The sequence below is a fragment of the Diadema antillarum genome, unplaced genomic scaffold (assembly GCF_040938485.1).
Source record: "Diadema antillarum isolate AM-2024a unplaced genomic scaffold, OU_Dant_1.0 seq00002018_RagTag, whole genome shotgun sequence".
NCBI classification, from domain to species: Eukaryota; Metazoa; Echinodermata; class Echinoidea; order Diadematoida; family Diadematidae; genus Diadema; species Diadema antillarum.
Genome location: NW_027272673.1, coordinates 299,623 through 443,801, shown reverse-complemented (window position 1 = coordinate 443,801; position 144,179 = coordinate 299,623). Strand labels below are relative to the sequence as shown.

The 144,179-nt window shown below is 38.8% G+C and overlaps 5 protein-coding genes and 1 pseudogene across 7 annotated transcripts; 4 read left to right on the top strand and 2 right to left on the bottom strand.

The window, feature by feature from the left end:
* Positions 1-6,225: 6,225 nt before the first annotated feature.
* LOC139713626 (uncharacterized) lies at positions 6,226-22,838 on the top strand. 3 transcript variants are annotated; one of them, XM_071625331.1, is made up of 7 exons: positions 6,226-6,551; positions 10,629-10,697; positions 12,011-12,052; positions 12,400-12,516; positions 15,115-15,240; positions 18,125-18,398; positions 22,244-22,838. In XM_071625331.1, the coding sequence occupies exons 1-7, from the start codon at positions 6,325-6,327 to the stop codon at positions 22,424-22,426; spliced, it is 1,038 nt and encodes a 345-aa protein (XP_071481432.1). In that variant the 5' UTR covers positions 6,226-6,324; the 3' UTR covers positions 22,427-22,838. The 3 variants fall into 3 exon arrangements, with proteins under 3 accessions (XP_071481432.1, XP_071481433.1, XP_071481434.1); XM_071625332.1 differs by having other exon boundaries at positions 6,414-6,551; positions 12,400-12,505; XM_071625333.1 differs by lacking the exon at positions 6,226-6,551 and adding an exon at positions 7,198-7,243 and having other exon boundaries at positions 12,400-12,505.
* Positions 22,839-30,300: 7,462 nt separating this feature from the next.
* LOC139713629 (uncharacterized) lies at positions 30,301-69,087 on the bottom strand. The gene is made up of 16 exons (XM_071625336.1): positions 69,043-69,087; positions 64,984-65,188; positions 64,034-64,261; positions 62,770-62,873; positions 62,007-62,177; positions 61,319-61,384; positions 59,932-60,060; positions 58,965-59,084; positions 55,018-55,092; positions 53,745-53,837; positions 52,502-52,597; positions 51,286-51,406; positions 50,237-50,553; positions 34,778-34,826; positions 34,098-34,286; positions 30,301-30,710 (listed from the first exon to the last, which is right to left on the bottom strand). Exons 1-16 carry the CDS (start codon positions 69,085-69,087, stop codon positions 30,301-30,303), a joined length of 2,418 nt encoding a protein of 805 aa, XP_071481437.1.
* A 556-nt stretch (positions 69,088-69,643) lies between these two features.
* On the top strand, positions 69,644-78,350 carry LOC139713623 (uracil phosphoribosyltransferase homolog). Its single transcript, XM_071625329.1, has 6 exons — positions 69,644-69,780; positions 73,307-73,349; positions 73,969-74,101; positions 75,626-75,787; positions 76,510-76,608; positions 78,141-78,350. Exons 1-6 carry the CDS (start codon positions 69,644-69,646, stop codon positions 78,245-78,247), a joined length of 681 nt encoding a protein of 226 aa, XP_071481430.1. The 3' UTR covers positions 78,248-78,350.
* Positions 78,351-82,914: 4,564 nt separating this feature from the next.
* LOC139713630 (small ribosomal subunit protein eS4-like) lies at positions 82,915-94,364 on the bottom strand. The gene is made up of 7 exons (XM_071625338.1): positions 94,353-94,364; positions 90,616-90,693; positions 88,686-88,866; positions 87,054-87,151; positions 85,032-85,203; positions 84,242-84,352; positions 82,915-83,298 (listed from the first exon to the last, which is right to left on the bottom strand). The coding sequence occupies exons 1-7, from the start codon at positions 94,353-94,355 to the stop codon at positions 83,159-83,161; spliced, it is 783 nt and encodes a 260-aa protein (XP_071481439.1). The 5' UTR covers positions 94,356-94,364; the 3' UTR covers positions 82,915-83,158.
* A 317-nt stretch (positions 94,365-94,681) lies between these two features.
* LOC139713631 (synapse-associated protein 1-like) lies at positions 94,682-129,807 on the top strand. The gene is made up of 9 exons (XM_071625339.1): positions 94,682-95,188; positions 100,678-100,751; positions 101,713-101,853; positions 104,506-104,645; positions 107,854-107,945; positions 108,835-108,900; positions 112,754-112,957; positions 114,265-114,323; positions 126,096-129,807. The coding sequence occupies exons 1-9, from the start codon at positions 94,777-94,779 to the stop codon at positions 126,183-126,185; spliced, it is 1,278 nt and encodes a 425-aa protein (XP_071481440.1). The 5' UTR covers positions 94,682-94,776; the 3' UTR covers positions 126,186-129,807.
* Positions 129,808-135,279: 5,472 nt separating this feature from the next.
* On the top strand, positions 135,280-136,973 carry LOC139713628 (headcase protein homolog; annotated as a pseudogene).
* The last annotated feature ends 7,206 nt before the right edge of the window (positions 136,974-144,179 follow it).

The following is a 144,179-nucleotide window of genomic DNA, read 5'->3' as shown; positions in this document are numbered from 1 at the left end:
TGTGTCACAGGACTATATATACTGTGCTGGTACACTAGTACATGGAGAAGTTTATAGACTGATGATATGCAAAAAACAGCATTTGGAATATTGTCTACTTTCTTTCATGCTGCAAAGCGTCCATTTAGTTCAAGCATTTATTTCCAGCTTTGTATTTCTAGCGTCCGACTTGAGTGGCTATCGTTACCACTGCCAATGACTGGCAATGTACCTCAGAGCTTCTATGATCTAGGTCTACAAGGTCTGTCGTAAATCACTCTGGAGAGCGTCCTTTAAAATATTGACAAAATTGCTTCCAATCTATCTAGTTATTCAATCACACTCCACGGAAATCTTACATTGAAATCATCAAATGGTCAGCGAGGCCAGCGATGTCGGTGATTACGTCTCTGTGTTCACCCGTCGTCGCCCAACGGTGATGGTACCGCTCTCGGTCCGTCTCAGGTAGCGATGTAAACCGGCTGCGCGTACGCGTTTCCCGTCGTATACTCGCAGGCTCTGCTGGTCTCCGTCCGCGTTGGGCTAGTTCGGTCCGCTCCGCTCAGCGCTGACATCAGGCAATTGTACGATGAGCAATGGCAAACTGGACCGAAGCATTTGTGTTGACCACAGTCAAATTCGTTATTCTGTGTTCCGTGAGCTTCGGAATCGTCGGTCAGCAGCGTGGAGAGCAGTCGGATATATCGCTGACAGTCACAAAGGTTGGTCTGGTCCGAGCCGAAAGTCAGTTCGGAGAAATCGTACGTGGAAATTACCCGTCTAAGGTGCTGCCTGTTGACCTGTAATCTTGCATAGGCCTATAGCTAGTTAGGCCCGTTGTGTAGCGAGCGGAAACGATGTCACGTATGTACGCCAATGGGCAGTTCGTGCGCGTACGTGATCTACTGATGTTCATGTGTGTATCACTCCGCGACTGGTCACAGTCAATCCCGTCTATGTCGCGTCGTCAGGCAAGCTCCGCGTAGCTTCGCTTCATGAACTCAGTCTTTTGCGTGTGACCAATATAGCACAGTTTTCCCCGAGCGGCGTCCGTCCGGTCCAACTAGGCCTGGCGCACAGCATAAAACTTCGTTGAAAATAACTCAGATAGACATGAATTTATCCGATTTCAGTCTTGTGGCATCCATGCTTCCCGCTTGCCACCATGTTATGTTCTACGGATAGTCCAGATTACAAATCAGTCATTTTAGAAGGCGAATCTTGAGAATATAGGCAGCATGGTTACTGCTATTTTATTGTGTTGATGAACTGCAACATAACTCATGATGCTCATGAGCGCATGAAATATAACACCAATGAACCTAATGGTATCATGCTACATAACCCAACGCAGAGACTCCAACTCTCCCATTTTCGACGGGAGATCTCCCGCCGAAAACCTATTTTTGCAAAATCTCCCGTTCTCCCGCTTGAGAGTTAATTTCTCCCGCCCTGGCTCTGTGTCTCCCGTTGGAAATGATTTGTTACTTATTACTATCATATGTTGAAAAAAAATAAGCCTTAGAGAGCACCAGAGAGCATCTAGAACCCTAGGAACTTCGCACACAAGAACTTGGAGTCTCCCGTTTGCTAGGGGTTTCGGGCGGGAGAATCTCCAGATCAGAAGGTGCTTGGGGTTGGAGTCTCTGCCAACGTTTTTCCCATAGGTTTAACACGCGCCATGCCCCAATCTGTGCCGTCTTAAAAAAAAAGCCCCCGGGCCGATGCCACGGAGAGCAAGAGCCTACACAGTTGTATACTATTGTCTATAGAGGCGCCCCCCCCCCCCCCCCCCCCCCAACGCCATTGTGATCAATAATATTGATCATGATAATTACCGTACCGGTACCTTTCTCTTTCAAGAAGTCGATCGATGACTTCTCCGTTTCCTTTGACCCCGAACTTGGCTTGCAGTTCCTGCAGACGGAGGAATGTGTCCTCCCATACTGCCACCCTCTTCTTTGAACGATCCCGCTCCCTGATCTCCTCCCGGTGAGCTTCCCGGTAGCGCTGGCTTCGCTTCCTCCTCAGATCCAGACTACGGGATGTGCCACGCTCTGCCGAAGTCCAAGGCCCTTCTCCGACTGTGTCTTCGTCGCTGTCCATTTCGCGTAGGCAGTAGGAATATGCACTGTATTTTCGTGGGCTCCGTGATACAACACTACAGTCACTGGTCTCCTTTTTTTGTTTTTGTAAAATACTAGTAACTTGTCAACCCGGAATAAACCCGGATTAAAAAATCACTAGCCCATAGCATAGAGTTCTGTGGTATTGATGCGCGGTGCTAGCATAATACAGTAGAGTGCTACTAGTGTGTCCGGCGAAATACGGGGCGCCAAGTGTCGCATGGTTTCTTATAAATCGTGACGAAATCAGTCCTATCGTTATCTCTATACAAAGGACCATTCGTTAACAAAAGTTTCATTTCGTGGAATAGAATGTTCATTTCGTTATGAAATGTTGTCATTTAGTTACGAAATTATCATTTCGGAATGGAACGACTGCATTTTGTTACAAAATACGAATATTAAAGGGACTGTACAGTACTGGTTGAGGTGGGGATTCATGTTTTGCACATTCTTAAGCGAGATAACGAGAAACTTCTTATGAAATATTAAAGAGCGTGTGATTTAAAGAAGGATTCAACGTTAATTTGATGAAAATTGGTTTCCAAATGGCTGAGATATTAAAATAGTGATAATAATAAAAGGCGACAGGCCACAACTTTATTTAGATTTCTTTGTTTCACCTTTTTTTTTTTATATCTCAGCCATTTCAAAACCGATTTTCATCAAATAAACTTTTGATACCCCATAGAATTGCATGATCTTTGACATCTCATAGAGTGGTTTCTGAATATCTTGCAAAACGTTAAAAGCTAAATCCTCTTCTCGACCAGAACTGTAAATACCCTTTAAGATCATTTTATTGACGAAAGATATCGTTCGAAACGAAATGATATCAAACATTTCGTTATGAAATACAGTCATTTTGTAACGAAATGAACATCCAACATGTCATGAGGGAAACAATTTGTGATCATCTCTAAAATTCTCTCTCTCTCTCGTATATTATATATGTTAGAAAATACTGCTAATACTGACGAAACAAAATAATATTCATTAGAAATGATCACAACCTATACAGTGCGTATAAAAAAAAAATGCAACAAGATTTAATTTCGAATTTGTGGAGATTGTGTTAAATCTTAAAGTCACATATCTCCTCTTTCCAATGATATTCTTACACGGTCATGGATGGCTGAGTAATCATTCTTTTTTGGACAATGGGTCAAATTGGACTTGGGACCGAGTTTCAGTTTCTGCATTTGACTATGACGTCGATTTTCGTAGAAAAAAGCTGAATGTCTGGGCTGGACTTTGTGGAAACGGTTTGCTCCTAGGGCCCTTCTTCTTTGAAAACAACATAAACGGAAATGGATACTTACAAATTTTAAATGAAAATCTGATTCCTGAATTAATGGAAAATTTTTCTGTGCAACAAAGGGGTGTGTTCAGATGGTGGGAACAGGATGGCGCACCAGCCCATCAAATAGTTGCAGTAAGAAACAGATTGGCTGAGGTATTTGGAAATTGGGTGATTGCCTTGTATCATGATGTGGAGTGGCCACCACGATCTCCGGATCTGACTTGTGACTTTTTTCTTTGGGGTTATCTCAGGAGCAAAGTGTTCATTACCCCTCCACCTGACATTGCAACTTTGAGACAAAGAATCACTGATGAGTTTGAAGCTCTACGCCACCAAGCCCCAGTGATTCGCAGGGCTGTGCGTGAGATGGAGAAAAGAGCTAATCTCAGTCTCTGTGGAAAGGAATGGTGGCCATGTTGAGGGGCATGGAATGTAATGTTAAAAAGAGATACTAGTATCCGAAAGAAGACAGTGGTAAGTTGCGATCATTAATTTCATCAAGTTCATTAATTGCGATCATTAATTTCATTAAAATTGATTTCATTATTCCATTTGTTTAGTTAATTTCTAATAAGGTGCATTGATTCTTGCAGTACCTAAACTTGGTCCCAAGTCCAATTTGACCCATTGTCCAAAAAGAATGATTACTCAGCCATCCACGACCGTGTAAGAATAAATAAGATAGTATTGGAAAAAGGAGATATAGTGGTTTTAAGATGTTGCTGCTCATTTTGGTGTAAAGTTAACACAACCTTCAAAAATTTGAAATCAAATCTTGCTGCGTTTTTGTCCCCGCCGAACGAGTTCGAGCAGGGGACTATGAAACGGGCTCCGTACGTGTGTGTGTCCGTGTGTCCGTCCGTCCGTCCGTGTGTCCGTGTGTGCGTCCGTGTGTGATCAAAATCTTCAATTTGCTACTTCTCTGTCATTTATGAGCCAATTTTGATTCTGTTTGCTTTATATGATAGCACTACAAGGGAGTTTTGAAACTTCTACACAGAATTTGAGTTGTGACCTTTGACCTTGACCTTTGACCTATATTGTACATTTTGCTACAAAATGCTACTCCTTCGCCATTTCTAACCCGATTTCGATTCCGTTTGCTTTATGTGATGGCACTAGGTGAGGGCTTCAAAACTTCTACACAGAATTTTGACCTTTGACTTCTTTGACCTTTGACCTTGATTTTTGACCTGTATTGTACATTTTGCTACAAAATGCTACTCCTTCACCATTTCTAACCCGATTTCGATTCCGTTTCCTTTATGTGATGGCACTAGGTAAGGGCTTCAAAACTTCTACACAGAATTTTGACCTTTGACTTCTTTGACCTTTGACCTTGATTTTTTGACCTATATTGTACATTTTGCTACAAAATGCTACTCCATCGCCATTTCTAACCCGATTTCGATTCCGTTTGCTTTATGTGATGGCACTAGGTGAGGGCTTTCACTTCTACACAGAATTTTGACCTTTGACTTCTTTGACCTTTGACCTTGATTTTTTGACCTGTATTGTACATTTTGCTACAAAATGCTACTCCTTCGCCATTTCTAACCCGATTTCGATTCCGTTTGCTTTATGTGACGGCAATAGGTGAGGGCTTCAACACTTCTACACAGCATTTTGACCTTTGACTTCTTTGACCTTTGACCTTGATTTTTTGACCTGTATTGTACACTTTGCTACAAAATGCTACTCCTTCGCCATTTCTAACCCAATTTCGATTCCTTTAGCTTTATGTGATGGCACTAGGTGAGGGCTTCAAAACTTCTACGCACAATTTTGACCTTTGACTTCTTTGACCTTTGACCTTGATTTTTTGACCTGTATTGTACATTTTGCTACAAAATGCTACTCCTTCGCCATCGATTTCGATTCCATTTACTTTATGTGATGGCACTAGGTGAGGGCTTCAAAACTTCTACACAGAATTTTCACCTTTGACCCCTTTGACCTTTTATCTTCATTTTTGACCTATATTATAGATTTGCTACTGAATGCTTCTTCATTGCCATTCTTTGGCCGGTTCCGATTCTGTTTGCTTAACCAATTTCCTTTTTTTTTTCTTACCCCTTCTACAATCATTGGCACTCTTCGTATTATTCACAGCCATTTATTTTCATTTTCAAATCAGACATTTTTTATTTTTAGCTGAAGGACATCCATGTTGATATGTGCAACATCAATCTGAGCCCACCAAAAGTGTGCCTTCAAAAACATTTGTTGTTGTTGATGTTTATAAAACAACTCATAATAACAGTCAGTAACAGCTGTGAACAGTATGATGTGTGATCTGCGTCCCAGTCACGGTGCCGGGCAACATGCTGCACTCACCTTAGCATGTAGCTGAGTGCAGAATGGCTGAAGGATCACAATGCATGCATTGTTGGTGAATTGATTCTAAAGAAGGGTGATTGTGACATTATTTTGCAAATAGTATACTATTTGCAAAATGTCGTCATAAAAGTGACGTCATTTTGCAAATAGTACTTCATGGAGTGTCAAACACACCAACACTCTAAAATAGTTCAAAATACCTATAATCACGTGAAGCTCTTTTAACCAATCAATGGAAGACAAATTTTTGATCCAAAATATAATAGTAGAGATGCGATGTCGACTAAAGTAGGCCATGCGACACTTGGCGCCCCATACATGGAGCATGCAGCTGCGGCACATCCCTGCCGCGGCACGCCGTTCATGCTCCATGTTTAAACGTTTACAAACACACGCGAGCGCTGCTGCAGCATGTGGTTGTTATTGTAACAAGAAATTTAGATTGTGGTACGATCTATGCTGTAAATGAGGCCGATGTCGTACTCGTACCACTGCAGCATGAAAACTATCTACCACGTGTCTACGTTATCGTTACTGACTATCGACTGACAAAGAAAAAAAAACGAGATCGCTAAGATGGAAAGAAAGAAGAAGGGAAGGCCGCGCTCTGTCCTGGATCATGCAGCAAGAAAAAGGGAGAGGGACAGAGAATACCGGGAGCGTAACCGGGAGACTTTACGCATTCGAAATAGGTGTCAAAGTCGGATATCTTTAGCCAAAAACAATATGAAAGGCATTCGTGAGCTTCAGAGTCGACTTGCCCTGCGTTCTATCAATGAAGTTGTGAGCTTACTCCTGTCAAGGTATACTAGTAGTGTCCGACTATACGCCAGCTACTTACTAACGACTAACATTAAAGCCATAAAGGGCGTGTCGATGTCCAGTTTTGGTTGATGATGGCAGGTCGGGATGAATTTTGTTTGCTAATATAGATAATGAGAAACCACTTATGAAATATGAAAGAGCATTGAATTTTATGTGGAATTCAAAGTTTGTTTGACAAAAATCGGTTTAAAAATGGCTGAGAAATGCAAAAATAAGTCGTCCGATAAAAGTGCAGTATGGGTGGGACCCACACTTTCTTCCGTGAAACGACCTTACCTCCCTCTACCGTTTGAATTTGACTAGTACTGCACTAACTGGCATGGGCTTGAGGCTTTTTCAACCGTCACCTCAATCTCACCTCCGTGAATTTGGTAGAGAAAGTGTGGGAGTGTTGCGTAATCACGGATGCGTCGTCGATCGTTCGGTTTGTTTACCCGATGAGCTTAGAGGGGAGTCTCCGATCTCCTGCTGCTGTTTCCCTCAAAACAAAAATGGACGCCGAAGAGATGAAACTGAAGAGAAAGACATACTTTCTATCATATGATAGAAAGCGAGGGGACACAACAAGGAGGATACGAATAGGGGTAAAAACCCACGAGGAGTGGGCAAGATGCCGCAGCGACATGGAATTCAAAAGCGACGACCAGCTGGCAGAGTTCTTGTTAAAAAAGTGAGTAGGGTCCTACTGCGTACTATGATAATGCGTCTAGGATATGTGTGTGTAACATGGTAGTCAGTAAAAATTTCCCCTAGGTCTAGGCCCATGCACGATGTGTGATAACCCCGGCGGCGCGGGGCGCTGGAATCCCGGCGCGGGGCGCTGTAACAATACTAACATTGTAAATGGGGTCGCTGCTGCGGTTAGATGTGTGAGAGCTTGAATTGAGAGCCTGCCAAAAGATGTAGATAATCTATGTAGACAAGCATTCTTTATCACACAAAAAAACGTGATTAATTTTCCACCTTTCATTGCATTACCTATCTGTTCTATGAGTCTAAAGAGAAAGGGATTTTCTGAATAATGAATTACGCAAGGGAGTAGTCAGCCAACCAAGATGAAGTAGGAGCCTACATACAAGTTGTATATAGCCCCGGAGACCGCGCCGCAAGGCACTTCGTGTGGCGGCTGTCGCAGTTAGAGCCTATGTAAAACATGATATATTCGCGGCATGAAATTTTCGCGAATTGGAGCTGACAGCCTTTTTCGTGCCATGAAATTTTTGCGAAGTGCCACTGGCGTTCAATGCATATAAATAGTATATACAAGAACTTTCGCGAGCATTTTAATTTCGCGAATCTTGGCGTTCGCGAAATTCGCGAAATTAAAGTGCACACGAAAATTCCTCGTTTTACAGTAGGTCTACAGCACTAGTGGGAGGGATGCTCGTTATTCCGAAGGTTCATTCGATCAAGAGTAGACCCCTAATTAGCAAACGAAAAAAGAAAAGAAAAGTGCGTTAATTACGCTGAAAGTTCATTAGCTGTAAAATGAAATAAACTGCTAGTACCTCGTTCTAAAGCGCTGAATTCGTCTAGTCCGAAAATGAAATCAGGGTCCATATTCCGAAGATTTGTCAATCTGATAAAGAAATATATGATTTGTGTTCGTAATATCGAAAATTTGAGGAATAAGAATCGTTAGTCAAAAGGAGAAATTTGGCATTTCTAATTTCTCTCCCTTTGAGTAGCCCATTGTTATAGGCCTAACTCTTTCTTTTATGCATTGCACATCCTGTTTTTTTTTTTTTTTGACCGAAAGATCGGTCTGTATCTTGTCGGGGATATTTCCTGCGAAAAGTCTGCGTCAGTGGTAATTTTGTGGAGATGAGTCAATGAATAAGAGCTGCTACCGGCAGTCTCTATAGCTAAAGACAATCCCCCAGTGGAACAACCTCCCAGATGATGTAAGAAAAGCTTCTACTATCCCAAAATTTAAAGACCTTGAAAATATCAAGTTTGAATGCCTCCGACTCGAGCATACAATTGTATGTTGCTACCTACATGTACGGGATAGCCACACGTACGTGTAGAACAAAGCAAATTTTGTATTATTACTTGTAATAAAAATGGTGGGTCCTACACTTTCCTTGTATTAGAATCGCTCTGTTTTGGATATCTCAGCCATTTTAACCAATTATCATCGAACAAATGTTGAATTCTTATGGAATTACATGCTCTTTCATATTTCATTTAAGACGTTTAAGAGGTTTCTCATTTTTTCACCAAAAGATGTGACAAACCTGAAATTTTAGGTCTGAGCCAATTTAAGTCAAATACCAACTATACACAATCCATTAACCCTTTGAAATCATTAACACTAACGTTTAGTTAGACATTTCCTAACTTTAATTGACCGACAAAATATGTCTAATTCCGGAAAAAACTTTCTCATTTAATATAATACAATGACATTTGCTGGGTCAGTTTCTAAGCAAAAAACTGACCCAGCAAATGTCATGCATATTATAAATGAGAAGTTTGTCGCAAAATTAGACATACTTGTCGGTCAAATAACTTACCTGCTAGAAGTACACGTGTATGCACATTCGTATTGTACCTGTATATTACAAAAATTGGGGAGGGCACATTCCTCCGTCTGAAGCAACTGCGAGCCAAGTTTAGGGTCAAAACAAACGGATAAGTCATCGATTGACCTCGAAAAATAAAGGTAGCGTAAATTTTCTTGATACCATGGATACATTTTGCATAGTTCCAGGCCTAACGTTAGACTATGTTTCCATTTTGTTATTGTAACATTGGGCCGGCCTTTTTTTTTTTTTTTTTTTGAAGAAAAAAGAAAAAAAAAGAAAGTACAGAACTTAATAAACTACAAGTACAAGCTACAGCTAGTACAGCAGGGATCCAAACCCAATTCCAAGCACTTGCTGATCTGCTTCTCCTGCCTGAAACCTGTAGCGAACGGGAGACTCCAACATGCATTATGACTTGATGTGCGTGAAGTGCACATCACGAGCGCGAAGCACGAGTTTCCTTGTTGCCGGGGTCCAGGACCTGTTTAAAGGGATTGTATAGTTTTGGTTGAGACCTAATTTCAGGTTTCTAACAGTTTTTGGTGAGATAATGAGAAACCTCTTATGAAATATGAAAGAGCATGTAATTCTATGAGGAATTCAATGTTTATTTGATGAAAATTGGTTTTGAAATGGTTGAGATATAAAAAAAAAAGAGTGATTCTAATAAAGTGTGGGACCCACACTTTATTATGATCGCTTTGTTTTACTTTGTTTTTGGATGTTTCAGTCATCCCGAACCCGATTTTCATCAAATATACCTTTAATTCTTCTTAAACTGGTATGCTCTATACTACATCATTTAGTGTTTTCTTGGTATCTCGCAAAACGTTAAAAGCCCAATTCTCATCTCCACCAGTACTGTACCATCCCTTTAAGGGCCCTGGAAGCTAGTCTAGGGTTCTAGAAGACAGAAAGATCCGTCTGTCCAGAGGAGTCGTTTGTGTTTTTTGACATTACGGTATCGCTCTCCTCTGAGCGGATCCGTGAAGCCAGACGCCGGATGTCTTCGCGGAACATCTATCCCTGACGACCAGATCTTTCGGTCAAGGGTTCTAGATTCTCTCTTGTGCTATCTCACTAGTAAACTCAGGCTTATTTTTCTACATACGATGACACAAACTTAGTAAGAAATCATTTCAAGCAGGAGGCACACAGAGCCAGGGCGGGAGAAATAGTATCTCAAGTATTTTGTAACAATGGGCTTTTGGCAGGAGATCTCCCACCGAAAGTAGGAGAGTTTGAGTCTCTGCTGCAGCTGTGTAAATGTTGGGCCTAAAGTAACCTATAATTGGTAAGTGCGACCAGCCGGAACGCGAAGTGTTCACACTCAACGGTTGACACTCGACATGCTCAAATTATCAGAGTATATCTGTGTACAAGAGTGCTCCGGGGTAAGGCCTAACGTTACTCCATTAGAATGTATGCCTGTTCTGGAGTAAATCACTTTACGATCCAACAGCCGTGTAACATTTTATTGATTCTATCTTGACATTGTTTCATTTATTTACTTTCATTATGTAGGTATCAGGAAGAACATGCAGCAAAGAACCAAGGACTGCAAGGTCAAGGTTCTCCAAGTTCCTCATCTAAGTAAGCTAATTTTAATAACCCAAAAATGATGCATGTGGATGTATAATCATGTGCCAAAATGCCATGTCACTGTTCTAAAATTGTACAGTGTCCTGTAATGTTTATTACTCTAAGATGTCTTAGGACTGACAATTAGCATTGTTGTCCACTTGTCATCAGCTAAAACTGTACGTCAGATCAAGTGGAAATTTAAAAAATTACAGTTGCTTGCCTGATCAAGCATTTAAACTGCTCAAAGCATCGTAGCAGTGTTGTTTCGAGACAAGTACAATTTTCTTGTAACCATGTGAAAATGTCTGAAAGGCCAGTTGCCAGAAGGTCAAAATTGTGACTTCAGAGACTCCAACCCAAAGCAACTTCTGATCTGGAGATTCTCCCGCCTGAAACCCCTTGCAAACGGGAGACTCCAAGTTGATGTGTGCGAAGCGCGAAGTTCCTAGAGTTCTAGATGCTCTCTCGTGCTATATAAGGCTTATTTTTTCAACATTATTGTACGATAGCAATAAGTAAGAAATCCTTTCCACGGGGAGACACAGAGCCAGGGCGGGAGAAATTAAATCTCATGCGGGAGAACGGGAGATTTTGCAAAAATGGGTTTTCAGCGGGAGATCTCCCGTCGAAAACGGGAGAGTTGGAGTCTCTGTGACTTATCCAATCATATCCTATCTTTGTTTCAGTTTGTTGTTCATGTTTCACTTGCATGCAGTGGAAATATACTGCCCTACTTTGGCAAAAGGAAGCAAGTGACAAAAGAGACATTTCTCTTCAAGAGCATAATGTGTTTGTCATTTACACTGACGTCAACAGACTATCATGATGTCTTATCTAACATATCTCTTAGTAGGATGAGTGTTTCTGCATGAAATTTGGCCTGGTAGAAGAGCTCATTATGTGAATTATGAAAACATCAATAACTCATATTCGGATGGTATGTCACTTGCTTCCTTTTGCCAAAGTAGGGCAGTATAGTAGATGTAACTCACCTATTGAATTGAACAGAGAACCATGGAAAAATCTACAGTGTTTTTCACATTTAAAAAGAAATATATAATGGGAAAAACAAGTGACCATACCATGTGCAGATCAGGGTTTACAAATTGATTGTTAAAATTAAGATGGTGACATCACATTTTTGTTCTGGTTTTATTCTTTGCTGTATTGCATGTAAAGAGAAATGGTTTAAATACTAAAAATTATTTTCATATATAAAGGTGCACCACACCACTCTGGAATTACGGCACATTGTTAGTATTATCAAGTTATTAAATGTGTCTTTCAAATGGTGTGGGTAATTATTTGTCCATTCTTAACAGGTCACCTGATGCCCACTCTCTGCCCTCCTCGATATCTGGCAAGTAAGTTTCATCACGGGATATTAAAGTCATGTGCGTAGCGTACATTTTATATTGAAATCTGACTATGGTGTACATCTGTAAATGTGTACTTGAGAAAAATCATTTGATGAACTGAATGATAGGTATTGCCTACAGTTTACAAAGTGTTTTATCATATGTTGGTATGGATTTGTATTTATGATCCTTTAGTGCAATCATGAACACCTGGACTATACAAAAACAACAGGTAGACCCAAGTTTCATATTTCTCTTGTAAGGGCTGTTATTGCGTAAGATGAGATGAAATTTCCTAACATTGTCATACATGTAAGCACTTTTCTGACTTTGCCATTTCTTTGTTTTAATAGTTTCCGAGAAGATGACAGTGAAAGCTCAGGTGGTAAGGCATCCCTACCTGCATCATTACCTTCTCCGTCGGCCGGCTCTGAGCATCCTGCTGAACCTGACTCTGGAGTAAATATAGAGTGAGCTAATACTGTAAAAGTGGACATTTTCATGTTGTTGAAATTTGTGGACTTTTTGTGCCACCAGAAACTAGAGCAAAAATGAAACCACGCAAACATTTTTGCTTGCCATATGTTCCAGAAGTTGATGTCTTGATTCCGCAGAATCAGAAACACATGAAACTCTTCTTACCTGGCCGAGCACGAAAAATTAGTCGCACAAAAATATCCTCTTTTACGGTGTACAAATTACTGTCATATCTACGACACTAGAATACCTCAATCTCACTAAGTGTAATGGCAGACATTATCTTGAACTATCTCATAATTATCAGCCAGTCCGCAGCGCGAGCGAAAACGCACGTATTTATTCAAATCGTATGCACGGCTGAGCGGTGCTTGCATACGTAATGAGCAGATACATGGTCATGAATAAATCCGTGTAGAACGAGTATTTCTTGTCAGTTTTCGACACTTTTGATATCAACTGAAAGAGAAAACATTAGCAAATATGCTCACGATCAAAATAAAACGGAAAAGAAGAATATAGAATATCAAAATCTCTCTCGAATTCGGTATTGTATCCAAAAATATTCCTTCACGTTTGACGCCAAAAAACTAACCTGAAATCTTTCATGCCCCTCTAAAATATGGTGAAGACCATGTCCGCTAAAGTATATAGTATCACAACAAGGGCAAGTTTTCTCATCTTCATTTCAATACGGGTCAGGAACTAGCAAAATTCAGAGACATGTCTAGCGTCGAGTTTAGAAATATTATTCTCGCGTTCGCACCGGAATTCCGGGTCTGTGATTGGTCGAAATCTGTCGCAAGACGCGGCGTGTCGTATTGCGTACTATCCATTGGCTGCTGACTCAATGCTGTGAGTTCAAAAACTGTGTAGGTAAAAGTGTCATTGATATGAGTAATAGCTGAATATTGTACAATTGAGTTGGAGGTAATTGAAAATGAAAGCCTATATTAGTTTTATGAAATCCATGATTTTTTTAAATGTTAGGTTCCAGATTGTGATCGAATTTTCACTCTCTATACAAAACTTGAACTTTACACAGGAACCAATGATGTGTATGTGAGTGTGCACTTACAATGACCCTGAACAATGGACCTGGCTACCACCTGTCCCGAGCTCTGCTGCAAGGCACATGAATGCTTTATCAGTTATTCATGTGGATTGCCCTGAGCACTGCTAGTCTGAATTCTTGACACAGGGTGAAATGCATGCACATGTAAGAAGTAAGCACATATTTCCATGTGCTTGCACACACCACATTTCAGAATAAACAAAGACTAGCTGCGATAGTGGAATTCCTCATGAAGCATTCCAATCCTGGTCATTGTCCACGACCATTGTCTGGGTATCAACAACACACTCCACGCGTGTTCATTCGCTACCCCACTTCCGGTAAGAAAACATAATTTGCCTTGTTTTCAACAGGAAAATTCACAACCTTAAAAATGGTGCCCCTCTTCGTTTTTTAATTGATCATACTCGCTCAAGTTTCACGATTGTGAAATCGAAGAAATTACGGAGATCTATTTTCAATACCAGTCAGGAACTAGCAAAACATCAAACTATGATCTAAAAGCTTCTTGAACACTGGCAAAGTAATCGTTTACTTTGATGCTAAAATGGACTACTATATTGAGGATCAAAAATAGGGAAATTAGGTATCAAATTAATGAGCATAATCAGCTCTATAACCTACCCAACCATCCTGGGTCAAACAATGCACTGCGAAAGCTATGAAAGCTGTTGTTGCGACCTCTGCAAAAACTCTCGCAAAGTATCGCGAAATCTCGTCAGTCTCAAGGGCACAAACTGCGCAAACGTGATTCTGAATAAAATTGTCGTTCGTGCCTCATTATCGCACGCGCTGCGGACTGACTGTTATTATTTAGTTCTATGGGCTTGTTTCTTGCTAATCTTTGCATAAGAATGTGATTGTAAGCTGTACTGCTACTAGTGTCCATTATACAATAAATAGGATTAGGCAAATGTGCATACCGTGTAGAGTTGTACATGACAGCAGTGAACAAAGTATACAGTAAGTTTCAATGTTCTCTCACTCATTGTCACTCTTGTCAGTTGACATGGATGTCGTTACCAGTTGAGTCGGTCGTCACTTTTATGCAGAAATGTAACATAGTTTGTGCTGTTGAACAAGTATCATATTTTATATTTATGTAATATATATATTTGCTGTGCGTATTGGCAGTGCTAGAATCAGTAATAGTACAATAGAGGAATGCATTAAATGCCAGTTGCCATAGGTTTTATTCAAAATCCATTATTTTTGAGGGGCCTTCCCGTCATCAGGGATGAAAGTGCTTGTCACTTTCACCCTGACAAAATGCTTTCATCCCTGACAAAAGGGGAGGCCCCCCAAAATGTGAATTTTTGATAAAACCAATTCACCTGGCATTTAATGCATTCCTCTAATTATACAATTTGTGATATCCATTGATGTCTTGTTGTTAATTATTTCAAATAATTATCTGGGGGTAATTGTCTTTTTGATGGGTCCTTATAGGATTATTCTCAGATTTCTGCATTTTGATGCATTTATCCGGCTCTTCCTCCACTCTAACTCTAACCAGCATCAGTGTAAGTTACATTGAAAGGGGGAATTTTGACTACCCAGACGAGAACCCAGACAATGACAGTGAGGACTATGACAGCGATTACATTGGTGATGAACCTGTGATTGGATGTATCCGGGATGGGTATGTGACTTTATAATTGTTTATTTCTTTGTCTGTGCACAGTACGTATGGCCAGTGACTTTTTTTAAATTTTTTGTGATGAAACATAGGGAAATAGAAAAGCCACTTGAAGGAAATTTCTGCATTTGCAAAAACAAGGTACAGTCACCATTATAGTGAAATGATTTTTGTGCAAATATTGCAGATATAAATAAAGTTAATGTTTTTTTTTATTGCAATACATTCTCAGCTTTCATGGGATGAATACTCTCACATGTACAGATGCCTTGATATAACATTCAAAATATGCAGTTTATGTGTTTCTACAGGATACTTTGTAACCCACCCCCCCCCCACCAAAAACAATGCGCATTAAAAAAAAAGGGGGGGGGGTATGAAGTGTTTTCTTGCATATTTGTATCTTGCTGCATGATGAGACAGATTGATTTGGTACTGCTGGGTAAAATCAATGACACTAAGTATTTCTTGGACATTTAGTAAAATTGATTTATTGTGGTGTTCACATGAGCTACTTACGTTTCGAATGCCAAAAAAAAAGATCCAAAAAGAAATGCCTTTTATTTTTGTCAATTCTAAATATTTGGAATAATAGATAAATGAATAAAAGTTGAATGAAACAAGAATGATGTTAACAGTAAAGTACTTTTGACCATAACTTCGAAGCTACACCTATGTATAATTTGAAAAGTATTGTATTGTACTGGGCAAGTCCAAGATAACGCACACGTTACGTATGGGACATTCAGAGACCATTATGACTTGAAAAATAGTGTTAATGGCCTTTGATCATATTGAACTTCATCATGGTGATTGATATCTAGGAGAAGTATAATCATGTAAAAAATTGAGAAAAATTACCTTGACAATTATATTCTAAAAGAGAAAATATGTGCCGTTACGTATGGGACCAGAAAAATTTTGTTTTGTTGAACATTTTTTTCAACCTCAAAACTCTCTGAAAGTATATCATTCTACAACTTGTAACTCACTGTGATGAAAGTCACAACACTCAAGATTATCACAGGTAAGTTTCATGTCATTAGGCAAAAAGCTCTAATTACAGGTTCTAATTAAAGACAGACATGACGCGTTACGTATGGGACAGTTACGTATGGGACAGTTTGTCCCCCGTTCATTTAGTGTGTGAAGAACCATGTTTATGGGTATTTTGCATAATTATTGAAGTAAAATCAGTTGAAACTACTCAAATACTGATCCAGATTGTCAAGGAAACAATATTCCCCAAATATTCACCATCATAATCATATTCAATCATATTTTTATATATTTATGACCAACCTGGGTATGCATGCCCTTTGTCCCCCATTCGTGTAGTGTGTGGAGAACCATGTTTATGGGTATTTTGCAAAATAATTTTGCAAAATACCTATAAACAAATTTTTGCATAATTATTGAGGTGGAATCAGTTGAAATTACTCAAATACTGATCCAGATTGACAAGGGAACAATATTCCCCAGATATTTACCATCATAATCACATTTAATCATATTCTATATTTTTATGACCAACCTTTAGTATGTATGCCCTATTTTTATCAGGATAGTTACAACTGAAAAATTGAATAGTTTAAAGTGTTTACTTCCTATGATGAAGGGCAGTTTGCCATTCAGTTTCAATAAAAATCAACTTGACACAAGAAATATCAAGTTTAATAAATAAGTAATACCTGCTGCATGGAACCCCAGTGATCGAGTAGATTATGATGTCTGTCTAGCAGTCAGGTCATTGATTCGAGTCACACCTCAGTATGTATACCCATGAATTTTGTTGTGGCTACTATTGAAAACTGAATAAGGACAATTTGTGTATCACTTGCAATAAATGAAAAAATCATTTTACTTTATTTTTTTTAACGACCATTTCAAATTCGAACTCCATACATAAACTTTGAATTCCTCTAGTCTTACGATTGTATGCTCTTAAGTAATTCATATAAATGGTTTCCAATCATCTCATTAAATGTTGAAAACTGAATCCTCATTTCTACAAAAAAACTATACCATCCCTTTAATGCTGATTTTTCATTGTGTATTTTGCCATTTTCCCCTCCCCCTTTCTGAAAATTGTTCAGTCAAGTTCATGTATTGTTTCAAGTGTCTATAACTCAAAAAGTAGCTACAATGTTGGGATGCTTTCTTCAGGATGATTGACCATTATGTGTACTGAGAGACCTTCCCAGCTAGCTACATGCATTCACATGCAATATGTATGAGGATGTCCCATACGTAACGCATTTGTCCCATACGTAACATTATTTCAATGCCTAATAAAAAATGTTTCTTTTACTTTTTTTTCTTTTTTCTCTGGTATTTAATTTCTCTAAACAATAAATTAGAACTTTCCAAAAGGGCATTAAAATAACCTTAGCAATTTCAGAAAAAACCCAAAAAAATGACCTCATTTTGTTATGTATGGGACATCTCATGATAGGACACGAGCTAATTTGCATAATCATTTGCATAATCCCTAAATTTTCATACCAAGTTAAACTATGTGATGAACTTCTTATGTCCACATATAAATCAAATATCATTTGCTTTCCTTTGAATTAATATGAATTTTTATAAATGTCCCATACGTAACGCTGTGTTTCACATTTATGCAAATGAAGCCCTTGAAATTTGCGTAAATTTACATAATATCATTTTTTCCTCCATGGAAATCAAAACTTCAACTCATAAGCTTCAAAATGATACCAAACATGTCAATATTGAGCGAAGATGAAATTTTGCCTTCTGAGGGGACCTTATCTTGGACTTGCCCTACTACGTACATGCAGATGACCTTGAAATTTAAAAATTGTCCAAATTGTGTGTATCTGCATTTGCATCTAAACTCTTTTTTATTCTTTTAATTTCATAGCGCAAAGCGCAAAGGCCTGGAGCGGAAAGGAGAAAGGGAGGAAGTATTAGGAATGGAGCAGGAAGAGGAAGAGGAAGAGGGGACAGAGAAGAGAGAGATGCCAACCACCAAGTCTGGTCTTGATGTGAAAGTGGAGGCGCAACAAGCTGAGGATTTAGAATTTATCCTAATCTCCTCTTCCCGGCTTGCGGAGTTGGCAAGGATGGCAGCTAGCCAATGCAGCAGATGTGGGGCACCATTAACCACTTCAGTTACACCTGGGAACATTGTATGGGTGAGTCACTCTTTGTCCAGAGTCCGGTGTCAGGTGTCTGTCATTCTTAAACTTTTTACATCTTCATCTTCTTCTTGAAAATCTTATGACTGATTTTCACCAAACTTGGCAGGTAGCATTTCCTCAAATGGGCACCAAACCCCACCAAGACTGGGGGGGGGGGGGGGGGGGGGGGGGGGAGGAGGAGACATGGAGGCCGGGCAGCCCAAACCCCCCAAAATTAAGGAATCTTAAACAATCTTCTTCTCTAGAACCAGAAGTGATAAAGCTAAGTTAATACTATGATTTAGTACATGTACATTCATGACTGTAGTTTCATGTTGTTCATGGCAGAACCCAAGGGGACCCAAGGGAGGGAATAGGAGGGGTCCTAATGGGTGCCTAACTTGTACAGTTTTACCTTCTTCTCGAGATTCCTGTGATGAATTTTCACCAGTCTTGGAAGGTGGCCTTCCTATGGGAATAGAATCTTAGTTCTTTCAAATGGGCACCTCTCCCCCTCCCTCCCCATTTAGGAATCCTTAAAGATCTTCTCTAGGTCCAAAAGTGATAGAGGTAAGAAAATACATTGAGTTAGTATATTAATGACTGTTATTTCAAGTTTGTTCATGGCGGAATCAGGGGTGCCCCCCCCCCCCCCCCCCCCTCTTAGGACCCAGGGGAGGGGATGGGGGAATGGGTCCATATCAGGACTTAAATTGTACATGTTCATATTCTGAAAACCCCTCGATGAATTTTCACCAAACTTGGCAGGTAGCATGCCCTGGAGGCTGGAATCTCAGTCTGTTCAACAGGGCACCATGCTCATGAGGTTTTAAAGCCCCTAGCCCCCCCCCCCCCCCCAAATGAGGAATATTTACAAATCTTTTTCTCTAGAACCAGTAGTGATAAGGCGAAGTTAATGCCGTTAGTTAGTACATTGATGACTTTAGTTCCAAGTATGTTCACTGCTGATTCAAGGAAAATGAATTTTCACCAAATTAGCATTCCTAGGGGGATAGGATCTCAGTGTTCAAATGGGCACCATTGTCCCCTTGGGGACCCCAGGGGGCCAGAACTTCTTATCTTACGGAATATTCAATAATATTCTTCTTCTCTACAATCAGAAGTGATAGAGCTTTAAGTCTTCTTTTTTTTTTCAAACTGCATAGTTCAACCTTCTATAAAGTACAATGTACTTGGCAGGTATTTTTACCAATGTGATGGAACATGGGAATTGACACCATTGCCCCCAGCTCTGAAAGCTACTTCCCAAAATTTTGAACATTCTCAGGTAAGTATCTGGAAGAATGCGTGGAATTTGAACTGACAATACTCGGGGACCATGAGACCCTCGGATCTCTTGCTATTGTGTTGTATCAATAACTGCATGTATATTATAAGATCTCTTTTTTTACAGCAATAATGAAATCAGATTGACAGTAGTTAGTGTTAGTTGCCTGCAGCTAAAATGAATCAGTTCAATTTTCATTCATGGAAAGTAAGAAATCCTGCTCACCAGGGAAGAAGTAGCATAGAGGATAGTTCCATATTATGTACAACAGGTGGAGTCATGCTGTGATGGAACATCACAGAGTGTTCCAGAAGTTTTTGAAAGGATCCAAGGTGATATTATATATAGATGTTCAGACATGTTTGTCATGTCTGAACTGTGAGTTGGAACATTTGGTTATGCTCTATTTATCACCAGACACCGTCCATTGTGTTATGTGGCTTTTCTATTTCTTCTTCTTCTTCTTCTTTTTTTATTTTAATAGCTTATTACAGGGTGTGTGTTGGTCAGTCTAATTGTGTCAGAGACACACTCTTCTAGGTAATGAACAAACACATTAACTCTTTATGTGCCACGTTCGCACGTCCGACTCAGTCGACGGCGTGCCAACTTCGCATATTCTGCTCAACAAACAAAGACGCCGAAACCGATCGATAAATCCCTAATCCCGCAGTACACAAAGCGTTTCTCGCGCTTTTGTTCCTCTCACACACGGCTTGCATTCTGTGTGGTGATTGACCATTAAGCGGTGTTCCAAACTAAATTTGCTTGTACATTCTAAGTTTCTGTCACTTTCTGTCCGTAATGAATTTTGTGGACAGGGTAACTACCAAAACCTTTTGAGGTATCCTAATGAAACTTGGCATGTATGTGTATTAGGGGGTGAAGTTGTGCCTATCAACTTTTGGGTGCACATGCTCAAGGTCAAAGGTCAAAAGGTCAAGGTCAAATGCTTAAAATTTTACTATTTCCCCCATATCTATGCAATGCCTGAAGATATTTTCTTGAAACTTAGTGTATACATGTACTACCCAATTAAGATTCTCTGGTGAAAGTTTGGGGTCATGAGGTCAAAAGGTCAAAGGTCAAAAAGTCAAGCAAAATGTTAAAATTTCACTTTTTTCTCTGTATCTTGGAAATTGTTCAAGGTATCTTCATGGAACATAGTATATATGCATCTACTGACTGGCAGTGGTTATCTAGGGAATTTAGGGTTCATGGGGTCAAAGGTCAGGGGTCAAAGGTCAAGGGCAATACTTCAAAATTTTACTATTTTCCTTATATTTATGCAATGCCAGCAGGATTTTTTTTTTAACTCGATGTATGCATGTATAACCGAATAGAGATTCTCTGGGATTTTTTTTTTTGCCAAGAACGTCAAAGGTCAAAAGGTCAAAGATCAAGTGAAAGTGCTGAACTTACTTCTTTCTCCATATCTCGGAAGTGGCTCAAGTTATCTTGAAACCTAGTACATGCTGAATTTATGTATGTTCTGCCTGACAGTGATTCTCTTATTATTATTATTATTATTATTATTATTATTATTATTATTTATTCGGCTTTCAATCACAAATACATTTTTCGAAATCAGAAAATTGTACATTGGAGTGGCAAGGGGGCACCAGGTTGGGTAGCCCGGGTCTGGAAAGAGCCAACTAAATGACTTAGGCCCTCAGGCCATCCTCCCCAACCCACCTGGTGCACTCAAAACACTCAGTTTACAATATAAAAATACAAATTTCATTAACAGGCATACATAAAAAACAAAAACAAAACAACTGTTTCTTTGCAAGTGTCAATTTGAGATATGTGAACCTACCAATCTTTCTTATTCCATTCAGATATCAGAGGTCATTTTCTAAATAAAAAACTAAATTATAAATCAAAGGCCAGATGAAAATGATAGCAATTTACTGTTCAATACAGAAATTGCGCTTTTTCTCCATACCTTGAAAATTACTCAGTGCATAAACTTATGAAATGGTCAATGTCAAGTTAAAGTTCTTAAATCCCCAAATACATGCTCTCCTATTCATCCAATTAAACATAGGTCAAGGAAGGTAAACATTCAATACATTTGTGACAAACATGTCATTTTAATATTTTGCCAATTTTGTGAAAATGTAATCACACATTGTCCACATGTACTATAGACCTATTAGGAGAATCATGCATTATGGCGGAGGCATACCAGTCGCCATAGCGACATTTCTAGTTGTGTGTTAAAACAAATGGAAAAAAAGGGGGAAGGGATGTCTGTGCCACCCCCTTGATTTGTAAAGGGGCCCCTGTTTACAGAATTCCTGAATCCGCCCCTGATTTGGATTTGTTGGAGTGAAAATATTGTCTTGGGGAAACATTTTGTGGTATCGTGAATAAAGTGCATGCATTTCTGTGTTCAACAAACTATTAGTTTTTTAATGCCCACTGAAGAATCTTTTGGTTGGTATGACCATTCCTTCTACAGTGATTATGAAATACAAATAATTGCACCGAAATGATGACACTTTGTAGATGAAGTAGAAGCCCTTAAAAATGATTCCTTTTATCTTGATCTTTCTCTTTCGTACAGAAATGCCCGTCTGGACACAAAAAGGTGTGGAGCACACGGGAAACCTTGAAGCGACCACATGTTGGCGACATTAAGCTTGCCTCTTCTAGCTGGAAGCGTCGTGAGCCTAAATATCATCATGATGTTGTTATCAAATTAAGACCCGAACTTGAAGTCGTACATAAGTTAACTGACAATGGTTGAGGAGTGGGGTAGGAAGGTCCATAAATTGCACAGTGTTATGGGAAAATAAAGCTGTTAAGTGGTAATATCTGGTGCAAGTTAGCGTGACGAAATTGTCCCTCCAATCATTTCTTTATTTCTCCCCCTTTTTAGGAGATCATTGCAGATCCTGCAGGCAACATACAGATTAAAGTATTTTTGTTACTGGTATGTACAGATGGCACTGTTCATCCTGTCGGGCTTGTGGACCTGTTTTAAAGTGTAGAGCTCATGAGCCTGTATTAATAATTATCTAGTTCGAAGGCCCGTTTTAAAGGGGATGGGTAGTAACTGATTTGTGGGAATTAGGTGAGAATGCTGGGGGATGATTTTTCTGATCCCCGCGTGATTCATTTAAGAGTACATTATATATCTGTTGTATGAAAATTATTTGCCTCGGGATGAACTCATATTCAAGTAATGTGCAGTTCAATGTTTCCAGGGAAACATGCCTGTACAGTGATGGGGCATTAGACTGCACATTACTTGAATATGAGACCGTTCTGAAGCAAATAATTTTCACACAACAATATACTCTGATATGAATCCCACAAGGATTTGAACAATCATCCCCCAGCATTCCTACTGATTCCCACTGATCAGTTACTAGCCATCCCCTTTTAATAAGGAGGAACCCAAAAGCCAAAGCGAATTGTGGGTTGAGTGAAAGCAGCAACATTTAATAGTAGAGCACATCAGGGAAAGTTTTAGGAAAATCAGACAATCGATGCAAAAGTTTTGAATGTAAAGATTTTGATGTTGGAACCACTGGATAAGGAGACTACTTGAGTTTATGACATCATGTGTGGCAAGGGACAACAAAAGAAAACAATGAAAATTCAACATGCTTTCATTGTTCTAGTGTAATGAAAGAGGACTTCACTACTTTCAGAAAACAGGGGGAATAATTTCTACATGTCAATATCAAGTTATCGAATGTGTAGTTTTTATGACATTAATTTTGGTGGAATTTTCTTTGTATTTTCTTTATATTTTTGTCCACACATGATGTCATGAACTCCAGGGACTGGCTGTAGTCTCCTTATCCACCCACTACAACACCAAAACTTTAAGACTCAATAACTTTTGTGTCGATTGTCAGATTTTCCTCAAACTTTCACTGATGTGTTCTACCAATATTGCTGCTTTCACTCAATCCACATTGCTCTTTGGGTTTTGGTTTCCTTTAATTGGTGTCTAGCTCATGAGCTGTACAATGTATATATCACCCATGGATCTTTTATCAATGTCATGGGCAATATGACTCACGGCTGTGACTCTGATCCCATGGTATGACCTAGGGTATGATATTTGTTATCTCTGATACAGTGTATTTCTTCAGCATTAACACCCTTACCTCAAGTGCATGTCATAAACCCCTTCAAATGCAAGTACACCTGATCAACAATGGGCCTTTTAAGACAATGAGTCAATTTTTGTTGAGCCCACCCGAGGTGAGGGGAGACTAGGGGATCGCCTGCAGCGTCTGTCCGTCAGTCGTCCGTCCGTCGTCAGTAACGCTACAAAAACTTCAATAACTCTTTACTCTGGGCTTCAATTGCATTCAAACTTCAAGGGAAGAGGGGTCATACAAAGTTTCACATTTTACAATATATGAAGGTCATCTCAAGGTCAAAGCTCACAGGCAGGGGTCAAGGAACTTTAGGGCCCAATTTAAAGTTTTTTATGGTGCGTTTCTATTATGGGTCGTAACTTTCGATCCAAGGGTCTGTTTGTGACCAAGCTTGGATGGTAGATGTCCCTTTGGGAGTGGATGGTCGATGTCCCGTTGGGAGTGGATGGTCACCACAAGGTCAAAGGTCACAGGCAGATGTCAACAAACTTTAAGGGCCCAATGTTACATTTTTATTGCACTTTTTTTTTTTTTGCCATAAATTTGTACCCTTTTATATATCTTTTTCATCTGTTATATCTCTTTTTTTTTTTACCTGTTATATCCCATTCGTGTACAATTTCTTGTACGCGAATGGGTGAGACACTTTGTGGCACTTGCCTTGTGGTACCAAGTGGTAATTTTCATATAAAAACAAATTTCAGAAGTTTTGTTTTTGAAAGTCACAACCCCACAAGCAAAATTTACGCACGATACAGTACTTCAACATGTAGCAAACTGCTAGATAATTGCTAAATAAACCTTGATTGTTGGAGAATGATATATGGCAAAATGCATCCTAAAAATATAATACATGTAAAGACAATGAGTGTAATGATTTACCTCTTAGAAGATAAAAAAGTGTGATGTACAGTATCTTTTTATAGATACAAAGTACATGTATTTGTATTATACATATATGCAATCATGTATTTCAGATGTAAGACACTATAAAGTGTGAAAGTGGTAAAATTGCCTCCATCAACGATAGAGAAAAAGAAAATAATAAAAGTGAAAAATAAACAAGAAAAGGTGCCAAGTCTGTGTTCTACTATCATTGTTGTGGTTACTTTGCACTGCAGAATTAGTTTTTGGATATTGTATGCTCGACATTTAGGTCATAGAACGCTGATTTGTTTGTCTCCTGTATTGCGAGGATTGGTACTGTAGTTGGCGAAACCTGAAATATAGGCTAAGGCGTTGGCCAAGAGATTAACCCTCCGCATGCCAAATTGATTTCTTGCCCATAGGTAAGGGAATGAAATTTGGGCACATTTGACTCATTGAAAAAGAAATGGTTAATAAGCTTTTAAGATTAAAGGGTTCTAGCTATACCTTTCATGTCGCCATTAGCAATAAGGTAAACAAAACCAAAAAATATAAGTTTAAGAAACAAACACAATTAGACACATGTATGGAAGACACGTGGCATGCTAGTGACAGAAGATACGATTTTGATGCCTTTATTTTGCTATTTTTTTTTTATACCTGTATAGCAGGCATAAATAAAAACGAACATGACAGACATGAATGCATAACCTACCTGGAATAGAAAACTGCAACTTTCCATCATTCAGTTTCACCATAAAGAATTTGATCACATACTTTGGTAAGGTGGGCAGAATTGAAACATAAACTGATGTTAAAGGGATGGTACAGTATTGGTGGATATGAGAATTGGGCTTTTAACTTTTTGTGAGATACCAAGAAAATATTTATGAAATACAGTAGTACCGAGCATACTATTCTAAGAGGAAATACAAATTGTAGCTTATTTGATGAAAATCTGGTTTGGAGTGGCTGAAGCATCCAAAAACAAGGTAAAATAAAGCAATCTCAGTAATATGTGGGTCCCACCTTAATTAGAATTTCTCTGTTTTGGATATCTTGGCCATTTCAAAACCATTTTTTTTTTGGGGGGGGGGGGGGAGGGGGGGGTCAAATGTTGAATTCCTCACGAAATGACATGCTCTTTCATACAATATTGTATATCAAAGAAAGACAAAAGAGGTTTATCATTTTCTCACCGAAAAGTGTTAGAAACATGAAATTAGGTCACAACCAAAACTATATGATCCTTTTAAACTGTTTTGAATATCTGTGAACACTCGCCATCATTTTAGCGATCGTTGCTTCATTCGTAGCACATTGACATAAATAAAAAGTTATGACACCTTTGTTGTACATCATATACAGCTTGTATATAGGTGTTTCAAAAAACATTTCCCACTTTTGATCATTAATACATGTAGTTCAATTACTATTCATCTGATGAAACTGTCATTGATATGAATAATAGCTGAATAGTGTGCAAACTTGTTGGAGGTGATTTGAATGTGAAAGCATAAATCAGTTTTTATTAAATCTAAGATTGATTTTGAAGTAAGGTTTCAGATTTTGGTCAAATTAAACCCTCTGTACAAAATGGCCTCTGACAATGGCCCTGAACAATGGACATGCCTGAACCACCTGCTGACTAGGCGTCAGTCTCGCGCTCCCAGGCACATAAATGCTTAATCAATAATTCATGTGGATTGCCCTGGGCACTGCTAGTCTGAATTCATGCACCGTAGAGGGTAAAATGCATGCACATGGAAAAAAGTAAGCACATGTTTCCATGTGCTTGCAAACACCACATTTCATTCCAGCTGGCAATCATTTTCAAATTTTGTATCACTAAATTTGGGATATAAATCAGCATAATTGATCTATTAAAAGTTCTTCATTTTACAACAACTGTCTACTAATAATCTGACAAATTTGTTGCTTTTTCGTTGAAAAGAGATAATTTTTGGTAAAGAGTTCAGCAGAATTTTTAATACATTTTTCATTGGGGCGATTTGTTTCACAGTAGATTTATTTAAGGCTCCATATTATACACAAGTGTATACTCTAATTGATTTTCTTTGCTTCCTGTCACCATGTTTATGATAGAACAGAAGGTATTCATTGTAATTTTGTTTTTCAGAAGTAGGGAGAGCACTGTCGCGACTCACCGACAGTATCGGCAGGCATTTGACTTTACACAGATACTGCCAGAGGCTGAATAAAGACTAGTTGTGATAGTGGAAAAACTCATGAGTAAATAATGAAGCACTCAAACCCTGGCCATAGTTTAGGACCATTATCAAGGTGTTAACCACACACTCCCATACACACCCATTGACCCCTGTTGAAAGTTTTGTACAGAGGGTTGAAAACAGCAAAATCTGGAACTTAACTGTGATATTAATCAGCATGGATATCATGAAACTGATTTATACTTTCATATTCAAACCATCTCCAACAAAATTGTACATTATTCCGCTATCATTCATGTCAATGACAGTGGTAGCTGATATATAGTTTTTGAATTATTAAGAATCAAAAGTGGGAAATATTTTTGAAACACCTAATAATCATACTTTATATATATATTTACATATATATATATATATATATATATATATATATATATATATAATACTTAATAGCAATTGATATGATTAATTAGCGCCAAATCCACTCTGTAGAGTGCTCTAGGCGCGGAAGGAAGAGAAAGTGAAGGAGATAAAGAACATACAAATATCAAAATACATGTAATGAGTAATCAAATAAAGGCCTTTAACAGGTGAGTTTTTAGACTGCTTTTAAAGGAGTCTGATGAAGAACAATGTTTATGGCTGAAGGTAAGTTATTCCATAAGGTGGGAGCAGCATGGCCAAAGGCACGTGTGCCCCATGTTGTAGTGAATCTTGGAATTATAAGAGAACCGGAGTTGGATGAGCGTAGAGATCTAGCAGGGATGTACTTATGGAGTAAGTCAATGTTATACTGAGGATCAGCGCCCTGAATACAATGGAAAGTCAGAAGTAAAATCTTAAAAATAATGCGATCTTTAACTGGTAACCAATGAAGTGATCTCAAAATAGGGGTGATGTGAGTGTGCTTCTTGGATAGTGTAATGATGCGTGCTGCCGCATTTTGAAGCCTCTGTAGCATGGAGAGCTGAGTTTGTGGTAAGTTAATAAGCAAGACGGAGTTTCCAAAATCGAGCCTAGAGGATATATCAAAGCATGGACTAATTTTTAAGTAGAAGAACAGTTCAATGATATATATATATATATATATATATATATATATATATATATATATACACACATTTGTCAAGTACATAATTTCATTGACTTCAATGAAAATCTACCTCTATATAGTTCTTGACGGTATGATACACATAAGCTTGATATATGTACAGTACCTTTTTTCGGGATCGGACTGTAAAAAAAGGTTTTGTTTTGGGGGTTTCTGTGCAATCAGCAGAGCTTACGTATAGGTCACATAAAAAATGTAGGGGTCTACAATTGTATTACCATTTTGGTCGCAGTGGATTTTTTTTTTCATGTGGAATTATGAGATAAGCCGAAGTAATGTCTTTAAAAAAACACACACACAAAGCAAAATAATGCTTCGGACTAGCATCAGCATTTTCCACTAAGTTATACGATTTTCATCATTTTTTTTCCCTCCAAGACACCACCGGTTGATCACTTTGACTCCAGGCAGGTTGTATCTATGTGATTACAATAATAATGATAGTGATGATAATAATAATGATGATGATAATAATGATGATAATAATAGTAATAAATGTGCAATCAAAATGCGCTGTACCTATCATTAGGGTACCTACTTACTCTCGGAGAATGAGAGCCTGTAAGATGCCACACATTCAGTGTACACATAAACAGATAAAAATCAATAGTAAAAGTACAACCCTTCGAATCCAATCCATATGCATAAAGATAATTCCCAAGATTCTCGTCTGCACATACTATAGTTTGTCATATCAAAATTGTCCAAACAGTACAAAGCAACGCGCTGAATTTCTACAACTTCCTTATACCGGGGGACTAGTCCTTTCTTTCAGGCTGTAATCAGATAATCAGTAATGTATAGTGAGGATCCAGCTACCTAGCGTCCCTCTCTGAGACCCCGTTTAGGCCTACAGTGCGAGGCTCGGCCGCGGCCGAGCCCACCTTCATTTCAGTGTAAACGTGCAAAAGGCCAAATGCGAGGCCTCGCATTTTGCCACGCTGTGTGTAGTACATTTTTCATCACAGGTCTGTGTAGTACATTTTGTACACTATGTCATGAATTGTTTGTGTCTTGTATGCGATGATATTGTTCATTTGTCAAGATCATTTTACTTTTTTCATTTCCTATTCTTCTTGCAACAAGTATAAAATGCAGAAACACATGGAGAGAGAAATATTTTCTGAAATAAACAGTATTTTTTTCTTACTTAAGGTTTCAGCAAATTAACTATTGTACTTAAGATGTTTCACTTTCATTTTCTAGAGCATGATAATAAAAACATCAACACATATACAATATGACTCTAATAGTGGAGGAGGTATGCAAATATCAACAGATGTCTCGGCCGCGGCCGCAGAGCCCGGCCTTTCCTCAGTGTAAACGCAAACTGGGCCAAATGCGCGGCCAATTTTAGTCTGGCTTCCAAACCCTCTGCCTGTACAATTTGATCGCTATTCAGGATATTAACCCTCTCAACGTCGAAAACTAGTATAGTTTAAGGTGGTTTGGGCTCGGCCCAGCACTGTAAACGGGGTCATACATGTATACTAGGAATACAGATTCCAAATCAACGTTGCCAAATCTGGCATGATTATGCTTTCTGGTATAATTTGTGACGCGTCAGCATTATGCCAGGCACAAATACGTTTTTTGTTTTTGTTTTTGTTTTTGTTTTTGTTTTTGTTTTTGTTTTTTAGCATAAAGCCAACATAATTTGCACAGAAATGGAATCAGTCGGTCTGCGCTATATAGGTCTACTGTACTGTTTCGTTTTTTCCCATAGTTTAGGTTGTCAACTATAGCGTACAGCAGGGTGGTGGTCTTTTTGTTTCATGTGCCGTCCGATTTGGCGAGATAATTGGAGTTAGAAAATGTTAGGAGAAAAGGACTCCCTTTTTAGGTGTGTGTGGCTTGTCAGCCGAATTGGCAATGGAATTTGGAGGATAAAAATACAGGGACCCCGCTCCCCTTTTTTCTTGGAGGGGGGGGGGGGGGGGGGGGGGCTTGTCTGCGCATTTGCCGGGAACTAAACTAAGAAATCGCAATTTTTCCGTTTTACCTTATTATGATGTAGCATATTTTCATGCCTATTTAGCATAATTTAGGGCCACCTAAACCAGAAATCAGATTTTTCACGCTGGCCACACTCAAACAGCAACTACAGTTTGGAGATTGTGTACATGAACTAAATGCCCTACCTTTATTAGATTTGCTTTGTTGGGAAAGTATCTCTTTGATTGAAAAATTAAACATTACAAAGTGGGCAAAACTGGGACAACCTCTTGCCAGACTTGAGATTGGTACGAACGACAGACTGCCTTTTGCCTTTAATATTTGACATTAATATTAAGATGCGGGCACCAAGCAGGGCTATCATAGTTATATGTCGTTAGGGTCTGTATTCGCAGACGTACCCATACTGGTCTGAACAATATATATTATGTAATCCGCCTTGAACGATGCCAACACAGCGTTCGCCATAAATATCATCAGGCTGACCCGGTGTCCACAGCGGGCTATTCCATGGCAATGTACCGCCAAATCCATCCCACACGTAGGTCTCAACGACGGCCTCATCGTTGAGTCCAGTCCAAACTCGTGGCAGGCTTGTAAGGCCGGACTGATAAGAAATGAAATTTAGCACGGTGGCAAGTTCGGCTGTCGTCTCGGTGGCTACCAAATGTGCACCCTCTCCAACACAACCGTCTCGTGCAGTCCACCAAGAGACCATCTCGGAGCGATAAAGGTAGCACGAATCGTCTGCGGATTCCCGCATTGGCCAGCTGCTTGGGCAGGCGGCTGGTTGCGGAGAATGTTAGAGGTTAAGATATTATGAATGTCATTCAACAGACAAAACGTAAGTCTGCAACTGCCCTTCTTTCATAAAATATACAGTGTGTTCCTGGAAAAAAAAAAGAAGGTAACCGAAGTTCAAAGGTCAGCTATGTAAAAAATACACGGTTTATTCTTGTGAAATGTTTACTAAAATATAAAGTTCAAATTCATGACTTTTTTTTTTCCATTGAGGTGTTTTCATTGCAACTGATTGATAAATTGCCCTACATCGACGTAAATTTTGCAATTGGCAAATTTGTAAATTCCAAATCTACAAATATGATTTGTAATAGATACATTTTTATGCTGAACGATACATAAACCGATGTAGGGCCTAACGTATGCCCCGCTTGCCCCTGTACGCATTGTATGTATAAGATGTATATAATTGATTATTGTGATTATCATGATAAAGTGGATCCGATAATTTAGAAGCAATGACAATCGAATAATCTTGTACAATGATTAAAATGCACACACGCACAAAGGTATACTGTGCGCGGAGGATGATAAACCCGATTAAATCCATAAGAGCCATTGGTTATTTGACAGCAAAATATAATAAGCATTTCAGTGGTACACTGTGTTTACTAACCAAAAATATAAACAAAGGTCATTTTGCACGCGGTGCCCATGCACGTCTTTATATATAGAGCATATTCACTTTCATTCGATTTCAAGGAAACAAACTCAATTACAAGTAAAAATATATCGCTTACATGTTTCGCATATTTTTCCAACAAAGGCAACCGGACATTGACATTCGAAGTCTTCAAGAGTTTCCGAACAGATTCCTCCATTCACACACGGGTCGGGTGTACATGCTGCTTTCAGAAATATGAATATAAAGTGAATGGAATTGATAAAAATGAATATCATGAGAGAACGATAAAGAGATGGACACAGATAATAAATTCAATTATACTCCACACGATAAGAATCTTGCTAGAGGATTGGTCAAGAGCTGATCACGTGATAAAGCGTATAGTTTTGCATGTCACATCACCTGAGAAGAAAAGTTCGTTACACTCTATGATGAAGTCATTTTGTTTCGCTGATCTCTCTTAGTCCACACAGTCCTAACGCGTGATATACTTAGTAATTTACAATTTTAAATATGCGCGAAATAAAAGTGTGTTGCACTGTGGTCTATCATTATTGACCTGGGTCAAGTAACAGTACAACGCACTTTTATTTCGGTGCCACGCACGGGGCCCGGAGCAAATTCGTTGTTTGTCATCGACGCGCATGTCTACAGTAAACTACGTAGCTAAGCCCTGAGGATACAAAACAGTTTCAAATGTGGAATAAAATGGGAATATCTAGGACCCTAGATGTGGAATATAAAGCAAATAATCAACTTTTAGTTTCAGGCAATGAGACAAACTATCACTTCCTCGGCGATCTGAATGTGTACGCTTTCTTTCCTCAGCTGCGCTTCGGATAGATAGCTACATCCCGATCGCCTCGGAAGTAATAGAAACTCATCACCTTCACCAACGTTGATTATTTGCTTACTATCATTAATTTTTCTCTCTCCCGCTTTGCCTATACTGTAAGTAATGCGCCTTGCAGGAAAAGAAAAATGTGATGAGCATTGTATTTTATATTAATGTTTCTATGTATTTTTAATAGATACGTTAGAATGATCTTTTGTAAGGTGTGGGTTTTTTTTTATTACCAGCAACATATTGTAAATTTGTCATGAAATGCTCTAACTGTATATAAAATTGATAAATTAAGATATTGCACATGATTTTGGCATTTTGCTTTTCCAAGTGACCTTTACAAGCTCCGCTTTTCACTAGGTCACGCTTTTTCATCAGTTTATTTACCTTTTTTTCTGCAACCACTGCATGCAAACTATATAGGCATTGTTTGTTCATAATATATATATATATATATATATATATATATATAATATAAATATATATATAATTATATATATATATATATATATTATATGTGTGTGTATATATGTATATATACAGCTGTATGATGTCTATAACATTTTTATTGTATAAAAATTATGATTTGTAATGCTTACAATATTTATATCAATTATATATATATCAATTAAATAATTCATACATGTATACTTTGGGGGTTTTTTTACCTTTCTGGTGGATATCAATTAATGCTCAATTGAATTATAAGAGAAAAACAGACAGCAGGCGATAAGTGTTATATCAAAATAACAACCATAAGGTAAGGGAGGAACAGCTAAATGATCTTTCAGAAAAACCTGTATTCCTCCCAGCAATTGGTTTGGCTGAAATTAGCTACCGAAGATTTTCTTCCTTGAATTTTCCAACTGGGTCCAGGGATATGATTATATGAAAATGTCGAAATGTTGGCAAGATGCAATAATTAGGGTCTACTTTGCGTTCAAAATGCATAACATTCCAAATGGATCAATGCGATGATCAAAGTCATATAGAAAAATTATTCAATTTTCCCTAGATAACCTCCCCCAAGAAAAACAACAATAACAATCCCAAAACAGCAACAAAAACAACAACACGCAAAAAACCCCAAAACAAAACAAAACAAAACAAAACAAGACTCATTTTTCTAATACTCGAATGAAACAAAGTGAGGTGCCGAACACTGCATTACGGTGAGATTTCAAAGGATATTACCGAACAGATGAAACCCCTTCACATCATTGAATGGTGCAACAGAGTTTATTTATGTTTGTTGATTTCTTTTTAAATGATCCATTGGTCTCAGCTTTTCTTTACGAATGTGCGTTATTTCTTTGAATCTATTCAGGCTGTCAGGTGCTTTCTCTGATGTACCATGTTATTTCCTTTACGTAAATGCTAAGGCTGCAAGTATAGTTTCTGACACAACAACTTATCATCTTCTCTGTTATGTTTTAATCCTTATTCCTCTACTCATACTATCACTACAGTTGCTGTCGTGCCATTTTTATTGTTAGGGTGTGTCCCCACGCGCGGTTGTATATATTTTTTCTGTAAGTGGAATATGATCTTTTACAGATCCAATATATTCGAGGGGAATTTGATTGCATGCCAGTATTTTCTAGTAGATAGTAACTAGTTAGATTGATTATAACTGATTTACTGTCATTATCGATGTTGAAGAGAGAAATTATTGCATTACTTGAAAATTATTATTTTTCAATTGTATTTGTATTGACTTTTTTTTCATTCAATGCCCAGAATGGATTATTTCATTCACACATTGCTTGAAATCAATAGAGATGGAGGAAAACAAAAGTGAGGCCGTTTGCGTACTTCTTTAAAATGTTTCACTAACCAATACTTCAGCTATTGTGGTTTTGGTTATGACATCGATAACAGCAAAGTATGATACCTTACTCACCCGGATAGGTACAGTAGAGGTTCGTTAACCCCCTGGCCTCTTCCGGAACCATTGCGTCGTATTGGGTGTGGTCAGATGGTATGTACTTCGGGGTTAACTTGACGTACTCACCGGTAATGGGGGACACGCGGTACGGGCACATCCCCTCCATATCTTGGGGAGCATGCGAACAGGTATCTGCGTTGGCGCCTTCATGAGTGTAAAGCAGGGAGGTGGTAAAAGTGTTCATTCCTCAGTGGAAGAGCCACAGTACGACATAACCATGATATCCCCTATTGAGAAGGATGCACTTATTGATTGGATCACTTCTATCCTCCAATGAGCGTCTGTACGTGCTTTATCGTTTCAAATTGGCCTATTTCATTTCAGTAAGCATCGTCTGCACGTTTTCAGAGTAACCAACCTTCTGAATATACTAGCGCCACAAATTTTCGGATAAATGAACCCCTTTTCACCATTGGATTAACGAACCTTTATTATAGGGAAAAGGGAAATTGCGTGTTTGGGAATAATGAATCTTCGGAATAACGAACATTATTTCATTAAAAGAATCTTCGCAATAACGAACACTACCCCCCCCCCCCAAAAAAAAGAGGAAGAAGAGGAAGAAAGAAATGATAATAACCATCTGCAGTACGATATAATCTCTGTAGTTATTAGTCAGTAGACCCAAAATGTACCTGATTCTCTGGGTGAGGCGAGGAAAACGGCGTACAGCGCAACAAGTAGCTGGTGGGAGAAAGTGCAGGGATAAAATGAATAAAACAGAATTAACAATGATAAAATGCACTGTATATCAATGCTTCGTGATGGTCGGAATTTAGTTAGCAACTGGTTGGCGACCAAAAATTTTCATGACAAGGACTACAAACATCTGAAACCAAGTCATAAAGAGGTTGACGACCAGTCAACAACCGCGGTTGCGGACCTCTTGTGGACCAAATCCTTTTGTGGACCATTTTGTTGGATAAACGTTGTCGATGTTGGATAAACGTTTTCGATGCAGCATCGAACAACCTTTGGCCGGTTGCCGACCAGTCACTGGTCACTGACAACCATTAGCCGACATCCGATTTTTTTTTTTTTTTTTTTTGGGGGGGGGGGGGTATATTGGTGCATATAAACCTTTCTTTTTCCACGGTCCCTTTCATACCGTAAAAAGACCAGAGAATATTTTTGAATAAAAGTTGCGTGTTTCTGTTTGTGAAATTTAATGCCTTTGGTAATTTTTACTTTTTCTGATTACTTGCCCCAGCTTTTCTAAAACTAACACGAACAATTATGGAGACAGGAGGTCTCACCTGCCTAAGCCCTCGCTTGATATGTAGAAAGCATTAATAGAAAGTCTTGCGTTCAGTTCACGACTGCCGATGTCTACATTTTATAACCCCAGAAGAGAACAAATAGAAAAAAAAATCCAAACATATCTGAAACCTAAAATAAAAATTATCGACCAACAGACTATCTAATATTGTAGTTTTGTAGCAACTTTCACGTCAAATCCACCTATAGGACTACAAGGCAATAATCTTACGGCTTTTCCCTTATTCTGTGTCTAATATCAAGACCATACTTTTTCTCTTGTGATCCATGGTTATCATTATAAATAAACCATATAAAATCTAAAAATTTGGTGGCCCGAAGAAAAGAAATGTCACGGCCCTATATAAATGTTAAACTTAAAGGTCATGTTTACCTTTCGGAACAGTGATTTAAAAAACTTTGAAGATATGACATTTAATGCATATTTGTAGGTCTATACACTAAACATTATACCATATAAAACTTTAGCGATATAGCCTTGATCTTTTTTTATGATTAAGAGTATACGCGTCCTTGATATACTTTGTGTAGTTACTTGTCTTTCAGTTATGAATACATATATATTCATTTTCCTTTATATGTGACATTTTGAAATGGAGACTGTTGAGAAGAATTTTATGCCTTAGTGCATGATAATAAATGATTTGAATCTTGAATCTTAAATATGAGGAGATACACGTATCTATATTTTTCTCAATAAACCGTAACTGTAGACGGTTTACTCTGGAAACATTTTTTTTTTTTCATAACTATTGTTCACATTTTGTATATTTAACAATACTTATCATTTATTTTACCGATTCAAATTTTTACTGTGGTTGTTTCTATCCTTAACTCACATTTTAGAACTATTTAATGCTAGGTTTTTGTTTCATCTTTAAATGGTAAACAATGCCTTTAAAGGGATGATACAGTATTTGTTGAAATCAGAATTGGGCTTTTACCTTTTTGCGAGATACCAAGAAAACACTTATGAAATAGTACTGAGCATACCATTTTAAGAGGAATTCAAAGTTTATTTGATGAAAATCGGGTTTGGAATGACTGAAACATCCAAAAACAAAATAAAACAAAGCGATCGCAATAAAATGTAGGTCCCACTATCAGAATTGCTCTGTTTTGGATATCTCAGCCATTTCAAGACCAATTTTCATCAAATAAGCGTTGAATTCCTCATGGAATTACATGCTCTTTCACATTTCATAAGAGGTTTCTCATTATCTCACCCCCCCCCCAAAAAAAAAAACACACCTGAAACCTGAAATTAGTTCTCAACCAATACTATGCGATCTCTTTAACATTTCATTTTGAATCCTATTTTCCCGATCGAGTCACAAAAAAACATAAACCGTTTTAAAAATTTGGTGGCCTGACATCGATTCAAGTGGCCCCGGTCAACTGGGTCACCACTAATGTCGAGCCCCGGTAAAATGATCTGGTATTCAATTAGGAAACGCATATCGAACGATCTCTTAACGAGTACGAACGCAAACCACTCTTACCATTTTTAAGGAAACGGTGAGCAGTAAAATGAAAATAAAATATCCGAGGGACCAGTCCACACTTCAGATTATTCTGTCCGGATGGCAAGAAAGATGTCGCCTTCTCAGTAAAACTTTGTCACTTGGGGAAACATGTCGATTGCGATTAGGTTGCAGGAGATGTGTGATCGATCCAGACGAAGTCTGTAAAGAAATGTGGGCTGCTGGCGCCTCTCTTTGATATTGTCCTGATCAGACGCGATCTGATGCATGGAAACGAATAGACATTGTCAGCGCACCAATCTGTTTAAAACACTGCGTTAGCAGTAGAGTTTTCCTGACACTGTCGGGTTTTTTTATGTGATCTATCATTGATTTGTGATATATCGCGCTGTTTTCTATCATTATGAATTTCATCACTTTTGTTTTTGTTTTGACCCTCACAAACAGATGACAGATACCATAAATATTTATTTTTCTTCTTTTTTATGATGAAAGTTTTCCATATTCCACCAACCATATCGCTGAATTTAAATTCCACTCGATGCAAAAGCTCCACCTTGTGGGAGGATGGGCTCCTGACCACGCCCTCATACGGCCCGAATAATGAACATACATGTAATTATCCCCCCCCCCCCCCCACGAATCTTGCGTACGCCCATGCATGTGTTAAGTCCTCGGTCGCTATTTCCCCCCGCGAGGATTGAATAATTTTGCATTCTTTGTTCCCCGCCGATGTTACTTACTATAATATAGCAAAATGTATGTGCTCTTTCATGGTTTTGTTGTTGTTGTTGTTATTGTTGTTGTTATTGTTGTTGTTGTAATTTTATTGCTCCTCGCGACTGCGGCCTCGGTGAAATAAAACTGCACTTTGGCTAATTGGACATCAGTTATGCATATAATCTGGTAAAGTACAAGCAAGATCACGTGCTATTGCCGCGTGAGAAGAAGAAGGACACATGCGATTGACGAGGCTTGGTTTCAAAGTCGTTTATTCACAAAACTTTCGGTCTTTCCTTCAGACCTTATCCATGGCTGTGCAAGAACGACTCAATGATATCGAACTTTCAGGTCAACCGCAGCTGATTATAATTATCGTTGAAGGCGAACAACCGCAACAAGAAAACATAAGGGGGTATCTCACCGGGCTAGAAACTAGTCCGCGACTCTAGATTGCAGAGACATCTCCGCGACGTCTCCGAGACGTCTCCTGAAAATCACAGAGTCTCCGATTAGTCGCCAGTTAGTCGCAAGAAATTTGAACATGTTCGATTTTTCGCGAAGTCTCCGCGGCGTCTTCGAGACGTCTCCATCAGTCGCGGAGTCGTTGCGGAGACTAATCATATCCACGACGTCTCCGCGATATCTCAGAGACGTCTCAGAGACGTCGCCGAGACCTGAAATGGAGACCAGAAAAACTGGTGATAGGTCGCGGAGCCGTCGTGGTCGCGGAGACGTCTCCACGACGTCTCCGCGACCCTATTTGACGCTGTTTGATCTATACTTAAAAACCGCGTGACCTATCTGCGTGCTGACATACTGCCTAGATCAAGTCAGGTGATCCTGCAACGGCTCCCTCATATTTGAAATTTTTTGGCCCCTGCCATAACTCGTCTCAGATACATCTTCTTGGTGAGACCGCAAGACATTTTTATGTTGGAGACGTCTCCGCGACTCATAAGTTCGAGACGTCGCGGAGACGTCTCCGTTGGTGAGATACCATAGCTGAAGCTCTCACCAAGGAGACGTCTCTGAGACGAGTTATGGCAGGTGTCAAAAAATTTCAAATAAATAGAGGCGCTATTGCAGGATCACCTGACTTGATCTAGGCAGGATGTCAGCGCGCAGATGGGTCACGTGGTTTCTACAGTAGGTCAAACAGCGTCAAATAGAGTCACGGAGACGTCTCCGCGACCTCTCACCAGTTTTTCTGGTCTCCAGCAGGTCTCGGCGACGTCTCGGAGACGTCGCGGAGACATCGCGGAGACGTCTCAGCAGTCGCGGATGATTATGATTAGTCTCCGCGACGTCTCCGCAACTGATGGAGACGTCTCGGAGACGTCGTGGAGACTTCGCGAAAAATCGAACATGTTTAAATTTCTCGCGACTAATCGGAGTCTCTGCTTTTCAGGAGACGTCTCTGCAACTAGCAAAATCTGGAGTTGGGAATCAGTCGTGAACTAGTTTCAAGCCCGGTGAGATACCCCCTTTAATTGGGGATTGCGGGTTGATGATGTAGGCCTACAATTCTAACGGCCACAGCCTAGACCACTCATAAAGCATGAGACGCTTTATGGGATCATTAGAATTCCGGACATCACAGATGAAAATCAATACAAACTATTCCTTGTTGGCACCATCTACTCCGCGTTGCCTCCGTATTCCTTCCTTGTAGGCACCGGCTCTCTATTCCGTGTTGCCTTCGTACTCATTCCGGGACAATCCGTAAAGACATAGGGACGTCTGTATTAGCATTGGCTCCATCCGGGATGAAAATTCGTGTATTTTGCCAATTGTAGTACAAGCTCATCAAGTCACTGAAATTTGCTCACAACTTCCCAAATCAGTGTACAGCCATCAATCCCTCATACTGTACACTCGTTCAGTGGTCGTCTGAGAAGTTTGAGTGACCCACACACACCTCCTTGGTGTTTTTTTTTTTTGTGTGTGTGTTTTGTTTTGTTTTGCTTTGTTTAAATCATGGTTTTCAAAAAAAAAAATGAGAGTTTGAAACAGAGAGATTTGCCTTTATGGTGTCGAAAAGTGGAGAAGTGTGTAGGCTGCTGAAAATTTTCTGATGTGCTTGTTGTACATAGCTCTAGAGGCATGCCGCCCGAGAATGATAGAGTAAATGATAGAGTATCAAAAGCAAAAGCAAAAGTCATCTGTAAATTACATTTTGGGGATATCCGTGTTAGGACCGCGAAGGGACCCACTTGTATCCTTGCTCTTCCTTGATATCTGTGTTAGTTCCGTATCTTTCCCGCTGTGCAAGTCCGCGTTCATTCCTTTCTGTCAGTGTAGGCGCCGTACTTGTCCGTGTAGCCTCCGTACTTGTCCGTGTAGACACCCAGTTGGGATCGTATTCACACCGACATTGAGAGGAATTTTGCTTGCCGGAACACCATGGATGACGATCCGTGGTCATCCGTGTAGCAATCCGTGAAAGTGTAAAAGGGGCTTGTGGTTTTTTCAAAGACCTTCTAGCGTGGATAGACATGAGTGGTCTGATAAAATCGATCTTCATTCGCAGCCCACTAATTTAGCGCCAATCTGCGAATTATGCATAGAAGCGCGTATACGCTCATCGGGAACGATCGACGCGAGTCGAGAATCTTCGGCTGTGTGTGTACTTACATAGAGATCAGTGATAAAGTTGTACACAATTTGTTACGGGGATTCTCGAGTATCCTAGCCGAGTGCAGCCGGGAGCAGCCTTCTCACTCTCTGGTGTCCCCACTCTACCGGGCAGCTAACGGGCCTTGAAAAGTTTCAAACGGATTTCCGGGGTCATCCTACGATCGAGCTAGGCACCCACGAGTCATTATACTGTCCACAAGCTAGCTCGTGGGCTGTATGCTCGTAACGTGCACTTGGATTTGCGATCTGGGATTGCGCGCAACCTTCCTCTTCTAACAACGAGGGCCTGATATTCAATAATCTAGCAATCTCAAAGCTATTTAGCAGAGTTTATTCTGAACAAGGCATATCTTCTGAAAGATTAATCTTTCTGCGTTTTAGGCGGGTCACAATTCCTTTCAAAACTGAACGTAAATGCCTGCCATGACTTATAGACTGAAGGGTTGAAAGGCTGATTTTTTGTTTTTGCCTATTTTCATTAGAATTGTTTTTTTCATGTCACCAAACATTGATTCCCCTCGTGCCCTTTTGTTGCCTTCCAGTAACTGTTGCTCTCATCTCACAATGCATCTGTTGCCAGTGTGCCTTGAGCAAAATTGTGCAATATTAACTGGAAATATTACTGTTACCATGGCAGTTGAATGCCTTGTCGGGTACAAACACAAAGTGTGTCTTGAATAACTACACCTATAGATCATCATATACACTTGAAGGGTTTGTTTGCAAAAACCGATAAGTCCATTTTTGAAGATTTGGAAGTACGATCTCTGTCATAAAGTACAAAATAATACCTTTTAAATGATATATTGGTCACTACATATAAAGGCGTATTTTCTAAGTTATGGTCAAAAGAAGCAAAAATTTTCTTATTAATCTCTTTATTTTTCTTGACCTTAAATCGCAAATATCTCCATTTGGCAAATATGGACTTATCGGTTTTTGCAAACAAACTCTTCACTTGTAAATAAATTTGAAATGAATTGCTTAAACACTATGGAAGTAGTTCGCTTCACATGGTTTGGGAAAATTGTGGTTACCATGGCAACGCTTTCTCCGACAAAGGTTAACACAAAATGTCTTGCACATCTACACCTCAATTTCATTATGTACACCAAATTTGAGTTCAATTGCTCAAAATTGTGGAAGTAGATCACTCCTCAAGATTTTCAAGAAAATATACTGTTACCATGGCAATGCCCGGTTGGGTACAAACACAAAGTTTGTCTTGCCTAACTCAACGTATAGATCATTATACAACATACCAAATTTGAATTAAATTGCTTCAATACTGTTGAAGTAGTTCACTCCACAAGGTTCTGGGAAAATTTTGGTGACCATGGCTCATTAATTGCTTTCTCCGGCAAACACATACACACACACACACACACACACACACACACACACACACACACACACACACACACACACACACACACACACACACATACACACACACACACACACACAAAACAAAACACCACATGACTTGCACATCTACACCTCAATGTGATCATGTTACCCCAAGTTTCATCAAAATTGCTTCAAAACTGTAGCAGGAGTTCGCGACGCGAGATTTGCAACGGACCGCCCGACCGACCGTCCGACTACACGCTGATTCCTATACCCCCCTTATACACTTCGTGTATGCGGGGTACATAATTATCATCATCACCATTGTTACTATCATCATTATCAGAACTGCACCTCGTATTTTATGCACCGAGAACTTATTTGTAGTCATACACGTGTACCATGGTAGTTTGATTACTAGCATAAATGTACACACACCAGGGGCGGACCCAGGAATTATGTAAAGGGGGCGCAAAGCAGTTTATACCTTTATTTTTAGTGCAATTTCCAGGTGTAAAGTTTTCAAGTGATTGAAACTAAATTTGTTAGGCATTATGGCCCTGAGGTATAGATGTGGAACACATAATTTTTGTGTTTGTCACACAAATCATTGCCATGGTAACCACAATTTTACCAAAACCTTGCAGATCGAATAACTTCTCCATCATTTAAGCAATTAAAGTCAAATTTGGTATATATCATGATCTAAAAGTGTATTTTTGCAAGACACTGTGTTAGTTTAAGGAAAATGTGTTGCCATGGTAACCACTCATTTTTTGTATCAAAATAAAACATTCAAGCTATGAAGGTCAAATTTGGTGGGTATGATGGTCTTTAAGTGTAGTGATGCTGGGGGAAAGCATGTTTCCATTTGCTGTAAGTTTTATACAGTCAACTCTGTAATTGTACTGTAAACTAAAATTATTCTGTTTCCAATGCGACAAGTGCACAAACTTGGTATTAACGTCATTGCCCTCATGACATCACATACTATAAAGCAACACTAGGGGCGAGGGTATTAATCACCTTCAGTGATAATTCTAGTTCAATAAAAAAAAGCCCACAAAATCAAAGGGGGTGCATGCTCAGTGCCTCCCCCGTCCCCCCCCCCCCCCATCCGCCGCTGCACACCACTCTGTAATGTGACTTATCTTCAGACCTTGAAAGGATACACTACAAATGAAAGAACGTAAAGAAAATGTACTGAAGACAGAAAAAGGAAATATTGTCAGAAAAAAATTAACTTGGTGGCGGTTGCAGAAAAGTGTGGTAGTCCTACATTTCCACATGGAGTTGCCAGTTGCTCACACAATAATACCAGGTACATACCCATTACATTTGCAGCAAGGTACTAGCACCTTGTCATTGCACACACATCTATTCTAAATCTTTAGCAGTTATGATATACATACCCATTACATTTGCATATCAACCACCACAATCACACTGACTTACATATGCATCGCCAATGACAAACAGGTTCACACCAGGATTTTCACAAAGAAAACAATCCCATATTTAATTGGCAGTATATCCTCCCATTCTATAGGTCACTTCAAAACTTTATACATTACAGTCATATCATTCAAGGTCAAATAAACACTACCCTCATTCTGTTGTTGTTATTTTTCATTTTACAACATAAATGAGAAATCCACAAAACACAAAGCATTTGAGTATTTACCACATTACTTACTTGCATACATCTGCCAAAGATCTGAGTATATACAAAATCATCTCCAATTCTACGAGAGCATAATAACATAATTATTCTTGTATACCAGAGTATGTCTACTTCTTCTCCCCCCCCCCCCAATCTTCCGTTTTCATGATCAACAAATAATACACTCAAAATCAATCATGTGGCTCATATATTTTGCCTGACTTCGCCTATATAGGGTAACCAAAATCTCTTTTTGAGAACAGGCAATGGCAAGGCACAGCAAGTCTGTGAAAATTTGAAAGTAAAAATCCTGCTGGCTCATGAAATGAGAGTGTATGACCTGCGGTTGAGCTTGCTGTCACAGAGAATCACCGTACATGCATCGAACAGGAAAAAAACTAATTCAATCTGAGGATATCTCGATAAGTCGACGTACAAAGACTAGTGGGGGAGAAATACAGGTGTAAAACAAGCGAGAAAAAAAAAAGACAGACATTAGAGTAAACAGACAAAAGAGAACAAAAGAAAATCAATAAACATGGAAAGAAAGCATGAAAGAAAGCAAGAATGAAAGAAGGAAGGGAAAAAAGAAAGATAGAATGAAAGAATGAAGAATCTCCAGACTGTGTCTTGTGAGTTCAGCTACCTTAATGGGCATCCCACTCAATATAAGGTCCACAGATTGAGATACTACCCTTTACACTGGTACATATCACCTTTTTCTCCTGAATCATACCACCATGTCTGGCTGACACTCACTTGTGCAAACATCAAAACAATATCGCCCTTGCTGCACAATAGAGTAACACTGTCCTCCATTTATTGCTCTACCTACGTACAATGTATTCTTCATCACAACAACTTGGTAATCTAGCTAATGACTGGCTGAACAATGTCTAGGTGGATGGGGATGATGTGTGCACACAAAAGGGTTGGTCAAAAACAAGGCATGAAAAATTGATGAGCTCACAGATAATAGAGAAGAAAGAGGGGATGAGAAGGATAGAAAGAAAAAGATAATAAAAAAGAGAGATAGACAAACAATGGAGTGTGAAGGATCAGATATAAAACCCCACGTCTATTTTTAAGCACTCTTCCCCGATTATTACATACACAGTTGCACAACACAGCAGCTTGCAACTTTATAGGTGAAATCATGGTGTTTTCAAGCTTAATGAAAAGTCCTGTAAAACATATTGATTACAACTGTTGAAAAACAAAACAAACACACAAAACTGTAACAGAAACACATGTACAGTATGTGTCAGATGAACCATCAAAAAGAAGAAAGAAAAGAAAGAAAATGTGTGGATAACTCATTTTATCACAAGATGTCGTAGTATACATGCTCTACATCCATCATATCATATTACACTGTGATAGCAAGTAATGTATTTACATGAATTTCATCTAAATTTCAGAGATGCTCTGTGTGCCCAAAAGTTATTAAAAAAATAAAGAGAAAAAAATATATATAAATTATGACAGACCATTCACGGATAATATGATAGTAAGCTTTCTGAATCATACTGGAAATACACGTAACTTCTTTGAAGTCCGAATATCTCCACTCTTGAAACAAAAAGAGTAGTGAGAAATTGTTTTGTAACTTGAAGAGTCCCACACATACACTCACAATTGTATTGCAATCTTGCAGTTGATTACAAAACACACATTACAACGTAATATCAGATACAGTACAAAAAATTTGATTACCAGGTAATCACACTTTGTTGCTTGACTTAATTTGAGTGTTTCTGGATTGAGGACTCAAGTGAGGACTTCTCAATTAAAAAACAAACTAGATATATCGCTACGGCTACTGATATGCCTCCGCCATAATGCATGGTTCTCCTAATAGGTCTATAGTACAATGTCTTGACAATGTGTGATGACAGTTTCACACAATTGGCAAAATATTAAAATGACAGGTTTGACACAAATGTGCTGAAAGTTCACTTTCCTAGAACTAGGTTCAATTGGATGAATGATTAAAATGTCAGAGTGCAGGTATTTGGGGAACTGATGATTTTTACTTGACTTTTGACCCTTTTATAAGTTTATGCATTGAGTAATTTTCAAGGTATTGAGAAAAAGTATAATTTCAGTATCAAATGGGAAAATAGCATTATCTAAACCTGGCCTTTGACCTTTGACCTCACAGTTCCAAAGAGAATCACTGTTAGGTTGAACATGCATAAATATGTAAGTTTCATGATGATACCTTGAGTTACTTTCGAGATATGGAGGAAAAAGTGCAATTTAGCACTTTCACTTGACCTTTTACCTTTTGACCTTTGACCTTTTGGCAAGAAACTTCCCCAAAAATATATATTGGGTAATACATGCCATACATCAAGTTTAAAAAAAAAAAAAACCTTCAGGCATATTGCATTTTAAGGAAAGTAGTGATATTTTGAGGAGTTGACCTTGACCTTTGACCCCCCTGACCTTTGACCCATGACCCCCAACTTCCCTAGATAATCACTGCCCACCGGTACAAGCATATATACTAAGTTCCATGAAGATACCTTGAACCATTTGCGAGATATGGAGAAAAACATGAAATTTTAATTTTTTTTTTCTTCACAAAATAACCTATGACCTTTGACCTTTGACCCTGTGACCCTAAAATCCACACAAAGTATTATCCCCCAAGGATATACCCTCATACCAAGTTTGATGTAAAACCACCACACGGTTCTTGAGATATCGACAAAAACAAAACGGGACGGACGGACGTACAGACGGACGTACGGACGTACGGACGTACGGACGGACGGACGGACGGACGGACGGACGACCCGAAAACATAATGCCTCCGGCCACTTCGTTGCGGAGGCATAAAAATCAACTGATAAATACAGGTCTCCTTAAACCCATATAAATTACAAGCATTACACTAGTCAGCTGTTACTTCGTAAGCATCATAAGCAATCGACTGCATGATTCCAACCACACCGTGTTGACAAATGAATTTGCCTGGCCAACAATAAACTCGTAATACATCGATTACAAGATGCGAGATTAATGATTTATACTGCATACAGAGCTCAATCTCAACACACTCGATCAAACTATTTGCTAATTGCACAGTATCTGTTTTTCTTTCAACCTGAAACTCAATATCTTTTTCCCTACCCTTTTAATCATACATTTTGCCTACGGAGAAGAAAAGAAAAGAAAAGAAGAAGACAAAATCAAGGTTTGAAATAATAAAATCACATGATTTTCCTAATTGAAAAATACACCCCTGCTACATACTCCTGTAAAATTTTTTTTCTTCTTTTTCAAAATTTTCCTTTTCTGCCTAAAGTACTGTGACTGCAAGATTTCTTTTAGAAAAGTAGAAAAGTGTCACATACATTGCAGGTCACATTTAAACTCACAGCATGAACAGAAACATTGATCTTCTCTCATGTACAAAGAAAACACCTCCAATGTTACACACCGTAGGTCATATTTAAACTCACAGCATGTATATAAACTTTATCTATTCCCCTGTACATAGAAAAAAAAAACCTCCAACATCTTTGTGAAAGAAGCAAGGCACTTATTTTCCTGCATTGAAGAGGTATTGATAGAGATAGTTGATAAGAAATAACACGATTCTCACTCGCAATGACAGACCATCATTCTATTTTCACCACATATTCTGTTGAACTTGTTCAATCTTTTCAACTTCACTTTGTTCCTAAAACATATCCAGGATCACAGCTACATTCCATCTAATCCTGTTCTGTTGATGGGACTCGGTTCTGCAGCTGCCATCTTGGTATAATATCACTCGTCATTACACTTTTCTTCTTTTGCTAACATGACTACAACAACTGCATTTTTCAAGCTACAGTACCTCACATGATTCCTGGGGTCAAATGTGTATCTATGATAACACATCAAACATTAAAATCAAACATAAGTCTTAAATACTTGATTCTGACTGGCCAAAAGTAAGTTATGACTGACTTTATGTTTGATATCAAACACAGTTTTTTTTTAAATGCAACAGGCCATTGAGGATACTTGTAACAGGTGGTTTTTCACAACACAACAATGAGGACATCCCTTTCCAAGCAAATCACATGGTTGGAAGATACATAAAACAGCCGTAAACCTGCCATCACCAGGGGCAACCTGTACATAAACAATGTCATCAGCATTTTGAGATCTGTTGGTCCTGAAATGGTTCACTGGACTCCTGCCTTACATGTCTGAATAGCGATGAGAGGAACGTCTTGTCAATGAAAACAAAAATCTGATTGGCTGCAAACGAGTTAAGCAACTGTTGTCGTCATTCGCGAGTGCACCAAACTTACAAGTACATACATATCCCCACAGAGTGCATGTGACTAGCTGCCTACTATAAGAGCAAAGCAAAGAACACCACTACTGATGTCAATGGAGTAAAAATTCCCGTGACATGACGATGATTAATATGAAAGCAACAATATCAATGCAAAATAGCTGATGATAACAACATGCCAAAACATCTGAAATTGCAAAGGAGAACAGGTACATTTGTACTTCTGTACTGGTCACAGCCATACCCCCCCCCCCCCCCCCCCACCACCACCACCACCACAGCCATTCCAGCCATGTTTCTTTTTCCTCTAGAGAGGAAATATGTGAGTAGCATACACTCTTATAGTCCTGCAACTTCTACAAAAATAAATGACATGGCTTCTGCATGGCTTTTCATTTTATGATACGATTTCAAATAATCATGATCTGTCTTTTCTGATCAGCAATGTCCCACAAAGTTTGGGAGTGCTGCATTATAAAATTTAAACAAGTCAAAGCGAGTTTGGGATTCACACGAGGAGGATTTCAGTTATACCAGTTTTTGCAACCTCCCCATGAAATTATACATGCTGTATTTTTTTTCTTAAAATCTCATTAGTTTTTTAAGCCAGGAAACTGGGCAATTTTTAAGTAAACTGCAAAAACCTACCAAACGTTTTGTACACAAAAATGCAGTCCAGTAGCTCATTGTGACTAGACATTGGACAAATAGCGAGACTACAAAAAATGTTTAATAACATGTTGGGAAGAGTTTCAACTTGCTTGTTTTTTTTTTTTTTTTTTTTTTTTTTTTTTTTTCAAGACTTGGGGCAAAAATAGAAGAGCGAAGAAGCATTTTCATGGTCTCCTAGCAGTCCAGATTCTTATTTTTTTAATTCTTTTTTTCCCCCCGTTTATTTATTTAGTTAGTTGTTGTTGTTGTTGTTTTTTTTTTTTTGGGGGGGGGGGGGCATGAGAGGTCTAAATGGTATCATTGGAGGTCATCCCACTTTTTTTTGTTCTTTGTTTGCATTGCATCTAAGAAGTTGCATTGTGAAGCATAATATACACTTGTCACAGAATCAGAACTTGTGGCTGAATCCAAATAAAATACCTCAGCAAATTTTAGATCACAAAGACAGAAAAGACACAAATAGTGACATCCACTTATACACCTTATTTCCTTAAAGACGGACGGACAAGATTCTACATGTATGCTTCCAAATTTCAAGTCATGCCAATCTTCTTGAGGCAAGAGTAGTAAATTTTCATGTACGTATCTAATATGTAATTTACATGGATTGCCATTTTCTATAAAGACATGTGTCGATACTTTGTTGCAGACCAGCTCTGCAAAATGTGAGACAGTCATCACTGACATACAGATAATGGTGAAAATAGTCACAAGCTGTTTCAAACTTAGGGGACACACTTGTTACAAACTTAGTATCTAGGTTAGGATTCCCATGATTACAGAGAGCGCAAGCAGTGAAGAATGTCATTAAATGTTGCTTAAAACACCGACAAACACTCAGACTGTGAAGAATAACAAAGAAATGTTACAATTATGGTAAATCACATGCTCAACGCTTTCTCCCCAACCATCCAGCTCCCCCTGGATTTGATCAGGGCAGCATATCCTGGTGAATAACCATTACTGCTCCCAACTCCTAACCTGTCACAGATTCCCTTGTCTTTATCGTCATAACCATTCATCAATATTGCATAGATATTGGCTACTGATAAACTCTCGATTGCACCCGAAATGTTAAGCACACACAGTGACTTGCGTGTCTCCCAATGGCACCATGTGTGTTTGGAAGTCTCTTCCACACCAAAAGAAACTTCTCTCGCATTGCTTCCAGAGGATAGGCCTACCTCGCATGACCTGTTTCAATTATGCTACTTCATTCGCATGTTAGCTTGATAAGGTGCAATAATAGAAGGTTAGAAGTGGAGGAAAATCAAATTTTATATACAAAGAAATTTCAGGCGTCATCTTACCACAAACTAATTGGCGAGACAGGAGAAATCTGATGATTGACTTGAGTCATACCATCTATTAACATTACTCGTATGTCAAGACATAACGAGTTGCTATACTGTTTTTTCAACACTGAACACAACCAATATACAACATATATGTACTTCTGGCATAAATCAAATCTTCAAATTCAGTATAACCAAATCAGAATTATGAAAGAGAGAGATGGGAAACACAGTTAAAGAAAGTGATGCTCTCCTCCTATGTCATATTTCCGAAGTCAAGATATCAAAGAAATTTAAATCAACTCCAGAAAATGAAAAGGTTACTTAAGCAGCAGCTGTTAATTTTCTAATATCTCCATAAAAAGCTGTTTGTCTTTGTCTATAGCTTTCTTAAACTCTTCAAAGAGTCTTGTACAGAAGAAAGCTTAGACGGTAACTGTTGAGAAAACACCTTTCTTATTTCTCCAGCCACATCCAAAGAGTCTCTGTATATCTACATTCTCCACTTGCAGGGGTGCAGGTAGACAAAGAACCCTCAGAATGAGACGGATCTATGATTCACATTCATTTGCAAGGGGTTGTGCACTTCTGAGCAAGTCATTCTCCGTGAGATCTTTATTCTCCTCACCCTCCCCCGCTATCTTCTCTTCTTTCTCCTTCTTCTCCTCCTCCTTCTCCTCCTCCTCCACCTCCTCCTCCACATCCAATGCTTCATCTCCCTCCACATCTTTGTCTATTGTCTCCCCTGCATCACCCTGTGGCTCTCTCGGCATTTCGCTCGCAGCTCGACCTTCCGCCTCGGCTGCTTCCACCTCATTTGCATAGATGACTGCCTCGCTGCCCGCGTTGCCCTCCTCCGTCAAGCCGCCTGGCGACGAGTCCTCCGTGGGACTGGGATTACTCTCGGGTGAGGCTTTGGGTAGGATTTCGCCGTTACAGGTCGGCGGAGGTGCAGAGGTCAGATCAAGCAGCACATTTGGAGGGGCAGGAGGGGTCGACAAGCCATCTGAAGAATGAAGTGAATTGCTTCAAATTACTTCAGTTTCAGCACATCACATACATCATCTTTCAATGGTGCATAAGTCTACCTGGGATCATCTGACCAATCAAGACATCCTGACTAAGGGAATATGACTTAATAATAATAATTCTTTTTTTTCTAACACTCTGAATGCAATTGAAAATAATGAAAAGTAATACAGTCAGCCTTGCTTAAGTCGACCTCACATAAGTTGTCCTCTTCTCTTTATATTCTACTGATTCAATCCCTCATAAGTCAAATTTTCCCTAAGTCGAAGCCATTTCTTCAGTCCATATAGATTCGACTTCGGCAAGATTGACTGTATGTCTACCAGAACATTATGAAATCTTTAAAGGTTTCCATGTCGGTAGAATGTTGAGTGGTAGAAAGTTTAATGGTGCACCTTACATTCTTCCCTCCATTCTCTTGAGAACGGCAAGAACATGCTTGCTGAAACGTCAGGAGTGGATAGGGTAGGCCCTTTTCAGGGCCACATACATACCCAGAAAGAATATGTGGTGCACCATTAAGCCTTCTACCAGACTATCACTATACACTGACAGGGAAGTCTCCAAGACTTTCACCTAGTATTTTACTTAGCTTTCTACACTAAACTTAATCTACACAGGTCCTATGTTTGGGGAAACTGTCCCTCCAACATAGTCCTTATGAAATTTCCCAATTTCCATTGAATATTCATGTATCGGATTCTCTTACCTTGTGCTGATCTGGCCTTCCCTATCAAGGCGTTCCTCTCAGCCTGCAGGGCACGACACAGCTTCTCTAGTCTCGTAATCTTCACCTGTTTCTCTAGCATCTCCTTTTCATGACGACCTTTCTGTGATGGGAGCAAAACCGAAGAAGGTAAATGAATGAGCAAGTAAGAATAACTGATATTCAAAAGGTTTACGTTTTAACTACTTCATGTCCAAATTTGAAGTTTTAGCCCGATTTTTACCCCCCTTTTTTCCCCAAACATTAGCATTTTTAATTTGTCAGAAGCATGTTCTCTCACTCCTCAAGAGTATGACCCGCCACTGGATGAATACCATACAACAGAAAAATTGTATGGTATTGACATCCAATCAATCCACATGTATTTCAGCACATACAGCTGTAATCACAGCCCTGGAGGGACTGCATCAATTGATGCCCGCTTTGTGATGATTATTATTGAGCCCTGTTTTATGAAGAGTTAAAATTGATTATTATAGTTGATTTCAACTGTAAGTCTATGGCAGCCTGTATGGTAAAGAAATTTAAAATCGATTTTATCTTTTGATAAAACGGGGCCCTGGGGAGTTATATTGACACCACCACTCTACATTCCTCAGCCATTATCAACATATTATATAATTTTCTTGCTTTACCATCCAAACTGAAGAGCTGATTTTCTGGACATCACATTCCTCCATTTGCTAGCATTCTTATTATCGTTCCGGTTGGATTACACACATAAAATGAGACAAAACAAGAGGAAAACTTGGGATACAAAGAATCAAATAAAAAACAAAAACAAAAACAAAAAACAATGACAGCACCATCATAAGAAAACTGATGGACATCAACTGTGTCAGGTTTTTATGATGTCAGGTCATTAAGGCATTGGCTGGTCTGGAAAGAAGTAGACTCCAAAACTATATAACTGCATGCCTGGCAAAAAATACCAGCCACTACTAATACTGTAAAAGTGGATATTTTTGCATGACTAATTCTTGAGCTCAGCCACGTACGAAGAGTTTCGTACGTTTTTAATTCCGCGGAATCAAGACAGTAAGTACTAGAACATATAGCAAGCAAATCTATTTGGGTGCTTTTTTTTCCGCTCTAGTTTCTGGTTTCATGAAAATTTCAACACCGCAAAAATTTCCACTTTTATAGTACTGCTGGATATTATTTGCTGTACGAGTTGTGTTATATTTGTATATCTCACCTCCTCTGCCATTTGAAGAAGTGATTTATTGCTGTTTTCCCATCTCACTCTCCACATGTTGGTCTCCTTCTCCAGCTTCTTAATCTTCTTTGTCATCTTTGGGGGAATTGGAAGGGGAGGAGAAAGGCGTGAATATATTTTTCAATTTAGATACTGTATTAAATACTGTGTAAGCTGATATTTTCGCAAATGAGGAGGTCACGGACATTTTCGCAATATGTTGTTTTCGCGAATGGAAACCTAGGCTTTCGTAGGTGTACTATTATCCCAGCGCATAGCAACATTTTCGCTTGTTGTTAAATTCACAGTCCACGAGTGATTCGCGAAATGTGCAAAAATTAAACCCTCTCGAAAATAACAGCTTAATATACAGTATTCGAAATTTGAGCTCAAAGTTTATACTCTGTAATAAAGACGATAAAGGAAAGGAAATGTGTGTGTATCACATGACTCAACAATCATCCTTCACAGACACAAAACATACAATGTCGACTACACAGATAGTTTTCCAATTCTCGACTGACAGGAAATACCATCACGCTGTATCACATTGAAGGCAGCTGGAAGAACAATCGCCAAATGTGACATTATAAATTTGTAATGATGTATGTGTTTACTGTATTGTGAGTATAATTTCAATATGCTTGTATAATTGTGTATGTATTGAAAATTTTATTTATATGTGTATATGTACATGAATATATGAATGTATGTATGTATGTGGGATATACACATGTATGTAGATATTCCTATGTGTACGCCCTTTGTATGCCAACATTTCCTAAATGGACAATAAATGAATCTGAATCTGAATCTGAATCTGGGCATTGCTATGCATAGTGCCTACAAACAGAAAGAAACTAATGAGAAAAGGGAAGAGAAAAGACACAACTTGATAAATGTGGGGGTGGGGGAAATAAATATGTCACTGGCTGATGCTTTGAATGAATACCAGTTTTTGTGCTCAATGTTGCGGAAATCAAAGAGAATCTGAAACATGACACTGTAATAATCTTCCTATACAGGGGAGAATGATCATGTGTCACTATGTCGAACAGCAGCAAGTTATATGACGTGACTTAGCGATGCGGTTACTTATATCAGAGGAACGTATGAGCATGTTTCACTGTGAGTGTGCAATCAGCGTATGATGCCTTTGCCTAGAAAGGCCAACTGGAAATAAGTTATGACATTGCAAGGCCCTGTGCTTCCCTTTCACTTTCCTTTCTTTTCCCCCACTTACCTTGTCCATTTCTTGTTTGAAAGTTTGGAAGACTTCATTGCTCTTTGTTAAGGTGCTCTGGAACTCCTCAAATTTCTCTGTGTAGACTGCAAGCTGTAAAGATGATACAGAACATGATGACAGAGAAACATTTTACTTAAACAAGAACAAACATGTACCAAGCTGATATACAAGTTTTGTGGCAACATGTAAGTTTGACATTATACCTGAGATTCTGCATGAATAACCTATCTATCCCTCATTGTTCTCCGTGATCAATTAGGTTTACATTCTCAATAACTCGATTTTTATAGGTCAAATTGACCACTTTTGTCAAGGATCAATTACTTGTTTCTGAGACATGGGTTTGAGTTCAGCACTCAAACCTGACAAGGCAATGACCCCAGTTTGTGTATTGCGAGGCATACCTGTCTTTGCAAGTGATTTGGGCTTTTGAGCTCATTAGATTACTTTACATTCTCTTCAAACCCACACTAGTGTTGTGCTTAGAAGCACTTTCTGGGGCATTTCCTGGGGTTACATTCACAAAGTATGAAAATTACTCAAACTGTTCAACTTTTTTTCTGCCATGCATGGAAGAGGAAACCTCCATAACTTCACTGCTTTGAAGAGAGTGTACGTCAAGGACTTTGTTGCATAGGTCAAATCTGGCTTCATCTTGCGTAATAACTGACAGTTGGTAATGGTGCTTTGCTCAATTTGCCTTCACACTTTAGATGAATGTGAGTTCCCATTACTGACAAGACTCAAAGATACTTCTTTGAATATGTATGACGTGGCATTAAACCCATGCAAAACATCAGAATATTGGAAAGACAAATTATAAAGATATACATTGATTCAATATTCTGGGCTTTGTATGAAAAAAAGAGAAGGCATTCTTCGTCTAGCATGCACAAATCAAACCTCATCATAACATGAAGTGGGAAAGTTTATTAAACTTTATTGATATAAATAAAACAGCAGATATCTGGATGGAGAAAAAATGCTATTCAATAGGCTTGTACCAACAATTACTGATACATATCAGAGTATTGAGTTCTAAATCTGAACGTTTACGAAGAAATCTCGAGAGTCAATGGCCAACAGTTTGATAGAGTTATCAAAGCATATTTCACAATCTCAAATATAACTCGGTATCAAGTAGAGGTTAAATGTTCAAGATCATATCTACTTCACATGCTGAAGGACACATACAATTTTATGGAATCATGTCTTTCAGCAACCACTGAAAAGACCAAGATTCTGGGGAGAAAACATTTGTCATATTTACCTGGGCCTTGAGTTGTGCCTCTTGCTTTGTTAACATTTCCAGTTTCCTCTTGGAATCTACGGACTCTGTCAACAGCTACGGAAGAACAAAAAAACAACAACAAAGTAGCGTTTACTTTCCCCAAATTTCTCATGAAAATGCTGCAGCTGCATTTCTTTGAATAACTGAGAAAAAAGGCCCAACATTTGTTAATTGTTCTTGTACACAAAAGCTGATCAGTATGTATACATGTAATATACTATTGTACTGAGGAGGAAACAACACCCCCCCCCCCCTTTACTCCTCCTTTAAAAATATGATATAAAACAATGTTAGTGAGACAGCAGTTACACAAATCAAAACATGTAAAAAATAATATATCACTTCCTCTGCCCGTCAAAGTTTTTTTTTTGTGTGTGTGTGTGTGTGTGTGTACATGTTTGCCGGCATTGGTTTGTTTGTCAGTTTGTTTGCAAAATAACTCAAAAAGTTATCAATGGCAGGAAGTTGATAATGACACGAGGAAAAGATCATTAAATCTTGGAAGTGATCCAGATCACTGTCTTGATCCAGGATTTTGTTCAAATTTTTGGAAGGATTCGTAATCACTGGGAAATACTGCCATTTTCTGCATAATATGTGTATACTAGTACATAACATCACAATGAGTAGCCAGATTACTTGGCATTGCCATCTCTCTTTTGTACACTCTATCATGATGACGAAAATTAATTGATTTTCATCATGCAGTGTTTTTCTTTTTTCCATGTTGCTACTGTAGATGCAGCAGACAGTGGGGGAATTCCAAAGCAGGAAATATGCGGTGGGGAAAACCCATCAATTTGCATATTGCTGCTGTAGACATAGCAGACAATAGGAGGAAATCCAAAGCGGAAATCACAGACAGCAGTTTATTGCAATGTTGCTTTTGTGAATAGCTATAATTAAACTGACAGAGATACTGGTGTGATCCCAAATGCTACAATTGTATGAATGTTTTGACGGCCAAGGGCTCCAACCATGCAGATACATGTAGTATGAATGCAGGACTATAATATACATTGCAGGCTGGCAATCACAAAATGGGTGGGTTGCTGCTTAGCAGAGGTCTGTGTTTTCTAGTTGTGATCTGTTATAGTATTATCAAGTATTCACCGAGCTTACTCAATGCTGTACGTATTGAATTAGAGTTGGGTATGCTCTTACATGCCATGGAAAGTTCAACACTTTTAAGTGTATGGTATTTCTCTTATTCATAACACTCATTAAGAAAGTGATGTCTTTTGCACAATACCCAAAGGTCCTTTGACTTTCTATGAGAGTGAAAATTCACTATTTTCCTAGTACATGGTCATAGTGCAAATGTACTGTGGGAATAAATTATCCATAATCTAAAATGGGTAAAAGCAAAACATTTCAATAATAATTTTATGGTGTATTTGGAGAAGTCAAAGTCAAGTTCTTTTTATACTTATTCTTTGTAAGTGTATATACCTATAAATATTCTAATGCCATGAATTTAAATTTTGCAATAACATGGCATTAATATTGTTCATTGTGCTGGTTGGCATATTTGTGTTGTCTTCACAAGGCCAGAATCTGCTGCTAGAGTGATTCATATTTCATCACACTACTTAATACATTTATCTACATTCATAGCAATGAATACACCTGTATATCATGGGAAAGTAATATTACGGTACCCATGTACGTCCACAGGGTTGGGACAATCTTTAGACATACCACCACAACAACAATAAAATATCATTAAAATCAGGCTAACATCTGCAAATTATGACTACAGAAAAAAAAAATAACACCTGAATTTCACCAAGTTTTATTTCTCAAGAATCATGGTGTATTGCAGTTTCACACCTGAAAATTGATTGCCAATGTTATGCAAATGCGTTGTCCATGTAACAATGGTAAGACTTTGTATTTGTGCTGCAGCAACTCTGCGAAAAATCCCTGTACATGCATATATAACATCACAATGACTAGCCAGATTACTTGGCATTGCTAACTCTGTTTTGGCACATCAAAACCTAACCACATGTGATTTGATCTTCATTGTAAGATGAACAAGAGACCCGCGGGTCTAGCGCTCACCTGAGTATCGCAAGTTCACCTTTCATGCAGTCACTAATCTAAATTATTCACAGCTCTACCAAAATTTGACCAGGCATTCTCGAGTGGAAGATGAAAATGTACAATAATGGCCCAATTTTTTTAAGATTCCTTAATTTGGGGGGATTGGGGCCCCCTGGGGCCCTCTGGGTGGGGCATGGTGCCCAGTTTGATAAATTGAGATCCTGACCCCTAGGGATGCTACCTGCCAAGTTTGACAAAAATCCATCATGAGGTTTTCAGGAAGAAGATGAAAATGTACAATTCAGGCCCCCATTTGGACCCTTCCAACCAACCCCCCCCCCCCTACCCCCAAGAGGGGCACCCCTGGATCTCCTATGAACAAACTTGAAACTACAGTCATTAATGTACTCACTCATAGTATTATCTCAGCTCTATGACTTCTGATTCTAGAGAAGATTTTTAAAGATTCCTTCATTTTGGGGGTTTGGGCCCCCTGGGGGCCCCCTGGGCGGGGTATGGTGCCCATTTTAACAAATTGAGATCCTAACCCCCTAGGGATGCTACCTGCCAAGTTTGGTGAAAATGGGTCATGGGGTTCTCAAGAAGAAGATAAAAATGTACAATTTAGGCCCCATTAGGACCCCTCCTCACCCCCCCCCCCCCCTCCCCTGGGTCCCAAGGGGGGCACCCCTGATTCTGCCATGAACAAACTTGAAACTACAGTCATCAATGTACTAACTCATAGTATTAACCTAGCTCTATCACTTCTGGTTCTAGAGAAGAAGATTTTTGCGGATTCCTTAATTTTGGGGGGTTTGGGCCCCCTGGGGGCCCCCTGGGTGGGTCATGGTGCCCATTTTAACAAATTGAGATCCTAACCCCCTAGGGATGCTACCTGCCAAGTTTGGTGAAAATGGGTCATGGGGTTCTCAAGAAGAAGATGAAAATGTACAATTTAGGCCCCATTAGAACCCTTTCCCACCCCCCTCCCCTGGGTCCCAAGGGGGGCACCCCTGATTCTGCCATGAACAAACTTGAAACTACAGTCATCAATGTACTAACTCATAGTATTAACTTAGCTCTATCACTTCTGGTTCTAGAGAAGAAGATTTTTACAGATTCCTTAATTTTGGGGGGTTTGGGCCCCCCTGGGGGCCCCCTGGGTGGGGCATGGTGCCCATTTTAACAAATTGAGTTCCTAACCCCCTAGGGATGCTACCTGCCAAGTTTGATGAAAATCGGTCTTGGGGTTTTCAAGAAGAAGATGAAAATGTAAAAAGTTTACGGACGACGCACGACGGACGACGCACGACGGACGACGGACGACGGACGACGGACGACGCACGACGCACGACGCACGACGGACGCCGGACGAAGGGCGATCGCAATAGCTCACTTGAGCCTTTGGCTCAGGTGAGCTAAAAATTTGATATGACACTGTCACATCGACGGCACATAATTTTGTAGCCCCAACCCTATGGAATAACCCATTGCGAACTCATTGCAACTGATTGACAAATTGCCCTACATCAACAAAAATAAGCACTGAATTGATCAGTGTTTTAGTCATAGCCATGACAAAAGAAATCATGGGCATACATACTCGGAGCAGGATTTGAACCTACGACCTCCTGATCACTGGACAGGCGTCTAATCCACTAGATCACTGAGCTTCTGCCCGACAGCCAATGCCAGTTCTAATCCTTATAGCGTGCAGTGGGCTGGGTACTGCGTAATTATTCAAATCGGTGAAATTCTTGTGCCGAGTTGTTTTCATTGCAACTGATCGACAAATTGCCCTACATCGACGTAAATAAGCACTGAATTTCATAAATTTGAACCCAATTAGAAGTTGACACACTGCAGGGTGGACTCACCACTTCCTTCTCTCTCTTGTTTCTCTCCTTCTCCTCGGCCAGTGCCAGGTTGGACTGCTGCAGTTTGGCATCGTACAGCTGTGACTCTAGGTCCTTGTGTTTGAACAGCTTCTCTATATGCTGGGGGTGTAGGGAGGGGGAAGCGGGAGAAGCAACAAAGGAGTGACAAAACTAGTACACTAGCTCTTTCTAGCAGATCAACTTCTGGCATCATGAACAGCATGGAGATAGATATGCACCAGAAGGACAGCTCTTTGAATTGCAAACTTCAATAAATTGACATAAAAGAAAACATGCAATAGAGTGTAAATTCACCACCTGTGCATCCTGGTCAAACCTCCTCTACATCAAAGGACCGAGCAGCTGGACCAACCTTAGTGCAAAAATATTCAATCTATCCATTCTCTGCTTGTGGTACACTTTTTCCATTTTCTCAAACTGATGACAGATAGAAAATGTCATCTTTACTCATAACACTTCACACAAATGTTATCAAGATTTATTGTGACATGTTTCTCTTTGATGATGATGTCATTCATATGCCCTTTTTTACGGAGTTCCTTTCTTGCTAAAAAATGGAGTCAGGCCATCTAAAGCATACTTGGTCACTGCATGCACCACTGATTCCTGGGTGGCTTTAATTTTTCCAACTTTGAGAATAAACTGGTCCTTGCAAAGTCATCAACACACCAAAATGCTGTCTCTTCTATTGCAAATTCAATATATCTAAATTGAAGTGAGGTTGGAATTCACCGATTTTTCCCTCTTGACGAGTGACAGCCCCAATTTCTCATCACTTTGCTCTTGACTGCAAATTCCACTCCCAATTTGAGAAACATATTCATGAAAAATATGGAACATGCAGCATTTTACATGAAAGGAAAGCTGTTCACCAAGACTGGAGTGAAGCAAAGCAGTCAGAGATCAAAGTCAACGGTCAAGGTCAAATGTCAAAGGAACATCTCACCTCCTCCCTCCTCTCGTACTGCTCCACAAGGTTCTTGAGCTTGGATGCCAGCTCGATGTTCTCTTCCTTCAGCTTGATGTTGCGGGTGTGGTTATCCTGCATCTGGGTGGTGATCTCATTGATGGTTTGCTGATGGACAGCACAAGACAGACCAAAGAACAAGCAAGTGATTCATTAGTATAGAATTAGTATAGACAGAGGAGCTGTTACAATGCATCACTGGTTCCATTACATTTGCTCCTGTGGCAATTGCTCCCACGAAGTATCTGCATGCTAAGCTAAACATAAATCCTGCCCACAAACATAACCCTAACCCTAATCCTCATCCTCACATCAAACTAAACCTAAAACTTAATCACAACCTTAATGACTGGGGCAATTGTCGCAGAAGCAGATCGTGTCATCTGCATCACAACAATAAAAGACAAGCAGTAAGATCAAATCAAAACTTGGAAGTCCTTGACATATACACATACAGACACATAAAAGAAACGAAAACAACAACAGGTCATCAGACTAAAAAATAATCTTACGTCCTATAAAGTGAAGTGAATCGCAATAAATGGCCATACTGGATAACAGTCTCTGGTTAAGTGGGTGAAGACTAATAGCCAACAGCTAACATATAGAGTCAATGAAAATAGATATTATTGTAAAAGTGGATATTTTTGTGTGAGTAATTTTTCAGGCTTTGACGGTTAAGATGAATGTCATGTGTTTCTAATTTTTTGGAATCAAAACATTAAATGGATGGTATAGTATTGGTGGAGATAAGGATTGGGCTTTTAACTTTTTTGCGAGATAAAGCACTTACCAAATAGTGTCGAGCATACCATTCTAAAAGGAATTCAAAGTTTATTTGATGAAAATCGGTTTCGGAATGGCTGCGACATCGAAAAACAAAGTAAAACAAAGCAATCGTAATAAAAGGTAGGTCCTACCTTTTATTAGAATCTCTTTGTATTGGATATCTCAGCCAGTTCAAAACCAATTATCATCAAATAAACATTGAATTCCTCTTAGAATTACACACTCTTTCACATTTCATAAGAGGTTTCTGATCATCTCACCAAAAAAGTTAAAACCCTGAATCTAGGTCTCAACCAAAACTATAGATAAGATACTAAAGCTTTCATTAAATTGATTCTTTCATTGCCCACTGTGTACATTCGACTAGCATAGGCCCGCTAAATCAGAATTGCCCATTGGCAAATATGTGCACTGAAGCCAATCACGGTATAAGTCCTACTCATAGACTATGATGCTGGCAAAAAAAAAAGTCAGTAACCGCTCTATATTCTTCTCCAAATGGGGCTACTTGCAAGAGCCTGTTGTGTGAGCTTTTTTCTGAGTGTTATGGGTATGCATGATGTCTCTGAAATCTCACCTGAAACTTATTTGACACCTCTTTTCTCTTCTCATCTTCTTCTCGTGCTCGCTGTAAACTCTCCTCCTGTAAGGAGAAACAAGGATAAACTATGCATTACTTCCCAATGCCACAAGTATTGCAAGAAGGATGGCAACTGTTTTTGGGTATTCTTTCATTGTGGCGCACCTTTTTTTTTTCCTGTGTTTTATACTTTGGTGTACTTCTTGATTTACACTTCCTCAATAACAGAGTGGAGTCTCCCCTTCACCCAATAGTTCAGAATCTCATCTGACAAGAGGTACATGTAACTATAACAAGTAGCACACCTGCTTCAAAAGCATCATTAATCATCACCAACTGTTAACACATACAATAAGCAACATAAAGCAAAGCCAAACTGTGCACATGATAGCTGCAACAAAGAGCACTGCACTGGATATCATTTTCTTCAATGTGTACTACTTGTTCATATATTGTACGGTGCACTCCCGTTATAACAAAACTCTCATGAGGAGGTAAAAGTCAGTTTCCAAAACTATCACCTGTAATCATCTTTCTAATAGTTTACTATTCTGCTGTGACAAAATGTCAGTATAAAGGAAGAAACTGCTGGTCACAAAGACTTTGTTATAATGAGAGTCGCCAATATTCATAAATTATCCCCCCCCCAAAAAAAAAAAAGAAAGGAAGGAGAATAGAATCTTGCCTTGATTGTCTTGTTGTGTCGCTGTAGCTCCCGACACAGACTCTCCAGTTTGCTCTTGGCCAACAGCGCCCTCCCGTGCTCGCTCTGGAGGTGGTCCCGCTCACGCTGTATCTGGGAGAGCTGCTTTGCCTGGGACTTGCTCTCTCGCTGCAAAGACTTGTGCTCCCCGAGCTTCATGTGAACAACAACAGAGGCAGGAGGATAACAACTTCCAAATGTTACTTTTGACTACATATCACTCCAATACACAAACAGCTTCAAATTGACTTTGTATAGTGGTTCCTATTCATATCTGAAAGAAACTGTGCCCTTGAATGTCCCACGAAACCAATCAGACAAAAAGCAACAGGTTAGTGAATATTTGCATGAGACTGAACAATTGCCAGGACAGTTTTAACCATATTAACAGCCTAATGGGGAGTCAGAACAATCTTATTAATGATAGCACCACTTGTGCAATGAGCTATGCTTCTGTTTGTAAAATTTCACTAATTTTGTGATTACATTGAAGCATAAATCCTTCTGACTCTTCTCACACATGATATGGCTATATCATTTTTCTTTAAGTCAGATAACAAAGTAGACAAAAATCCAGTATTTTGGCTTCAATGTATGCACAAATAAATGAGGTATTTATATGCAAGCAATGTGAGGTCATGTGGTCAGACCTTTCTCTGAGATCCAATCAGGCATGATTAACAAAACAAAATGCCTCAGATGTCTATGACAAATACGAAGTAAAACTGTTAAATTCAATGCTTACCAGCTCAGCGTATTTCTTGCACAAGGCAGCTATCTTCTCTTCAGGAGTCTCTAATCCATTCAAGGCTTGCATGATGGCACGACTCATATGCTCAGCATCTTTTCCTGACAACCGGAGTGATGGTAAAACTTGTCATCAGCAACAGAGTACTTATGTGAGAGTTCTTCAGGTGGGAAAACTGACTTCAAACATCAACACAAACTGCGTGACCATTTGGCATTGATGGCCTAGCTATCACAGGAGTAATCTTGAAATATCACTTTTTGAGTGAATGGCTGCAATGTTCTTATATTCTCCTGAGACCCCCTGACAGTACCATCACAGCACAATCCACATCAGAGCTTCAACTGTCACAATATTCATCATTAAACTTCTCACAAGGAAGTTATGAAAGGACAAGTCAACAATCTAGTATAAAAAAGACTCTGGGTTGAATGAATTGAGAAGGTTCAGATGAGGAGGCTCAGATGGAATGTGAAGGCATCCCTACGTAACAGAAAGAATAGTGAAGACCTTCTCCAGTCAGTGAGCCTGGTAAGGATAGGGCAGGTGATAAGGAAGAGCACACCGAGATGGTATGGATGTGTGGCTAGGAGAGTAGAAACTCAATGGATCCAAAAAATATTACATTTCCCAGTTGCTGGAAAAAATCCACATGGGAGACCCCACAAAACATGGGATTCAACAATCAAAGAAAGCTGAAGATAGTCTGATGCTACACACAATTTGGAAGTAGTAAGCAAATAATCAACGTTGATGAAGGTGATGGGGCAAACTATCACTTCCAAGGCGATCTGGATGTAGCTATCTTTCCGAAGTGCAGCTGAGGAAAGATAGCGTACACATTCAGATCGCCGAGGACGTGATAGTTTGTCTCATTGCCTGAAACTAAAAGTTGATTATTTGCTTTATATTCCACATATGGGTCCTACAAATTCCCATTTTATTCCACATCTGAAACCGTTTTAGCTGTCTTTATGTATCCTTAGGGCTTAGGCTACGTGTGCGTGTAGATGACAAAACAATGAATTTGCTGCGCGCACCGCGCGGCACCGAAGTGAAAGTGCGTTGTACTCATCTTGCGTTAAGACTGTGTGGACTGTGTGGAGATCAGCGAAACAAAAGGGACTATCAACATAGAGTGTAACGAACTTTTCTTCTCAGGTGATGTAATGGGCAAAACTATGCTTCATCACGTGATCAGCTCTGGACCAATCCTATTGCAACATTCTCAGTATGTGGAATATAATTAAAGATATTTTACCTTTCTTGGACTTTTTCCCTTCCTTCTTGGTCTCCCTTGCCGTTTTCCCCTCCACCTGCTCTCCCGGAGTGGCTCCTTTCGCTGGAACCGTGGCACTGTCGCCACTCGCCATCAAGTCCACGGCGGGCAGCTCTCCGTTCTCCTGACTGCCTGGCTCGCTTCCAGAAGCAGCTGCGCCTCCATCATCTGTAGGGTCATCCCCACTCACAAAGTCTTCTTGAATAGTATCTACAATCAAAAAAGATAAAATATCATCATGCTTGATAATGGCACTGAAATCTGTTGACACTACCAAATTGATAATACAGAGAGAGAGAGAGAGAGAAAGAAAAAAAAAATTGGTGAGAACACTTTGTGGGTGGAGAAACACACAAAACAAAGCAGGTTTGTACATGTATGCGCGCATTTCAATTCTACACGAAAGCCAATTCATGTTTGGTATCATTCAGGGTTCGAAATTGGCGATGGTCCGCTGGCCATTGGCCACCCAAAATCATGGCGGACTAGCTAAAAATCATAAAATTCTGAAGTAACTAGTCCGTCTGGCTAGCCAAAATATTGCTTCAGTGTCAAAATTGATTCTAAATAGTCCGCCTGGCTAGTTAAAAAAAAAGTTAAGTGCGACCCCTGTCATTCCTTTTCACTTTTGTGTTAGAGGAAAACTAGGGTATGAATTCTGTAAACTGGTTCCTTATAATGAACTGTTGCTTTGAAATTGCACTTGAAATTATACAGAAATTAACATCCAACTTTTATGGAATTTCAAGTTTCTGTCACTGAGGCTAGTTTCTTGGTCTCCTTTTCAGAGAGAAATGCTTCCGCACACAGACAAGTGTTAGCCCATTGAAGACTAGTCCCGAGTTTACTTGGGCAGGTGTCAATAGGAAATGTGTGTCTTTAATAGCAAATGCAGCTCGTCCCCAACGGGTTTAGTTAAGAGATCAGCCCACCTTCTTGCGTGCTCAGTGCATCTGAGAAACTTTCTGCCACATTCTCCACGGCAGCAGACTCCTCAGGAGGCAGGTCTGGGGCATCCCTCTCGCTGGACAGGTCCTCGCTGGTCAGTTCCGCCGAGCTGGACTGGAGTGGGGTCATCTCACCTGTTTCTTCCATTTCCAAACTCTCTGTCTCCTGCTGGTTGTTACCCTGTGTAAACTGCGCATCATTTGTTGCACGCCAATAAAAGTATATGTGTATTCATGAGTGAACCAGAGTGGTGACAACTTTACACTGTGATGTTACTTGTTTTGCTACTGCATAGCTACAATTGTGGCCTTTTTTTTTTCAAAGTGCATCAGTGCAAGGGACTTTCGAGATTTGAGAATAAGCTTATCTTTAATGATATGGGAGAAAGCTGAAACTGCTCCTACTGAATACAATGCGAAAGTAAGATGCATTGAACAGAGCTCTGCTGATTTACCTTTTTTTCATTTGTCGCCACCAAAAGATGGTAGCAGAGTTTGGTTCATATTCAAAGCTGCAAGTTAGTACTGGTAATAGGAAAGAGGATAGCTCTCCAAAGACCTTCTTGTTCTTAGAGCTTGCATCATGATGGTGGCTTAACTTTATCTTTAAAGGGATAGTACAGTATTGGTGGAGATGAGAATTGGGCTTTTAACTTTTTGCGAGATACCAAGAAAACACTTTATGATATAGTAGTACAGAGTATACCATTTTAAGAGGAATTCAAAGTTTATTTGATGAAAATCGGGTTTGGAATGACTGAAACATCCAAAAACAAAGTACAACAAAACGATTGTAATAAAGTGTGGGTCCCACACTTTATTAGAATCGCTCTTTTTTGGATATTTCAGCCATTTCAAAACCATTTTTCATCAAATAAACGTTGAATTCCTCATAGAATTACATGCTCTTTCATATTTCATAAGAGATTTCTCATTATTTCACCAAAAAATGTTAGAAACCTGAAATTAGGTCTCAACCAAAACTATATGATCCCTTTAATGCATGTGTGACGACCCTCAGCTCACTTCACTTGCAAATACTGTGACAGCAAAGAGGCCCTTGACAAATAACTGGCTGGGAGGCTACATAATTTTATACCAGTTGGAGATGTTTTCACTCTAATATTCTTATGTGGGGATTGTTCTCATACTTTTGGTGAGTTTTACCTGACCTGTGGCTGAGCATAAATTCATGTTTTTTTTCCTTTTTCTTCATTTGAAATACAATTTTTGTTTATACAGTGGTGCCTACCTGTTGTAGTTTGATGAAAAAGCAAAATATACTGTGGTACAGTGCACACTGCGCATTTTAATTTCATCAGTCAAATTTTAGACTTTTTGACTTCTTGAAACAGGTTTAATGCTCATTTTCCATTACAGTTTTGGTAGATTTCTATACATTTCCTTTGTTGGAGAAATTGAGTATTTCACTTTTGTTAATAACGAATTGAAACTGCAGACACAGCGATTGACCACTGACCCCAATCATTGACACACTGTTTCATTACCTTAATTTTGAACAAAGTACGGGTTCTGGCTTCCTACTTCTTCCTACGCATAAGTAGGGAATGGAATACACTCAAGGAGGATCCAGCTGACTTCTCATAATTCTATGCCTTCCAAAAGGCAGTATAGGAAGTCAAACTGTACCGGTAGCAAGTATTCCTACAATTAATTTTTAACTGCACCTCACTGCAAAAAAGTCCACCGAAAAACCTATGATCTGTGCTCACAGTTTGTTTGAGTGCACACGACTCTGCAGTGTGATTAATCTTCAGATCCCGAAAGGATACGCTACAAACGTAAGAAGAAGAAATTGCCGAATCACACCGAGTAGTTCATCTTTGACTTTGTATCATATTCATATCGTATATTTGTAGGTCAGATCAGAGAAAACATGGATCTACATTTTGAATGGAATGGGGAGGTGCTTGAATCATCATGTACCAAAGAGACAGCAACCCTGCTGATGAATGTATGATAGATCACTTCCAATCAAAAGTCCTGCATCCCTACTAGCACAGAACAAACTGATACGCATGCATCATTGATGGTAAATGTGACCCGCTACAACAAAATGGTCCTAAAGTCGCGCAAGGTCGAAGCCGTGAAAATTGAGTTTGAAGTCAGAGCATCAAAATTGGTCAAAACTTACGATTTTCTGCATTTGACATATTATTAGAGTCTGACATGTTTTCTATCATCTGTCGAAATTTTGAAGTAAAATGATGAAATGAAAGACCAAAAAATAGCGTTTTTCTAGGCCATGTTTTTTGGCGTTTCAACGAAGCAGAAACTGGTTCGAACATTTGGATTGAGCGCCACACATAGGCTCCGCCCCTAACAACGACCAGAGTGATCTCATTGGTCAGTTTGCTGCTTGCCGCTAACCGAAGCGTGAAGCTCGCACACTGCCCAGTCAACTGGTGCGTGCTGGCGGGATGCGCTATGCCCAGCCGCTTCTCCTGGCATCCTGGTCACTGATTGGTCGGTGAGGAGACCGCCGACGCTGTGTTTGAATGAGCATTTCGGGGGTTGCTAGGGCTTACCTTCTATTGTCCGGAGGTGAATACTGACTTGCGTGTCCCTTGATCGTGATTGCGTCGCAAGGAGAACTTTTAGGGCGCTTTTCTCAAAACAGTGATTTCTCAGACGTCTCGACATGCTCTCTTTTAAACATCGGTATCTCCGCAGCCGATTATTTTTATGAGATGTGTTATATATCAATTTAAAGCAGAAAGATTAGGGAATTGTGTCATGCACTTTTCAAATAATTGACCTCGCCCAACTCTATGATCATTTTGTTGTAGCGGGTCACAAATGATATGTAAAAACTGGCACAAGTCTAGACAATTCTGCAACAGGAAATTGTGTTTTGAGATTAAAATCAAATGTAAAATAGACTTGCAATTCACTCATATCCACAGACACCAACTCTCCTGCTTTCAACGGAAGATCTCCCACCGAAAGCCCATATTTGCAGAATCTCCTGTTCCCCCGCTTGAGATTTAATTTCTCCCGCTTGAAATGATTTCTTACTTGATTTCATTGTATGTTGAAAAATAAGCCTTAGATAGCATGAGAGAGCATCTAGAACCCTAGACCGAAAGGAACTTCGTGCTCGTGATGTGCGCTTTGCGCACATCAAGTTGGGGTCTCCCGTTTGCTAGGGGTTTCAGGCGGGAGAATCTCCTGATCAGAAGTTCAAAGTTGACCGAAAGATCGTTCTGTAGACCTATCTGGTCGTCGAGGAAATGTTCCGCGGAGACTGCGTCTGGCTTCACGGATCCCCTCCTTATACGGAGGAGAGCGATAACGTCAAAAATGTAAAAGACTCCTCCGGACAGACGGATCTTTCTGTCTAGATCAGAAGGTGCTTATTTGGAGTCTCTGCATATCAAAGGCACAAAGCCCTGAAAGGGTACACTGCAAGCTGTGCTGTATAGTAGCTGTGTGTGTGTCACTCACTGTGTCGGAGTGTCGGTCACAAACTTGGTGTGTGTGTGTAAATTATGTCTGAACCTCTTTACTTAACTGCTTAGAAATCTGAAGGGAAAAAAAAGAATCTAGTGAGAGAACATTTTATCTTTTCTTTTTAGGAGAACGGGCTTAAAAAGTTCGAACAATGCGATTTGATCGTCCAGCAAACGCAACGACGATGAGCGAGAATAGATACGGCGCGGCAGCATGGCAGTGCAATCGCAATGGTGTGTGTGGTGCATGGCATGGTGAGAGCTTGGCTGCGCTCGACGCATCGGCATCGCATCGGGCACAGGATGTAAAATCACGCCAAAACGGTCTCGACTATATTTGGCTATGCTATGTTATGTGTTATTCGCGCAGTCGATCGAGGACAGTGAGCTTTCATTGAAGTCATGGACATTATATGAAAGAAAACGTTCACTTACCAGACGTGATCAACATCCACCGTAGCTTTTAGCGAAATTGTTAGTTATGTACGTATTGTAACGTTATACATACGATACAATGTACCGTTTTCAACGAATGCGCAAAAACTACAAGGTGAAATACGGGGAAACTTACGTGCGAGAGGATGCTTCCCATGCTCTCCGCCATCGCAATTTTCATCCTGTCTGCACACTGCCCTCTCCGTTCAATATTGGTGCATGCGCATGAGAGCGCAGTGATGTTGTTGATTGGGTCAACGGTGGATGGGCACATGCTCGACTTTGCTACTGAGTGAGTTGTTTACAAGTACTTCGTATTAATTACAACGTGATATCTGTCTTGCATATACTGTCATTTTCCGCATAAAGCCGTTACATGACAAAAACTGCTTTGGAAGTTATAATTTTCAGTTATTTTTAAATAGTATTAATGTGTCGTAATTTGTTAAAACTTTGTGTGAATGGAATCCAACGTCAAATTGAACGAGTGGGACTACTAATCCTATCTGAGTTCGAACTTCGATTGACAGATTGCTACATGCTGTGAGGTGAGCTGACCGAGCTCGACGAGCTGAGCCGAGACCAACATTGACCAACAGCCGCCCTGCCGCGCCGTCGACCGTCGCCGGCCCGCTTCTACTTCTAGGTCCTACTCCTAGACGTTGTCATTCTGCGTTTTATGAAATCGGCTTCAAAATTACTTACCGAAAAGCGTCTTGAACACTAACTTATTCATCATGGGAGAAGACAAGTCCACGAAGAGCGACAGTTCAGTCGGTTCAAACAGCATTGAGGAACCAGAATACGGCAACCAGCTCAAGATTCTAAGGCGCAACAATCAAATCCATGAACTTCAAACTCTGATAAGAGATAAGTAAGTTACTAACTACAGTATTATACGCAAGCGTCGTCGCGTCGCTTCGTGTTTGAACGTCAAGTCAGACAGAAATACCAGGGGTACGCCCTAGATCCAGGAATCTGTAGAGGGGGTGGGCTGCAGCTGTGGGGGCACTGCGCCTTTACAAAATTAGAGGGGGGCACACATGCCTCCCTCCATTTTTCTTTTTATTTCTTTTGTTTGAAAAAAAAAAAACTTGATATAAAGATGGGCATGCACCTGGTGCACCGCCTCTCCTCCGTTCTGCAGCTGGATCCGCCACTGAATGTCCTAACCTGAATGCAGTGGTAGAAGTCCGTCAAAAACTGTACTACTGTAACTGTAGTTGAATAATCATTTGTTATAATGGATTCCTCACATATTGTTTATTTTCACATAGCTCCTCTACATGTAGTCATAAAAGCTAGTGACAGCCCTGGGCTAGTCTTTTTGCAAAGGCAGCTCACAATCATTTGTGGACGTGCACAGTCACAGCTCGCTACACTCGCTGTGGGAGCGGAGCCCCGATCCAATCGCTGTGTGTGTGCAAGTCCATTGCGAGCTGCCTTTGCGAAAGGGTAGCTCTGGACTTGATTGTAGCCTATGGAAAAGAGGGTGAGATTCACTGTGCTGTGTCCTCTGCAGTGACAGGAGTATGTTGATATACTTCAAATACTTCTCAGAAAAGATGCTATTGCAATGGATGTAGACTCTGAAGCCCTTGCGATAGCATCTTTTCTGTCTTGGGACAACTCTAAATTGGTATCACCAACTCATTTAAGAAAGTATTAGTTTCCACCGTAGCGATTCACCGGAAAATTATAAATAATTGAAAAATACGGTAAAATTCACGAGGAATTGCTTTTGTTGTCCCCGCCGAACGAGTTCGAGCAGGGGACTATGAAACGGGCTCCGTACGTGTGTGTGTCTGTGCATCCGTGCGTCCGTCCGTGTGTGCGTCCGTGTGTGATCAAAATGTTCAATTTGCTACTTCTCTGTCATTTATGAGCCAATTTTGATTCTGTTTGCTTTATATGATAGCACTACATGGGAGCTTTAAAACTTCTACACAGAATTTCAGTTGTGACCTTTGACCTTGACCTTTGACCTATATTGTACATTTGCTACAAAATGCTACTCCGCCATTTCTAACCCGATTTCGATTCCGTTTGCTTTAAGTGATGGCACTAGGTGAGGGCTTCAAAACTTCTACACAGAATTTTGACCTTTGACTTCTTTGACCTTTGACCTTGATTTTTGACCTATATTGTACATTTTGATTCTGTTTGCTTTATATGATAGCACTACATGGGAGCTTTAAAACTTCTACACAGAATTTCAGTTGTGACCTTTGACCTTGACCTTTCACCTATATTGTACATTTGCTACAAAATGCTACTCCTTCGCCATTTCTAACCCGATTTCGATTCCGTTTGCTTTAAGTGATGGCACTAGGTGAGGGCTTCAAAACTTCTACACAGAATTTTGACCTTTGACTTCTTTGACCTTTGACCTTGATTTTTGACCTATATTGTACATTTTGCTACAAAATGCTACTCCTTCGCCATTTCTAACCCCATTTCGATTCCGTTTGCTTTATATGATGGCACTAGTTGAGGGCTTCAAAACTTCTGCACAGAATTTTGACCTTTGACTTCTTTGACCTTTGACCTTGATTTTTGACCTATATTCTGCATTTTGCTACAAAATGCTACTCCTTCACCATTTCTAACCCGATTTCGATTCCGTTTGCTTTATGTGATAGCACTAGGTGAGGGCTTCAAAACTTCTACACAGAATTTTGACCTTTGTCTTCTTTGACCTTTGACCTTGATTTTTGACCTATATTGTACATTGGCTACAAAATGCTACTCCTTCGCCATTTCTAACCCAATTTCGATTCCATTTGCTTTATGTGATGGCACTAGGTGAGGGCTTCAAAACTTCTACACAGAATTTTGACCTTTGACTTCTTTGACCTTTGACCTTGATTTTTTACCTTTATTGCACATTTTGTTACAAAATGCTACTTCCTGTGGGGACATATATTACGCACCGCGTAATTTCTACTTTTCCTTGTTGTTGTTGTTTTTAGATAAAAGGATATATATACACTGTATCATAAGCTTTGGCTATTCCCTTCGCCGTCTTGAATAAAGACTAAGCGCTGTGGACATCATAACCTTTGGATATTCCCTTCGCTGCCTTGAATAAAGACTAAGCGCACCGTGTTTACAACAGAACACCTGTGAACATACAGAAGACAGTGCTCTTCTTTGTATAGCGGTTAGTTTCGATACAGAAGTATAGGGATATAACCACGAGACCAAATTGGTTAAGAATTCATTTATTATGACTAAGCTACTCATTTGGAAATGCTATCATAGCTTGATAAGCATATCTATGCCCAACAAACAAAATGACACAAAAAAGGTTTTGCCACCTCAGGTGGTACCTATATCTGGCCTGGCCCATGGACTATATTGTTATTTTTCAAAAAATGGGGACAATATGCAATGTTTAGTTTGAAGAGTTTAATACTAATAGAGGAATGGAATGAATATTATGTTACATTTATAGTAGAGTCAATAGACAATTTGACCTATTCATTACACATCAAAGTTCAATATTTGGGAAAAAATGTTAAACTTTAAAGGGACTGTACAGTAGTGGTTGAGGTGGGGATTCATGTTTTGAACATTCCTAAGACTAAGTGAGATAATGAGAAACCTCTGATGAAATATGAAAGAGCATGTGATTTTGAGAAGGTTTCAACGTTTATTTGATGAAAATTGGTTTTCAAATGGCTGAGACATCCCCAAAAGTGATAATAATAAAAGGCGACATGCCCCACCTTTATTAGGATCTCTTTGTTTCACCTTGTTTTTGGATATCTCAGACATTTCAAAACCGATTGTCATCAAATAAACTTTTGATACCCCTTAGAATTGCATGCTCTTTGACATCTCATAGAGTGGTTTCTGAATATCTTGCAAAACGTTAAAAGCTAAATCCTTACCCCGACCAGAACTGTACACACCCTTTAAACAGAACACAGAAGTGCCTTTCTTTTAACAACTTATACCTCACAAAATTAGCCTCACTTTTGGTGGCTTGATTCTGTCTTGACAATGTGAAAACCCGAGAGCTGCGGGTACAGTGAGAGGACATTAGACCAAGGAGATCACAATATAAGATTGCAAATGTTCCTTCCCCACAAAATAAGATTGCAAATGTTCCTTCCCATCAAATAAAAGATACAATGAAAGATTGCAAATCTGCAATGATTGTAGTAAAACTGCTTATTCATCTTCAAATGTATTCAGTACAGTGTTATATGTTCCGAGTACATAAAAAATATTGTGTGGTTCTCTGAATGTCTTCTGCATTATGAAGGAGAAACTGATGAAAAGGGGATAAAGAAGAAATAGAGAATTTAAGAAGAAGGAGGTGGTTGCTGAGCTGAACTGAATTATAGATGTAGAAAATATTCGTTGATGCCATCTTTCCTTTTCCAATACAGGACTACATCCAGGGGAGATTTTGTCTTCTATGCCAACAGATTGGTAAGAAATGTGTTCATCCAAATTTCTTTACAAGAAGATATTCTGATTATCCTAAAGATACACTGTAGCTGTTGATTACATAATTTCTACGATCACAAGATAGATATGTACACATGTTACTGTATTCCAGGGTACTTTTCACTGTATATTATATTGAGAATGCCTGATCAATACATTAAATAAAACTATAATACTGAAGTATTTCTGTTGATAGAACATCCAGTGAAACTGTTTTCTTATATGGTTTGTTTTCCTCTGAAATCTTCAGTTGAAAAGCCACCTATGACTAGAATCTCCGTTCACGCACACACACACGCACAAACACTCACACACACACACACACACACACACACACACACACTTAAATGTTGCTTTTCTTTTTCTTTTTAACCTGCATGCTATTATTAAACCCAGATGCAGCTTTTGAAAAGTGTAATCTTGATGTCCATAAAAAGACACCCTGAATATGTGCAGCTTCCTAGAAAAAGTGATATAGCCAGGTAAACTGGATGAATAATTGATCCCCAACCATTGTTTTTGTTGTTGTTTAGTTTAACTTGTTTCACATCGTGGCATGCTTTAATGCCAGCTGTAATAGTATGTGTTCTGCATTCAATAGATCAGGCTGGTGGTGGAGGAGGGACTGAACCAGTTGCCATACAAGACATGTGAGGTTGTCACGCCAACAGGCCACTCCTTCGAAGGGGTGGAGTTTATCCATGGCAACTGTGGGGTCAGCATCATGAGAAGTGGTAAGGTCATCACTCTTGCATCATTGATTTATTTGTTCTTCTCTGAATAAATTTGCATGTAGTTATGATGATGGTTATTACTTGATGAATACTTCACTTTACACTACAGTACCAGTATTACGATTGTGATCATCATTCTTGTTTAAAACTGTTATTACATGTATTGTTATTTTGTTGCTATTATCACAATTTTTATTTAATAAGAATTGTGATCATCATTCTTGTTTAAAACTGTTATTACATGTATTGCTATTTTGTTGCTATTATCACAATTTTTATTTAATAAGAATTGTGATAATAGTAACTGCTCTTACATCTACCATTGCTCTTTATTGCAATTGTCATCTTTATTTCATACTCTGAAATTGTTGTTTTAACAGTTGAATTACGAAATTCTGTTCTTATTGTCCGTAGGGCTATAAAAGAAAAACAAAGAAACAAACAAAAACTTTCCAAAAACTTGGTAAAGACAATTTGTTTGTACTGAAAAGGGGCAATTCTGATTAGTGGTATTTGTGACCTGACCGGCACAATTAATTTGTATTCTTCAGTGCAAATGCTATGACAGGAAATGAATAACGTGTCGGTGATTATCAAACCTGATTTCTGGGGAGTTTCTTGTTTGAACTTTACTTGCACACCCATGATAATAATGTATTTGTGCGTTTGTGTGGAAAGGCTACAAAGTTGAACAATTTTCCCACAATGATTTCCTAGAAATCTCAGATTGCAATATTTATGTAGGTGTATAATTGTAACAACTTACTGACATCAATATTAATTTTCCTTTTTTTTTTCATACAATAGCAAACTACAATATGTAGCATTGTTTCTACACTCATGGTAGCCTGTTTCCTCAATCCAGAATATTAGCGCTCCAGTGTATCAATATTAGTATGTCAGTTTTAATAGTCCTGAAAGATACCAAGCAGCAGATGACACATTGTCTAAATAGTTTATGATTTTATACAAGTAACTGTATCATGTTTAGAATAGTGTATCAACCAGTGAGAGTATCCCTTTTCATGAAGACTTCCAATTTACTTTCCCATTGAATTCAAATGTGTTGCAATCCCTTTAATTACTACTACATGCGCCACTCTGGCACTGTCGAGTCCCATAGGCCCGGTGTTGTAGCTTCTCCTTTGTTGGGAGAGGCTGCAGTGCCAGGGTGGTGCATGTACAAATAGTAGTCTTGGCGCAGACTCCTTTACGACCAACAAGGGTTTGTGCCTGCAAACTAGGCAACTCCCATTACAACAAAGTCCCTCGGACAGGCAGTTTTCTTTGGTTATCAAAATCTTGTTACAGCCAAACATATCAAGTACCAAGGTATATGAATATACGTATAGATAATAATTTAGGGACCCGACTTTTCACTGCAAAATGTTGTTGTTACCATGTTCATGGTAATGGGAGCACACTGTGTTATATTCTTTTTCATGTTGTGATGTCTTTTTAACTTGCTTTTCATGTAATATGCCATTTAGTGACCATCTTCCTCTCAACAACATTATCTCACAGGGGAAGCAATGGAGCATGGGCTCAGGGATTGCTGCCGATCGATACGCATCGGGAAGATCCTTGTGAAGACCAACGAGGAGACGGACGAGGCCAAGGTCTACTACGCAAAGTTCCCGCCCGACATCAGCAGGAGGAGGGTCCTTCTCATGTATCCAATCCTCAGTGAGTAGGGCATACATTGTATACCCCAAATACCATATCCACATTATGCAGGGTGCTACTTACCTTCATGCCAACTTGCCCAGGGTTTCCGCCACTCATGTTTGGACATGTAAAAATGAATGGGCGCAATTACATATACCAGACACTTGTCCAAATGCTTATTATGGTAAATAGGAAGAATTTGGTTAAATGCCCTGTGTCATAATGACTATGAAAATCTTTTCATTTCCACATAAAATGAAAAATCTATGCCTTGCACGATTAGCTGCATTAATATATTGCTGTATCAACTGGAATTACATGAATTGATTATGCATGACAATGAGATAAGCACTATGCAAATGTCTAATATTTCCTTGATCAGTTTCATCCCCCTCTGACCATGTAATTGAAAGTTGAAAGTAGATGTCATTCTATCATGCGATATACAAAGGCAACTTTTACATGGATGAGCATTTAATAAGCATATTTTTTCTGACGCAAACAATAAAACGTATGTTGAATAGATGCCAATTTTGTCAAAAGGGAGTTTACTTTTTGATAGCAAGACTATCATAGAATAGATTTGATCAGAGGAAATGTGGCTGCTTGTTTTGTAAACTTTTTAATAATAAAGGGCAATTGTGGTGACTGTTAACAAAGATTCAAATGAATGATGTGAACCTGTTGCTAACAAGCGTGACATTTCTTCTTATGAACATATCTCTTCTTCGGATTCATAGACTCTGGAAATACTGTGATCCAGGCAGTAAAAGTCCTTCAGGAGCATGGTGTAGTGGACAAAAGCATTCTGCTCCTGACATTGTTCTGCACTCCCAATGGTAAGAATTGATTACCCCCTGCACACTCGTGCTCATCTTCATCATCCTTTTACGTGTACATGCTGTTTAATAGTAAGGTGCTTCACGTGTGAAAGCGGTATCCTGTCTGTGTTGGGGTACTGTATATGTGTGTGTGTGTGTGTGTGTGTGTGTGTGTGTGTGTGAGTGAAGAGAGTCAGTTTCACTCCACCTACCTCTAACACACACACACACACACACACACACACACACACACCCCCCACCACAGACATGACACTGCTTTTGAACTACAACAGCATGCAAGTAAAATGGGGGGTGGGAGGAGAAATCAAAGTAAAAACCAACAAAAAGTTGAAGGGGTCAGTGCAATATAGTGCCAACCCACACAATAGTCATTTTGAGATAAACGCTGTTGAATGTTTGGAAAGTCCATACATTGTACATTATAAGACATGAATGCATGCATTTTTTACCATCTTATTGGGTGAATTCAAATATGATATTTTCACAGAGGTTAGAGTGAAGGATAATGATTATGAAAATGCATGCAACTCAATTTTGACAGAAGTGTGGGTTAGCACTATATTGCACCGACCCCTTCAGTTGCATGTGCTGATTTCATACGAGGACTCAAAATAGGTGGAACGGTCAACCTAGTCTATCTTGAGTTTTTTTTTTTATATTTTCTGATAGAGCAATTCTCCTATATTATTGTAAAGTTTGGGATCATTAAACAAATAGGAAGTTGTTTTTTAGCAGTTTTTCTAGAACAATCTCTTTTTGTAGAATAGTGTGATTAGGTGTGTCTTTATAGAGACCCCTTTTCATTTCTTAAAAATCCTTGACACAATCTTCACTTTCAACTCTAATAACTTTTGAAAGGATGGTGCTACTGCTTTGAAAGTTGGTGTTAGTCAGGGATAGAATGGGTTTAGAGCATGCTCAATTTCAGCTTAATCTGATAATCCCTTCATTGTTGTTGCTATGGTTTCTTACATCCTGTTTCTTGTCCCATTCATTGCACAGCTACATTCAGTGTGTAGCAGGGCTTGTTAAGATTAAGTGCCTGAATAGAACCTACACTTCAGAGCCTCTTTTCCAAGCACACAATTTTCCAGGTTGTGTGCTTTCTTTTCAATATTCAGATAGGTTAGAAAAGTCTATTTGAATTGAGTTTACTACACATCATTTTAAAGCTAAAAGTTTGCTCTTTCAGAATCTGCCCTGAACGAAAAATCCATGTCTGGCGACTTTTTGTTGGTTTTGTGATGCAGGGTCACATATGTGGCACCGACGGTAACTGGAAGAGAGAAAAAAAAGGGCAAAGTTCTGAAATGAAATATTGTTGGCTGGTTCCGTGAGTCCGAGGACCAAGTGCAAGACTGATAGTACCGTTACATGTATTGATATCACATTGAATCTCATTCTGATGTCAGTAGTCATAGAGATAGACATGTAATGAGATTGCTGCAATGTGCATCACATTTTGTAGTACTGATTGTTTGAAATCCTCTTCCCCCCTACCCCCCCCCCCCCCCGACACCTTTTGCTAGGCGTTCAGTCAGTCATCAAGGAATTCCCCAACATCACCGTTCTCACCTCTGAGGTCAACCCAGTCCCGCCCAATCACTTTGGACAGAAATACTTTGGCACAGACTGAGTCATGGAGACAGTGGCAATGACAAGTGATGTGTGCTTTGAACTGTGTCATGATGGAATGCATTCACGAGGACTATGACAGACCAGGATCTGGAAAGTTTAGAAGAATTCATGTGGTCCGGAGAGGAACCCCTCATTGCCAAATGCCTGTCAATGGACCTCAAGTGCTGCAGAGCTTCCCTGCCAACGAACACGTTATGATAGTAATTTCTTGTGGGATTATTGGGTTACAATACAAATTTAGTAATCATGGTGGAAACTGAAGATGTACATCCCATTGTTACGGTTTTTATTTTCAACTGCCTGTGAAATGAATTTCACTGAACCCAGACAAGAACACTTTCCAAGATAAGCGTTGACAAATAAAAGCATAGTGTGGAGATTTAGGAGAATCCTGTCATATCAAGGTTGTGGGGTCCAGCCAGTTTACTTTGTTGTATTGGTACACTTGGAACACACCCAAAAATTCACACTGTATGTACATGTTCTGCTCTGATATGGTTACATACATACAGTGCCAGCAGTATTCATGAAGAGGAAAAGGGAAATTCGACAGGAAATGAGATGGGAAAGAAATCTATTTAACACGCTAAACCATGTTGTCAAATGCTCTCTTCGTTTTGGGGGCCCAGATATATCCCAAAATAAAAGAAACCATGAATTCCCATATGTTATTAGAGGTAAAAAGCACACCCCCCAAATTTACACTGTATGTACATGTTTGCTCTGATATTGTTATATACATACAGTGCAGTATTCATGAACGGGAAATGGAAAATCTTACAGGAAATGAGACGGGAAAGAAATCTATTATTTTCGACGTATTTGTCAAAGGCCTTTCTTCATTTTGGGGCCCAAAGCTGTCCCAAAATAAAAGAAACCATGAATTCCCATATGTTAAGAGGTAAAGGTTAGTTGGGATGTGATGATTTGCTTCGCTAAAATTAAGTTTTCTTTATCTCACCCCCCCCCCCCCCCCCCACCCCGTACAAGCATATGGATATCATGTTTGCTAGTGTAATCTTTGTGCATGTATTCAAAACGGGGTAATCTCTTGGAGTGGGATCACACTATTTTTGTGTATGTATTTACTTGGCCTGTGAAATTTTATGAGCATAACTCTATGGAATAGGTACATTTATATGCACATTACCAGTTATTACATAAAGTAATAGGTACAAACTAAGTTGCAAAGAAGTATCAAATAAGGTGATTTTAGTGGGGAAAAAAGGTGAAATTTACATTAGCTTTGTTTAAACATCCAGTTGATATCCTAACTACCTCCTGTCGAATTTCAGAGTCTGTGAATGAAAGTTTGCACACTTTTTTTTTTCTTTGCAGCTCATTGCTATACATGTATTGTTTCGATTTAACCTCTAGTAATTTCCTGAATGCTTGTATGTCGGCATCCAAACTTTCAAAGGCCATCATCTCCAAACTCAGTCTATATCTGGCAGCTGGCTTTCATACCACTGTTTTGGAAGGTGTTTGAAATATAGAGTGGGACAAAGAAAATACCACAAGAACAAACTTGCCAACTCTACCACTTTTGAGAGATTTCATGAGCATTAAAGCTAGCGCTGCTCGCGTAGGCAGCCTGGATTCTACCGTTTTCTCAAATGAAAATGTTGGAAAGTATGCAAGCTCAAAGTCTGGAAAATATGAATTCATCAACTTTCATACAACTTTTATCTGTCATTTAGTTGCCCTCAAAATCTCTTCAAAATACATCCATATCTTAGAAAGCACAAAAAGAATATTGTTATGTTTTATTATGCTAGAATGTTGAGTACTTTAATAAAGAAGACCATGGTACCACTGACATCTGTTAAACTTGGTTAAAAATTGAGCGCTTACATGCTACAAAGGATTTGACTAAAACTTTCATTTCATTAGTTATGAAATAATGTGGATAAACACATTGTACTGATGGAATTTTTAGTAGTGGCTGAATTTATTGGGTTCTACATTAAAGGAAAGAAAAAAAAAATCTCATTTAGATTGTGAGTTGTGTGTGTCCCTTTGCGTGAAATGTGAGTGGGTTAATGTGCATGTGTTTGAGTGTGTGCTGGCCTAAAAACATAAATTAATGTGTTATTGCAGCATGGGGTCGGTTCTAACAGACTGCAATTAATGAGAGTCAAATTAGTGATTGTGTATGTATTTAGCTATAATAGAATTTTGGTTTGACAGAAGAAAACAGTTGGTCCCAAGGACATCATTATAATACAATCACCTGATATGTATACTGTTACATATTTATACATGTACATGCATATATTGGGCTGCCAAAATCTGCAAATCATAAGGCATACAGGTACACTATTAAACATTTTCAGGAAAAAAAATCATAATACAATTTATGAACTTTTATCCCAAATTGAGTTAAGTCAATTCTTGTCAAGTCAAGATATTTGTGTTTAATGCTGTTAAAAAAGGAAGATACAGCTGTGTTAAGAAAATACATGTACAGACTTTTTTTATTATGTCAATTCTTGTCAAGTCAAGATATTGTGTTAAATGCTGTTAAAAAAAGGAAGATACAGCTGTGTTAAGAAAATAAATGTACAGACTTTTATATTCCATTCTTTTTTAGAAATATTTCTTGTTTTACAAGCGAGAGATCACTAGAAAGGTTTTATTGTCCCCGCCGAACGAGTTCGAGCAGGGGACTATGAAACGGGCTCCGTACGTGTGTGTGTCCGTGCGTCCGTCCGTTCGTCCGTCCGTGCGTCCGTCCGTGCGTCCGTGTGTGCGTCCGTGTGTGATCAAAATGTTCAATTTGCTACTTCTCTGTCATTTATGAGCCAATTTTGATTCTGTTTGCTTTATATGATAGCACTACATGGGAGCTTCAAAACTTGTACACAGAATTTCAGTTGTGACCTTTGACCTTGACCTTTGACCTATATTGTACATTTTGCTACAAAATGCTACTCCTTCGCCATTTCTAACCCGATTTTGATTCCGTTTGCTTTATGTGATGGCACTAGTTGAGGGCTTCAAAACTTCTACACAGAATTTTGACCTTTGACTTCTTTGACCTTTGACCTTGATTTTTTACCTATATTGTACATTTTGCTACAAAATGCTACTCCTTCGCCATTTCTAACCCGATTTTGATTCCGTTTGCTTTATGTGATAGCACTAGGTGAGGGCTTCAAAACTTCTACACAGAATTTTGACCTTTGTCTTCTTTGACCTTTGACCTTGATTTTTGACCTATATTGTACATTGGCTACAAAATGCTACTCCTTCGCCATTTCTAACCCAATTTCGATTCCATTTGCTTTATGTGATGGCACTAGGTGAGGGCTTCAAAACTTCTACACAGAATTTTGACCTTTGACTTCTTTGACCTTTGACCTTGATTTTTTACCTATATTGCACATTTTGATACAAAATGCTACTTCCGGCGGGGACATATATTACGCACCGCGTAATTTCTACTTTTCCTTGTTTTGCTTTATCTGATGACAGACAATGTTTGAAAATGGTGCTTAGCCCATTTTGCAATGGAGCTCTTCACATAGTTTAAAAATGGGTGATTGCTCATTTTAAAGACGCCGACATCAAATTTTAGTGAAAGATTTTGATTTTGGAAACTTCCCATTTTTTATATCATAATGTTTGCTGAATACTCATCATACACTGGAAAGCTATGTGAAATGTGATGGGATAACTGTATTACAATAATAAACGCAAGTTCCCCTCAGAAACTGTGCGTGACACAAGGAGCGAACGCACAGTGGTGTGAAGCGTTCACCCATGCAGAGACGCTATAAATGCTTGTTCCGCTACGTATTTTTGAAAGCAATTCGCATTTCGTTACAATGGAGCACATTTCCTTTGTTTTTCTTTGTCTGTGGCGCTCGGAAAAGACTTCGTTATAACGGAAATTTCGCTATAATTTCATGTCTTTCAGACTTTCATGTCTTTTTTTTTCTGCTTCTTCATCTTCTTCTATTACGGTGATGTACTTGTATCTTCAGTCTGTTTGCTTTGATGTACAATTGTAAAGCGCCTTGAGCATTTAATCAAAGTGGAGAACGGCGCTATAGAAATCGTATGTATTATTATTATTATTATTATAACCGTGTTCGTTATAAGTGAATTGTGTACCATAGACTTTAATGGTGATAATTTTGGGACCAGAAGATCTACTTCGTTATAACGAAATTTCGTTATAACCGTGTTTGTTGTAACGGGAGTGCACTGTATTATAAAGATAATCATATAGGTGACGATTTTGGTACCTCAATTTTGACTTTGTTGTAACAAGAATTTCTTTTAAACTGGAGTACACTTATCACGTATCTGAATATGTCCGACCTTTTCATTACAAAGTTCCACTATACATGCCCACATACATACTTCCACAACTGCACACATACCTAACACACATACATCAAAACATACAAAATGAAGTCACATTGTAATAACTGATACACTTCCAACAGGGCTCGACATCGGCAGGGGTGGCCATCAAAATTCTTGCACCCAAAATGACAGAAAAGAATTCTAATCGGTGTTGTATGGTGAGATATTGATTGTGGCAGTTTTGGTCCCCTTTACGGTTTTACAAATGACAATACAGGACACTACTTCGTGTCAATAAAGTGTGTTGTAAGACGTACAGAACACAGATGGACACATTGCACAGTTGCATTGCGTGGTGATAAAGGAATTTATTGTGATTCTTGTCAGCGCATCGTTTCTGCAAAAGCAGCACGTGTGTGTGTATTCACTTTACATGTCTAGCCGTGGAGCTTCCTTCATCAAAATGGGTTGGTGGAGAAACATCATAGAAATAATCCATGGGCACATTTTCACTCAGTTTGTGTGGGGTTATGGATCCCTGCTTTTTCTCTGTTCACTGTGTGGGATATGGGAGTGGTAGTGAGCTGGTGGCTCATTGCCTCTGAGCGATGCGCTTCTCGCGCTCCTCTGCGATGGTGAGGCGGATACCCTTGCCCTTGGGTAGCGAGACGTAGGGCTTGTTGGACTTGCCGATCACGAACACGTTGCTCAGACGGGTGGCGAAAGAATGATCTGAAAGAGAACAAGTACAAATTATAATGAAGCCTCGGTTCTAACATACCCACTCAAGTTATCATTCAATCAGCTAATGATGACAACAGGAAATTGATATGTAAAGGCCTTGTCAAACTAGAACATATGGAGCCAGCGAATGCCTAACGAATTGAAAAACTTGAAGATACATTCGCATCTGTTGCTAATACTAGAATAGTTTGTCACATATTTGACATTCTTTGTATTCATTGGCTATTCGTAGGGATTCATAAGGATTTGCAGAAATACACTGGAGCTTATTTTTTTTTTTTTACATGTGCTAAAGAAAAAATGGCTCCAGTGTATCTCTGCAAATCATTTCAAATAGCTAATGAATAGAGAGAACATCAATCATGTCCAAAATAAAGGTCAGCCCCAAAGTGTCCCTGCTAATCCCTGTGAATAGCTAATGAATACAAAGAGCATCAAACATCAGGTGTGAGTTTCTTCAATTTGTCTCCCTCATTCAGCATCGAGCATGTTTCAAAATATTCTAGGATTAGTAACAGATGCAAATGTACCTTCAAATTTTTCAGTTCGTGGGCATTCGTTGGCTTGATAGGCTCTAGTGTAACAGGGCCTCCACCTAGTCTAACCACACTACAGGAAGTGTGGCATAACACAAAATTATTCCTACTTTCAGGGAAATAGAATGTGCCAGTTGTTCTTGTGGATAGGGCATTACTCACTGTCAACTGCCATGAGTTTCAAGAACAGAAATTTTCATTCTCTCTTTTTCTGTATTGTGTGTCCTGCACAAAATGTGATTGAAGAACAAAAGAAGATTGTATCTGCATTAAGTTTAAAGCTGTCCTCAAGTGTAAGATAGCGTCTCATACCACATTTTTTTTTTCTTTCTTCTGAATATAATTCACTAAATTTATTGTGCACTGAGGGCCGCCAACCAGGATTGGAGACATACCTGAGGCATCCTTGACGTGGACGATCTCAAAGGACCCCGGGTGCTTCTCCCTGTGGGTGATGGTGCCGACACGCCCCAAGTTGCGACCTCCCGTGATCATGCACAGTGTGCCTGAAGTGACAAAGTACACAGGACAGTCGTTACAAAGATCTTCAGAGACATCAAAGGCAAGACATTCTTTTTTTAGAGCTTCTGACTAAACATGGAAAAGCCTTTTGGTCACTGCTCATACCTTGGCAAGCTACAACAGTTGAGCATGATAACTACCCCAATTTTGCGTTGCTTAATTCCATAACGCTGCTGCTGGAAATCCTCAATAAAATGGGTAAACCATTACAGCATGATGCTCGCGTGTGCATTGAGGGCAGGAGCAAGAACAGTCCAACATTCATGCCATCAAATCACTCTGAATGGTTAATACAGTTGACTCCCATTATAACAAAGTCCTCTGGATCGGCAGTTTTATTTCGTAGAATCAAAATTTTGCTATAACCGAACAAATATACAGGAAATATACAATAAAAATATAGAGCTGAAAATGTTGGGGCCTAACTTTTTACTTTGTTGTAGCTGAAACTTTGTTATAACTATGTTAATTATGACAGGAGTACACTGTACATTTAGCCTTGCCTAAGTCAGCCTCACTGAAGTTGAAGAAAAATTCTGCTCCGGATGGAGAAACGTGTTGCTTCTTTTGTGTAAGTTGCTATTCACTCAAGTTATTTCACTTGACAGCATCAGAGAACGTGCCATACCAAACAAATGTAAAAGAACCTGCACACTGGCTTACCGCTGTCGAACTTGATGTGGTCGATGATCTTGCCAGAGCTGATGTCGACCTTGACAGTGTCGTTGACCTTGACGAGGGGGTCAGGGTAGCGGATGGTGCGGGCATCGTGGGTGCTGAGGTAGGGCACACCCTTCGGGCCGATCCAGACTTTGCGGACCTTGCAAAGCTTGTACTGTGTGCAAAGAGAAATAGAAATGTCCATCCTTTCCTCCAGTGCACTGTTTGATCTTTGAGTAATGACATTCATCTACACAGTATGGTGTCGGTGCTGCTATGTTTTGTTTTGTTGTCGTCGTTTTTTGTGAGGCAGGGTAGTATGAAATCATTTGTTTACATTTCCTTTAGATGCCTAATTGCATTTTATATCTGTTTCATGTAACATTCAGATTCATGGAATAGTAATTTCAAAATGACTTGAAGGTGATTGAAGAAACTTGATAAAAAGAACAGTACAATCATTTGACATCAGCATATATTGCATCAATAATTTTTCTATTCAACCTCAAGCCCAGCGATTGTAATTCTACCACTGCTTCCTAACAAATGTCAAAATTTGTAGGAATCAAAGCCCTGTGGTACAAATACTTGATCTACAATGATCTGTCGGTAATGTACATAATCACAAATGCTATGACAACTAGGAGCTTTGCACATGGCTGTCAATACAGTAGCTGCTATTACTGTAAACTACTGTAAACGTGGTTTCTTTCGCGTACAGAAACTTTCGTGGTTTCCATCGGTGCCGACTTTTTCGCGTGTGTTTAAATTTGCGGTCGGTAATGATGGCGTTGTAACAACCCACGAGTTCAAAACATTTTCGCGTGATGTTAAATTCGCGGTTCAACCTCAAAGCGCGAAAAGCACGAAAATAAAACCACCGCGAAAGAAACCACTTATACAGTAACATTATCCATGTCCACAGAAGACATGACAGTTTGGTATGATGGTTACTACATTTCATGCTACACACTTGATTTCTGACAGAAAAAGAAAACTGTCAAAATGGAAGTAATACCGTATTCGCCGGCGCAAAGGCTGCAGCGCCGTATAAGCCGCACCCCCGATTTGTGCAACGCAAAAAAAAACCAAAAAAACAAAACAAAACTAAAAAGTAGGGTGAAAACCTGATGCTTGAAGACGAACGATGAAGACACTTTACGGTAAAAAAATACTTACACGGAAACAAATGAGTGGGTACCATACAAAGTATGATGTTCTCGCACACACGAAGACAATCTACACATCGTTCGATCGAAAAACTCAAACACTCACCTCCAAATTTTTGCCTATGAGGTAATAACTTAACAAAAATGAACAAAACACGCTCAGAAGTACGATTGTACTCTGAAAATAAAGGGGTATAATGATACGAAAGCAAAAGAGAGAAAATGAGAGAAAGGGACAGGAAATCTAGAGAACATACGCCACACAGATCATATACAACGATCTTCGATTAGTCGAGTCATCTAATACTAATAGACAGGTACATTGTAATAGACAGGTAATCATGTAATAGACAGGTACATTGTAATAGACAGGTTCTGACAAACACTCATTAGCATAGCGCTATGCTTTGAGCTTAAGTTCTATTTTTGCCTCATTAAAATTTCATAGAAAAGACAAAGAGGACATACTGATGAGGAAAGTCAAGTTGTGAAACAAACATGGAACGCAGCTTTGCTTGTCAGATTTGTATAGCGGTATTCATATCATCGGAGGATGGTTGCCTCCTTGGTTGCCTATTGTGTTGTCTCATACATGATGTACATGTATAAATGTGTTAGTTTTTACTCCCGATTTGCCGGGTTGCAGAGACCAATTTTGGTTTTGCCGCCAGAAAGGCCGCACCCCGACTTTTCATTTTTATTTTTCTGAAAAATACTGAGGCCTATACGCCGGCGAATACGGTAATAAAAATGAAATTTGTGTAGCACCAGAATTTCACTGAGCACATGTAAAGAGAAGAGAATAAAGACAAAGACAGAAAAAAGTACAGTAACCTACAAGACATAAACAACTGACCTTGGCTTCATCATTTCCGATGCGGTGGACAACGAATCGGCCCTTCACGTTGTAGATGAGTCGGAAGTTCTCTCCAGTCTTGTTGATTGAGATGACATCTGCATTAGGGACAATATATGGATTACTCATCACTAACACACCAAGTACTCATCCAGTCATATTGTTTCTCTATCAACAATGAAGCATTTTATCTAAGCCCAAGTAACAGAAACCTCTATGCTTCACAAACAATATAAACTTCTGCTTTATCTGAGGTTTCCAAATAGAGGCATCATTTCAACGTTATGAGATAATTCAGACGCATGGGGAAAGACAATCCCCACAAAAAAGAAGAAGCATAATGCTACTTCCATTTTTTTTTTTTCACTTTTTCATTTCACAGGGTTCAAATCAAGATTTGAATCATCAGAATTCGAGGAAACAGTGTCTTCAAATAAACTTTGATAATGATTCATGCTTGATATGATCCCTAATATGATATCATGTGACGGAAATATTGCTATGCAATGGCAAAGATGTACATTTTTGTACTGCGCATGAAACAGCTCCACAGCTTTGACATTCAATCTACTTGACACCTGAGTTTAGTGATGGTTTAGCAGGTTCAGTTCAGACAAGCATGAGCTTTTACTCTAGACACGCTGTTAAATGATCTTCGGTGTGTGCAAAGTGGACCTCAAATGTGTTATTAAAATGCCGTCCCACATTGGAGATGTCGGTCTCTCTTTAAAACTGGAACACTGCATGTCATATATACAACAGGTTTATTCATAACTTTACAATGCCAAACAATCAAATCACACAAACAGCATTATGAAACAACAAAGTGATCACATCTAAGACTTATACAAAGACAAGAAAGAAAATCACAAACAAATAAAACACCACTACGCATGTTTGGCAGTTTCACAGTTAACAATGCTTGAAATAACAGCGGTGACTGAAAAAATGTGGAATGTGTCTCCTCTGGGTAATGCCAAAGTGGTAACATGTACTAACCAAATTGGCGACCATATGAGTAGACTAGGTTTCATATAGGCCTGTAAATGAACACTGCAGCAAGTGGGTGTGATCAGCTGCAGTGCCTTCGACACGGCCACAACATATACGATATAAGGCTGATGGTACCCTACTTTTCTACAATGTATTCTGACAGCATAATACAGATGCAAACCTTTTGATTGTTGATATTTGAATAGGAGAGACTGGCTCAGAACTTCTGCACCAGTCTGGTTGACAAGTTCTAGTACTCTGAAGGCACACAAACAGGTTTTCCATGATGCTTGCCTCCAAGTGGACAAAGCCAGAAACACACAATGTTTACATTTTCACTTCTGAATTTCATTCTTGATTTCCTTTTGATGTCCTGTAATTGTGTCCACAAGGCTATTTTTGCCTATGGAATGAATTGTTATTTGGCATTTGCTACTGAAATTGAAAAAAAAATATACTAGTACAGCCTTATCTTATGATCAATTTGGTGGAGGATATATCAATTGACAAGCTAGACTTCCCTCATCCGAGCATCTGTAACAACAGCCATGACACATCTGCATTCATGTTGCCAAAAACTAAAACATTGCTACCAACACCTTTGCAGCAGGCTTGCTGCTGATGCTAGGGGAAGCTTACCCATGAACCCAGCAGGGTAGGTGATGTCGGTGCGCACTTTGCCGTCAACCTTGATGAGGCGCTGCATCATGATCTTCTTGGTCTCGACATACGTCAAGGCGTACTTGAGGCGGTTGCGGAGGAAGATGATGAGCGGGAGGCATTCTCGGAGCTTGTGTGGTCCTGTGGATGCACGAGGAGCCTTGGATGGAGAGGAAGAAACATTCTCAGGTTGTAAGAACGCAATCACTGACAAGCGTTCAGTAGAGAGTGCAATTTAGTTATAAAGGGATGGTATAGTTTTGGGTGAGATGGGGCTTCAAGTTTCCTACTTTCTGTGAGATAATGAAAAACCTCTTATGAAAAATGAAAGAGCATACAATTCCAAGAGGATTCAGATTTAAAATGATGAAAATTGGTTTTGAAATGGCCGAGGTACAACTGTATCCAGAAACAAAGCGGTGCTAATTAAAGGGTGTGTACAGTTCTGGTGGAGGTGAAGATTTAGCTTTTAACATTTTGTGAGATATTCAGAAACCACTCTATGAGATGTCAAAGAGCATGCGGTTCTAAGGGGTATCAAAAGTTTATTCGATGAAAATCGGTTTTGAAATGGCTGAGATATCCAAAAACAAGATGAAACAAAGAGATACTAATAAAGTTGGGGCATGTCGCCTTTTATTATTAGCACTTTTTGGGATATCTCAGCCATTTGAAAACCAATTTTCATCAAATAAACATTGAATCCTTCTTAAAATTACATGCTCTTTCATATTTCATGAGAGGCTTTTCATTATTTCACTTAGGAATGTTCAAAACATGAATCCTTACCTCAACCAGTACTGTACAGTCCCTTTAAAAGTGGGACCCACTTTTTCTTAGGCCCACTTTGTTTTACTTTGTTTTGTGATATTTCAGCCATTCCAAACCCATTTTTCATCCAATAAACTTAAAATCCTCTAGATTTGTATGTTCTTTAACATTTCAAAAGTGGTTTCTAATTATCTCGAAAAAAGTTACAATCTGATTCCCCCATCTCTACCAAAACTATAACATCCCTTTAAGTTACCACAATACAATCTAAGAAGTGACACTGAAACAACAACACAATGTATATGATGTAATACTGAAACAATGTTTATACAATGGTCTATCATATAGTGGCTAGCTTACTAACATGTCGCACTGGACAATGACAAAAAACATTTGCCACGAAGCACTTGCCATATCCTGTAAACCTGGGGATGTTCGTATGAGGAAATCTTGTTGCACTGTGGCCAGGAGGCATAGCATGGCCAGCATGGAATTGAGGCTTTTTCTTGACAATCAACATGTTCACCACCAATGATACAGACATCACACAATGCCAAGGCAATACTGTATACGGCATTTATCTCCGGAGTCTAAATTTTCGCGAATAGGGAATTCCCGACGATTTCGCGAGTGGTATAATTCACGATCGTGGAGTCCTGAACTGAACGGAGACATTGTAATGTACACGCGTACGTCACATCCGCATCAGGATCAGAGTCAATATTTTTGTGTGTCTTTAATTTTGCGAATAGCACCTGACTCACGAAATTCGCGTGCAATTCGTGAAAATATAAACCTCGCAAAATATTCGGCGTATACAGTAATCACCTAGTCCATGATCTTTAATGCTGCTTACAAAATCTTTGCAAAACTGGTGTAATGGCACAAACACTTGCTTCCATGGATACAAATGTCAAAAAAGTAAGAAAAATTGAGCAAATCTACACTCCTAATCATACTTGATCCTGCCTGCAGAAGAAAAACCACAGGATGGATCAAGCAAGGAAGAAATTATAGAAACAAGGGGTGAATGCATAGTGCTTGGTGCCTTTCAAATAAACTAGTATTTGCTTCCACCGTTTTCAGGCATTTCAAAAATCAAATATGACTTGAAAAGTGTGAAAAAAAAAATACTTACAAAGTTTCCGTTCAGCTTCCCAAGCATCCAATGCTTGGGAGCATTCAACCGCTTCAGATGCTTCTTTGGCCCACGTGCCTAGAATGAAAACGCAGGAAAACATAGTGACATTAATTGTATGCACATACTACTCATAAGAGACTCCATACTTTCAATAGGACAACATATTCATCACTGAATTAAAGTCATACATATAAACCACATACGCAATGTTCATACTGTGTCCAATGCAGCACACATTAACTCACAAAAATCAATTTTATCTTTGAGAAAAGAAGTGATGTTCAACAAGTGGATCTAAACCTTTCACATTTTTTTTCTCTTCAAACTGAATGGTTTACAATGTGGACATCATTTGAAGGAATACAATCTTCTGATGGTTTAAAAAACCACACAATACGATCTTATAAATTCTTTGAACAGTTTTCAAAAACTGATTTAGCACAGTTTCTGCTTTGCAGCCTTTGTTGCCAAATGTTGGGGTGGGGCTTCTTTACTTTGTTCATGCTGAGGTTCCTTTGCCTTGTGGAGGTGAATTGTCAATTCATTTTTCATTCATCTTTATTTTCCTTTTTTTGTGTGTGTGTGCATGACTCTTAATATACTTAGCACCTTGCATTCGAGTGTTTTGACATCATGATCAAACCTGCCTAGAACATGAGTTCATTAGTTGAAAATTTTATTATATATATATATTTTTTTGGGGGGGGGGGTGGGGGTGGTAGCCACTTCTGGTTCTAGACTTACTATTGTTAATTTGTCCATTTTTTATCCACACCAACTTTTTAAAAATTGCCATTAAAGTAAAACCCCCAGTCTTTGGCTGGCCTCCAGAATCCGTACACTTATCACAAGCCATCAAATTCTACTGTCACAACACAATGTTTGACATGCATATATCGCATCATTTAACATACTGGCACAGATGTTCACCGCAGGAAAGTGCCATAGTCACCTCAAAAAAATCCATCTAAAATGATAAAATCCCAAATTTTGCAGTAAAAAATGCAGAACCAGCACAAATTTTCCAAAGCGCTTGCAGTTTAAATCTTGTGTTACAAATCAGGGTTTACCGAAAGAGCGCAAAAAATTGAGAAATTGCAGCATTCTGTTGCGAGATTTTTCACTTATCGCATGCTCAGAAACCGATGGTATCCTCAAAAATGCAAAAGAAAAGCAAAATCTCCATACGTGTCTATGCAGTAACATGTAAATGTACAGGGGTTGAAACCAAGTGCAGACTCGCCAGAATTTGGACACCAACGGGCGCTGCAATGTCCCCAATCAAGTGCCGATGCAACCTTGCGCCGACAAGGTATGGCACGGCACATTTTTCAGTGGCCTTGTAGAAAGTTGTACGCGCATTAACACTGAACATGCACAGCACTTGTCTGGATTCTGTTGGATTATCAAGAATTCAAGATGATAATATTTTGGGATTTTGTGAAATTTTATGACGTATTTAACAAAATTAACATTGAGATAAAAGTAGTTTGGTAACAGAGTTCTACATTGATGTGGATATAATTTTGTATGTCCGACTGTCGGATCAGTCTGCTAGGTGAGGCAGTCTTGCATTGTGCGAACACGCTGGCGCCCGTGTTTTGATGGGCGCTTTGCATCGGTTGATTAAAACTCGATTTTTGAAAAAAAAAACAGACAGGATTTTTTCTTCTTTTCATCATGGATAGTGGACAGGTGTGTGTAACAAAAAATCACAGTGCAAAGTTGCGACAATTTTTACGTCAGATGTGAGATGAGGGCGGTCCTCATGAGGCGGGGCAGTCCTTGTACGCGGGAGCGGTCCTCATGAGCGGGTTTCCCGGACTGTTTTATGCAGTGTGCACGCACTTGCGCACTGGAAGGTGAATGGAGTTGGAGGCCAGAGCTAGACTGTGATTTACAGCGGCCACTGGGTAATCATGTACAAATGCACACCATGCACACCTACCATTTCCTTCCTTAATTTGTCAATGAAAACTTCTTGTGGCTATCAAAAATGTCAAGATGGACCATATCTGACGGTTTCATGAAATTTCATAGTCAATTACAGAAGAAAAGTAGCTAATTTTGACTCAAAAGTACGCCGATCGACGGCTGTGTCAGCGTAGCATGATTGATGATCGATTATGTAGAAGAGCGATATAATGATGATAATCGATCGTTCTAGTCTGTGATACAGCCGCTTGTTTGGTGTTTAACCACAATAATTACGTCGGCTCGACTGTAAAATGTGGAAGAAAGAAAGTGATCTTGATGCGTCTGTTTTTTATCGTTTTAGTTAATTTACTTCCTACTATTAGTTGAACTTATCAATTAAAAACATTATACCATATTACTAATTTCAATATTCTGTTTCTTTTTCTCAAGGTAAAATGAGCACTTCATGAGAAGTCCACAATATTAATACATGATTGTATAACATACACTTTTTGTGATACTATTCTCATTAATTAATTAAATTGGGCCTATAAATTATGTAGATTACTAGAAACAAATCCCCTTTGAATTCAACTTCTTCTCATCTTCTTTTTTCTCTTTCTCCCTCCCTCCTAATAGCCTTACCTTTTTCTTCCACTTTTCCTTCAACCTCATTCTATTCCCTTCAACACTATTCAAATTAAATTATTAATATCATTATCAACTTTTGTCATGATAAAATCAATACTTGCCACAATTTTTAAAGAAAGGATCGATGTCTAAATCCTGGTATGAATATTAAATCTGTATCAATAATTTGAATAGTGATAATCATGATAGTGGTAATGAAAACAAAGAACTATCACAATACAGTAGCTAACTTGAGCCTTCGACTCAAGTGACCTAACAATAAGAAACAAAAAAAGAAAGTAGGGGCTACACGTATTTTCACGAGTCAGGTTCGATATTGTTAGTAAGCGGCTAATTAGAGACTACCAGAATCGATTACAATCGTTGATATCGTTCTCTGCGAAATCGGTGCACTACTTACGTCGGAGACTATGTTCGCGACCGACGTACTTTTAACTCCGATTTCTCATTTTTCTCACCTTTTCGGCTTTCTAATTCCATGAAAACTCTCTGATATGGTTCAATTTAGCATCTCCAATAGCTGCACAAAATTTGATTGACAAACGGCGAAGCGAACGGTAGGTGTGCATTTCTACATGATTACCGGCCACTGCACAGCACATGCAATGACTAGCCCTTGAATACCCCGACTCTACGGCCCGAGACCAACGACACGTTTATAGATAGGCCTACGCCACGCACGGTACGGTATTTACTGACTGTGCCGTGATGTGCAGAACAGAGACTCAGAGTGAATGAGTGGGAACCTATATACTAGTCTAGTACTAGAAATGGTTTCACGATGTCCTTTTATAAACTCTATGCCCTCATTTTCGTAGTGTTCACAACCAAAACACCCCAAAACATCTCCTAATTGTTAGTGCGAATTAAACCATACAATTTTGCGTATTGAGTGTCAATATCGGTACCCAGGGCCCGTGATAGATTGATTGCCGTGGACGAATTGATGGTTTACAGTACAGGTAAAGTCTCGGGTGTGTTGGAAGCACGGTGTACGTACAATTACACGTAGTTTTCTTGATACTAACATTACTTTTTCTTGTCACAAATCAAGAAAATTAGAGACTGATGATCAAAGCATTGAAATTTTGAGTTTCATTCTGAAATATTGTCGGATCAGGAAGATTTAATAGGATTTATCAGCCAGTACATTGTTCATCACATACCATCTTGACATAGGCTAGAAGGAAAAGGACCAATTTGAGGAAGCTTCAAAGTAATGATCGATCATTATCGAACGTCGTATTGCCGATATTTTTTTCTTTAATGCAACATTTTTGAAAGAAAAAAAATAATTACATGTATTTCATCACAAGGTAAAAATATAGAACTTATTTTTATATGTATGATATGATGATAAAGATACATACCACAGAAATATGGAGATCAGTGCACATATACACCGTGTATGTGCATTACTAGTATTGTTAGCAATAAAGTCACCACCGGAAGTACAAAGTGCTAAACGAAAACAACTCTTGTCTTCGATGCGAGACACGTAATGACGACGACTCCTCTGCGAATACGCTGTTCATATACTTATTCTTTTGACTTTACAGTTTCAGGATTACTCCTACAACTATAAAAACAATGGAAATGCTAAGTAGTTGGTGGGGAGGTAAGAAAACAATAGAAGAATCGAGCAAAGCAGCAGACAAGCCGAGTGCTGAGAGCGACTCGGATAAACTCGCAGACAGTGTCAATGATGATGATGCAGCATTGGAAACGGGACATGGGACGGCAAATTCCGAGCCAGCGGTAGCGGACTTGGCAGGAAGCGACGGAGGCGATCCTTCAGCTGCTCCCGATTCTAAATCATGCTCCAGCGGGGAGGATGGAAATACCACCAGTGGAACAGACCGAGACAAAGACACAGCAGTAGACTCTGAAAGGCCGGAACGGAAAAACACATCGGCAACCGCAACTAAAATGGCCAGGATAACCAAAGAAGAGGCTGCCGAGGCGGCCGAAGCTGCGCTCAATTCTGCATATAATTTTGGCAGTGAGTGACAATAATATTGCCACTGAAAGGATATGAAATACAAAGAAAGTTGCCTGTATCAACTGTTTACAATGTTTCACAGACTAGACCTAGTGTAATAGAATCTTGTAGTTGAGTTTAATCATGTTATTGTTAATAGGGATTGGGCAAGTGTCAAAAACCAGTAGTGAGTGGTTGTCTTTCTCAATTCAAACTTTGAAATTGATGCAGATCTAAACTGAAAATAGAGTTTATAATCGTCTAGATAACAGCTGTCAGTTGTATAAGCTAATGATTTTTTTTTTTTTTTTTTTGGGGGGGGGGGGGGGGGGTTGGAGGTAGAGTAACAATAACATTGTTTCATATTCTTATTACCGGTAATGAATAAGATTGAAACCTGTTTTTTTCATGTCGTCGGCTTCCAGCTTGCAGCTACAAACTGTACACCATACCAAGATGCCTTGCCTGAGCAGAGCATGCTCTTGGAGTGCATATAATGCAAACCTCAAAATATGTGCAGCTTGAACTCCCAAGTTCATTGACCCTATCTGCCGAAAGATAAAATATCCTTTAAAAATCCATAAAAAGTTCCTGGATCACTACCCAAATTTGGTCGTCTATGATCTGTTCCTTGTGTCATTGATTTTCCCTGCAAGGTTCATTCATATCCATTTCCAACTTTTTGAGTTATTTTGCAAACAGGCAAACAAACTAACAAACCAACGCCGATGAAAACATAATTCCTCCCTTGGCGGAGGTAGTGTATACTTGGGTGACCCGCACCTCGTCATAGTTAATGTTTGCGCATATTTGAATCACAATTCGCCACTGAAATTCTTTGAAATCCAACTCATGTACAGGAAAAATGCTGAAAATTCCAATGGAATCACAAGTTCACTGATCGATATCGAAAATTTGCAGCAATCGTCGTCAAACGCGAACGATGCGAAAAAATTGCGGCTAAGGAAGGGGCCCGCAACTCGTCACCCGCGCTCCCATAGACAAAGCACGTAAAAGACGTGTGCAGGTGACCGTGATGCTCCCATAGACATACATGTAATAAAGATGCGTGCGGGGACAGTGGTGATACTTATAACACGTAGGGTCCTATTCCGATTAAAATTTCTGATTTTCGCGAAAAACTGTTCGGTTTTCACCAAAATTTGCTTGGTTGTGGTAGCCCTGGTAAGTTTCAAACGTACTGAGCACAGTCCCGGGCATAAATTTTTGTTTAGTGCGCTTATAAAACAATTTTAAGCGGGGTGACGGTAAGCGGGGTGACGGTATTCGGGCCCCTGACGAGGTGCGGGCACCTCACTATACGTAATAATGGGTAAAATAATGTACTATTAATGTTGACATTTTCAGTTGCAAAGTTCTGTTCGATCAAAGATGAAGGGAAGCTAGATTTGTCAGTGTAGTGCACACACTTTAGAGCAGTTTATCTTGTGAAATAGAGAAATCTACATTCAGGTACAGAATCTAGATCAATGTAAAAGAAGAGATGAACACCCATCTGTTGACATTGCTGTGGGTTGTGTGTGTGTGATTAAATGTGACCGTGTACCACAAAACTGACAAAAAGTTGCCAGACATGGATTTTTAGTTAAAGGACAAGTTCACCTTCATAAACATAAGGATTGAGAAAATGCAACAATATTAGTAGAACACATCAGTGAAAGTTTGAGGAAAATTGGACAATCGATGCAAAAGTTATGAATTTTTAAAATTTTTGTGTTGGAACCGCTGGATGAGGAGACTACTACAGCTTGTGAGTCATATGCGTACAACAGGATAAAGAAAATGTAAAGAAAATTCAACATATTTTCACTTTTTTTTCGCATAATAAAAGAGCACTTGACTTGTCTCTTTCTAAAAGCAGGGGGAATAATATTACCCCTAACATATGTCGGTAACGAGTCAAGGGAATATGTACTTTTTTGAAAAGATGGAATTTTGTGAAATTCTCTTTATATTTAGGTGATCTGAGTATCCTCTCGGATCACCTTCTGTATCTGTACGGATTCGTTGTTTTTCTTCTTCTTCTTTATTTCTCCTCAAAAGTTGTGCAGAGGTTAGCTCAGAAAGTCCGCTGCCTGTCAATTTCAAAATTATATCATGTATGCATCATGTCCCAAAGACGGCAAATCTAATGTATCATTGTGATCAGTCGACCGTGACGTCACTATGACGTCATTATATGAAAACACATTCTCAATCATATCTCATTAATGAAATAGAATTTTTCAATGAAATTTACGTCACATATATTTAAAGTTATGCGCATTCTACTCATGTTCTCAAAATTCATATTTTCTCTTAAAACGTGCGCGTACGCGCGCGTTGAAATATTTGTATGCTCCAATCGAGCTCAAAATTTTTTTGCACACGTTTCAGACCATTTGGAGCATTTTTTGAAAAATTGAAAAAATCGGACGGACGCGTACGCGCGCGCGCATATACGCACGCACAGCTCATATGCAATTGAAATTTCCGGTTTTTTCACTTTGATCGCATGTCTGAAATGTCAAGGAATATTTATACCACGTTTCAAGTCAATCCGACTCAATATGACGTCATACGGGGCCGTCAAAGTTGAAATTCCGCGCGCGCGTCAATGGCGATATACAGTGCAACTATGCCAAAAAACTGCCAATTTTAAATCCGATTTTACTCGTCAGGATGGACGGTGACCCCCCATTTTCTTTACATATATTGAAAGCTGATGAGTTGTACATGTCATTTCATGGGTAGGCAATGCTGACAAAATGATTAAAAGATATCAAATTTCTTAATAAAGTAAAAAAAGTAAATTTTCAAAATGACGTCATCAAATTACAAGTTTACTCGAGCGTATCTCACTTATCCTCTGCCAATTTTCTCCCATATTTCAGTATGTTGTAGCTTATGAAATGTTCTTTCATTAATGTAAAAACAACATTTTGATTGGATGACATCATCGCCTCGTAAAAATGGATTGAATGTATCCTTGTAGAATTTGACCAGTTTACGTGTTATCTCTATGGGAGAGCAGTTTTTCTGGCAGTGAAAATTGACATGACTCTCTTTTTCGAGCACTAGCTCACTTTTGCTTCGGTGAATTTTTCCCAGATTTTAGTATGTTGTAGCTGAGACTTTGGGCTATCGTAAGTGTGCCCTTCATTTTTTCATACGACGTCGGCATCACGTCGAAAAACTTGGTTGAAAATGGCACGTGGCTTCGATGCAGCGTCATTTTGCTTAATACACAGGGCCTATGGAGCATGAAATAGGTCATTGCATAGCGCATCCGACTCGTAATCCTAAGGTCCCTGGTTCGAGGCTCACCCCTGCCAATATTTTTTTTTCATTTTTTTAAACACTTTTTTTCTTCTTTTTCTTTAGTTAGTCTTAATCTCCCTTCCTAACTTTATCTTTTTCTGATTTTTTTATGCTTCTCCTTCAAATTTCTATAAAATAACATATTTTTTTCTTTATTTTTCTTTCTTTCTACTACTTTCTGTGCAATAGATGAACAACAACAATGGCTATCAATCCCATATTTTGCACATGTTTATTTCATGTCACGTACATTATTTCATAAAATAACAACTACTTGATCAGACACCATCTTGGGTATGTAAATTAGGGTCAAAGGTCATAAATGTTTCATCCTGTATCTTGGTGAATACATGTCCTATCTTTCCCATATTTTGCACACACAAAGACCATGTAACAAGGATCATTTCACAAAATAACCACTTTTTGCTCAGACGCCATCTTGGGTGTGCAAAGTGAGGTCAAAGGTCATATGTACTTCTTTCTGTATTTTCGTTATGACGTGTTATCTCTATGGGAGGGATTTTTTTTTAATGTGAAAATCGACATGCTTTTCTTTATCGAGCACTAGCTCTCACTTACCCTTCGGTGAATTTCTCCCAGATTTTATGTTGTACCTAAGACTTTGCATTTTGCATCTTGGTGAATACCTGTCCTATCTTTGCCATATTTTGCACACGAATATAGACGATGTCGCAAGAATCATTTCACAAAATAACCACTTTTTCCTCAGATGCCATCTTGGGAGTGTAAAGGTGGGTCAAAGGTCATATGTATTCGTTGCTGTATCTTCGTTATTCAGTGTATACAGAATTGGTACCAAAGATGGCAGATATGACTCCCTTTTCTAAATGAGAATCCAAACCTCACACGGCCAATGTCTCTAAACACAGATGAAACTTGTATTGTCATGCCTATTACGATCAGGACTCGAATCATTGATTAAAAAAAAAATCGGATCACCTTAATTTGTCAGTGATGACAAATTACAATCTCTAGTTTCCTTATATTGTTGTACGCATGAGACATCTAAGTTATTCATACACTGCAGTAGTCTTCTCATCCAGCGGTTACTACACAAAAACTTCAAAAATTCATAACTTTTGAACGGGTTGTCGGATTTTCCTCAAACTTTCAATGTTCTCCTAATATTGCTACATTCTCTCAATCCTTATGTTTATGAGGGTGAACTTGTCCTTTAAGGACAAATTCTGAAAGAGCAGACTTTAAACTTTAAAATAATGAACAATAAAGTTCTCAATTCAGGTGGACTCTCCTAACCTATCTAAATATTGAAAAGAAAACACATACAATGTACAGTGTACTATTGAAAAGTGTGCACTGAGAAAAGAGGCTTTAAAGTGTAGGGTCAATTCAAACGCTTGATCTCGCCAAGTCATGCTAGCCACGCAGTGAAAGGGCAAAAACAAAAAACAGGATGTGAAACTCTGCTGTATAAACAATGAAGGGATTATCAGATTAAGAAAAACACAATTTTTCATTCGTTTTATGATCCCAAACTTTACCATGATGTAGAGGAAGTCTTGCTCTTTCAGAAAATTTGAACGAATCAAGATTGACTATTAAAGCCTCAATTGCGCGACCGAGCCTCGCAATTTTGTCCGTTTACACTGGCACTGGGCTTGGCTGCACTTTTAATTCAAACCTTTCAATACTTTGTCGTAGTGGCGCTCTGTTTGTAAACAAATGCAATTTGGTATTGTCTGGTTTTCAGACCCTTTGCCAACTGAATTCCGTGGCGACGAAGTCGCCGTACTGGCAAAGGCCTATACCGTAAGAAAAAATCCTTTGCAGGACAAAACCACCTTAAACTATACTAGTTTTCGACGTTGAGGGGGTTAATATCCTGAATAGCAAAAGATTCAGGCAGAGGGTTTGGAAGCCAGACTGAAATTTGGCCCAGTTTGCGTTTACACGGAGAAAAGGCCGGGCTCGGCCGCGGCCGAGCCGTGGCCGAGAGAGACCATCTCCAGAGCGAGGCCAAATGCGAGGCCAATTTTGGCCTCGCATTTGGCCTTTTGCACGTTTACACTGAAATGAAGGTAGACTTGGCCGCGGCTGAGCCGCGGCCGAGCCTCGCACTGTAAACGGGGTCCTAGAGTATTTGATTTGTAATATACATACATTAAATCACATTTTTCCCCTCTCTTTTCATGTGTCTGTCTTGACAGGTTTTCTATTCAAGAAGGTGTCAGACACTGCAACAAAAACAGCCACCTTGATACAGAAAACCATGGAGGAGCAAGTGAGTGGTCCCTTCTTGCAGCAAATGCAGAATTTGATATTAGAAAGTGTTCCTTTTGTGCCCCCCCCCCCCAACCCTGAAAGGGCCGGGTAATCAAAGTGGGTTGGGAAGGGGCAGAATCCACCCTCACCCCCTGGTTTTTAATAGCATAGCCATAAAAGCTGACTAGGGTCAAGTAGCCCTAACCATAGGGATCTGGAATCCAGCGTCACAGACACCATTTTTTTCATCTTTGGTTACCCTAATAAGCGGTATTTGATACATGGCTAAAAACAAACAAACAACATGTCACTTCCAGCCATGTATGCTGTACATTTTATATACTCAATGTTATTTTTTTTTTTTTTGGGGGGGGGGGGGGAGGAGAAGGGTTAAGGGTTGAATTATTTTGTGAGGAGAAAAAAAAAAGGAACTCTACCATTATCATTTCCTGTTTTAATGAACTTTTGCTCATAATCCGATATCTCAGATATTCAGTGGTCTATTCAAACTGCTTCCACAATGCATTGTGTGAAGACTTGGCATATTATATTCCACTTTTTGCTGAAAATTATTCTGGAGTAGTAACCTAGTGGCTTTGACTTTGTACTATTTAAAAGTGCAATTTGTACAACTGAAACATTGTAGTGGGCATACACCTTTACAACAAATGGAAATTCTTATTAAGAATTGTTGTAATTACAATATTTACTTTCTACTCACTATCCTGCTGATTCAAGAATGTGCATTGTGAATTTATGTATCTTAGATATGTATCTAAGATAGACACACCTTTATACAAATTATAACTATTTATAAGGACATTCTTTAATATCTACAATATATTGTCTTTCCAGGAAAGTATGAAATGTATACTTGAAGCTTTCAGACATTTGCACTGGATTGTGTACCAATATTTCAATTTTGTTTTTTTGTTGTTCCCGGCAAATCACACATGCACATATGATATGCACACACACAGACGATAGTTGGTGACTTCCAGAAGGAACAGGAGAAGTTCATGAAGGAGAAACATTCCAAGCGATCCGAGGTGGCCCTACCTCCATGGGTGGGATACAACGAGGAAGAGCAGATGAAGGAGCAGATACTAGCCCTCTCTCAGGTGAGGTCAAGTGTGAGCTGCGATGTCCACTTCAGCTACAACATGTACTTGGAATCCTGACATGAATATATGTGACCCTGCTGTGAACCTGCATTCCAAAACCAACAGAAAGTCACCAGACATGAGTTTATAGTGACAGGAAGATTCTACAAGAGCAGACTTCAAGCTTTAAAATTACTGAATACAAATGGGCTCTCCTAACCTACATGTATCTACATATCGGGAAGAAAGCAGACACTCTGGAAAAGTGTTAACTGATAAAAGCTAGGCTCTGAAGTATAGGGTCTATTCAAGTGTTTAAAGGACAAGTTCACCTTCATAAACATAAGGATTGAGAGAATGTAGCAATATTAGTAGAACACATCATTGAAAGTTTGAGGAAAATCAGACAATCCGTTCAAAAGTTATGAATTTTTGAAGTTTTTGTGCAGTACCCGCTGGATGAGAAGACTACTGCAGTGTATGAATAACTTAGATGTCACATGCGTACAACAATATAAGGAAAATATAAAGAGAATTTCACAAAATTCCATCTGTTGAAAAAAGTATACATTCCCCTGACTCGTTACCGACAAATGTTATGGGTAATATTATTCCCCCTGCCTTTAGAAAGAGGCAAGTCAAGTGCTCTTTTATTATGCAAAAAAAGTGAAAATATGTTGAATTTTCTTTTACATTTTCTTTATACTGTTGTACGCATATGACTCACAAGCTGTAGTAGTCTCCTCATCCAGCGGTTCCAAGACAAAAATTTAAAAAATTCATAACTTTTGCATCGATTGTCCAATTTTCCTCAAACTTTCACTGATGTGTTCTACTAACACTGTTGCATTTTCTCAATCCTTATGTTTATGAAGGTGAACTTGTCCTTTAATCTAACCAAGCCATGCCAGCTGTGCAATGAGTGGAACAAAATAACAGGATGTTGAACACCATAGCAACAACAATGAAGGGATTATCAGATTAAGGTAAAAGAGCATGCTCTGAACACATTCCTTCAGTGACTAATACCAACTGACTTTCAAAGCAGTAGCGTTTAATCTTTTCAAAAGTCATGTATTAGAGTTGAATGTGAAGAGAGTATAAAGGATTTTTTTAGAAAAGTGGTCCCAAGAGACATACCTAATCACACTATTCTACAAGTGTTTGAAAAAGCTGCTAAAAACACAATTTCCCTTTTGCGTTATGATTCCAATTCCAAACTTTAGAATAGTTTAGAAGAATTGCTCTTTCAGAAAATATGAAAAAAACATTGGTTAAACCTGTTTCACCTATTTTGAGTCCTCGATTAAAATCAGGGCGTGCAACTTTTTGTTGGTCATGTGATGCTTAGTCACGCGTATGTGTTGATCTACTCACAAACAAATTGTACACATTTCATTTGAATAGTGAACCAAGGTCTTGAATGTGATGGTATGAGACTTTGTAGGTGGTAAAAGATGCCATGCTCTCTTTATGTATTGTAAAGCAAGATATCTTCACGGCATGAAATTATCGCGAATTGATGCCAACAGCCTTTTTTCGAAGTTTGCAATTTTCACAAATTGCCTCTCATTCAGTGAATATAGTGTAGACAACATTCACATGCATTTTAATTTTGCAAATCTTGGCTGTTGTGAAGTTCGCGAAATTAAGATGCATGCAAACATTCCTCCTTTTTACAGTATAATACAGAGTAGAGTTGAATGGAGCATCTCATCTTTCACTGAATGCTGAACCTTTGGCCATTGCACAAAATAGATACCATTGCTATTTTTTTTTCCTCTATTGATCAGCAACACCATGGATGTTTAAAGGACAAGTTCACCTTCATAGACATGTGGGTTGAGTGAATGCAGCAATATTAGTGGAACACATCAATGAGAGTTTGAGGAAAATCGGACAATCCGTTCAAAAGTTATGAATTTTTGAAGTTTCTGCTCAGTCATGGCTGGATGAGAAGAGTACTATAGCTTGTGATGTCATATGAGTACAACTATATAAAGAAAGTATAAAGAAAATTCAAGATATTCTCACTTTTCTCACATAATAAAAGAACACTCGACTTCTCTCTTTCAGAAGTCAGGGGGAATAATATTACCCCTAACATAAGTCAGTAACAAGTCGAGGAAATGTGCACTTTATTAAAAAAGTCAAGTTTTGTGAAATTCTCTTTTTATTTTCCTTATATCGTTGTACGCATGTGACATCATACACTGTAGTAGTCTTCTCCCCCAGCAGTGATTGCACAGATATTTCAAAAAATAATGACTTTTGAACGGATTGTCGGATTTTCCCCAAACTTTCACTAATGTGTTCTACTAACATTGTTGCCTTCACTTAATCCACATGTATATGAAGGTGAACTTGTCCTTTAAACAGGTGACATCATGTGCTCGAAGCCCCTAGATCATAAGCAAGTTTTGAAATTACAGGTTTCATGAAGAGCCTTTTGGAACAATATACATATTGAGTCATACAGCTTTTCATATTTTGTCAAAGCAATAGCAAGCAAACTTGTACAGTTGCAATCTCAAAGTATGCAAACACAAACAATGCACATTACCTGTACAGTGTAGCTTTGTTCAGACTCGAATCTCTTCTCGAATCTCTTCTTTTTTTTTTCTAGATGTAAAATTGAGAATAATTTGTGCTCTTTGTCTACCCTTCAAGGACAAAAGGAATTTCCTGAGAAATCCACCAGCTGGTGTGCAGTTCCACTTTGAATTCACTGCTGTCCACCCCATTGCCATGGCGACCCTGCAGGAAGACAACAACCTGCGAAAGATGCGGTTCGAGTTAGTACCCAAAAAGTAAGTACGGAGGTATTTTCCAGAGGAATGACTCATAGAGAAAGCTGTGTTTGACAAGACTGCAGTAAACTAGGGATAGCCCTGCCACATGCTGGTGTCATCCTAGTCATGGAGAAAATCCTCATCCTTCCATATTTTTGTAATTTGAACTGATCTTTTCGCAGAAGACAGCTGTATGTTGCATAGATAGTACAGTAATGAAACACATTCTGCAATATACATTTGCCCTACTTTACGGTACCGGTATTGGAATATTTCATGCATCATCAGAGCAAATAAAAGTGCAGTCATTAATATCAAGTTCTTAAAACTTGGAAAATTATTCACACCACTTTGTACAGTCAACTCTGTGTAAGTCAACAGCTTGTATATCAAATAATTGGCTATTGAAGTAAAAAATAAAAGGTCACAATTCACATTCGTTGCCTTCCATGTGTTCTCCTGTGGGAATTTATATCACCTCACTGTGCATTTTCCTCGGTCCATCAGGATTAGCTTGTTAACTTGGAGTTGACTGGACTGTAGGCCTACATTCAAACTGTATCAAACGGATTACATTCATTTGAATATATACAAACACACTGTATGCAAGGTTTGGGTTATGTTTTAGTGGACTTGCTATTTTTTTTTTCATTAAGTCCGTGCAAAGCCCTCAATTTTCACTGAATATCATCTGTAATTGGCATTGTGTATTGTGTTAAGGTGGCATGTTGTATGTGCCTAAGTGTAGCACAAGTTACCTCTGGGTCAACATTGCAGGGAGAGGGTTTTTTTTATGCCTCCGCCAATGAAGTGGCCGGAGGCATTATGTTTTCGGGTCGTCCGTCCGTCCGTACGTCCGTCCCGTTTTGTTTTTGTTGATATCTCAAGAACTCTGAGGTGGTTTTGCATCAAACTTGGTATGAGGGTATATCCTGGGGGGATGATACTTTGTTTGGATTTTAGGGTCACTGGGTCAAAGGTCAAAGGTTATTTTGTGAAAAAAAGGTTGAAATTTCATGTTTTTCTCCATATCTCGCAAATGGTTCAAGGTATCTTCATGGAACTTAGTATATATGCATGTACCGATGGGCAGTGATTATCTAGGGAAGTTGGGGGTCATGGGTCAAAGGTCAGGGGTCAAAGGTCAAGGTCAACTCCTCAAAATATCACTACTTTCCTTATATTTATGCAATGCCTGAAGGATTTTTTTTTAACTGGATGTATGCATGTATAACCCAATATATGTTCTGTGGGAAGTTTCTTGCCAAAAGGTCAAAAGGTCAAAGGTCAAGTGAAAGTGCTAAATTGCACTTCTTCCTCCATATCTCAAAAGTAACTCAAGGGATCATGAAACTTACATATTTATGCATGTTCTACCTAACAGTGATTCTCTTTGGAACTGTGAGGTCAAAGGTCAAAGGCCAGGTTTAGATAATACTATTTTACCATTTGATACTGAAATTATACTTTTTCTCAATACCTTGAAAATTACTCAATGCATAAACTTATAAAAGGGTCAAAAGTCAAGTAAAAATCATCAGTTCCCCCAAATACCTGCACTCTGACATTTTAATCATTCATCCAATTGAACCTAGTTCTAGGAAAGTGAACATTCAGCACATTTGTGGCAAACCTGTCATTTTAATATTTTGCCAATTGTGTAAAACTGTCATCACACATTGTCAACACATTGTACTATAGACCTATTAGGAGAACCATGCATTATGGCGGAGGCATACACCAGTCGCCGTAGCGACATTTCTAGTTTTAAATTATATTCCTTTCAGTGCCTTTGCCTGTGTGTGTTAACAGTATTTACCTTTCTCCCCAACATTTGAACAAAAATATTATGTGATATCTCTCTAATTTGAACAAAAAATAAATGTGAGATTTTATACTCAAGTGTGTGATAAATCATAGGGCATACATTTTGCAGTGAAGGAGTGATATTTATGATGGCAGGAAGGCAGTTAAATTTGTATGGTAATGTGGTCATGTACCGTAATAGGACTGACTACAGCAAATCATCATGTTGGTGCCTCAAAAGTCCTTCAATTCATCATATACTGTATACGCCAAATATTTCGTGAGGTTTTTATTTTTGCAAATTTCGCGAGTCGGGTGCTATTCGCGAAATTAAAGACACGCGAAAATAATAACTCTGATCCCAATTATGTACAAATGTAACACACGCAAAAACATTTTTCCGTTCGGCACCCACCGTACTTAAAGTATCGCGAATTTAACCACTCACGAAATTGTTGAAAGTCCTGATTCGCAAAAATTTAGACTCGCTAAATATATGGCATCCATACAGCAGTCATCCTGTGTGAGTGTAGTTTTATCATCATTAGAAAGCACACAACTACATAATGCTAAGTATTTACTATGGATGCTCCAGAGACTGGTACCATGGTATTGGTCACAGCAGAATTCAGTGTTTGCATTTAAAGTACAAGTTCTGTTTCCAAGCAAACATCTGCTGCATGTAATTGTGGGTTTATGTACAATTATTATAGATCTGGCTTATGATGTACAATATGTGATTATGATGTATGCATACAATTGTAGCTATAGCTAAGAAGTTTTACTGACCCAACGATCTACATGTATGTTGTGATAGATTTACCACCACTGTTTATTATGGCTGACAGAAGAAGTGGCACGCATACATGTACATACAACTGTATGTAATGTTCATACCATATACCTTTCAACTTTTATGTTTACAGAATATGTTGTGTCCTTCAGTTATCTTTGTTCTACTCTTGATGTCTGTGCGATTGCAGCTGTGTATGGAATAGATGACTTTAAAAGTAGTGAACATGGGTTAAAATCTACAAATGGCTCTGTTCTGTCTGTAATAAGAAACAAGGCCACTGTGCCAAGGATTAATTTGACCATTCAGCAAGTAAATTCTCAGTGGTCTCTACAGTACTGTATGAGCAGGAGACTGATACAGACATGTTACAAGCTAGTTGCTGGTACTTGAAGCTGACCTGGATCAAACTAAAACAGAAATTACAGCACTGGGCACACATTGTCAGCAAAGTGCAATTGGTTTGTGCTATTCTGCGTAACTCTGTGTTAATATTTTGTTAGCAGGAGGCCCCTTCAGCTCCAAATACCACATTGAGTTGGGAAAAAAGAAGTCAGTACTGAGTGCAGCTTTGAACTATTGCACATTTAAGTCTGGTGCTAACATATTTTGCTTAATATTTTACAGAATCACTGAGGAAAATTTCTGGAGAAATTACTTCTACCGGGTGTCCCTGATCAAACAGTCTTCCCAGCTTACATCATTGGCAGCAAAATCAGGTAAGATTCAGAGGAGGGTTGACCGACTGGACAGTAAAATTGCTGTCATGCTAATCAGATTGTACTACCTCTTCATATAAAGAGAAATAGTGTAGTACTTTAAATCATTCTATTAGTTCAAACTCCCTAATACACAATATTGGCTGGGGATAAACAAGGAAGGAAGGACTGCAACACATCTGGTTCAGAATCATGTAAAAAAAAAAAATGAAATTAGATGAGTTGAAACTAGTGCATATATCGATCACACATTTTCGTGTCCGTCTATGTGGTCAGAGAAAGTTGGAGAATATAGATTTCTGTTTGTGGTAGGGAAGAATTGTACATACTCTAAACTTTCCAGAATGTTTATTTCAAACAAATCTACCCTCGAAAAAATAGAGAGATCTTGCCACAAGAAAGAGACCTTTTAGAAAACTTGCTTTGTGCAGTCACGTTCTTGGAAATCAGAAATTCAAAAGTCATGGGTTACTGAAGAACGCAGCAACAACTTACTTCATAAAAATGAAGAATTATTTAAATGAAAACAATCTTTGAAACGATATAAGCAGTCAAACGTTTGAATTTTGACTGCATTCGTTAAGAATTTTATTTTCTAAAGCATATCTCAAGCGTGTTGGGTACGGTGGTGATGGACCACAAAGGATTTTCTTTAGTATTTTTCATCTACTTGTTACTCTTGAAATTCAATGTGTCCACTTCCCGAATCTGTAATTTGTATCCGTTACTGTACATTTCCGTCATTTCTTCAATGCCGTAAACTCAAGTGTAGAGTTTTAATAGACTGTATGATATTGCTAGAGAGAGAGTGAGAGAGAGAGAGAGAGAGAGAGGGAGAGAGAGAGAAAACAAAAAAAACTAACTAAACAGTCTTGTAAATTTCTTAAAGGTGATGGTAGAAAAGGGAGTGGCTCAGCTTCACATTCTTCAGATGAAGGTTCATCGCAAAAAGGAGGTAAGTCAACAAGGTCTTGTGATGCCCTAGGTTCAGAAATAGATCAGAAACACAGGACAAAAACAGGAAAAAAAAAAAACACTTGGCAAACTGACTTAAATTCGTATCAGTATTGTGTCTGTTATAATTCCATTGTATCTTATTTTCATCAGCATTAGATTCCAACAAAACTTGTATTTACTCTGCATCATATTGCTATGTGTGACTGCTCAGTTTTTGTATTCCTAGTTTGATATTTCTTGAATTCATTTATTATCACCATAATGATTATTTGCACCATTGTCAAATAGATATTTTTTAAAGCTAGGCAAATAAAGTTTGACTGCACTCAGCAGACAGCAAATGGAGTGATCTCCTTTAGTGATTCATAGCAATTTGACAGTGCAGGAATTCCTCTTTGCTAGTGGAGTGTGTTTTTAAGTGAGGAATAACAAGTGGTTTTGAATTGCTTTGTAATGAGGTTACATACTCCTCATCATGGACTGAAAGATGCGTTGTTTTTTTTTTAGCTTACAGGAATGCAGGTTAAGTGATGATTCTCTACAAAAAGAATCCAAGGAAAATGAAGACTTTTAATGGAGAAACGAAAAACAATCGCGTAACATGTTTTTTTATGCCTCCGCAACGAAGTGGCCGGAGGCATTATGTTTTCGGGTCGTCCGTCCGTCCGTCCGTCCGTACGTCCGTCCGTCCCGTTTTGTTTTTGTCGATATCTCAAGAACCGTGTGGTGGTTTTACATCAAACTTGGTATGAGGGTATATCCTTGGGGGATAATACTTTGTGTGGATTTTAGGGTCACAGGGTCAAAGGTCAAAGGTCACAGGTTATTTTGTGAAAAAAAAAAGTGAAATTTCATGTTTTTCTCCATATCTCGCAAATGGTTCAAGGTATCTTCATGGAACTTAGTATATATGCTTGTACTGATGGGCAGTGATTATCTAGGGAAGTTGGGGGTCATGGGTCAAAGGTCAGGGGGTCAAAGGTCGAGGTCAACTCCTCAAAATATCACTACTTTCCTTTAAATGCAATATGCCTGAAGGTTTTTTTTTTTTTTTAACTTGATGTATGGCATGTATTACCCAATATATATTTTTGGGGAAGTTTCTTGCCTAAAGGTCAAAGGTCAAAAGGTAAAAGGTCAAGTGAAAGTGCTAAATTGCACTTTTTCCTCCATATCTCGAAAGTAACTCAAGGTATCATCATGAAACTTACATATTTATGCATGTTCAACCTAACAGTGATTCTCTTTGGAACTGTGAGGTCAAAGGTCAAAGACCAGGTTTAGATAATGCTATTTTCCCATTTGATACTGAAATTATACTTTTTCTCAATACCTTGAAAATTACTCAATGCATAAACTTATAAAAGGGTCAAAAGTCAAGTAAAAATCATCAATTCCCCAAATACCTGCACTTTTACATTTTAATCATTCATCCAATTGAACCTAGTTCTAGGAAAGTGAACATTAAGCACATTTGTGTCAAACCTGTCATTTTAATATTTTGCCAATTGTGTGAAACTGTCATCACACATTGTCAAGACATTGTACTATAGACCTATTAGGAAAACCATGCATTATGGCGGAGGCATATCAGTAGCCGTAGCGATATATCTAGTTATGCTAGTCACCTAGGAAAGTTATAGTCAATTGTTGGCTTGCCAGAAGTAAAAACATACATGTACATTGTAGTTATGTACAATTATCAGCTATATAGGACGTTTTAGCGGCGCATTAAAAACGCTTATTGTTGTCCGCTCAATTTTTACCGTTCAATATCAGAGCATATTGAACGAAACACATAGGCCAATGTATTAATTCTCCATAGGCTACCGTTGTTTCTTGCCGTTCAAGATAACACCATATTCAATTCTGTCTCGTCTATTGCGCGAGCGCTTGCTGAATGCCCAAACGCTTGCTACTAGTGCGCGTCATTTTGTTACAATTCACAAGCACGCAGACATCTTGCTAGTTACTTGTTTCATACGCAGTTTTAGGGGCTTCCCCTTTTCAGTGCTAGGATGTGACTGCCAAGTCAACTTCAAAGACGAGTAGAAGCCCGGTAATTTTGAGCAGTTTATGCTTGCTCCTCTTGATTGTATAGATGATAATAATTATATTGGAAGGCCTTGATTCATGGAATATCAGGGATTATACATCACATGTATGGAATCTTGCCATCTGATTGGATGAATGCTGGTCACATGACATTCAGAGGAATCGGCTATCCAACGCTCACACTCAATGGCAGTGCAATAGTCGACTATTGAACGATACAAGCGAGCCGGCAGTGCAATAGACCCTAGGACACACTGAACTTATGTATCGTACAGCTAGCTGGCATTGATGCATACGTGCACCCGCAGGGTTTGCGCTGCGCCAGTGCAGCACGCAACAACCGGTTCACCAGTCCACCATGTGTACCATACCACTACTGGTCACCACGTACCCACGCACGTCGCATGGCCATGCCACTACGTTATCATGGCTACGTAGACCTACCTCTTTTCACCCGAGCTTTGTTCTCGTCTCTGATGAGGATCTCAGCGCATTGCTAATCATGAGTGAAATGCAGCAGCAAATACTAAGAAAGTGATCAAATACAGTATGCTTTACATAGAGGTAAGCAGACTCTCTAGACCTAGCTATATAGGGTATAGTTAGACCTTTTTTTCAAGACCTAGGGGGCCTACCAGAGATCGAGCCAGTGGCAGTACGTTACGTAGCTAGTTGGCCTAACGTTAGGTGTAGGCTTTTGCATAGTTCTCGATCTACCTATTTAGGGTTAAAGCATATCTATTTTTGGTCCAAACTCTAGACCATGCCTAGATATTTTGATATCATGTGTTGTATAAAACAAATATTCAATGTTTATCATTCGTGCGACGGTACCGAATATTACATTCGGTGCAAGTTTAACCGTTCTTCGCGTCATTGAATAGAACGGTTAAACTTGCACGCTCATGTAATATTCGGAACCATCGCACTCATAAACATTGAATATTTGTATAATATTGCACTCGTTAGGGTCAATATTGCACTCATCTTTGATTCGTGCAATATTGGCCCTAACTCGTGCAATATTCACTGGTATCCCATTCATAGCCATCCAATATAATATAGTTACGTAGCATCCATATTTCATGTGATTTTATGGAGACTGATCACACGTGAAATAGTTAACATGGAAATTTTGCAAAGCCATGAATAATGTGAATGTATTATACGTGTGCATCTCAACTTTTTTAATTCAAGGCCCACTTTGGCTCCTACTCTTATATATATATATATATTTTTTTTTTTAGGCCAAGTTAGATGAAATATCCTTCTTTTTTTATGTCAGTTTTGGTTGAGAAGCATGGTCTTATACCGCTTGATATTTGTGTAAAACTTTTGATCTCAATATCCACTATGTACTGTAAAACGAGGAATTTTCGCGTGCATATTAATTTCGCGAATTTCGCGAGCACCAAGATTCGCAAAATTAAAATGCACGCGAAAGTTCTTGTCTACACTATATGCATTGAATGCCAGTGGCAGTTTGCGAAAATTTCATGCCGCGAAAAAGGCCGTCGGCTCCAATTCGCGAAAAATTCATGGCACGAATATATCATGTTTTACAGTACCTCCCCTTATCAACTGTTAACATGATGAAGGTGAAGATGGGTCAGTCTCTTCATGAGAGCTTCAGCGTTGATGGCTGAATATTGTGGAGGTAAATGGTGTGTGTTCAAATCGAGAATTTACTAATTTCAGATGATGTACCAATAGAGATGAGCTTCTACTCCAGTATCCCAAAACTGTTGTTCACTGTCGGGTTGTTGTGCTGTGTTGAATCCCAAAATACCCACCAGACAAGACGCCGCCCACCGATGCCAAGAGTGCCCAGAGTCTTCCCTCGAAACCCGCCAAGGGGGCTGATGAGGATGAGGAGCAGCTGGAGATCGATAGGCCGGACAGCCCTCCGGGGTCGGAGTTCATCAGCGACGCCTTCAACTCAGAGTTGGATGAGGCCGACCTCAAGAAGGGCATGGAGCAGCTTGGAATGGACAAGAAAGGTGGGACATGGTCGCATCACTTCGACTTTTGTTCTTGCAGGGCTAACTGTGCAATACAGTCCCACCTCACATGTGTGTCACACGTCTCCTTCAGCAAAGATTATGGTCCCGTTTGATGCCAACCTGTCAGTATATGACTTTTTTGAAAGTATGTAAATTCATCATGACTAGAAGACGATGACCAAACTCATAGTATTTGCTGGCCCCCCATAATGTTTGATATGCTCGCTTGAATTTGCAACAATCTTTCAGTTGTCTCAACTACAATGTATAATGACTACCATACACATTTTACTTTTACACATGTTTGTATATTGTAGCTTCCTGTGATTTGTGGCCTGCCTGTAGGAATTTTTGACTATCTTGCAATTTTCCAGGGATGTTTTTTACTGTTGCTCTACAAGACAAAGGAACCAGGCCTGGAGTTGAATCTATCATCACCCCCCCCCCCCATAACATCTATGTAATACTTTGCACATCAAAACATCTGTTGGTACCTGCATACCTTCTCCACTATTAGAGTCATATGTGTTGGTGTTTTTATTATCATGCTCTAAAAAATGAAAGTGAAATATCTAAAGTAGAATAGTTAATTTGCTGAAACCTTATGAAAGAAAAAAATACTGTTTATTTCAGAAAATATTTCTCTCTCCATGTGTCTCTGCATCTTATATTTATTGCAAGAAGATTAGGAAATGAAAAAAGTAAAATGATTTTGACAAATGAACAATATCATTGCATACAAGACACAAACAATTCATGACACAGTGTACTACACAGACCTGTGATTGACAGATTGTCCAAGCCACGACTAAGAGTAGGCTTATTACAGATCACTACATTTGTTATCTGGATCACATAAGCTTGACATCAAGACTTTGAATCCATTTTGTATTGTATCTAATGATTTTTTTTTTCCTAGGGTAGCTGTGTGTGTGTGGTTTTTTTTTTTTTGCATTCTTTTAGTGGAACAAACTGCACACACGTTGACAATTGCATCAGATGTTACAGGGGCGGATCCAGGAATTCCGTATAGAGGCACCTTTACAAAATTAAAGGAGGCGCACACACCCCATTTTTTTTCTTTTTCTTTCTTTTATCTTTAACAAGAAATAAAGAGAGGGTGAGTGCCCAGTGCGCCCCCCTCTGGATCTGCCACTGTGCTAAATGCTTGCATAAACACTAATTTAGTAATTACGTTCTCAGCAAAGGTCTGTAGTAGATGTGTTACAGTTCTCACTAAAGCATTAAAAAGTCTAACCCAACTTGGTATCTTTTCTCGACCCCACTCCTCATATCAATCACAGATGAAGAAGTCACAGAAGATGTACCAGAGTGGGAGAAAGAGCTTCAACAGGAATTACAGGTAAGTTAGTGGACATTGACGTTGCAACAAATTGATTAGAAACATTGTAATTTCATTGTGATCTCTACCTCTTCGTATCAGAATATAATTTACTGCACCATGTGATCATGCTTCTGTGATGTTGATGGTGGTGCTGTTTTTGTTGACGTTGACATTTGATTTGTATGCCTCAGCTCAACTTTTTACTACACACAAATTATTTCACGTAGCAAAAAAGCTGCTAAAAACTGCTTATCGAGGAGCGGCAAGCCAATGGAGTAAAATGGAGTCAAAAGGGGCCTGAGCTTTCGATCCTAGCAGAATCTTCATCAGAGGCAAAATGACAAACGGCAGGAAAAGCAATCTCATGTATTAAAAGGACTACACACAACAAGAACAGTCAGGGGAGGGCTATAGGGACATAGAACAAAGAAAACAAAAGGGATGGGTTGGAAGTCATGGGCAAGGAGCCCAACAGGTAAAGGGAGGGGGATTAGAAGCAGAAGGGTGGACAGACAAAAGGTAGAGGTGGACCACTGATGATCCCAAACATCAAAGGGGGCAACCTATGAAGGATAAGGATGAATAGGGAGGCAACATCAAACAAGACAAGGAACAACAGGAGGATAAAGAATAGGAAAAAAGTGAAATAGCAAAGCATAAGTGACGGTGTGGGGACCATGAGGAGCTGAACAAGCAGCAAGCCCTAACCTGGTATTATCTATACATGCACATATGTACACAAACAAATACAAGTGTATGTATGTGTAGGTGGAAAAGGGCTATATAAAAGAGACTCTGTCAAGAGGAAGGAATTAATCAGTAATAAAAAGGTGTGCATTATGAACATGCGCAAAGAATGGCAAAAAAAAAAATGTTAATAGTCATTTCCCTCCTGGATATTGAGGCCATGGGTTGGATTGTGTGAAGTCAATTCATCCAGAGCTTTGCTCTGCTGGTTTGGACTGTGTCTGGATGAATGTCCGATGATTCAATGCCCTGTAGAATCATGTCAGTGATGGAGTGAATGGGACTTGAAATGGTGGCCCACTGGAGTATCGAGCTTGGCTGTGTTGACTGTATGTGTCAATAGAAGTGTCAAATGAATTTCATAAGAGTAATGACAAGGCAATAGACTGAGTTTGTATAAACATGATATAATCGTGTACATGAGTCAAATATGATATCAAATGCTATCATTTCTGTGAACTGCAGCTTCCCAGAAGTTGTAGATTATGATTGGATTTGATGGATAAATACTGGAAAGGGTCAGAGTGCATTTAATAGACAAATTACCTTTAGGATGGAAGTCACATGTATGGTTGAGTTTATTGTACTATTTACCTGGGAAACATGAGCTACCGTAGGTTCAGCGTGGCTCGTTAAACTTTAAATACAAAAGCATACAATCTTTGTGTGCTTGTGTTGGTTAGTCCTCGATTTTATTGCTCTAAAATGTTCATGTGTGCATTTATAAGAAATGTCTGAAATAATTATAAAAATATCCATCTTTTTAGTTAAACTCAAGGCTTAAGTGAGATATTGCAATCACTTACCATCTGTCGTGCATTGTGTGTGGTGCGTCGTGTATTGTGTGTAAACTTCTTACATTTTCATGTTCTTCTTGGAAACCTGTGACAGATTTTCACCAAACTTGACAGGTAGCATCCCTAGGGGGATAGGATCTCAATTTATTCAATTGAGCCCCAAGAAATCTTTACAAATCTTCTTCTCTCTAGAACCAGAAGTGATTGAGCTATTAAGTTAATCCTATGAGTAAACTTTGATGACTGCGGGTCAAGTTTGTTCATGGCGGATCCACGCGTGCCCCAATGGGCCCAGAGGGGGTTCAAATTGGGGCCAAAATTTTACATTTTCATGTTCTTGAAATCATATGGACAAATTTTCACCAAACTTACACTGTATTCTAGCTCGTATTATCACTTGGATGATAGATTAATGATGTACAAATGAGCACCATTCCCTTAAACTTGGGGTACAAAATCTCCTTCTACAGTAGATTAGTGACTGCAGTTTTAAGTTCTCAGGTAATAATCTGCAAGAATGCATAGAAAGTGAACTTGTGATATTCAGGTGAGCATGATATATAATAATAATTAGGTCTTATTTATCCAGGGTAGCCTCTTCAGTGTTGCCACTGCTCTACCAGAGGGCCCTGCTATTATTATTACCCTAGTGTTGCCTAGTACCCATTTATACACCTGTGTCGAGAGAGATATGGTGGGTAAAACATCTTGTCCAAGGACGTAAGCGCTGGGGGGGATTCGAACTCGGGTCCTCCGATCAAGAGTCGGAAGTCATATCGACTATGCCACAGTGCCCCCATTAATGATAATAATTGTGATAATAATCTGCAAGAATGCATAGAAGGTGAACTTGTTATATTCAGGTGAGCATGATGCTTCCTCTTATTATTACAGCTTGAGAGAGTCTTGGTCAATGCTGCCCTCTATGTTCTGGCATCTTTAGGCTCCTGAGTTACATCAAATTTGAATATGATATGCAGTCTACCAACGACATTTCATACTGATTTCATTGAAATGTGATCTGGATGTGCTCCATGGGAAAATCCATACAAACATATATCTATTTTAGTTTGTTTGCATGAGTTACAATATGTATTTTTTTCTCTTTTTACTATTTTTATTTTTCTGCTCTTGGCCAAGACTACACTGTAGGCTGGGGTCAGGGGATGCACATCAAAGACTGACTGTATGTGACATGGTTTTTTAAATTGCTTACAGTGTAAATATCATGGTTTAGAGGGCCACTGCATAAACACTGACAGAATTTGACAATGCATGTACATGGTATGTGATACTGGTGTATGATATTTATAAGGACATGCAGGGGCACTTTAGCCGAGTCGATTGCATTACCATAGTGTAGCTAGTCTACAGATTCTTTACCACTTTACAGTAGGATGAGAGAGCTCATTACCATAGTGTGTTACAATATAACACATTCCACCCTGTTCCTACTCTAGGTTTGTTCCCATGTTTCATATCAGAATGTTACAGGTGAAATGTGCAAAATTGTAAATACACACTATACATGTACATGGTGTATGTATGATAGTGGCCAAAAGAAGTAGCATGCTTCCCACAAAATTTACAGTTAGACTTGCAGTGTGATAGTCTAGATCCTGGACTGTGTTTTTGTTTATCACTATCAATTTTCCTGGCATTCAAGTGTAAAATTTGTAAATTTGATAGCAGTCTAGATAATAGATTACAGATAGTAACATTATATCGTCGCTGGGGTGACAAGACCTTGTATCTGCAAATTTGGTGAAAATGACTTTTTTGGATTAATGGTCAAATGTTGGCATGGCTCAACACTAACTTTTTTGTTTGGTGGCCCGGTGGGTCCTCCGATCAAGAGTCGGAAGTCATATCCACTATGCCACAGTGCCCCCATTAATGATAATAATTGTGATAATAATCTGCAAGAATGCATAGAAGGTGAACTTGTAATATTCAGGTGAGCATGATGCTTCCTCTTATTATTACAGCTTGAGAGAGTCTTGGTCAATGCTGCCCTCTATGTTCTGGCATCTTTAGGCTCCTGAGTTACATCAAATTTGAATATGATATGCAGTCTACCAACGACATTTCATACTGATTTCATTGAAATGTGATCTGGATGTGCTCCATGGGAAAATCCATACAAACATATATCTATTTTAGTTTGTTTGCATGAGTTACAATATGTATTTTTTTCTCTTTTTACTATTTTTATTTTTCTGCTCTTGGCCAAGACTACACTGTAGGCTGGGGTCAGGGGATGCACATCAAAGACTGACTGTATGTGACATGGTTTTTTAAATTGCTTACAGTGTAAATATCATGGTTTAGAGGGCCACTGCATAAACACTGACAGAATTTGACAATGCATGTACATGGTATATGATACTGGTGTATGATATTTATAAGGACATGCAGGGGCACTTTAGCCGAGTCGATTGCATTACCATAGTGTAGCTAGTCTACAGATTCTTTACCACTTTACAGTAGGATGAGAGAGCTCATTACCATAGTGTGTTACAATATAACACATTCCACCCTGTTCCCACTCTAGGTTTGTTCCCATGTTTCATATCAGAATGTTACAGGTGAAATGTGCAAAATTGTAAATACACACTGTTGTGTACATGGCGTATGTATGATAGTGGCCAAAAGAAGTAGCATGCTTCCAACAAAATTTACATTTAGACTTGCAGTGTGATAGTCTAGATTCTGGACTGTGTTTTTGTTTAAATCAAAATGTCCTGGCATTCAATACAATTATTAAATTTGATAGCAGTCTAGATAATAGACTTTATATTCCACATACTAAGAATGTTGCAATAGGACTGGACCAGAGCTGATCACGTGATGAAGCGTAGTTTTGCCCATCACATCACCTGAGAAGAAAAGTTCGTCACACTCTATGTTGATAGTCCCTTTTGTTTCGCTGATCTCCACACAGTCCACGCAGTCCTAATGCAAGATGAGTACGCGCGAAATAAAAGTGCGTTGCACTGTGAACTATCATGTGACCTAGGTCACTTGATAGTACACAGTGCAACGCACTTTCACTTCGGTGCCGCGTGGTGCGCGCAGCAAATTCATTGTTTTGTCATCTACGCGCACACGTAGCCTAATCCCTAAGGATACCTAAAGACAGCTAAAACGGTTTCAGATGTGGAATAAAATGGGAATTTCCAGGACCCTAGATGTGGAATATAAAGCAAATAATCAACTTTTAGTTTCAGGCAATGAGACAAACTATCACTTCCTCGGCTATCTGAATGTGTACGCTATCTTTCCTCAGCTGCGCTTCGGAAAGATAGCTACATCCAGATCGCCTCGGAAGTGATAGTTTGTCCCATTACCTTCACCAACGTTGATTATTTGCTTAATATATGTGATGGTGATGCAGCTCAAGTATGTTAGCACATAAGGTGTAAATGTGATCATGTGTGTCCTGTCAAGGAAGACGCTGTTTTGTCCGTCTTGCATCATGTTCACCTTATATTGATGTTGAAATCGGATATTGCCATTTGAGAAAGCAGGAAGGCAGTGCAAAACAGAGTAGATTTTCATATCAGCCAGTGTGCATATCTGGGTTCAGTCAGGTGGTATAACCACAGCTGCATGGTAGAAATCTCAATCAATTCATTATGATAGACATTAATTGTTTTCTTCGAGGTCCTGGGTACATTATGTACCAAACATGGTTTCCTGCAATGGAGAGTTTCTGTGATCATGGGTTAATAAGGATTTGTACACTCTGCTGTGTAAGCTTTTATTTTCATGAGGGTTTAGTTATTGCCAATTGTGAATCACTGTTGGACCGTGAATTTAACAACATGCAAAAATGTCGCCTTGCCCTAGGGTAATACAATGTAGTGCACTTTAATGATAGCCTTGGTGTCAATTCACAAAAACAACATCTTGCAAAAATGTAGGGCACTATGTGACCTCCTCATCTGCGAAAATATAAGGAAAAAAAAAAAAAAAAAAAAAGCTTACACAGTAGGCCTACTCTGCACGTTCTACTGCCCTCTCCCATTCACGTACATACACACACACACAATACACATGTATACAATGTAGGCCCCTACATGCACACAGTCACACAGACACATGCATGGTAGCACGTACATTATGAGTTTATGTCATTATATACAGTAGAGGATGAGTATAGACTGCTCAGGACTGGAACATTACATTATCCAGTCGATGGATAACATGGTGGTTGTTGTTAGTTTCATCTTCTGTCTTTTTGTTTGGTGTATTTTTTTTTTCCTTACAACAACCAGTACTTATGAGATTTTAATGACCAGTAATGCAATCATGTGAGTAATATGCCTGTTTCAGAGTGGTTTAATTTTGCAATATATTTTCTACCTCATCCTTCAGAAATCATAGCTTCAGGAGTATAGCCTTCATATTGTTGATGACTTCTCTTCTTGTTTTATTTGCTTTTTATGTATTGATTCTATGTCACATGACCAATGAGGAGGCATAAAAGTAATGAGCAAAGTTAAGAAAAGTTTTGACGGACTGATCATTGAGGATTACGTGTCTTGCCTACATGGTAGATCACAACTACTGCTGGCAACAGACTTGAACCAGGGACCTCAAGGTGTAGAGTCTGTGGTCTCAACCACTGGGCCTCAATGGCCCATCTTGTTGAATACTTCCCGAATTGTGCACAGATTGTGAAGTCCTGAAGGTTGTTTTTGACATGAATGTTGGAGGGGGGGGGGGGGAGCAGGCAAGTCTAGGCAGGTATCTATTTATTTTCCCTTACTTGAGTATCTAATGATAAGTCATGCAGTTTTACATGAATATTACACCTACTGTACATGTCCTGACAAGGACAGTTTGGCAGAAGAAATTTCTTCCTTAAATTTTGTCTGTTGTTTGATGCAAATTATTTTTCAGGTATGCTTGTAAGTTTGTTTGTTTTGTTTTGATAAGAAAGAATGTCTCCAATAAGGGCAAGGCTGCCCCCTCCCCCTATCTATTATTGTCTACTATCTGATCCAAATTAGTTTCAAAACTATATTTGTTTTGTTTTGATACGATATAATATACTCCAATAGGGAGAACAATCTCTCCTCTCTCCTTCTTTCCCCATCCCTCTTTCTCTCTGATAAATGGGTGAGGTCTATTATTCAAGTCAACCCCCCATTATCAAGGCACACATTCCATTGCATCATCATTCATTATGTATGTACTGAGACAAAACATAATATACAGTCATGAATTACATACATGCATTTCAAGTACAAAGTACAGTGTACATGGCACGGTGCATACATGTACTTCATGTAAACACTGCCTTCTGCCAATTAGCTGTCAGGGCTTGTTTATTTGGGCCATGTCAAAGAGCGATGCCCTTTAATGCACCTGCACCATCCAGACCGTGGGGGGAGAGTTCTCCAGAGCACGCCGGCCCTGGGTTTCCCCAGTGTTTAGGTCGCACGAGTTGGTTGTGGGGATGCCCTGCAGCCAGTGTGATTTGATACTCAGTGACAGATGTAACAAGTAGTGTACACCCTATACCTACACTCACTGACAGATCACCTTATACATGTAGGCTCTCTGTCATCCGAAATACAGTATGTAGCCACGCACATGTATGTATACTGCATGAACCATATCTTTTGCTTTGCTTTTATCCAGTGTAGTTTTTACAATATCACAGCTTAAAGGGATAGTATAGTATTGGTGGAGATGAGGATTTAGCTTGTAACTTTTTGCAAGATACCAAGCAACCACTTTAGCACAGAGCATGCCATTCTAAGAAGAATTCAAAGTTTATGTGATGAAAATTGGTTTTGCTGACCACATCCAAACACAAAGTAAAACAAAGTGATCATAATAAAAAGTGGGTCCCACCTTTTATTAGGATCAATCTGTTTTTGGATATCTTGGCCATTTCAAAACCAATTTTCATCAAATAAACATTGAATTCCTCTTGGAATCATTTGCTCTTTCATATTTCATAAGAAGTTTCTCATTATCTCGCCAAAGTGTTAGAAACCTGAAGCTAGGTCTCAGCCAAATCTATACAATCCCTTTAACTGGTATTCACAGAGTTGACAGCAGGAGACATGTTTCCTCCCATAACACAAACAAGAATTATACAATGAATGTCTTCTCAAAAATGGGAGCTTTCTAACTTTTTCTTGCAAAGGGATTCTACTTTAATATTTCCCATTTGCTATAGTGTCTTTATCTATCATGAATGAACCGCGCCATGTGTTCTGAAGGCTTGAGAAGGGATCAGAACTTTGTAGGCGGGATGTAGAGTCTGTGTCAAGGTTTACCGGATGCATCATATTTTGGGAATGTCTGCCAATCTCTTCATATCTTTTTATCAATAAGATCCAGACTAAAGATAATTGCTTAAACTAGGTATTAACCCGTTGAAGATGAGTCCCGAGTATACTTGGGCAGGTGTCTATGGGAAATGCATGTTGTAGCAAAATCAGTCCATCCTCAATGGGTTAAGAGTGTATTGTGAAAAGGAAATTTTGAAGTTTGGATAAAAGGCTAAAGTCAATTCTGAAAGGGGTTCACTGTTTACACTGTATTGGAGAAGTGCTGCCCCCAGAAGTTGTTTCATGGAGCTCAGATCAAGGAATCAAATGCCAAGGTTGTGTTATCAAAGTCAACATTTTTACAAAAACAAGAGAAGATTATTCCAGGGGTTTGTTCCTTAAAGTTTGTAACATAGCTGGAGCGTTACAGTGCAGCCCATTGATGACAAAAGCAACCTGCCATAAAGACCAATAAACTACCTAGTAGGTAAATAGAAAATGATAGTCCAGTACAGCATTAGTATACAAATAGGAAAAGGAGAATACAGCCTAAATTGCATTGTCAAGCTCTTCAAATTGGAATGTGGCTTTGTTGTTTATAGGGGCAGTCATACAATTTTCATGTTTGTAGTTTGCTTGATTGAGCTACCTGGTACATACATTGTACCTGCTATACACTTGGCTAACAACTGTTAAAAGTCCTCATTTCCAAGTTACATTTGTATTACAACTCTACAACTGTCATTGAATTGAAGTGAAGGATACAATTTCTGCTGTTTGACTTTGTTCATTTAACAATTATTGAAATTCCAAGTTAACTTTTTATGTTGAAATTATTTTTTTCCTTTTTTTTTTTTTCCAGAGCAATGCTTCCAATGTTTGCTAGATCTCCTCACAGGCATTGTGGCTCATCTTCTCTGATGTAGGCGTGTATATGTGAGGAAGATTAGTACATTGAACTTAATGCAAACTGCTTTAAGACCTGTTTGGCATATGCCATCCCGTTGTTTCACTGTTTTGCATAAGATTGATTACATTATTGGAGACTATAGGTCATGTGCCTGGAAATCATTTGACCTGAAGTCATGTGACTTGCAGTCATGTGACCATTGGCTCTTTTGATGGATGCTCTGCATTGTCATGCACAAATTTGATCAATGCCAAGTTACAGTGCATTTTTAGGAGGCAAAATGTTCAGTAACAAATAATGTCAGGGACAAACATGTCCAAAGCATTTAGATACATTGTAGGATAGCACAATTTTGTTACAATTAACCATTGTATCAAAAAGATTTTCTGAATGTTTGTCCATAGCATAGATTTCCAGAATTTTCTGTGCATGGTCCCCAATTCCCTGTGATGATACAACCACATTTGCATAGATAATCTTATCCATCGACTGGTATGGCTTCTGTCACCAACAGTGTTTTGTGTCACATGTTTTGCCTTACCTGGCTTTCTGCTGATGTAGATGTTGGGCAAGACGTATGTTGCCGATGTAGTGCCTTTAACTATTCTTGGCAGAACCTACCATATTGAGAAATAGGGTGTATGATGAATCACTGTGGCTAAGGAATAAAGACGCATATAGCTGTTTATTGCATGAATGCAAATTCATTGTACCATGAGGACCTGGCTAAAGTATTGTAGGTTCTGAATGTTATAATATGTGATGTTGCTGTCATTCTTGATCATTAAGACGAGGTGAAAAAGACATTAACAGGGCTCCCAACACTGGAAACTAGTTGAGAGTGAGACACCCATAGGCCAATGCTATAATTTAGGAGTCAAAATGAGTGAGATCAATAGAAATGCATGCATATGAAATAAAGTTTTAGAGTGAGAAAGGACCAAAATGTGTGAGTCTCACACTCAATGCGTGAGAGTTGGCAGCCCTGCATTAACCCTTTGCGGATGGGCTGATTTGGTACAACACACGTTCCCCATAGACACTTGCCCAAGTATACTTGGGACTTATCCTCAAGGGGTTAATAAGCTTGACAAGAGTGCTGCTCTCCATACTTAAAATACTAAATCTAATATTAACAAATGAAAATGATATCATATGGCATGATTCAGCTGCCAAAATTGCTATTCAAAGGCAGCCCTCTCATCTTAAATACTCTCTACCTTTAATTTCTTGCAAATATGTTTTTCCTTTTTCTTCTCTATGAAACTGAACAGCTGCATCAAAGCTGGAATACTATTTAGATTTTGAGACAATGTAGACTTAAATTTTGTTTTCATGATCAAACTTTATAATCATGAAATTCAGATTAACTTTCCAGGCAATGTGGACTTTGATTTGTTTTCATGATCATACATGCAATCATGAAAACAAATCAAAGTCCACATTGTCAGAGAAGCTAAATAATATTCCAACTTTGAGGCAGCTGTTTGGTTTCCTATGGGCCTGCCTTGTCAATGTAGGCCTCACACTTGTTTGTATTTGTTTCATTAGTCGCTTGTCTGGTGCTGATATTACCTTCACAATACATGTCATACCTGTTATGCGGATAATGATAGTTTTATCATGTGTTTAGCAGCATGTGCTGTTGTAAATACATGATTAGCAGTGGAACAGTCACCACTTGTAGCGAAATAGGAAATATGATACCAATTTATTATGACACTGAGCACACACACAGACACACAGACACACACACACAGACACACACGCACACTTACACACATACACACACTTGCATGAACAGCTGTTGAGAGTACAGTATCTCATCATATGTTGTCTATAGCTGCTTGTTAAAATCACACCAGAGAGGTGAGAGGAAAACCTCCCTGATCACACTGTCACTGAGATTAACTACCCAGGTTTTCATAAGTACAGTGTTCTGTGTTATTACTGTCATATGAGGACATGAATTTCTGCCTTTTTTGTTCATTGCCCCCCCCCCACCCCCCCCCCCCCCCCCCGCAAAATCAAACAGACAACCCCAGACATAAATGTCACCAAACAGACGTATGTAACCAATAAGAATCGACAATTATACTAAAAAAACACATTACTTTTAAAAAAGGGAAATTTGGCAGCAAATTTACTTTTGTGTGACACTGGAAATTAACAGAAAATAAAGGGTTTTAGTTTGACAAGTAATATGCTTATACAATGTATGTACAATGCTGACTACTGATTACTGTAAAAGTTATCCAATATTTTCGCATGACTGATTTTTTGTACTCAGCCAGGTAAGATGAGTTTCACATGTTTTTAATCCCGCAGAATCAAGACATCAACTAGTGGAACATATGGCAAGCTAAAATATTTGTGTGCGTTTATTTTTGCGCTAGTTTCTGGTTGCGCGAAATGTGTGAAAATTTGAACACCACAAAAATTTCCGCTTCTACAGTATACTACAAACCGTACATACCAATTTAATAAATGTATCAAGAGCTTATGTTGAGTTTGCATCTTAAAGGAACTGTACAGTACTGGTTGAGGTGAGGATTCAACTTATAACATTTTGCGAGATATTTGGAAACCACTCTATGAAATGTTAAAAAGCTTTTACAATTCTGAGGGGAATCAAAAGTTTATTTGATGAAAATAGGTTTTGAAATGGCTGAGATATCCAAAAACAATGTAAAACAAAGAGATCCTAATAAAAGTCGTGGCATGTAAATTTCATGATGATCGCTTCTTTGGATATCTTAACCATTTCAAGGCCAATTTTCATCAAATTAACATTGAAACCTTCTTGAAATTACATGCTTTTTCATTTTTCAAAATAGGTTTCTCATTATCTCACCCAAAAAATTTTATAAACCTAAATCCTCACCTCAACCAGTATTGTACAGTCCCTTTAATCATGAATACTTAAAGACATTCTCCATCATTCTAAGTTGTCCTTCTCGTGTCAAGCATGTTCATCAGAGAACGAGTCTCATTTGTTGTTTTTAATTCTTTCTCTAATCTCTGTCTCTCTGTCTGGCCACAGGACTATGAAGTTGTTGAAGAGGGCGAAGAGAACGAGGAATGGGAGCGAGAGATAAATCAGATGCTGGAGGATGAAGCTGGGATGGAGTGATGGAGGGATGGAAGGAAGAGATGCAAGTGGACACATTCTTGAGAAGGACCATTTCCCTCCATTGAGACATTATACAAGATGTTGGCCCATCAAACTTCAAGAGTCTTGCAGCATGGATAATGTGGACAATGGCTGCTCGTCTTTCACCCGTTTTCACTTCGAAGGTGTAGGAACCACAAACCCTCGGCAGGAGAAATACGATCAGATGTTTCCCTTAGTTTCTTGCACCATAAGTGTACTGATATCGTCAGGTTACATTTGAATTTCCTTTGAGTATGGTGTAGTGAGTGTTCACTATGTGTGAAACCACATGGAGTGACCAACTTTTACATCATTTGTGTATATGTGAGACTGCTGACAGACTGCTAAGAATCACCCAAGAAATGGGACAAATTTTTGATGTAGTATGATGCTTGCTTGGGCTGTATAAAGTCACACACTAGGGCAGAGCTGTGACTCCCAAACTGAGCTAGCTTATACCTTCTCACACAGGTTTCAACCACTACTTCAAAGATAGTAAAAATATATATTTACACTGTACATATGTTTACAGTAATATCTTTGTCAAAGTGCTCACATAAAATCTGTATACTTTTGCAATATTTTTAGGCTTGAGGGGGCAATTTTTTCCCTTGCACTGTTTCCCATCTGTTCAGTGACAAGGGATAAATATGACCGTGGAGTGATGGTACATGTAAGTTACATCCTTTCGATAGCTAGGTTAGGTATAGTGTACACTTTCCCTGATGTCTCATATTGTTTTTGCAAAATAGAGATGCAGCTAATATCATGTGAGCTGCTTGTGGAGATATAGGACACTCGAAACGATCAAATAGCCTCTTGTAAAAGAGCTGGGTAATGTTTTGTTTGTTTGTTTTTTTCAAGAGAATCATATTTCAGTTCAAGCACATGTATAGTATGATGATAGGAGTCATGAAGGTTTGTGAGATGACTGTGGTAGAACGTTTCATATATCTCTTTTATTTCCCTTTCTATAGTCAAGTGAAAAGATGTACAATGCACTGATTTTGTTTTAAGATCCCCTTCAGATCAAAGGTCACTGAACTTTGACTAGGTACCAGCAGTATGTCAGTTTCTGTCCAGAAGCCCACTGTTAATGTAGTCACACGTGAAGGATGTTAGTAAATGGCTAATTTTCAACAGGAAGTCATAGCTTTAGATTGGAATGTCAAAGGATGTTATTGTTTCATAGGGAGGATACAAGAAAATATAAAAATCATTTGCATGAAATGGTCCTATGAAAGATATACATGTAATGTCATTCTTAAAAGTCACTGAAGTTCACGCTAATAATTATGTCATACTTTCAGGCTATTAAAGCTCATTCCCTCTGTTGTGCGATCCACTTCGCATGCCACGATTGGCCATTAGTAGTTAATCATGGAATTTTCAATTAGATCTATGTCTATCACAATCTGCACCACTGGTGAAATCGTGGTCTGAAATGTGGAGTAACCATGATTTTCTTATCAGATCTTGAGGGCAGTTGTGGCAATTGCATTGATCATAGACAATTTTTGAAATGTCTAAAACTTTTCAACGCGATTGCTACAATATGACTGAGCTCAAGATGAGATAAGATCTGATAAGATTTGATATGATCACCACAATTACCCCAAGATTCAGACCACGATTTCAATCGCAGTGCAAATTGTGATACATGTAAAAAGAAACAAGACTTACATGATCAGCTTCTAACGGCCCAACTGGGGCAGATCACCAAATCGCAGGACAGTTGGAACGAGCCATAATTTCAGTTTTGAAAGTCTACTGATGATTTTGTGTAACGTGATGAGCAGTGACAAATTAAGAAATATTTCCGTTACAAAAAGAGGTAAAAACTCAATCCTTTTAGTAGGCGCTGAAGATGAACGAACCTCCGCTACAAAATATAAACAAGGCATCATGCTTATGGCCAAATTTAGCCATTGCATGAAAAGCCGGAAGCAACTTAATAGATTATTTGTTGCAGTCAAGCAAATTGCTCTTAGTATATCATAAGTCTGACTGTCTCATTAAAGGTCCAAAGTTTATGGTACCTTGTGGGCAGAGGTTACAGTCAGAGTGGGTTGCAGTACCGATGTCCGCTTTGTATCATGCATAATTGTGTTAAGTGCATGTGTGTGGGTGTGTGTACATGTACATGTGTATGTGAATGTGTATACATGTAATGTGTGCATTTGTGTGTGTTAGTGTGTGTGAGTGTAAGTGTGTGATATGTGCATATATATTATATCAATGTGTCCGTGTGTGTGTGTGTGTGTGTGTGCCATTAAATGCTTGGAAGGACATTAAACTTACCATGCTGTTCCCTCTTGGAAATCATAGCTATCCAGAGAGCTCTTTCAACTACCATTACTGGTTTTTTTTTATAGCATCAATGCTGGCAGTGGTGACTACCCATTCCCCTTTTCCAGGGGACTCTGAAATTTCATTCCAGTCTTGAGCATACATGGATATTTCTGTGATAATTGTAACTGTTTGTGTATAAGCACTAATACAGCGTAGTTGTCCAAGTCACTGTAATGTGTTGCATTACTCTGCTGTAGTCCAGTATAAGTGTACAAAATTCTGACCCTTGTGTAAAATTTTAATATTTGTTGTTGTACAGACTCAAGCTAAATCTCTGTGGGAAAGTGGACTGTGTACTATTCATTTTGATTGCATTGGAAACTAAATTTATTCATTTTTTTTTTTTAATTTAAACCAATGATTGTGAAGATGTTTCTGTATTACCCCATTTGTACAGTCTACAAGTGAATGTCCCTTCCATGTCATGGTTACAGAATATCATTGCAGTGGAACCCTGTTATAATGAGTTTGGATATAGCAAGATGTCTAATATAATGAGGTAACTTTACAGGTTCCATTCCTTTTTATATTCTTCTATTTTCATCTCAGAAATAAGAAGATACTCAATGTAACAAGGAAATTTCAGTGGTTCCAACTAGCTCGTTATAATGAGGTTCCCCTCTCCTAAAATTTTCTAGGTAGTTTTTGATTATCAATTTTGTGTAAATCCATTTCCTTTACAGTAACATATGTGTGTATTTGTAACCATTTTAATTTAGCTTTTTATCTCTTTATTTCTTGCACTCTCTCAACTTTTTGTTGAGGCAAAAATGAGCATGTAGGACATTGCTCCATTATGATAATATTTGTAGTTACAGTTGAATTGCAGAAAGCTAACAGGTGGGACTGTATTGGGAGAAAAAAAAAAGATATTTGCTGGAAAGGATTGTGATGTTGTTTTGCATGTTTTCCCTTATAAGTTGGTATATGGTATGAAATAGAAAATGGGCTATGAACAGGAGCTTGCATGTCAGTCAGGATACAATGCTGATACAGTGGCTGTATATGAGTTCAAAAAAATAATGATAGATGAGGCTAGTGTCAGATTTGGGGTTATGTGTGTTTACATAGGGGATGCTTGCTTTAATTTCAGCTGAGCAGATTGTGTTCACAGCAACCAACATCAGTGATTTGATTTAAATGTATATCTGTATCCACAGTATTGTCTCCATTTCTAGTTGTATGGTAGGTATTTATTCGAGTGCTGCTTTGCATAGTTACTAAACTTTGGTTGCTCTCCCCCCCCCCCCCCCAAATAAAGGAAGGAACAAGATGTTTATGGAAATTAATGAAAAAACACTAGTAACCAATTTCCTTTAAAAAACATTTAAACTCTGATGTATATTTTACATTGATTTTGATTATAGTTTGAGCTTTTGTCAAAAATCATAATGTCCACAAGTTGGTTGCATGATGTATCATGATAAAACCTGCTCTCAATATATTTATGAACATAACTGACAAAGAAGATGCATTACTAGTCTAGATTAACATTTCTCGTGCTGTCCAGCGTTAGTCACCTCCACTGTCAGTCAATCGCATGACGTAGTATTGCTCTCCATGGGTAATTTGTATTCGTCTATGGGTGTCGGTTTGTGACAGATTGCTTCTAGTCGTGGTCATGTAAATAATCTCAATCAGGCAGGAAATCTATCATGTGGTGAATTCTCGTTGCCCTGTCACCTGTCAGAGAAATTATGCGTTGAAATCAAGAATGAATCTAAATTGTACGTGTAGATATAAAGATACATATAATATAGCTGTTCGAATGGCTCAAACCAGCTGTCGTAATAAACATAACAATTTGCTGAAACCTTTCTCTCGGAGTATGTCTGTATACAACGTTGGTGCGGGAAAGGTGTGTTTTCATGTTGATGTACAGTGTTGCCGATTGAAAGGAAACCAGAGCTCAGATATGAAGGTGGATATGAGTGAAGGCAGCAATGTATCACATCAGGAAAAGTTTGAGGAAAATTGAACAATTGATTCAAAAGTTACAAATTTCTAAACTTTTAGTGCTGTCATCACTTGATAAGGAAAGTACTGCATGACGTCATTATGGATGACAATATAAAGAATGTACCAAGAAAATTCAACATATTTTCACTTTTCTAGCACAAGAAAAGAGCACTTGACTTACCTCTTTCAGAAAGCTAACATATACGTTTATGTCAGTAACAAGTCGATGGAATGATACTTTTCAATGAATTGAAATTTTATGGAATTTTCCTTTTATATTATAGTGTCCAGAATGACGTCATGAAGTGTCGTGATATCATTATCCAGCAATGACGACACCGAAACTTTAAAGATTAAAACTATTGACTCGATGGTCCGATTTTCCTAAAACTTTCACTGATGTGTTATACTGATATTGCTTTCTCTCAATTCGCATTTTTATTTGGGTTTTGGTTTCCTTTAAGTAGCTGTGATTTGAATGCCGTAGGGCTGCATACCTTTGTGTGTACATGAGAGATAGGTGAAGACAGTGTGTACAAAGAATAACTGTTCTTGTGATGAACGCAAACTGAAAACAATAATTCACGTTTTATTGTTTCTTTTATATCATTTATTTTGCCCTGACTGAAATAAAAGGAAGTAAAATGGAACGCTCCACAGCTCTTTGAAAACTTCAGTGAAATCAGAGAAAAGGATGAACAAAAAAAAAATATATATATATTTGAATACCGTTAAATTCCTATGTAATGAGATCATAATTTACAGGCTTGAACAAGTGGACTTAAATGAAGCTGTATGTTTGTTCTGTCACTATCGTCACACTTAATTATTGCACAGCAACCTGTTCTTTACAACATATTTTGACATTTTTGACCATCTTCTTGTGGAATGGCAACAATGATAGAAATATGAGGAGTTTAAAAAAGCACGTTATACATCATAGATCATACTCCTAGATGCAATTATGTCGAACAGTAATTATTTATTAAGTTAATGCGATGAGTGTCTACCGAAATAATGAACAGAGTGTATCTCGCCATGGAGGAATTTAAAATTCGATGTGCGTTGAAATTAAATATGTTACCATGGCAACTCTAATTGGTCTTCGTGTGTGTGTGTGTGTGTGTGTGTGTGTGTGTGTGTGTGTGTGTGTCCCTTATCTGGTCCATGGGTGTCCATTCTGGTCCATGTATGCTCGTGTACATTGTACATTATACTCTGTACAAAGCTACACAAATAGCATCGATATAAGTTTGCCTGTCGATCGTTTATGAATGTACTTCACATCAAGTACGTTGCAATTGTACCGTTCTTGGTCTTGTTTTTGTGAGGTTTATCTCATTGCATGAGATAAATGAAAGGAGTAAAAACATTATGAATTCAGAGATCGCGGCCTAAAGATTTAAAAAAAAAAATATGAAGCTGTCGGCGCTATGAAAATATTGGTTTTCCCGGCCATTTTCATTCTTTTGTCATTCAATTTCATATTAGAAGCATTCATTTTCGTCAAATTTGCTCGGGGCATCGAAATACCGTCATTCAAAGTCGTTTTTCTTCATTCATTTTTTATTGACAAATTCGGGACAACTGATTTCGCAATTACGCCTGTCATCGAATGCGTATACATTTTCGGCAATGGTTTTTCAACTTCATCTCCACCTGTCGCCAGTTCTTTCCGAGTATTCAAATTCGCATATGGGGTAAACAAGTTCGTTTAAACCTGTCCATTAAAAAGTACATAACTTGCACTACGTTTTAAATTGAATGCTATTATAATGTCTACATGTGGGTGACGCATGATGCTGCTGCAAACATGAAATAAGTGTGTACATTTAAATGAAGGTCGCAAGTCAATTTCAGGTTATAAACACAACATGATCTAATTAATAAAGATGTAAATTAGAGATAAAGAAAGCCATGTGTGATGACATGACGAAATGAGGATTTTATATACTCATGAAGTTTACCTAACATGTTAAGCAAAAAAAAAAAAAAAAAAACCTGAATGTTCAAATAAACAGTGCTGATTATGATGATGAAACTTAACATAAAAAATAAAAGCCACATTAATGATCAGCTTTGCAATAATTACTCCTGCTTCTTTTAGGCCTACGTGTATTACGAAATTTGAATGTTCAATATGTTTAAATATCGCTTGCTCAAAAACGGAATTGAAACTGTTTTTAGTGCTTATCGAGCCCATCGTACTATTTTAAATACACAAACTTGGAATTCCATGGCCAAACACGAAATTGAATGCTTACATCCGCTCGAGTTTGAACATGTGACCACTGATTTGGGTGCCTAATAAAAAAAATTGAAGGCATTAAACATAACATCGTTTGACGAAAGTCACTTCACCCCGCTTCAAACATACGAATTTGAATGCACATAAAATAAATGTGAATAACAATTTAACAAAATTGGCCGGGAAAACCTTTAATTATACTTTTTTTATAACGTACAGCATTAAGATCATAATTCAACAAAAACAACAACAACAAAGTCTACACCTCACCAGCGTAATAGAGCATTCCATATAGCACAGTAAACATCTGTTGTCGACTTGAACATGAAAATGAATTTATATTGGTCATTAAGAGTTGATTACTCATAGGGTTTAGTTGCCTCTCTGTATGTAATAAGCAGCTCTCATTATCCGTAATATACATACCTGCACCACAGCCACATTTTAAACAGGACACGTGAAAACCAATAATCTAATTGATTTCCTTCCTTTACAAGAGCTCTGATGTGAAACCACCATTAATATCATTATAGCGCTATTTTATTGCAAGCTACGCTGCTGCTTTTCCCCAATAGATAACTATTTACTATTGAAAATATTTAAAATCATTAAAGATATCAATGAAATGATGCCCTCATCAATATGCAACGTACCAAGAATGGCATGCAGCCTAACAGCAGTCGGAAAAATACACCGAAATAAGAATTTTGCAATTATGATAATGGTCTTAATAACCCAGGGTATAGATTCGTCTAATACGCGCCCCCCCTGCAAGGGGGGGGGGGGGGGGGGGGGGGGGGCATTTCATGCAGCATTTTGTCCGACAACTTTGTCGGACAAATTTCCTGTCAGCCAATCAGATGCAAGGATTTTCGTACTGAGCTTGTAACAGTTTGTCAGAAAAATACTAGTATCCGACCAAAACGCTTCATGAAAAGCTCCCCTGTATGGTGAACAAGAGGGCCACCATGCCCTCTGGTTCACAAAAGTAAATAAACTTCAAAAGAAAGAGAAAAGTATTTTCCTACACAACTATAGAAAAATGACCAAAAAGAAAAATGGGTATAAGAAACATTTACATAACGGGCGCCTATACAATGCCAAAGAGAGGATCCTCTCCGCGTCCAAGTTGAAAATCTAAGAGATGGCTTAGATTAAAATCATCCAAAAAATAGCAGAAAGTGACGCTATCGAAACCGAATTCAAACGAGAAAGTTACAGGAAAAATGATTAATCTGGCATCGTCTTTATTTAACATTCAAAGTTTCGGTGCCGTTATAAACCTACAACATTTTTATGCGTCACGCATGAACAACGGTATACGGCCCTATAAAGAAAATAGTAACACTGGATTTAGCATTATAATAATATGCAACTTTCTAGCCGCAATAATCATAACATAACAAGTCGAGGGAAAGCGTATAAACGTTTCGTAAGAAACTTAGGCCTATTGCTGTAAAGATAGTCTTCTCTTCCAGCGATGAAGATACCGAAACTTTAAAAATTCATAACTTTTCAAAACGGACTGTCTGATTTTCCTCAAACTTCGCTGATGTTTTTCACTATAATTGATATATATATATATATATATATATATATATATATATGTATATATTTTGTTCATTTCACTCAATAGGCCTATGTTCAGGGTTCATTCCCCTTAGAGAACCTTTTACCTCTTCTGTACTTTGCATATGTGACCATGAACAAAGCCATTTTGTTAAAAGGGCGTAATGCAAAACTATTCTTCCTTTACTCATTTTAATATCCGATTTCATTGAAACTTAATTGAGATCTCCTACATGATTGATCGTGGAGTTGCGATGTACATGAAAGTTGAGAGCTCATGCAAAGTGTATTCTCGCAAAGACTGATTATGAACACTGCTGGATTCTATCATCATCGCTTCAACACGCTAATTTAAACTCCAAGCAATTGCTGAACTACAGTCAGACGTACTACTCCAAACCCTAGGCCCTCACCACGAGGAAAATCGTTGAAAAAGACCAACGGCATTGACCTCAAACGAATCATATTAAATGCAAATAGAGTGCATGCCTACTTCGCATTTATTACTCGACATGTGTAAATACAACGGTCGGGCTGTTCCGTTACACAAAGTAGAGGGACTAGCTACACACACAATGTAATGTAGCAAGGGCGAGAGTCGGACGTGCCGTGTGCACAATTTGAGTGCGTAGTCTTCGTTGTTTACAGGCAGCTCTATGCAAATTCTAGCCTTACGTCATTGTAGACCAATGATAAAGGGCAACTTATACTGAGGAAGTCGCCATGACCAATCGTGAAGTGAAATTCATTTATGCTAATAAGCCATCCGGGCACGCAAGACACACCTCCGCTGAGTCGCCCGCGGATCCGGATCACAACAATCACATCAAAGCGTGAAACCAACCTCATGTGCTCTTGTTTACCTCAAGAATTTATTTTGATTTCTGGACCGAGGAAAGCGAGCTCTGTTATCATATCATTCGGATTAGTATCGTCCATGTGACAATGCCGAAACCATGCCCGTTTTCTCGGGACGAAAAGCAGCGTCGGGCGGACCAATTTCGTCAGCAAAGTCGAAGAACAGCTGGACGAACATGACGGCGGAGGGGGAGGGCGAGGTAAACAACAACGAGAACGAACAGCCATGTTGTGTGCCACTGGGCTGTAACGAAGGAGAATGCGTGCACATTGACGACCCAGACGACTGCCAAAAAGTCGTTTGTAACAACCCGGAATGTACTCAAGGGCAGTTTATGCACAAGACATGTTTCGAGGCATGGGAGGATGAAGTTCTCACTTATTTACGATCCTCCGGACGTGCTCGCAGCTGGTCAGAGAAACAGAGGCGACAGAATTTGTGGACAAAGAAAGGCTACGACTTAGCGTGGAAAGCATGCTCGTGCAAGTGTAGCAAGGGGCATTTGCGGAAAGACCTTGAGTGGATTCCGCCGAAGCTTCCCGAGGGTGCAGCTGGAGAAAATGCTCAGCAGCGCAGACATCGGCGTCGTAAGAAGTCAAACGAGAAACCTAGCATCGGTCGGGCTAACTCCATCAGCTCTGGAAATGGAAATGGGAATGGTAATGGTCATGGAAATGGTCATGGCAATGGTCATGGTAGGCTGCGCCATGCATCAGCTTCCTCAACAGCGTCTACGGAAAGTAACCACACCCCACCGCCTAGCCCAGGGACTTATCATCAATCCAGTAGCAAGAATCAGACACCTCGCTTTCCAACGCCGTCTATCGTGGCTTCATCGTCCACTTCGTCAGCTGTAGGCATGAGTGCCAGCTCAAGCAGCACATGTGCCGTGGCATCAGTGACATCCACCACAGCGGTTGTTTCCAGCACACCGTCATCTCTGTCGAGCAACATCATCCCCCCATCCCACACTCAGAGCCAGAGTCATGACAGCTGGAAGCGACAGCCAAGTGGCAGTGGCGGGAAAAATCAGAATCAACCACATCACTATGTACCACCGATGCCACAGCAGTACCCTTCATTATCATCGCACCATGATTGCCATGGCCACGGCCCACCCATGAATGTGCCCCACCACCAGGGCAGGCAGCCACCGGGTACCCTGCCAAACCGCCCATCCCAGTACCACCATGGCACTCCTCCAGACTTCCGGGTCCAGAATGATAATAAGGCCCCCAGCACACAGGGCTTCAATGCAAATTTCTTCAGTCACTCTTACTGGAATCCCAACGATTCCATGTCCCAGGTGAATAATGCTGGTGCTAGCAGCGGAGGGAACCGTGGATTTCTCCCGAGAATGGATCTGTCTGCTTTCTACCAGGTCCTCCCAGCCCACAAGCTCAACTCCTACCATATAAAGATGGAGGAAGACAGCCAGCCAGAGTCGGAGGAGATACGCTCATTTATATTTGCAACGCTGAATGCGCACAACACCCGCGTGATTCCATGCTCGGTCTGTACCAGGAAGTTGCCAGTCTTTGATCGCTATCCGCTCATCGATGGTACCTTCTACCTCACACCCCGACAGGGAGATGGAGGCAAGGGGTTGCAAGTGGGTCCACCAGGATCCCAGTACCTCAACGCCGTCTGCATGCAGTGCTTAGAGGGTGTGCAACGCATCGTTTGTCGTATATGCAAGTCTCGCTGGGATGGGAGCCACCACCAGCTGGGCACGCTCTACTCCTACGACATCTTTGTACAGCATATTAATGTATGTTGAGGTGGCAGCAAGACCGATCTGAACTCTCTCGAGCCTGATGCGGTTATTTACTTCTTGACTTTTTGTTTCAGTTTCGGATTGTAAAGTATGTATACTGTATCTATAAGATGCATTTTGGATGCAACAGACTTTATCCAGAATGAGGAACAAATGTTCTTGCTTGTGTATTGAATATCATATTTGTTTACAATGTCTGCCATTTTATTGATGGTCATAATATGCCTTTGGGCACTGCTCAGCCACTAAGAAATTTCTTGTGGACAGATTATTTTGTTACACTGGCATTGACCTTGGCTCTGTGGCATTAGACTTGGCAATTGATTGTAACACTGTACTTGTATCATAAATTGATGCATTAGAATTTTGGGGCTACTGTTGCTTACTTGTACTTGCTGAGGATTGCACAAAAAAAAAAGTGCTTGAGAAGCTCTGGGAATGCCCATTGGCATTGTTACGACCTAATTTTTATCTTAATTTGCATATTCGGTATTGTAGATAAGTAGAAGGAAGAATTTATATGAAGTTATGCTTCATTGTGAGAACTTGTCGAGCGGAAAGAAGACAAAAATGAGGTAAAAATATAAGTTTGTATTGTACATATTTTGCCCAACTTTGGACTTTTATAAACATGAGCTGTACTTGCGATACAGATAATTTGTTTTAAAACTGACGGTAAATCATCTTACTCGTAGGAAGTGTAGAAAGTTTAACACTGTCCATACAGTGATTAGGGATTGGTTGTAATTTTCCTTCTTAAGTGAAAAAAAGAATGTTCAGGTTTTATTGCCTTTAATATGTCGGAAGTTTAGGATGTATCTCATTTTTCCCCTCTTTGCTGGAAGAGAAGAATATGCTGAAATTTGTTTACATTTTAAGGTAAATTATGAGGATGGTATGCTGCTAAAAGTTAAAGAGATTCCAAGAGAAATATTTAGAGACAGAGAAAACTAGGGACAGGATGTGAGGAGTTCACAGTGTGATTTCTCTGAAGAAATCTAGTTTTTACTTAGCACAATGCACAATGACATTTTGTTGTTCAGATGTAATTCTCATATATATATTTAAAACCTTTTTTTTTCTGAAATTTTCTACTGAGCCCTCTGCAATGGCAAAATGTGCATATTTAATTGAGAGGGTGGATGGATGTTACGAGGTACACTTTGGAATTTTTATAGTTCTAAAACAATAGAGTTGGACAAAAAGTAACGTACTTACTATTGTAGATTTAATACCGGAATGATCATCAAATGCTTTTCGCAAACTTCATGAGAAGGCCAAGGCTATGCAGTGGTAGACAACACAGTTGAATGCATGTAAGACTTCATGAACAAGAGTAGACTTTTTTGACCAAATTCCCAATCTCCAATTCATGTAACCATGGTTTTTTGGAATAGTGCTATCAAGTTGTCATTAATAGCTTCTGGACTAGAATGTGATTGTTAATTGAAATTTCTCAGAACTTAATATCAGTGGTTACAAGATGTGTAATACATTGCATGGGACATATCAAACTTGATAACAATGTAAAAAAAAAATTGCTGTGTTCTCCTTTCAAATACTACACTGTACCTTGTCAAAATTTGTCGTATTATATGTATGTTTGTGGCATTTGCCATTTAATAGAAATCGTATCAGACAAGGTGTTTGCTGTCACAGCTGTACGAGAAGTGGGCGTGAGAATCATTCATACCGGTGTATGATCATAATTACAATTACATGTATACATCACCCTTGTTGCTGTGCATGCATTAGAGCTACACTCTGGCATGTGCCAACTTGTTGGACACAGACCATACACTGCACTTGAGCTATCTGGGCAGTATGTTTAGATGCACTGCTGTATGCACTTGTAATCATTCCTTGCCGCAGATTAGTTTGTGCATGATGTGTAGTTGCAAAACGTAGCAGAGTAATGGAACAATATTGCACTACACTGTATGTGAGCCAAACTGTGTATGTTGTCATACACTGCATGTTAATCTGTATGCAGATAGCACGACAACAACTTTGTTCAGATATTTGATGATGTGGGATTTTAGTCTGTATGTCAGTGATAGATGCAGTTGCATTTTGTTTTGTTTTGTTTTTAACTGTACCCTTCTCACCTTACTCATAATAATTCTACATATTTTTACAAAGATAAGGGACTGCTATTGACCTCCATCCAGTATTCATTTATAGTTTTAAATTAATTACCGGTATTCAATAATTTAAGGATTCAGGCTTGTATGGAATTGAGGGTCTTCACTGACTCCCACCACCCCCCCCCCCCCCCCCCATTTATTATTTTTTTCTTTTTGTAGTATAGTAATTGTAATTATTATTATTTGTATCTTTGCCAGTTGCTTCACCAGAACTAATGAAAGAGCATGACCAGGGAGCACAAAGAACATTGTCACTCTATGGATAGATGTAAAAATAGATGTATTTTAAGTGTACATGTAAGCCCTACTGGAAAGAAGTCATTGAGGGTCTGGAACAATTTCAAGCAAATCTGACAAAAACAAAACAAAACAAAACAAATCAAAATGCATTTCTTTTGGATCATGGTCATTGAACTCAACAGTTAGCACTTCAGTTTTAAGGAGCGGGGTGGGGACCTCCCAAAAAGGGAACAAGAGATATCAAAGGAATTTTCGATGCCATTGCTTCTGATTGCAAAAAAGAAAAGAAAAGAAAAGTTAATTCCTTGTGGTAAATGACCAGTAGCAAATAAGTAGAACTAGATTAGCACTTGTGGATTGTTACTGGTGCAGCCAGCCATATGACAGACAGAGAGAGACACACACAGCAGAGAATGATTTGTGGTGGTCCTTTCATTGCCATTGTTACTAGCATTATTATTTCCTCCTTTTTTTTGGGGGGGGGGGGGGAGAGGTTAGCCATTCACCAGCTGATTAGGCCTTGACCCATGGAAATCTGAGAGGGAACAATTGTTAATCCTCAGACACAGCATGCACAGTGTTTTGTTTTGTTTTCTTCCTTGAGTACCTTTTTTTTTATTAGGTGAGTCAACTTAAGAAATCTATGTATCAGCCAGACAGTAGGAACACTTGATGTGAAAGAGTGATGATTCAGAGGACGTATTACACAGTTCGATGGAATACTGTAAAAGTGGATATTTTCGCACGACTAATTTTTCGCGCTTGGCTGGGTAAGAAGAGTTTTGCGTGTCTTTAATTCCGTGGAATCAAGACGTCAACTACTGGAAGGTATGGCAAGCAAAAATGATATTCGCGTGCTTTTATTTTTGCGCTAGTTTCTGGTTGTGCGAAAATTTCAACACCAAGAAAATTTCCACTTTTACAGTAGACTGGATTTGTGAGATGTGAGATATTGCCATGTGATTTTGCAAAAGTGGACTTACAAAGTTTGCATGTTGATGGACATGAAGTATTTTTGACAATTCTTTTTGTTTCTTTTTTTCTTAACATCTGCAATTTCATAGATGGGTGCTTTTATTAATGTTTTTAAGAGCTATTATTATTCCATGACTATTGGATGAATAAAAAATACAATAGTGACAGTGTATCATTCTGTTATAGAGCATCATGAGAATAGGTGGAACACAGAATTGTTTGACTTCAGGATTTTTGACATCAAGGGGAGTGTTACAAATGTAGCAAACACTCAATTAAATGCTAGTGAGAAATAAAAGTTAATTGGAATGAAAAGAAGCAGATTGCCTGTACTCCTTGTGGGATGTAATTAAAAGTGTAGACATTGATTAATTTGAGAGAACCTACTAGCATAAGTTTGCTTTGTTTTGACCCTCATTTTCTGCCTGTTTGAGCATGCATATTACCCACTGCATTCATTTTGCATTTTGAAAGTTTTTTCTTTATCAAATTTACCTTTTTGACAAAATAGAAGTGCATTTTGTATGTTTGTACATACAGTGTATAGTACAATATCACACACCCAGGGGCTCGAGCAGGTGTTGGTGTAAATTTCAGTGAAGAGGTTGTCAGTAAGTAATCTTCAGGAGAAAATTTATGTTAAAACCAAAGGAAGGGTAATTTAGAAGAGGTACTGTAACTTTGTACATGTATGTGGTTACACACAGAGTCATTGGATGCATGCAGGAGCCACATTCACAGGATTGAATGTTCCTGGAAGTAGTTAATTAGTTAATCATCTTTTTCATTTTCAAGTGAGTGAAAAGTGAACTCCTTTAACAGGAGAGGTTGACACTGAAGGTTTGTGATGAATTGAAACAGTAGCAGCAAATGTAAAGAGTATTCTAAGAAATGTTATTTCTTTGTGATTGTTACATTGTGCTACAGGGTGGCTTCTTGCATAGTTTGAGTCTTGAAAAAGGAGATTTTTCATGTGATCAAATCACAGAATATATGCACCCTCAAAACGTGTACTGTATGTAGTTTTGGTGCCTAAAGTTGTTGATTTTGGCATTGCCCATTCTTTCCTAATGAAGTGCATTAGCAAAGTGTATGAAGAAAAAAAGAGGAAGAAGAAGGAGAAGGAGAAGAAGATGAAAACATTGTTGATGGTCATTTGAAAGCACCGAGAAAGAATTAGATTTTTTGGGACCGGAAGATGACATTTTCTTCACAAACAAAAATGATTATGTCGGTGATTTGAGGTGATGGAATACATGTATACCGTGCCCAGGCTTTTTTTTTCTTTTTTCTTTTTAAGATGTGATGAATCATTTCATCATGACAAAAGAAACCAGAGTGTGCAGTCATTTTTGTGGTCCTCCCATTTTCCCCAATCAATGAATACTGTACAAACAAACCCTGTAGCTGTGCATTGAAATCACACGTGTGCTTTTACATGCAATTTGAAATCTTATGCTACAGTTGTATGTGCTTTGGCTGTTTCTTTGAACATGATTAGGAATGGCAAGGCACGTGGCCGTACTGTACTGTATGTACATGTACAGATCTGTAAGATTTTGTAAAATTGAAAGTGACGATGTGATGTAAAGATTTGAATGTACAAATGAATAGGCTTTCATCAGTAATTGGATTTCTGCATTGCTCACCAGCAATGTTTCTGTTTGCTTGATGTGTAGGGTATTCTACATTGCATCCATGCTGTGAAGAATGAATGCTTGACACCCTCTCCTTTCTTGGTACTCGAGGGGGCCTTACCATGTGTAGTGGGATACATAGCATTGTGAGATTCAGCATCTAATACTAACCAAGGTTTGAATGATTATGTAATGTACAAATGTTTTATCAATTGGCCATGATGCATTCTGCAGGCCTTGGTGTTTGATTTAAAGACAGACACAAGAGACCCAAACATTGCTAAAATTTGAGGAATAGTAGACATTTGTTCCTTTGATGTTTTTGTTGATTATGAAAGGACTATTTTTGTCAGCATTATTCAGTTTTTTTTCACCTCTGGAATATCTATTTTTCTTTGGTATTTGTTATTTGTGTGTGCAAGTTCATGTCATGAACATGTATCACATTCTCTGTTTTTAAGTGCAGAAGTATTTTGGATCAGCAAGGTATGGTGTACATTAGTTGTATGCCCTAATGGAAACAGTAAAGGTATTTCTTGGTATTTCTTGTGTTGTAGCCTTGAATGAACTGCAGTACAAGTATGAGAAACAGACAAATGTTCCAAGGAATGTAGGTGGACCAGTATAAAGTGCAGATGTACATGTACTTGTATGTACATTTGTATATTGCACGAGTACATTGTATGTACTGTACATGCATGGGAACGAATTTTTTGATTGTTTCAGCTGATACACTTGTACAGTATGTAGAAGTTCTGATACAATGTACGAGTTTTCAAGAATCCACTGCAAGACTTACAAAGTTTGAGCTTGATTTTGATACATAATGTGTTATGTACAATACAATGTGTGAAAATACAGTGGACTATGCGGTTAGACTCGACTATGGACAAGGTGATGCTATTCTCTATTGTGGAGTTTGTTGTTGTGTTGCCTTGTCATAAATCATCAGTGTACTATATATCATGTTCAGTTTGACATGAATAGTTGAAGCATCTGTTTTCGTTCCTTAGTTTTGTTTTGTTTTGTGTTTTCTCAAAGTGTCCTGGACTTTGACAGTCATTGTAGACTTTGTGTTTTGTTTGACATCGTACATATCAAATACTTTGAGAAAAAAAAATGGAAATAAAAAAGAGGATTTATATGGTCAATTAGTCTCTGCCAGTGTGTGATGTATAAAGTCTGAGTAAATACACAGATCTGCAGTGTACATTGTATGTGAAATTGTGAACAGAAGTATCATAAGGCTGCTATTTTACCAAGGTATACCGTATACTTCAGTCCAGTGGGATGAGAAAATGAGATGATAAAATGTTGACAGACTGATAGTGATTTGGACCTTTAATTCTAAGATGACTATGGAGTTTGATGTTAGAATAGCTGTGATAATGGTAATGATAGAAAGAAGCTATCATTATTCTAGTCAGTGAGTGGTGAAAAAAGTATACACTATAGGCCTATCATACTGGTACTGTAAGAGACAATTCTCAAGGAACTGGTTGAAATATTGTAGTGACACCTGAAATATGAATTGTTGATTAACCTCCTGACAGACCCCTTGGTTGAACTGACAGTTGCTTTCAGAAGGTGAGGAAATGAAATAAGAAATATTATTTTTGGCACTAATTGTAATAAAACAAAGCTGACTTAAAAGTGTGTGTGTGTGTGTGTGTGTGTGTGTGCCGAATACTTTTTATAGAGATTTCAGGCCCTTGAAAAACTCTTTGGTATTAAAGCAGGTATAGTGCAAAATCAAAAGGAATTGTGAAAGGGGCAATTAAAGTACAGGAAAGGTAAGAAATTGATGTGAAATATTTTGCTTTAAGAATTCGAACAATGATGATTGTCACATTAAAGTGGAAGTCTTCCCAAATATATTGGATTTAATGAAGACAGCAATATTAGTACATGTAGAACACATCAGTGAAAGTTTGAGGAAAATTGGATTCTCTTCAAAAGTCATGAATTTGTAAAATCTCAGTGCCACTACGACTGGATGACATGACTACAACAGGTTGTGACATCACACCAGAACAATATAAAGGAAGATATCAATATCCATTTAAATGAAAAGTGCACGTTCCTTTGACTTATTGACATGAGGGTATTATTCATCCCCCTGTTTTCTAAAAGAGATAAGTCTTTTGCTCTTTCATTATGGTAGAAAAGTTAAATGAAATATTATAAATATTCTCTTTTCTTTTATGATC

Coding starts and splice junctions, on each gene's coding strand:
- LOC139713626 (XM_071625331.1), top strand. CDS start 6,325: ATGGAAAGAAAGAAGAAGGGAAGGCCGCGCTCTGTCCTGGATCATGCA. Junction 12,053..12,399: donor CCCTCCTCGATATCTGGCAA/GTAAGTTTCATC, acceptor TTGTTTTAATAG/TTTCCGAGAAGATGACAGTG. Junction 12,517..15,114: donor GACTCTGGAGTAAATATAGA/GTGAGCTAATAC, acceptor AACTCTAACCAG/CATCAGTGTAAGTTACATTG.
- LOC139713629 (XM_071625336.1), bottom strand. CDS start 69,087: ATGAAAATTGCGATGGCGGAGAGCATGGGAAGCATCCTCTCGCAC. Junction 52,598..53,744: donor TCAAACAAGAAATGGACAAG/GTAAGTGGGGGA, acceptor ATTCCCCCAAAG/ATGACAAAGAAGATTAAGAA. Junction 51,407..52,501: donor TTCTTCAAATGGCAGAGGAG/GTGAGATATACA, acceptor CTCCCATCACAG/AAAGGTCGTCATGAAAAGGA.
- LOC139713623 (XM_071625329.1), top strand. CDS start 69,644: ATGGGAGAAGACAAGTCCACGAAGAGCGACAGTTCAGTCGGTTCAAAC. Junction 69,781..73,306: donor CAAACTCTGATAAGAGATAA/GTAAGTTACTAA, acceptor TTTCCAATACAG/GACTACATCCAGGGGAGATT. Junction 73,350..73,968: donor TCTTCTATGCCAACAGATTG/GTAAGAAATGTG, acceptor TGCATTCAATAG/ATCAGGCTGGTGGTGGAGGA.
- LOC139713630 (XM_071625338.1), bottom strand. Junction 87,152..88,685: donor CTACCCTGCTGGGTTCATGG/GTAAGCTTCCCC, acceptor TCCCTAATGCAG/ATGTCATCTCAATCAACAAG. Junction 83,299..84,241: donor CCACGTCAAGGATGCCTCAG/GTATGTCTCCAA, acceptor GTTCTCTTTCAG/ATCATTCTTTCGCCACCCGT.
- LOC139713631 (XM_071625339.1), top strand. CDS start 94,777: ATGGAAATGCTAAGTAGTTGGTGGGGAGGTAAGAAAACAATAGAAGAA. Junction 101,854..104,505: donor AGATACTAGCCCTCTCTCAG/GTGAGGTCAAGT, acceptor CTACCCTTCAAG/GACAAAAGGAATTTCCTGAG. Junction 104,646..107,853: donor TTCGAGTTAGTACCCAAAAA/GTAAGTACGGAG, acceptor AATATTTTACAG/AATCACTGAGGAAAATTTCT.